Raw genomic sequence first — 142,932 nt, forward strand, 5'->3', positions numbered from 1 at the left:
AGATCCATCCTATTTACAGTCTTGTCATATAAGTGAGAATAATACAATTCTTCAACCCGAAATCACAGTTTTACATTTTCATAAAGCAAGCATTATGCACTTAGGTGGACGAAATGCACGTTTTGTCTCCTCGCCTAATGAGCCTAAGAAGACATCTCAGAAAGCAAGACAAACTTTAAAGTGATAAACTACATTTTCTTTCCACTTCTTTTGTCTCTCTCGTATGGCGCATGCACACCCAAAACAGTCAAAACATGCCTAGCTTTGTCTGCACCCAGATAGCAAAATATAACTGGAGTTGACATGGGCCAGATGTACTGCAAATTTCAGCCCAACTTCGTAAAACGGATCCGCCCCAGTGTCTTTTTGAACAATGCCCAAACTCAGTAAGGAGTCACTTGCCGGATCAGCACCAGTTTTTGGCCAGAACTGGTCCGAAGTAGCAGACACGACATTAATGTATCGCCCGGGTGTGGCATACATGTTACCCAATCTGGGCCAGATTTGTATCAAAACAGTATTCAGTATTAAATTTGGGGTCCATTTTGTTCAGTGTATCATACTGTAATGTGTTTATATTGCAAATTAAATTTGTCTATTAAAAGCAAAAATTGAGCTCAGTATCAGGTTTACAAGATTCTTTCTAGGTTGAAAGTAACATACCTGTAGGCAGTGTTGTTAGTATATAACAGCGTCACTAACGGCGTTATTTTTTTCAGTAGTGAGTAATCTAATTAATTACTTCTCTCATCTTGGCAACACCGTTACCGTTACTGAGGGGGGAAAGGCGTGCATTACTATGTGTTGCGATATTGGTTGACTGACACGAGAAAAGTCTGAAAAAGACGGACTCACAGAGACGAGAGAGCAGAGTAGGAGTGGGGAGGAGGCAAGGGAGTGTGACGCCGTTGCAAACGCGATGCTACTATGCTAGGTGGCTCCAATAATACCTGACTGTAGCCGATAGCCTACAAACTACGCCCACATGATGCTTTGGTAGATATCACATATATACGACGCAATCCGTACCATTACCCAGGACAGAACTCGAACTCACTCGCACGACGCGTCCAGCACGGTAGGCGGATGCTCTGACCACCAAGCCAGAAGCCCGGGCTACCCCTTTTGCCTGCCAGCGCACCAACATGAGGAAAGGGAGGTTTCAACACAATGGACTTGCGTGAACCCGTTACACGTAATCAGAGAGAACAGTAAGCATGTTTCGTGTAACATGAAAAAGGTTACTGATTATGCAAGTGCAATTTGGACATTGATGTAGCGACAGGATGGTGGGGATTTTCATTGTTCTATGATTTTTTTTTTTTTTTTCCACAGAGAGAAAGACCTCTTTGTTGTTGGCTTCATCCCAGTATCAACTACTGTACCCTTCTTTCAACTCACTTAAACTTTTCACTCTCCAAACCACCTCCGAATTATCCGCACTCTCACCTGATCACAACTCTCCTGCTAACACCCACATTTTGAATGCAGCCAGAGGTGTTGATAGACAGAAGTGAGCTGTCAAACCGCTCAGCAAATCTAAAGCACTCCATGAAGCGATCACGTGGTACAGCGAGGCTTCGGATGTCATCATTTTCAAAACCTCCCCTAAATGAAGCAAGCCTCAGAACGCGCGTCACAGAAAAGTCCCTTCATTACTCGACACACGCTTCGAAGACTCGGCGCACCTCGTGACATCACTACTATCTAGTTATCGCAATATCCGCAATACCCCTGTGTCTAGTTAAGTTTAGGGTAAAGAATTGGGCTAGGGCCAATTGTCCCAAAACCCTTTAAACTTCACATTTTGTGACCTGTTTTTTATTGGAGAAAAAAAAAACATGAAAATTATCACCAGTTACTTTGCCAATTAACTAATTACTCTTACATTCAGGTAACTGAGTTACTAACGCAATTACTTTTTGGGAGAAGTAATTTGTAACTAATGAATTACTTTTTTAAAGTAAGATTAACAACACTGCCTGTAGGTGAATTGCTGATCTGGTGACGATGCAAGGCCAAGGACTGGTTTAAGTAAGCTGCTGACGATGATCAGCGGCACCTGGTCCGAGGCTCACCCATCTGTGCAATCAAGGCGACAATTAAGGCAAAGTGTCACAAATACACAAACACAAGGAGAAGGGGCTCTGTTTGAATAATAGTATTCAAACATTGAAACATTTACAGCAACACATAGTAAATGCTTTCTCCCTCCATATGTTGTTATGCAACAATTTTTGAATTACTTAACTTGCAGACATGGCAGATCACTTAAATTCACCGGCCATTTTATTAACGCTGGATTGAATAACTTGTTTAGCAGTAAAGCAGCGACTTCAAAACACAATGATGACTTTGAATAAAGCACTTACCATACAAATTTGCTGTCCGCTGACGTGTCGTGACTTACCCATGCTTGCTCTTCTGTTTAGTTGCCTTTCAGGTGCGCGCTGACAGTGACATCACTTGTCAACTGTTAAATTTCAGAGTTTGAATGCGTTTGGTCTGCACAGTCTGCCCCGGAACAGTGCGTAACCTATCATTTGGACTGTCATAGTGCTGATCCGGGCCGCATCTGGCGCACTGACGTTAAACGGGTGTGATTGCTATGCGGATCTGCCGAGCTGAGGCCAGATCCGGCATGCAAAGGCAAAGCTCTTGATTTACCAGTTGATCTACGTTCCTACCCTCACCTATGGCCACGAGCTGTGGGTCGTGACCGAAAGTGTCACATTCTGTTGCTGGTTAGATTTTGTTTTCCATTACAGAGCCGGCGGTGTGGGCGTTCCCATCATCGCACCTGCGGCTAATTCCAGCAACTCAACAGTTGTATATAACGCCGGCGACCCAAGCCAACGTTGCCGAGATATTTGCTTGCTGTTTGCCATTCTATACCAGTACTTTCGAGGCTCATTGGATTTGCTAGTTTATGCGTCAGCTGTTTTTTCGTTTGGTGATTCCTCTACCTTGTGCAGGTATTGAGTGTGATTACTTTTGTTATCTTGTTGGCTCGCTGCCCACCGCTTAGTTTAGTGTTATTTGATCCCCGTCGACCTCTTGTCACGGACTCCTTTTGTTATTCTCCCTTTTTCCGCGATCGCGTGTTTTTTAGTTGTATTAAAAACCCCTTTTACTATTCCCTCTGTCTCTTGTCTGCTCTTTGGTCCAATCTTGTTTTCCGCGTTCGCGGATCGTAACAGAAAGAACAAGATCCTGGATACAAGCGGCCGAAATGAGTTTCCTCCGCATGTTTTCCGGGCACTCCGTTAGAGATAGGGTGAGGAGTTTGGTCATCCGGGAGGGACTTGGCGTCGAGCCGCTACTCCTCCGCGTTGAGAGGAGCCAGCTGAGGTGGCTCGGGCATCTGGTTCAGATGCCTCCTGGACGCCTCCCCGGAAAGGTGTTCCTGACACTGGCAGGAGGCCCCAGGGACGACCCAGGACAAGCTGGAGATACTATGTCTCTCGACTGGCCTGGGAACACCTTGGGATCCTGCCGGAGGAGCTGGTTGAAGTGGCTGGGGAGAGGGAAGTCTGAGCTTCCCTGTTAAAGCTGCTGCTCCCGCGACCAGACCCCGGAGCAAGCGGAAGATGATGGATGGATAGATGGATGTAAATAAATGCAAAATTAGATCAAATTAACAACATTTCAATAAAGAATGAAAAATAGAAACAAAAACACTATGGTTTTGGCCCTCACTAACACTTAAAAATTGATTCATTTCCTGCCATTGGCAACGACAAATGCCAAATTTATTCAAACTGGGAGGACTGCCTGTGACTGCTCATCCTTCAGTGCTACTTATGACGCAAGCAGTCCAATCCACTTTCACTGGGAGAGATGGCTACGATCTTTGGCGGCCAGGATCTCCCAGTCAAAATGGATTGGACGTCTAGGGCCTTCAGTGGAAGCCAATGAGTTAAATGGGTGCCCTGTAAAGGGTTAAAGCCAATTCCTCCCTAGGACACAGAACCTCATTCTGTTAACAGGAGAATTTAACATCGTCAGGCATCTGAAAATTGCACCCAATAATGAAACAGGGTACAGATCTAACAATCTTTTTTATAGACTAAGTAATTTAGTAAACAAATATAATGTTTGTATCCCTAATTGACCTTAAACAACGTTGGGTCTGTCTGAGGGAAAAAAAGGGGGATGCGCCTTTTTATATCCTGTATGTAACTGGGATTCAACTTTATTAGAAGATTCAATAGCAAACTAAAGTCAATTTTAGTAGCTCATATGAGTTGTCTTTACTACAAACGTATCTTTTACTCATTTGGTGCCAATGACATGCTTTTATTGTTTTCACTGGGAGGGATACAGGAGGTTTAAGCCTGCTCTACTGTGAATTTTATAGAATTACAAATAACTCTTTGACTGCCATCGATGGCAATAGATGTCCAATCCATTTGAGCAGGGAAGGTTGGCAGTAATTGATCACAGTCAATTGATTGAGTTGAAAGTCCTTTTAAAGCAAAAACTAATTTATTTGAAATGAATTTGGTGCAGTGTTGTTAACAACCCTGCCAAATTAAAAACCAAGACCTATTTGTTAAATGTCATTCAAACATCACAACTCTAGACAGCAATGCATCCTATATGTGCATAATAAAAATGAGTTGAGCCTGAGCTTTGCTGGCTGCCTCTTATCATCTGGCTGGCTAGTGTACTGTAAGAGTAGATGCAAGTTGAACGTCACCGCTGATTGCGTACGTAACAGAGGGCAGGATCTTATGCACTGCAGTCGGCTGCTTGTTTCAAAATGCAGAAGCAGAGCCAAGAATGTAGAAAAATACATTACCCTCTGTATGTGAATGTTATATAAACAAATCAGCAAATATACTTTAAATTGTTGGGTCGCAATGGGGCAAAAGTCATCATTCAACCGATTTTCTCATTTGCTGCATGGGGGCATGAAAAGGGTTTTGTTTACTTGTGATGCAATTGGTAATTGCTTAAGCTTCTGCCACCTGGAATTACGTATGGTCAAAACCTCTCAGTGTAGATTTAGGAAAAACAAACAAACAAAAACTAGATGGTTGTTTCATTTTATTCTTCATTGGTGAGCAGGCAATACAGAGATTTTTAAAAGTCATGTTTTTCACAAAGGTAACATTGTTTCAGCACATCCCAAACCGGCGTTGTTCCCTGTCAAAGCTAATGTCTTTTTGATCCAGTGCTGCCATATACTCGAGCCTAAGAAAAATAAGAAGAGGATGCGACATTTAAAATCTTTTGTGTTACTGCGCTTATCTACCTATAAAATTGCAGCAAATCAGCTATTTAAACATATCGCTGTCGTCGTAATCATTTTAAGTACTGTATTGGCCCGAATATATGACGGTGTTTTTTGCATTGAAATAAGACTGAAAAAGTGGGGGTTGTATCATGTTCACGGTCTAGACGATATACTTATTCACGACGCTAGATGGCGCCAGATATCATCGAAGCGATGTTCTGTAGATAGATCTCAGCTAATCAGTTAATCTTGTCACCTGAGCAGCTGTGTCACTTATGATGCCACTGATGTAAAGCCAAGATGCTTTCCAGACACACCCACAGCATATGGGGTTGACTTCCTGGAAGCTCTCAACATTCTTGTAAAATGCGACAAGGGAGATCCCACAGCTGATTGCAAGTCTATAAACTGGCACAAACCTTTTTTTTTTTTTTTTTTTTTTTTTTTTGCTTTCAGAGTCCCAAGTAAACCTGACTAGTTATTCGTCAAGTTTATTCTGTCTCATTATGTCGTAAAATTTAGATTTTCTGTCCATCGATATAAAAATATGCATTATAATGTAGGTATATATTTTTTATGTTCAAACAAAATGAAAAATTCTACTTCATCTTTTTTCTCTTTTGAACGGATATGCCAGCTGTTTGTTTTCACACCTAAAACTCATGGTTCCCTTCTTTGTAACTGAAAACATTTTACTGTAATTGTACTGTATAGACTCATCACATTGCATAACATTCTCTGCACTCTATTGTGCAACTGTATGCTGTCAGTTAATGCGTTAATAACACCATTAACACAACCCACCTTCTACGCCATCGATTTTTTAAAATGCCCGATTAATTATGGCCCTGCCCACCCTACGTAGTTTGAACTTCAAGACAAAGGCCGTGGCTGTCGAGTTGGGCCCGAGAGCCACAGTAAAATACTGGTTTTCAGACTAAACTTAATTTTGGATTTTAATGGCCAAAAATGGATACATTGAGGTGGTGTGGAGAGCCTGAACCCGCCTGAAAAACTTAAGCTGCTCCAATTGGCACTATCCATTATGGTCGTTTTTGAGCATGTTTGGTTAAAATACAGCGATGAACTTCCTGGCGGCATCACAGCTCTCGGGCCCACTGAGGCCCTCATGCGTACGGAGGATCGAGGTGAAATCTTCGTGTAGGACTTTGGGTTTTTAGCCCAAAATGATCACTCTGAGGCGAATTATGGCATTTGATGTCATATATGGTGCTGCAATGCGCAGGTAAACTGAATGAAAGTGTGGAATGTAAGAATGTGACCGTTTTGAAGCACCACAAGAAGCTCCAGCATGAAGGCTCAAGGGCAATCGTGCTCCGCTCGCGGCCACCCAAAGCTCAACATTTGTGGACACAAGGACACGGAGGATCAATTTGAAATGCGTGTTCTCAGACAAAAAGGAACTTCGGCTTTTTTTCCCTCCAAAATTTGGCACTCTGAGGTGGATTAACTTAACTGGCACAAACCCCGCTAAAATGCACAGATGAAGTACCAGTATGTAGGTAAATGCTTTGAAAGACAAGCGTTTTGGTGATTTTAATCATTTTATCTAGAGTTGTCCAATACTATACGGTAGCCAATAATATTGGCCAATAAAACAATTTTAAAACAATATTGGATAATATTGACATCGGTTTTTCATTCTTGGTTTTGGCCCAGTATGCATATGGCAGTGCTGTTATGTCCACTTATTGCCTGCCTGTGTTTCTGATATTTTCTCGTCCCCTGCTGGCGCTTAGGTGTAATTAGTTTTGATAAGTTCTGGCACTTTTTTGCTGACGCAATCATATGTCAACGTGAGCTCATTCCAAATAGAGAGAGCTAAATGGACGAACTAACGTCTGCAGCCAATGTACCATAGCAGTTCTTGCCATCTCACTACATTGTTTGTGCCTTGTACAAGCCTTGCTTGTAAGTTATATTCTTACTTTGTTTTACTGTTTGTTCATGAGTGTTGTGGAGTATATTGGAGATGAGTATATATCCTTTTTTTTTTTTTTTTTTGCATTTGTGTTAAAATGCGGTTGTATTATTTCATTGCTTGCCAGCTGTAACCAGTTGCTATTTGTATGCTACTTTATTTTATGACTGTATTTCATATTATTGACGCAACGTTTTGTTGTTTTCAGTTTCACAAAAAAGAATTAGTGCTCTTGTCAAGAGAAAGATGACCACAGTAACGCCAATTCAACTTTACTCCAGGGTCTGACTTCTCTTTAGAGCCTGATTTGTTTGCTCTCTTTCGATTTGTGTACCCACAAAATCATTGAGGACAGAAAAAGTGCGTTATCGGCACTTTGCAGTTGCACTTCATCCAAAAAACTGATGTTTGCAGTAGTTTGATTTTAACAATAAATATAGTTGTGTAATACAGGCACGTTGTTCTCGTATTTTTCAAAAAATGCTTATTTGGAAAACCTTATAGTTGTTATATTTGTCATTATTAAACAATCAAGTGGGAAATCCCAATACAATTAGCCATAGTGTGTTAAGTCCACGACTGCATACAACATATTGGTATTGATTTGATATCGGTATCAGATTTTTGGGGTTTGGAGTTATTGGTTAAAAAGTAATTATCGGACAACTCAAATTTTATCTGATTTTTCCACATTTTTTAAATTGTACTTTATAAATAATAATAAACCAATGACAACAAATGATACTGTATATTTAATTAAAAGTTAACATATAGGCTAAATAGACATGTAAACTACTCGTATATAAAGTAAGGATATACCACTCTTCCTCCGGGCCGCCCTTTTATTTTAGGTTATTTGGGGAAAATGGATGTGTAAATCACCTTTACAAGTGTAACCTTGCCCAACTCTTGTTTCTAATGAGGCTTAAATTTGGACACTGCTCTATTAGGTGTAGATAAAATATTTCATCATTGTCATATTTTTTTAAAAAAAATTAAAATGTGATTAATCATTAGTTAACTATGGCCTGCATCGGTCTGTCTGTCTGTCTGTCTGTCTGTCTGTCTGTCTAGCTATCAACTATATCTATCTGTTACAGCTTTTCATATCCAGTATGATCTGCATTAATAGGAAACATTTGTGCCACTTTAATTGGACTCACAATAGTGGTAAAGGAGCATGCAGGTTTACACAATAAAAAGTTTTTTGTTTGTTTTCTTGTATTGAGACATCGACCATCCAGTCATCATTAGTGCAGGAGGAACACAGCTGCAACGCTGTAACAAAAAAAAAAAAAAAAAAAACACCATTCGGAATTGACCCGAAGTTTGCCGTGTTGGTGAGAGCCAGTGGTTTCTTCTATTTTCTTTCTTTTCTTTTTTTTTAACTGTAATTTGCAAACAGCGCCCCAAATGACCAGCTTGTGCCACGAGGCCCCCTTTGGCTTGGCCTCATTAGCAACCCATGAGAAATGGAACACAATACTGTTTCAGAGTCAATGTACAGGTGGAATGCAAGCAAAAATGCTGAAATAAATTAATAAAAATGAAGAGGGAAAAAAATCAGCCATTTTCATGAGCTCTTGTTTGGAGCTTTTAAAAAAAATGTAACTAATTCTCAAACCTTATGGATTACCTCCAGAACCTGTAGGATTCTGTTGATAAATCCTATTACAACAATAATCCCGGCAACATAAATATAAGGTATTCAGGCCATACAAATAATAGCTCAAAAGACATAATTACAACATGTCAATTTTGAGTAGGAAGAGGAAATTTTACGAGGACAGTAATTTGACTGTTTTGGAAGTTCTACTTGTAATTTAGTACAGTACATTTCATAAACAATGAAGTGCTTTTGGAACATGAACCCAATCTTCACAGCTCTTTTTCTTAGGCCATTAGCTGAGTCATTTTATTTGGCAAACCTGAAGCAGCCCTGTACATTCTTTCATTGTCTCTTAAGCAAGGGGACTTTGTGAACACAGCTTGATTTCAGCCCATTACGCTGCAGTGGTACCAAATGTTTTCATGGTTACCAAGGTCCCAATTGCCTTTAAATCAATGACAAGTTCCTGCTATCTACTTTGAGGCTACTCTCTTACATTTGCTGCATTTCCCATTCCCTGTCCACAAGGTAAGATGTTGCGGGGACCTCCAGACAACAGGCAATTGATGGCCATTTTATGTGTCTCCTTCACTTTTGAAGAAGGGGCCAATAGTTGCCTCTTTCACACCAAGCCATTTACTGATGGTTTTGTTCGCCATTTCTGCTGTCTACAGGTCTACAATCTTGTCCGATATGATTTGGCAGCTCTTTTTCTTGTTGATAGTGAGATTGGAAGGTAAATTGATTCGTAGGACAGGTTTTCTTGCGTAACATATTTCGGTTTTCAGTCCAAAATGCTTTTTTTTTCAACCGGAATTTACCTTGGCGGAAACAAAAAGTTATGTAGCATATGCATCTACACTATGAACAAGAATTATAGGTCATCATCGATTAATGTTACCACCTGTACCGCGTGGTAGGTAGGATGCATGCATAAAAGTAACAAAAAGGGGACAAGCTGCCACTTATGCACATTTATTAACAGAAATAAATAAATCTTTGACCACTCGTCACTCGAAAGCTCAGAGGTTCGCACACACGCGTTCCTAGATGAACTGCAACATATAAGTAAAGTAACAATAGAAGAAGTAACAATTCAATGTAAATGAAGCGATGCCACCACGTGGTGGATGTCGGGAGGAACACCATTTATGGAGGTGACTGTTACATACCATTCCACAAAACAAACAGACGCAGACCTGCAGCGTTGGATAAAACAAATGCTGGATCTGGTAGCATAAAATCCTCAAAAATTACCACAAAAGTGTGACGATTTAGACCGCACAAAGGGACCGTGTGATGACGTGTCACACATGTTGCAGTGTGTATCCGTGTGACATCAAAGATGCTACGAGTCACGTGTTTGTGCAATATGAAGAGCTACTTAAAATAAACAGAAAAATCCTTTTTATTTTTGTATATATGTAATATAATATAATACTATTATAACATATATACATATATTTTTTAATATAAATATGGCAGAAAACACAGACAAGGCTGAAAAATCATTTTCTCCTCTTGCACCCGTTTTTAAATAAACTGCTGTATTTTAAGCCAAAAGAACTGTTGTGTTTGATAGAACAGTATGTCTATATGCTGCCATAGCAGATTCGTGTCACAATAAGCCCCTGAACTACTTTTAATTAGTCCGTTTTACCCTGGAGACCCCTGTTTACAGACACAGCGTAACCGCTTTCAACCCAGCCATAAAAAGAAGGTAAGCAATTATGTTTAGAATTCGAAATGTCTATAATTTTTAGCTTACAATAATCAATTGAAAAAAAAAAAACTTTAAAATTATTCACTCGCATATTTTAAACAAATTACATCACAATGAAAAAAATAGTGTCTGTAAATACTGTAGGTCACTGGTATCCACCTCATAACTATTGCTTAATTGTATTTTTATTGTTGATGTCTGCGATTTCTACATTGCGACCCATGTTATATTACCGTGTGTCACCCATAAAATCCCCAAAAAGTCCGAGTGTGGCCATTCAAAGCTGTGCCTTGACCCTCGGTGAGACATGCTACACAGAGTTTTTGAATCGAAACAAGGTAAGTACACGATAATATCTCGGTAAAATCATGGTGTCTTTAATTATGCTCTCTCATGCTCTCACCTCGAGTTAGGGTTATTTTTATTTATTTATTTATTTTTTAAATAAATGCCCTCCTGTTCAGAATTTTTCTTCCCCCAGAGAACTGAGATTTTAAGCTTTCCAATGATGTATCACACATGCATATAGGACAATTTTGAAATTTGGCCAAATTGGGGGTCTCAGAGCTGAACTTCAAGTCACCTGAGTGTTTACCGCTATATACAGTATACATTTCATATTAAACAAACAAAACATATTTAGAGAATTTCAATTGGTTTATGTTTTTGTTTCATGTTCGTTTTTCGGTTTCAGCCAAGATTTTCATTTCGGTGCATCCACAATGTATATGTTTATTTAAAATTTTAAGTGTTTTTCCCTTTTGTCTTTTCGTCGGCTGTCAAAACAACTAAATCAGAAAACCAAGAGTTCCCATGTGGCAGACTGGACACATCAGACAGGAAATAGCACCCCGCCTTCCTGTTTTAACCAACGAAAGTTTCACTTCCATCACTTCCCATTTCAGATAAGTCTCCTACATAGCTATCATGTTCATCGATGCCATTTACATGACCTTTACATAGAGCGGCGGGATTGTGGTGTTGCTTTCACGGTCGGGCGACACTCCCTGCTTAGGTTGCGACAGTTGAGACAATCTGTTTTTTCATTGGGCTGAATTGCTTTTAGTTTCTTTATAGCACAAGTACTGACTTGCCTTTGCTTGTCCTTTGCCCAGTTTCATTTTATGGGTGAACAACTAGCCCAAAAAACTGTTCGTGAAACAGTTACAGAATTAAATGTGTAAATGGGAATATTATTTCAGAATGATAAAATAGAGCGTCCCTAATCTTTTGCACCCAGCTGGTGGGAGCACCTTCGGGGCAGTGCTCTGCGTATTGATTTTGTTGCTTCTCTCATCTGGTATGTTGACAGCAGGCAAATACATACAGCTAAACTAAATGACTGCTATTCAATTTGGTTTTAGTGATTCAGCTGTCCATTGTTTACCTGAAGGGAAAGGATACCGCAGTTTCACTTTATTGGATCATTGGGCTGGAGCTGCATACATTTGCGGCACATCGTGTGTCTCTTGTAATCAATGTGTTGTTTTTAATGTGACTTTGAGAGAGATTTTGATAGGGCCTGAAGTTACACAGGTGTCTGACTTTCACTTTGCTGCGTCTGTACAAATGTTTGTGCTCCAGGGCTTTATATTCCGACCATTTCTCTGGAGAACGCTCCGTGATAAATGGAAATTTGCTGGGCTCTACTCTGCAATTTTAGTGAATTTGCAATCAATCTATTTTCAAGCCGACATTCACACCTCATTTCCCGCTCCAGGTGTGTGGAGATAAAAAGATGGAACGCTTATATCAAGAGTGTTTTCCCTAAAAAAAAAAAAAAAGAATGATAACTTTTGAGTCGTTTGTCATAAAATAAAACCCAGCATTCCTTAACACAAATTGGACAAATATAACAAATTGTCAGCATTAATTGACACCTTCAGAGTAATATGTATTTATGTTTGCGGTTGTGTACAACAAAATGACTTCATAACCTGTTGGTTGCTTATCTCACTCCCTGAATGCTGCAAAAAATTATAGAATAGATTATACTCTTACTATCTCTGCAGCAAGGTCCAATTTTGGTTGTCCGAGTAAAGTTGTAGTTTCCTGTCATTTCATTTTTTAAGCAAAGTGTGGAAATATAAGACAACACTTTACAGGGATAAATGCCTTTTTAAAAAATTGCAGTTGCATAGAAACTGTTGACAGGATGTTGAACACAACGGGGGGTTTCTCTGTGATGATAAGAGCCGTCAACAGTGAGGTTTGAAAACATTACAGGAAGTCTCACAAAAGAGATGGGAAATGAAATGCAAACGTGGTTTACAGAACGACGATGACGGCTTCAACGTTTTTCACTGAGCTATTTGTGGCTTGCTCCTTAACACGCAAAATGCAGACAGAACAGCATGGAAACGTTTGTTTTCTTGTTTCCTCAATTTAACTTCATGGCCCAAAAGGAGGAAGCGTATTTCAAAAGTCACGGTCCACGAGACAAGCAAGAACCAACAATGAAGGCTGATAAAAGCAGGTCGGTTGACTCTTAAAGATTTTTTTTTTTTTTTTTTTTAATGTTGGAATTGAATTCCTACTGCTGCTGCTGTTCTCAGATATCTTGAGTGCAACCTTCATGGTTCAGCAATTTTCTGTTTTCACGGAAATACTGAATTTTGTGCGTATTATAATAATGACCAACCTATTCAGGAGCTTAAGTGTGATTGAAAGTTTTGACATCCGTCAAATCCTCGGTCACAGGTGCAGCAAAGTCTCATATACTCATAAAGCCCATTTTGCAAGTTCATAGCACATGCAACTAGTTTGAGTAATGTTTACTGCCCTATAGAGAAATGACATTTATTGTGCAGTCACCTAAAACAAGTAGAAACGTGACCGAGAGGAGTCTTTCAGATATGGTCATAGAGGACAAGACCACACGTTTATAGACCTTAATGGCTTCTCTTTTGTATGCAGACAGCAAGAAAAGGAGAGGAAGAGCCGTGCTAGTTTCACCAGGTCTGGCTCTCATGAAAATGTCAGTCAACAGAAGAAGACCCAACCCAGCAAGTGAGGCAAATTTCATTGATTTCTCATGGATGTGCAAATTTGACCCACAAAACACTTCAACTCTGCTGCAGAGTCACTAAACCAGAGTTTCCTCATCTTTTCTCAGCATTTCAGCAGAAACGGCTCTGCAATGGAGCAACTCATTTGAAGAACTGATGAAGAACGCAGGTCAGATTTACAATACGGACAAAAAAAAAAAAACAAAGTCATAATTATTAATATATATGTACTCTTTAAGAGAGCATGATTAGCTGTGATGCATATTTTAATTAGGGCTGTCAAACGATTAAAATTTCTAAACAAGTTAATCACAGTTTAAAAATTAATTAATCGTAATTAATCGCAATTCAAACCATCTATAAAATATGCCATATTTTTCTGTAAATTATTGTTGGAATGGAAAGATAAGACACAAGATGGATATATACATTCAACATACTGTACATAAGTACTGTATTTGTTTATTATAACAATAAATCAACAAGATGGCATTAACATTGTTAACATTCTGTTAAAGCGATTCATGGATAGACTTGTAGTTCTTAAATGTTAGATAAATGTTAGTACGAGTTATAGAATTTTTAAATTAAAACCCCTCTTAATGTTTTCGTTTTAATAAAGTTTGTAAAATTTTCAGTCAAAAAATAAACTATTGTTGCTTTTGTTGATGTCAATAATAATTACGGTGCTGAAACCCATAAAATCAGTCACACCCAAGCGCCAGCAGAGGGCGGCAAAACACCAAAAAACACAGGTAACAAGTGGAAATGACACTTTGCTGTCATTTTAATCTGTTTGAGCGGGGCATGTGCGTGAAATGCGTCAAATATTTTAACGTGATTCATTTTTAAAAATTAATTAACGCCCGTTAACGCGATAATTTTGACAGGCCTAATTTTAATGTTTCCAACATTCTCCTACAAAATTGCCCTTTTGCTCCACATTAAGCCATAAAACAACTGCTTGTACTAATGAGGGTGTAGTTACACTACTGAGTCTGAAACAATGAAAATAGCAACTGTAAATGTGTCAGATTCTGTTGGCTAATTTTGTTGTTTGTGTACACATATTACTGGCCTTTAAATAAGTTATGGAAAGTTTACTGCCTATTTGCAAATTTCTCTCCTCAATTACCCACCCCATTTTTGTTTCTTTTATAAACAGATCTGTTTTTTATTTGTTTTGTTTTTTTCATTTTTACAATTTCTCTATTAACTCTCTGTGCGTCTTTGTTTGTTTCTCTACATCAGACGGGGTGGAAACTTTCTCTCAATTCCTTCGCTCTGAGTTCAGTGAGGAAAACTTAGAGTTCTGGCTGGCGTGTGAAGAATTCAAGACCTCTGAGTCTGAGAAGAAGCTGCTGTCTAAAGCCAAAAATATTTATACTGTTTTTATTGAGTCGGATGCGCCTAAAGAGGTATTGCATGTTAATTTGCAGATAGAAATGAGAATGTTTTTCTGTGGCCTGTCGCTGTGTGTTTGGAGGTTTAGAATATTCATGACATGGCGATAAGGACCATGGTGGATGAATTCTCAATCATTACTGGGTCAGGAATCCAGTCGACCTTTATGAACGCTCGGCAGGGCGCGGCAGTAGTGCAGTTTGGTCAGGCATCTCAACAAAATACAGCAAAGCACCCGGTGAGAGATAGCTGCGGTTTATAAGATTTTCCTTTGCAGTGTGCATGATGATTTGACCGCATCTGACCGTTAAGAGCTGGTGTCCTCTTTGTGGCGGTGACTCTTTGCAGAAGTGCAGAGTGCAGCGCCCACACAAATATAGTGTTTAAGTAAAATGATTGTCAGCCTAAATATGTGCATTTGTTGCCTTTGCGTGTACTTTACATATGGTTTCTGCATATGGTTTGTAGCAACAGGAATGCACCAGCTCTACTTGCAACAGCAGATGTCGGGTTTCACCTCACATATTAACGAAACAGTTTATCACAATACTAGTAATAACGGGATTTTTTTATTTGAATTACCATGATTTTGTAAGCCGCTACTTTTTTCCCTCATTTTGAATCCTGCAGCTTATAGTCCAGAGCGGCTTATTTTATATTTATTTGGGTTAATAGGTAACACTTTATTTGACAGTGGTTTCAAAGAAATGCTAGAAGACAGTCAAAATTATGACATGGTTATGACACTATCATGGGCAATAATGAATGCTTATGACAGATGTCATTAAGTATCATCTGGCAAATTATGTCACCAACACTGCATTTATGTCCAGATCGGATCTTTTACATCAGTTTAAAAATGAGATAATTTCCGGATGATATAAAATGACATCTGTCATAAGCATTCAGTAATGCTCATAGCAGTGTCATGTCATAATTATGATGGTCTTATGACAGTTTTATAGCGACACTGTCAAATAAAGTGTTACCAAATACCAGAGCTAGCAATTAATGAAACAACTAGAAGAGAAACGGAAGAAATAATTAGCACAGAACATGAATTGTGATTGTTATTTATATTTGTAGCGCCGCAATGCATGCTAGGAGGCCCGTTGGATGACAACAGTGTTGACAGCAGGTGGCAGCAGAGGTTGACTGTCTACCTCAAGGGAGCAGTGATGGCCAAATGAAGCTTCTTGAAGCATTGCAGCCATTTGGTTCAAAGCTTTACGGTGGTTCGTTTGGTCTTATGACAATCATATGATGCCACTGTCAAATAAAGTGTAACCGGTTAATACCTTTTGGTGTAAATATCCCATAATACAGTGAGGACAGCTGCGGCTTGCAGTCCAGTGCTGCTTATCTACGAACGAATGCTGTTTTCATGTCAAATTTGGTAGGTGGCGTCGTATAGTCAGATGCACCTTATAGTCCAGAAATTACGGTATTTTTTTTTCCCCCCAAAAAAACTACAATCCAGAAAATTAACAATCCTTACCACTAAACAGGGGTCTCCAGGGTAAAACGGACTAATTAAAAGTAGTTTGGGGGCTTATTGCGCCGTAAATCTGCTATGGCAGCATACAGACATATTGTTCTATCAAACGCAACAGTTCTTTTGGCTTAAAATTCAGCAGTTTATTTTAAAGAGCGGTGAAAGAGCAGAAATTGCTTTTTTTAGCCTTTTCTGTGTTTTCCGCACAGAAGATATACACATATACAGTATATACGTTTACACATTGTATATATATATATATATATATATATATATATATATATATATATATATATATATATATATATATATATATATATATATATATATATATATATATAGATTCCAAGTGAAAAAGTAAGCCCCTTTTCAGGATGACTGTTCTTTCAACATTGTTTAAAGGGGAAAAAATCCCTCAATACTCATTGTGAGCTATACAGAAAATTAATGATTGCGGCAAGCATGTTACGTCACCAGTGGTGTCTTGAGATACAACTTATTTACTGTACGCTTAACTTACGACAAAGCCCTTATGTCTCAAGATACCATTCTACTAATTTTCTAGACATCTGTGATGTCATTGCATTGTATCCTGGGATGGCTTTAATATAGTGTGAGCAAACCAGCATTACACAGTACAATAGTCCTGAATACACTTTTTGGAGTAGTTTCTCTCATGCTGTTTTAAGACTACTTACCTGTTTGAGTCCAAATAACCTAATTTGTGCCCAACAAACAGTTTTGATGGCCTCATTTAAGAGTGTGCAGCAACAGTATTAGTCTTAGAGAGTTCGGTACGTGCGTGAGTTAACTTGCAATAAACCTGTGCCTTAAGTGAAATTGCCGATATTGTCTCTTAAATACAGTTTTCTTTTCGCGGCTCTTGCAGGCGCATCTGCATTGACAATCTTTTTCACAAAAACGCACCCCCGCCCCCTTTTATTTGATTTGATTTTTGAAAATAATTTTGCAACAATATTACAGAAAAATATAGTGTATTCCGTACAGGCTAAAGGTTTGGGCATAGCTCAATCAATGAAACACAAATGAAGGTCCCAACCCCATTGATAGAGCAATAAATTCCACTAATTAACCCTAAATAGGCATACCTGTGAAGTCAAAACAGTTTTAAGTGACTTAGAGAATGGCAAGAGTTGATGTTTTCGACATCTGACATAAAATTTGACTGGCCATTTGTTTCTACATCTGACGACATGCTTGAAATTTGACGATTTATGACAGAGCTGCAGTTTCTTTGTTTTCCCAAAAGATGGACGCACGGCGGATTTTCTTGTGAGAGAAATCAACATGATTTCCAAGAATGTTAGTGCAGGAAAGATGTTAGTGAAAAAAGGAAATAGGTGATTCATACCTTTGAAATGAAGATGGAAATGATAGAAAAATATAAGCATGGTGTGCGCATCCGTGACCTGGCAGGACAATACAGCCGTAGAATGTCTACTCTCAACGGTCCTCCTCCGACCACCGTTCGCCAGTTTTTATAAGTTAAGGTGACGATTATTATTGTGGTAACATTGCCATAGAAGTCTTTATCAGGTTTCTAATCATTTATTCGATAACTTGTGAAACACAATATGCCTATTGTCCGCCGCAGCTGAACAAAGTAAACAAAGTGAAAGTAAAAAGTCCTATTTCACTCTGTCAAGTCAGCCACACAAACACATTCGCCACATTAGAACCCGATTCGTTACATAATTACAGGTATTATTAATATTACTATTATTATATTATTATTCCTATTTTCATTCATAATTTATTTGTTTTGCTCTGTTTAATTGCTATTTGCAATAGTACCAGCAGTATTTATTAAGGATTTAGTGTGGGTTTTCGGGCTGTGGAACGAATTAATGGAATTATAAAGTATTCTTACGGGAAAATCCTGCTCGACATACGACAATTTCGACTTACAAACAAGGTCCTGAAACGAATTAACTTCGTATGTGTAGGTACCACTGTACTAGAATATTATACTTTTTATGTTCTTGCACCTTTTTTGCAAAGAGCATAATTCCACACGTGTTCATTCATAGTTTTATTACCTTCACTGAGAATTTACAATGTAAATAGTCATGAAAATAAAGAAAACGCACGAATAAGAAAGTGTGTCCAAACTTTTGGTCTGACCTGTATATTTATTAATTTATAGATCAGTTTTCAGCAACTTGGTAAAAATGACTATTTGTCCCAACCTTGTTACAAGGAACTCTTATTGAACATTCCAAGTGTTGTATTTTTGTGGAATTTACACATATTACATTACACGTATTTACATTCCATTCTCAGTTACACATTACATTTTTGCTACTCAGGTCAACATTGACTACAGAACCAAGATGGCCATCCAGAAAAACTTAGCACAGCCCACAAGCAGCTGTTTCGAAGAGGCTCAGATGAAAGTCTACAGCCTGATGAAAAAAGACTCCTATCCCAGATTCCTGCACTCGGACCTTTATTTACGCCTCACAAGCAAAAGAGGACCGGGAATCCCGATGTTTCGCAGAAGGTCACGCTCCTGTGTGTTCAACGACCGAGGCGGTGACGGCGCTGAGCCTTCACCGTGGTAGCAATAACATTTCAGACATAGCCGCTCACTCGTAAAAACGATTATTACATTGGTGATAATCAGTGGTGAGCTGTAGAATTTTAATTGCATGATTTGTATATGAGATGGTAATCATCCAACGTGTCTGCGAAATGAATAATTTTCTTTTACAATCATGCTGGATTATTCAACCAATGTTGGAGCCTGGCGACAAGCCATTGATCCACACAAATAGGGGATATTTGGAGAAATGTGTAATTGGGTACTACAACTACATACAGTGTGTATGTAAAAATGCAGCTCCAGATCTCATCTGTTTAGCAGATAACTCGTGCTCGTAATCTTCACAAAACTGTCACTTGAAGTAATTTCGCCTCATAAATGGAAGTCTGATCATGTGTTAATTTCTGGAAGCCGACTGATGTGTAGAATTTAACCGTGAAGCAAACCTTTCTTGGAGTGATACCATCGTGCCTTCCACTATTTTTAATATCAAGGATATGTATTGTATGCCCACCAGACACCCAATCCAGTTAAAATGTATGACAGAAAAAAAATAAGAATGAAAAAATTCTGCTCATAGAAAAGCAATAACTACATTACACACAGGAAAGCGGTGACCTCAAACAAGGCCAAACATTCACAAAAAAGTCATGTACAAGGCCTTACGGTACTATTCCTTGTCCTCATTTTATTTGTCAGTTCGTTTTGTAGAATCATTTGGTAAATTATTTCTGTTAAACCCTCCCAGTTCAAATAAATGGGACATCTATGGCAGTCAAAGTATTAAATCAGGTATTTAACAAGAATGTCGTTATAGGAATCTAAAGTGTGGATTCTGGTTGATAAGGTTTCTCTTAATTATTACTGAAAGAGCTAATGAAAAGCTGTTTGGCAGTTTTTGTGTAATCTTGTTCCCAAAAAACATGCAAAACTCTCAAAATTGCACTTTCTTGTAGCAAACAAAATTACTTTTTCATAGATTTGTATAGCAGACAGTGTTGATTATATTCTGCTGGGGAAAACATTTCTGAAATTGTTTAAAAATAATAACAATAATAACAATTCACTTTTCTCACCCAGCTGTTTAGAAACAGTTGTTTGAGTCTTCTCAAACAACTGCATTGTACATTTCAAAGTTGTCTTAAAATTGAAAGACACACTTAAAAGTTAAGTATCGTATTTTTCGGACTATAAATCGCAGTTTTTTTCATAGTTTGGCAGAGGGTGCGTCTTACACTCTGGAGCGATTTATGTGTCCGGGTCGGGCGGACTTCTCTCTCGCTAACTTTTTTTAAATAAATATATATTTATATAATTATACTAAAACGATCTATGGATGTTAAATAAAATAAATAATTTTCCCCCCCTGGCACCCTCCGCGAGCATCCTGGTATTTCCTTTTCGATATAGAGCAGCTAGGAGTGAAAAAGTAACTGAAGACGGGAATTGAAAAGCAAACAACTGCGAAAGGGATGGGGTATGGAAAGGACTCAAATTGATTGTTGAAGCTACTATACAGAAACCTGAGTCGGCTTCGCTGAATGTAAACAAAGGTGCCGCTTTGGTCTCATACGAGAAAAATATTTAACACCTGATAGCAGACCGACGTTGAAAAGATGTTGGATCAACATTCCACTGTCGATCTTATATTGTTGAATCAACGTCACTTTTGCACCTTCTTTTAATGTTGCTTCACTGTTGAATTCCTTACAAAACCTAAAATTCATTTCGATAATTAATACAATGGAACAACGCTGAATCAATGTTATGTTTTCGACCAAAACGCCCACTCATCCATAATTCAATGACTTTTCAAACATATTTCCCGGTCAATCATAAATCAACATTAGTTCATCAACTATAAAACAATGTTAACCCAACCATCGCCTGACATATAGTAAAACAAAATTGTTTCAACGTCACTTGATGTTGAAAATTTTGATGTCAACCAGACTGATTATTTTGATGGAAAATTAATGTTTATTCAATGTCGGTCTGCTATCTGGGAAACTTTTCCAGCATTATTTCGTTGTGTAAATGCTAATGGTGTAACGGTACACGTAATAGTATTGAATCGTTTCGGTACGTGGTGCTCGGTTCAGAACGGACGAATACCGAATGAGTTTCTGACGTAATTTAACCCTTACTTTTCGAGGTTGTGAGCCGATCGCGTTACAGTTTCTTTGTGTAGATTAGATTTACTCCGTCTTCTCTACTATAATGAGGACTAACACGGTAGGACACTATAACCCAGAAACGTCAACGGCGCGACAACGTGGCCGCCGCGAGAACGCAGTGAAACGCGGGTGTTAGAGTCAATCAGCCAATGCACACCAGTCGCAGTGCGGCCGACTGTTAGATGCGTCCCAGAAGGGGCTCAACGCAACGCACGCGAAAAGAACGGCAGAGTTTATTATTTGACGCGAGACGCGGCCCTCCTGCGTCAATACTACTACCGGTAGCTAGGATCGGGCCGGAAGTCACTCGTGTAAAAATACGGTGGACCCGGTCGATTTTTAAACTAATATGCAATCGTAACCTACTTTTTGAGTCCATCAGATCGCTTGAGTGGTAGATCGGGGCACAGTTGACTTATCTTTGTTGATTTACTGCTTTCTTCTCTGCTATAATAATAACCAACACGGCCCCGTGTCCAATACAAAACCCTCCTACCACAACAAAACAAGTAGGAACTAATATTCACATAGGAACTGAAGTTATACAACATAAAATGTACAATATAAATGAATACTACATCACATTTGTAAAATATAAACACATTATAAAATAAATAATAGCCCATTTAAATAAAATAAATTGAAATGAGCTAAAACACCTGTAATTAAATCATAAGAATAATACACACATCCTGCATACACAATTAAATTTATTCATTTCTGTGTGGCGCTTTAACTTGAGAAAATCTGCCAATAAAGCTTTTGAAAACCGTTCATAAGAAAAAAAAAATGTTTCATTGAGGCATTTCATTTGTAAAATACATGTAAAAATCTTTGTCATTGGGATTGCTTTTCTCTTTAGCAGAGGACTTTTTTCTTCTTTCAGAAAGAAATAAAGCTAACCAATACGCGGGGTCTGGAAGGCAAATTGTTGTTGGATTATCTTTAAATACCCACTACTTTTTGAGCAGGATTCTAGCATATAGGCTAATGTTCCTGTTGTTGAAAGCACAAAAGTGTGTAATAAACAACTAGCACATTTATATTTTTCATTTTATTTTCTTACTGTACCGAAAATGAACCGAACCGTGACCTCAAAACCGAGTTACGTACCGAACCGCGATTTTTGTGTACCGTTACACCCCTAGTAAATGCATTTATGATGATCATAAAAATATGTAGACTACTTAAACAAGGGGAGAAAACTTGCGTTTTTTTTCTGCCAACTCGAGGAAATAGAAATAAATGTCAAATCCACTATTCTATTAAGATATAAATGTTTATTTAATATCCATCTTACAGTCTTGTTTAACTGGGAGAATTTGTTACCAAAGACAGGCTTTAATTTGTTATCATTTTGCATGTATGCACTGGCATTGTGACAAAACATGATCACACAAAACGCAACCACGCATCACATCCCTGCATTTCCTCCTTCTCAGTCCTCACAAATAAAACATAAAATTTCGTGGTTTTTTTCGGGCTCCTGTCTACAAATAAAACATAAAATTTCGTGCAAGCAAATTAAGTAAATTGACCGGGCTCAGGCTGGGTAGGGCTTTAATACCCGCGGGCCGGTCGGGTGAGGCTGGATATTTTAGGCCCAATCTACCTTCAAGCGTCATGTAATGTTAGCATACCGTACACCTATTCAGCCTGTTGTTCTCTATTGTATTTTAAATTGCCTTTCAAGATGTTCTGTTCATGGTGCTGGATTCTATCAAATAAATTTCCCCCCAAAAATGCGACTTATACTCCGGTGCGACTTATGTATGTTTTTTTTCCTTTTCATTGCACATTTTTTGGCTGGTGCGACGTATACTCAGGTACGACGTATAGTCCAAAAAATACGGTAGTTATTTAGAATACCATACCTGCCTTTTCTCCCAAGTTGCGTGCATGTTTATTTTTTTTTATTATTATCATTGTAAATGTTAAGTTCATCGAGCACCTATTGTGGAAGGCTGCTTCACAAGTCAGTTTGTTTCTTGATTTTTTTTTTTAAATCAGATAATAGCATGGATGGAATTCTACCAGCCTGCTGTATAGCCTTCTGTTCTCCATCTATTCCACTGAATCAGACATGCTACATTGCCAGTGATTTGTCTTCCGCTGGCAATATAGCACCTCATGCAACTTTAATGTGTTTGATATGAGTTACAAGTTCATTTGACCATATCTTAACAAAAATGATTCATTATTTTATCCCTCCCGGTGTCCCACCATCTCCAAACTGTCTTGAAGAGAAAAAGTGTGCATGTATGGTAATAGGAAGGCAATCAAACTTTCTAATGAGGGGCTTAGAAATGCACATTGAGCTATAGTTTTCTTGAATTTACATATAGTATTTCCTATTGTTTGTCACAAATTTGCTATTTAATACTGATTAGTTTTTGGAGTCATGAGATTCAGTTTGTATTATGTTTGGGAATCATCCCACACATTAACTCATTCACTGCCATAGACGTCAATCGAGATAATTGCACTGTTGTAAAATATAAGACACTCTCAATTAAAATATCGTTTAAATGAGGCATGTCTGTGATCTTAATTGTTTGAGTGACCAAATTTAAATGAGATTAAATGTCATGTATACATCACAGCTGGCAAACTTGTGAGCTCCCTTTTTCACATCGCTGAAAAATTAATAGACCTTATCAACACGCACCACGAGCACAGAATTATTTATGTCAGTGTATATGCATGCACGAGCGATGCTTTTTCCTGAGACAAATGTGTATTAATTCCAAACCGCCAGTGAACCTCTGGGATTCTATATGCATCCAGGGAGAATATAGTGTATATACAACATGTCCATATTCAGAACATATGTGCGCATGCTGCAGCTCATTAACTGGAGAAGCTGAGCTTTCAAGGATCCTACAGGGCCCATCTCAACTTAAGTTACAGTACAAGATAGCTAACAATTCCTATTCATTTTGCATCAATTGAGCAGGCGCAGGCATACCTATATTGCAGCTCTTATGTTGTTATTTCGTCTGTGAAAGTCAAAGAACAAGAGGGGAAATAATAAATGATACAGTAACAAAGGTAGGGGCTCTGCCGGTGTGCCAAATTCATCACCACTGAAGATTAGTTACCTGCTGAGACTTTCCAAGCAGTTTTTTCTTTTCTTCTGCTCATTTTTTTTAAATGGGTGACTCATTCTGCGGCGCAACCTGAGGATATCACCCTCAAAATGTACAAAATCTGAGGGAAAACAAAGCATTGTCTATGAAAATGTGATTAATTGTGAATAAAGAGCGAGTACATGTGAAGGTAAGATACATGCATCCACTCATCAAGCCACTACCTAAATAAATAAATAAATACATCCCTGACACTTTTAATCCTACTTTTCAAATACTTTACAGCTTGTTGAAAAAATGGAATGATGTCGAAATACAGGTAACAAGAAGACATTCAAAGTTTGGAAAATGAGACCAGGTGCGCTGGGAGTCACTCACAGCAGGGGGTGCTGAGGATCTTATTTTGTTTTTCCCATTCAAAAACAGCCATTTCAGTCCAAATTTTTCATGCTCGCGCTTTTTCTCCACACAAGGTGCACAATGGCTGTACACATGCATGCTCGATAGTTTACGCACTACTGCTAGGCTACTGCAAAGACAGCATTCCATTTCACCTACAGTGTGTGTTTGTGTTTTTGTATTAGGAATTAAAGCGTGTGTGTATTGTAATGCAAATCGCCAGAGCTAGACTGCGTAATGACATTCAAACACATTTGAAAACTAAAAGGTCCAATAAGCCTCGGTTTAACACCAACTTTTCACAACTCAAATTGCACACGATTATCCAAAAGCGCTTTGTATGGTGGCAGCTCAACAGCAACAACAAACAAAAATATGGCTACAATGCAAGCTATTATAAGTTCTCCAGTCTAAATCTGCAGCTAACTTTTCCTCGCTGGGCACTATTATAAACTATCAGTGTTGCTAATAACGGGGTTAGAGTATAACGGCGTTACTAACGGCGTTATTTTTTTCAGTAGTGAGTAATCTAATTCAGTGTTTTTCAACCTTTTCTGAGTCACGGCATGTTTTTACATAGGAAAAAATGTCGCGGCACACCACAAAAAAAAAAAATGTTCCAATATTACTTCCTGTACAGTATATTTGATTGTCCAATAATTTCTCCATATTTATTCCAACTCAGTGTGACTTGAGCCTGTTTAGATGAACACAAAGCCGATATCCTGGCTGGAATTGAAGAAAGACGCACACAAAGCTCTTCTTCAACAGCTCTTCCATCGTCCATCGACTTGTTTTGAAGCGACGGGTGTTTCGTTTGGAGATTACGTTCAAGCTTGTTTGGCACCATGGCGCTGTTGGATAGCTGCTTGTGTCGCATTGAAGAACTGCTCTGATTTCTAGCCATCGGCCACCTTGCTGTCCTCGACAATGTGTTGGAATAAAACACAGGGGGAGAATTGACGGTCGTCACATATGGATAAACTAGAAAGAACACTGTCGTTTATATCGACATTTGACGAGTATAATCCAATGACGTACAGTAGACGTGCTGGGGTCCACATTTTCGCGGACAGCAAGGTGGCTAGAAATCCGAGCAGTTCTTGAACGCAACACGAGAAATCCCTCATTTGCACACAACCGAAACCTTCTACCTAGTCCTTCCTTTCTTCTGAAAAAAACAAAAAAACAAAAGTGCGATATTGGATCATTTCTCGCGGCGCACCTGACAATCTCTCACGGCACAGTAGTGTGCTACGGCACACCGGTTGAAAAACACTGATCTAATTAATTACTATTCTCATCTTTGCAACGCTGTTACCATTACTGAGGATGTAAAGGCCTACGTTACTATACGCTACTACTTTTGAATGACGTGAGAAATGTCTGAAAGACAAGGAGAAAGCAGGGCGGGCGTGGGGAGGAGGAAAGGGAGTTGTGACGTCGTTGCAAATGCAATGCTAGGTGGCACCAATAATACCTGACTGCAGCCAACACTGACAGCCTACAAACTACGCCCACACGATGCTACGGTAAATATCACATGTATCTAGAACTAGATGGTAAACGGTGTTATACTTGTATAGCGCTTTTCCACCTTTCAAGGCCCTCAAAGTGCTTTACACTATGTGAAATGACTGACTCGGCGGCGTTAGTAAACAGCCGCCATCTTAAAGTAGTAGACTTCTCAGGAAGGCTCTGTTGTAGCAAACCTTCCTAGCGAACATAAGTACAGTGGTACCTATACATAAGAAGTTAATTCGTTCCAAGACCTTGTTTGGAAGTCGAAATGGTCATATGTCGAGCAGGATTTCCCCATAAGAATACATTATGATAATTCCATTAATTCGTTCCACAGCCCGAAAACCTACTCTAAATCTGTTAAAAATTCCAGATTGTTTGTTACATGTTACATGTTTTAGTTCCCCCTGGTGGCGAGTTGCAATTTATTGTTTTTCTGATCAGGCATATTTTGGCTACCTAAAGAAAGCTAAGACCAACGTTCTCATAGAAAGAAAATAAAAAGGCAATGCATTGATGAAGAGAAAGTTTTGGTCTGATTAATTCGGGACGGGCATCATTATTGTTCTACCCGGACTATCTGCAAAGGTATCTGTTCTTCCTATCACACCAGCCCAGCGCGATTTTAAGAAATCCTTAATAAATACTGCTGTTACTATGTCAAAATGCAAATTACAAAGAGCAAAACAAATACATTATAAATAAAAATCGGAATAAAAATATAATAATGCGTGATAATAATAATTTATGTCAGTCTTGCGGGAAAACAATGAAATTGCGACGCTGTCATGAATCGTCGTATTTCGAGCATTTCGTCGGATGTAGAAACAAATGGCGTATCAAATTTTACGTCGAATGTCGAAAAGATCTTGTGTCGAAGCGATCGTATGTCGAGGTACCACTGTAACTTTTTATGTAAAATACTCCTAATTCGGCAGATCTTGACTTGAATCTATCTTTAAATGATGCAACAGTTTTAAAACTTTCATATGTCGAAAGTAGACAGAAGGGACCTAATGCAATAACGGGAGCAATTTTAACAACTTTAACGGTTGATTCACAACATAAAATGACTTCCAAACATTGCAAAGGTTACAATCTAGCAATATCCGTAATACCTGTTTCTAGTTAAGTTTAGGGTAAAGAATTGGTCTAGGGCCTACTCTACCAAAAACCCTTTGAACTTTACACAGTGTGACCTATGGGTTTTGTTTTTGGGAATGAAAAAAAAAACAGTTAAATGTATATAAACATATTTTATGTGAAGACGTTATAGAATGGATCATATATTAACATGTAAAACATGAAAAGAAAAACCAGTTACTTTGCCAAGTAACATACTGTAATTTCTCTTACATTCAGGTAACTGAGTTACTCAATTATTCTTTGGAAGATGTAATTTGTAACTGTAATTAATTACTTTTATAAATGAAGATTAACAACTTTGTAAACCATCATAATTATCTTCATTTTCGACCTCGAATTAAGTATTTTAAGTTTAGCTGTTTTTGTAAAGAAAAAAAACATCGCTAATTCGTTTTTGCGCGATGTAAACACCTCATCTATCATCAGTTAACTTTTCCGTTCCAATAGCGCCTTATAATAATATATATATATAATGCCTTATCATAGCGCCTGGTAGCAGGCAAGGTGCCATGGGGTGACCATGTTATCAACAACAACAAAAAACTTTTCAACATATACAGTGGGGCAAATAATTATTTAGTCAACCACTAATTGTGCAAGTTCTCCCACTTCAAAACATTAGCGAGGCCTGCAATTGTCAACATGGGTAAACCTCAACCATGAGAGACAGAATGTGGGGAAAAAAAACAGAAAATCACATTGTTTGATTTTCAAAAAATGTATTTGCAAATCATGGTGGAAAATAAGTATTTGGTCAATACCAAAAGTTCATCTCAATACATTTTTATGTACCCTTTGTTGGCAATAACGGAGGCCAAACGTTTTCTGTAACTCTTCACAAGCTTTTCACACACTGCTGCTGGTATTTTGGCCCATTCCTCCATGCAGATCTCCTCTAGAGCAGTGACGTTTTGGGGCCTGTCGTTGGGCAACACGAACTTTCAACTCCCTCCACAGATTTTCTATGGGGTTGAGATCTGGAGACTGGCTAGGCCACTCCAGGACCTTGAAATGCTTCATACGAAGCCACTCCTGTGTTGCCCTGGCTGTGTGTTTGGGATCATTGCCATGCTGAAAGACCCAGCCACGTCTAGTCTTCAATGCCCTTGCTGATGGAAGGAGATTTTCACTCAAAATCTCTCGATACATGGCCCCATTCATTCTTTCCTTTACACAGATCAGTTGACCTGGTCCCTTTGCAGAAAAACAGCCCCAAAGCATGATGTTTCCACCCCCATGCTTCACAGTGGGTATTGTGTTCTTCGGATGCAATTCAGTATACTTTCTGCTCCAAACACGTGAACCTGTGTTTCTACCAAAAGGTTCTATTTTGGTTTCATCTGACTATAACATATTCTCCCAATCGTCTTCTGGATCATCCAAATGCTCTCTAGCGAACCGCAGACGGGCCTGGACGTGTACTTTCTTCAGCAGGGGGACACGTCTGGCAGTGCAGGATTTGAGTCCCTGGTGGCGCATTGTGTTACCGATAGTAGCCTTTGTTACTGTGGTCCCAGCTCTCTGTAGGTCATTCACTAGGTCACCCCGTGTGGTTGTGGGATTTTTGCTCACCGTTCTTGTTATCATTTTGACGCCTCGGGGTGAGATCTTGCATGGAGCCCCATATCGAGGGAGATTATCAGTGGTCTTGTATGTCTTCCATTTTCTAATAATTGCTCCCACAGTTGATTTCTTTACACCAAGCGTTTTACCTATTGCAGATTCAGTCTTCCCAGCCTGGTGCAGGTTTGTAATTTTGTCTCTGGTGTCCTTCGACAGCTCTTTGGTCTTGGCCATAGTGGAGTTTGGAGTGTGACTGACTGAGTTGTGGACAGGTGTCTTTTATACCGATAATGAGTTAAAACAGGTGCCATTAACACAGGTAACGAGTGGAACCTCGTTAGACCTCGTTAGAAGAAGTTAAACCTTTTAGACAGCCAGAAATATTGCTTGTTTGTAGGTGACCAAACAGTTATTTTCCACTCTAATTTGGAAATAAATTCTTTAAAAATCAAACAATGTGATTTTCTGTTTTTTTTCCCCATATTCTGTCTCTCATGGTTGAGGTTTACCCATGTTGACAATTACAGGCCTCTCTAATCTTTTCAAGTAGGAGAACTTGCACAATCGGTGTTTGACTAAATACTTATTTGCCCCACTGTATATCTCCAACACCAAGGCGTGCTGCAGCACCCTCAGCACCCCACTTCCCACACCACTGCATAAGGCTAACAGGGTGCTGAAGTGAAGTTAAATTTTTTTGAGCGTGAAGTTTATTTTTCTCCATCTGATTGGTGCTATAAAGGATGCATCGGACAACATTTGCACAAACACATTACATCTTTACAGCTTGCCATTGTTGTTCATGGTGCTGCTCAATCTTAGATGAAATATCAGTTCAATTTAGTTGACTCGGTTTAGAATACCAGCCCTTGAAGCAATTCACATTTTAGGAACCAATTGTTCACCATCTCTAAGCTGTCAGCTGCTACGTGATCCAATTTTTGGGGAGGTTTTGCTGACTCACTGCTTGGGACATAGAAGTGTGCAACCAAACCCATACAAATACCAGTGAATTCGTAATATATAGTTCTGGATCAACCTATGTGCCAAGATGACATGGTTACCATTAAGTCTTTAAATTTAACCATGCTTCACAGACAAGTTCATGTCAATGAATATATCTGATACACTGTAGTTCCAAAGCGAAACACTGCTTCAATTTCTACTGCTGTAAATGTCCTTGAGTGGAGCTCATTTGAGTGTGTGGCAAGGTTCATTTGTTTTTGGAGCCACTCAACAGCTTTTCAAGGCCTTTGTATGTTTCCGAAGCAAAATAAGTAAGTTAGGATTCACTGTTTATTCTTCACAACTTCTCCTTCCTCTAAGCAGAAGAAGTCATTAGATGCATGCCAAATTAAATCGCTGGCACGGGGTTCAAAATCCCGTTTGTCAACTTTGACCCCTAATTGAGTTTTAACGCAAATTGGCCAAACTGTGGGAAGAAACACACTTGACACACAATAGTAGAGGAGTAAGAGAGGGAGGATGCTAATACTGGAGAGAACTAGGCTGCCCTCTTGTGTATTTTTTGAGAACTGCATATTGAAATACAGACTGATAATGCAATGCTGATCCTGTGCAAAATAGTTTTGTTTTATCAAACATTTAATTAATAGTTGTGTTGCCATTCTTTGTCAAAGTTATGATCAGTTTTACACAATACTAATAACTCTGGCCATCATGTTTGCAGACTGCCTTTTTTGAAAATCAAATCAACTTGGTGATTGTACACCCATGCAAATAAGGGCAGTCATGGTATTTTCCATCACCTGTTGAGATTTACATTCTTGGTTAATGGTCAGGAAGGTGAGCATGGTGGGGAAAAAATGTGTTTTTTGTGATATACTGTGATGCGAGGAGGATGACAGTGATAAACATCATTATGATGTCAATAGAATTAAGTCATTCATAATTGCCGTGAAGAGATACATCAGATTCAAAGCTTTTTCTTTGTTTTGATCTAGTCTGAATCAAAGAATGTCATAAAATGACAAACGTATGTATCAAAAAATAAATTCTCATGATTTTTTTTACGAGTAATTTCCATTGTAACGGTGATTTAGATGTCAATTATGTTACTATCACCAGTTTTGAGCCCATCAACCCAAAGCACACATGGGTCAAGAGGTGAGGTGATGCTAAATCACTTTCGAAGCTTTCTTGTCTCTTAGGTGTGGCAGACAATGAAGGCTACCCCCCTCACACACACAACAGCACTTTGCATACAGATTTTCATACCTTCCATTCTTGTTGGGAAGGCGAATTTGGATTTGCGAAGTCACCTCATCTCCCTCATTTCCAAGCAATCATAATCACATCACTGTTCTGACGGGCTGCAGTCTACCTTACTTTGTCTTACTTTATTTCTAAAGAGATGGCCATAAAGTGATTTTTTTGTACATTTACTTATCAGGCATTTACCATTCACAGCCATTTCCTGCAGCCATGTGGAAAACGACAAGAAGGATTTCACTGTCTGTAAGTGTTGTTTTGCAAGGCATATTCATTTTCAAAGAAGGGTAAAATGGAGTGTTTGTGGGTTCATTCACGTAATAGCCAATAATAACTACAATTATCAGATGAGTGGGCAAGTAATTGATCGCCATGCTCTTTTCAAGGGTAGATTATGTTGCTGTCTTAAGGACCCATTGGAGAATGTTGACACTTGGAGCGAATCGGTTGACAATGTCCTCACTTGTAAAAGTGAGTACCTTACTTGAGTCTCGTCAAGTCACACATGTTGTTGTGGATACACTTACTCTGTGTTCCATATTGCCTTTGCTCTCCAGCTGGTCAGTCAGCTTTTCGAGAATTCTTGCAGTCAGAGCACAGTGAGGAGAACATCCTCTTTTGGCTTGCATGTGAGGAGTACAAACAAATTAAGAATGTACCAGAAATGATCTCTTCTGCCAACAGAATATACAGCGAGTTTGTCCAAACAGAAGCACCCAAACAGGTACAGGCGGACATTTACAAGAATGATGTATTGAGAATTGGGAGGGAAAAAAATACTGCTTTGAAATGCTTCGCCCCCATGGTTTCATTTCAGATCAACATTGATTGTGGTACCAGGGAAAATATAACAAAGAACATCTCCCAGCCCACGTTGACTTCGTTCGACTCCGCACAGAAACTCATCTACTCTCTGATGGCAAGAGATTGCTACCCACGATTCCTCAAGTCTGACGTCTATCAAGCACTCCTGAGGAAAACGGACTGTAGGTGACTCTACAATGCCAGCAGACTCCCCAAAATTCAAAATCTACTCTAGCAGGCTAGTAGCACTAAAGTGTGATTTCACTGTGGATATCTGGATTCTACCCAGCAATGCAGTTCAACAAATGTTGATGTTCTCTACCTGTTTGATTCAATAGACACATCTTGAGTAAGGTTTCAGCTTTTGCTTTTATTTATGAATGTAAGAAAAGTATTTGAAGAAACTTTGAGCTTTCTGCTACACAATCAAAAGAACTGTATAATGTTTCCTATTAGGGGAGACCGGGGCAAGTTGTCACACGGGTAAGTTGTTGCAAAGCAATTACAGTATCTTCTCTTCAAGAGGCCCGACTAAAGAGTGGAATATATAGTTTTCTTTGCATAGTCAGGTCTCAATGAAACGTGTAAGAAGAAAATAATGCACTGTAGATTGAAATTACCACAATTAACCTTTTCAAAGTTCCAAGGTAAACCATATTAACTCCACTTTTTTTTTTAATATGGTTTGATCAGATGAAAATCTTAGCAGTTATACATGTGGAATTGTGAGAGCAGATTTTAATGCATCCAGTCATACCTACAGTGGGGCAAATAAGTATTTAGTCAACCACTAATTGTGCGAGTTCTCCCACTTGAAAATATTGGAGAGGCCTTTAATTGTCAACATGGGTAAACCTCAACCATGAGAGACAGAATGTGGAAAAAAAAAAGAAAATCACATTGTTTGATTTTTAAAGAATTTATTTGCAAATCATGGTAGAAAAAAAAGTATTTGGTCAATAACAAAAGTTCATCTCAATACTTTGTTATGTACCCTTTGTTGGCAAGAACGGAGGCCAAACATTTTCTGTAACTCTTCAGAAGCTTTTCACACACTGTTTCTGGTATTTTGGCCCATTCCTCCACACAGATCTCCTCTAGAGCAGTGATGTTTAGGGGCTGTCGTTGGGCAACCCGGACTTTCAACTCCCTCCACAGATTTTCTATGGGGTTGAGATCTGGAGACTGGCTAGGCCACTCCAGGACCTTGAAAACCTTCTTACGAAGCCACTCCTTTGTTGCCCTGGCTGTGTGTTTGGGATCACTGTCATGCTGAAAGACCCAGCCAAGTCTCATCTTCAATGCCCTTGCTGATGGAAGGAGATTTTCACTCAAAATCTCTTGATACATGGCCCCATTCATTCTTTCCTTTACACAGATCAGTCGTCCTGGTCCCTTTGCAGAAAAACAACCCCGAAGCATGATGTTTCCACCCCCATGCTTCACAGTGGGTATGGTGTTCTTCGGATGCAATTCAGTATTCTTTCTCCTCCAAACACGAGAACCTGTGTTTCTACCAAAAAGTTCTATTTTGGTTTCATCTGACCATAACATTCTGTCAGTCCTCGTCTGGATCATCCAAATGCTCTCTGGCGAACTGCAGACGGGCCTGGACATGTACTGGCTTCAGCAGGGGGACACGTCTGGCAGAGCAGGATTTGAGTCCCTTTCGGCGCATTGTGTTACTGGTAGTAGCCTTCGTTACTGTGGTCCCAGCTCTCTGTAGGTCATTCACTAGGTCCCCCCACGTGGTTCTGGGATTTTTGCTCACCGTTCTTGTTATCATTTTGACGCCACGGGGTGAGATCTTGCAAGGAGGCCCAGATCGAGGGAGATTATCAGTGGTCTTGTATGTTTTCCATTTTCTAATAATTGCTCCCACAGTTGATTTCTTTAATTAGTCTTTAGATTTTCTTTAGTTAGACCTCTTTGACAGCAAGAAATCTTGCTTGTTTGTAGGTGACCAAACACTTATTTTCCACTCTAATTTGAAAATAAATTCTTTAATTGTCTCTCATGGTTGAGGTTTACCCATGTTGACAATTACACGCCTCTCTAATCTTTTCAAGTAGGAAAACTTGTACAATTGGTGGTTGACTAAATACTTATTTGCCCTGCTGTAACTCACTTCAGATTTACCCTATTTTTCGGACTATAAATCGCACCTGAGTATAAGTCGCACCACCCATAAAATGCCCAATGAAGAGGAAAAAAACATATATAAGTCGCACCGGAGTATAAATTGCTTTGGGGGGAAATTTACTTGATAAAATCCAACAAATAGAGCAGATATGTCATCTTGAAAGGCAATTTAAAATAAAATACAATAGAGAACAACATGCTGAATAAGTGTACAGTATGATAATGTTACATGATGCATGAACAAAGAAATGTGAACGTGGCCGGTATATTAACGTAACATAGCTATTAACAGTTATTCAGATAACTATAGCATAAAGAACATGCTAACAAGTTTACCAAACCATCAGTGTCACTCCAAAACACCAAAATAACATGTGAAATGATATAATAATGTGTTAATAATTTCACACATAAGTCGCGCCAGAGTATAAGTCGCATCTCCAGCCAAACTATGAAAAAAAACTGCGACTTATGGGCCAAAAAATACGGTAAGCGCAAGACAAGATGTAGCCAATATTTCTTTAAAAGATGTTGATTTATTCACTACATCATTTTATTTAAAAATATTTTAGTTGCAGCCTATAAAGACATTTTTTCAGATAATCATATACATTAATCATAATTGTTGTCTTTTTTGTTTGTTTGTTTAGTTGTGCTTGTGGACAAAATCAGTATGTTTTAGCTGAAGGAAGGCTGCGTTTTTATTTGTTTTTTATAGCCCAAGAAGTTTTTCAGTTATATTTATTTATTTCGACAAATGTTGAGTGGTCTTAAGACAAATGCTTATTTTTGCATTCCTGAATAGTTAAGAGATTATAAACAAGTTTGTATTTATTGTGTGTGTTAATATCATTTAAATGATGCTCGAATATTGCAATTTAAATTTGATAATAAAATCCAGATATTTTTTCTGGAAGTTTTGAAAAATGTTTCTTTAGTAGGTTTTGAAAACAAAGGTTTGAATCGAACAATGTATCACCTGAACCAACATACATGAAAGTTGATATAATTTAATACTGATTTATTTTGCATTGATCATTTATTCTATCAACTAATTAGGTTCATATTCGTGAGAAATCTATCCCTGACCCCCGTCCACCCAATCTGTTTGATCTTATTAATGTCCGTCCCCAGTAGAAAGTGTACACGCAGGTTATGCTGTTATATCGTCCCTACCAATGTTGAGACCAAACCTACGCCATTGGTTTAGTTGCTGTACGCTTTTGGTATGACTGGCGTCACATTTGTCACAAAATGGCTGCGCTCACAATCCTTGTCATTTTCTGTGTAAATATTTTACAGTGTTTACCAATCAATTGTCTTTGGTTCACTTTAAAGTAAAAAACAAAAAGAGCTACACTATAATAATTTTGTCCTTGTTTTTTTATTTGCAAAAACTAATTTAACATCTAATCCTGCATAGTGTGACAATTTACCCATTGGTTGGGCAACTTGCCACGTGGTGACAATCTCTACAACAAGGGTGTCCTAACCGCTCTTCAAGGGCTACTGTGGGTCCTGGTTTTTGTTCCTACCGATTGAGCACAGATAGTTTAACCATACGTGGGATTTAAGGGGCGCCAGACCCCCCGGTGTCATTGCATGTAATTGACTTTTCTATATATGATTTTAAAATTAATAGTTTTCCAGTGAAATATTGAATAAATAAAAATTGTAAAGCAATAAAACAAACAACAAAAATGAATGAAATGAACAAAAAAGATATTTTTATAATGAGTCAAAGTTATTTTTCGAACAGATAATGTGACTAGACACCTTAGGCTAATTGTACAACAGAGCCACCACTAGTGTCTTGCCACTGTAGTTACCCCCGTCAAAAATGGTATCCCCTGGCCACGGGAGCGCACACACACACAAATTAGTTTTGAGTTATATCGACATAAACAATTAATTGAAGCTAGAAAATAACCACAGTTATAGAATTACAGTAATAACAGTTATAGGTCATCCTACGAGTAAAACAGTAAGACATTGCCTTTTTTTACGTTCAGTACACTATTTTTTTATGGATAGGCCATGTTTTAAACCCTCGTAGATAACTAAATCACCAAAACATCGTAGATAACTAAATCACCAAAACATGGAAATCAAGCAAATCAGTGCAGGGCAGTGGCTCCGCCCAGGGGATACAATTTTTGACGGGGGCAACTACATTGGCAAGACACCGGCAGGCGTACCATATTCAATGGGTGACGATCTTGGCGAAAAGTATCGCTGTCCTAAGCAGCCTGCCACAAAAGTCAACAGCCCGATGTGGAATAGTTTGGGGACCCCTGTTCTACAAGCTTTAAAAATGACATGAATACAAGATATATAGACATATATTTATATATACAGTTCTTGTAATTTTGGTTTTTCATCTTATATATATTTTTTAAATGACCTGTAGTTTTCAAGGAATTTTATGGGAAATGCAACACCAATGACTAACCCTTATGTGAAAGACAATTACTAGAAGTACTTAAGTACGCAAATGGAGAATTTTGTAGACCTATAATAATAATGGGAGAAAATAATGACTTTTTAAAAAAAAAATTTTAACAGCGCTTACCAGCAGTTTTGTGATGTCAGTATAAACAGAATAAGGCACAGGTCCATGTGAAAATGGGTATTAATAACATGGAAGGGTGGGCAAACTGGAATACTTACATGTGATTTGCTAAAATATTACTGTCATTGATAGAAGTTCTGCCTGCACTAATTATGCTTTTCTCTACTATTACACATCAGAAATTGAATGTTTTTTTTTTCAATTTATTAAACAATATTTTTCTGTTGGGATGCATATAATAAAGATGCTGTTTTCCCTTTTAAAATAGTGCAAAACTTGTGACAATATGACCCGGTCTTCCTTACTGCAGTGGAATAAGGCCACCAAAATAATGTTTTAGGAATTTTTGCAATGTACGTACTTTGACACCACCACAAACTGCAACTACAACACTAAAAGATTAAATCAAGGCTTATCAGTTAAATTGAAAGCTGAATATTAATGATGTATAGCTACAATCTTCAGATCTGGTGCATTACATACGGTACCTAAGATCGGGGTATGGCCCTTTCTAAATATATTAAATATCAAAAATGTCTTCTGTCGTTGCTGCAGACAACAGAGTTCTCTAAACAAACAAGTAGTAATAGGTTGCATAACAAGGAAGCATTTTACTTCCAGTTCTATATTGTAATTAAATTCAAACATAGGAAAGAGAGCTGTTTTTAATGGCCGTTCAGTTCACTTGCTTGTTCTTGATGATTCTTATGACAAAATGATGGACACATTTGCTGTGCTGGCACTGTTTTTATTTCATAGTCTTCGACATGGTACTTTAATGGAACCATTCTGTACGGCTCAGATGCTTAGGAAGAACAAGTTTGACAATCTTTTAGTGAGCAAAAGCAGTCAAGTTATATTCTTTTATCAGTATTTGTGTGTAGGATGTCACCATGTTCTTTCTCTACAGGATTGCTACACATTTCTCACGCTATTATCTCGCAATTATCCAGGATTCACTCACAGCGTGCGGACTTTTAGTGGATGAACTTGTCACTGCCTCCTCTGATAATGAATTCTCTGCAACAATTAATCTGTTTGGGGGAAAAAGCACATCTTGGAAGAGCACCTCTCGGAGCAATAATCACAATGATGAAAACAGAACATGGTCAGGCAGGGTAAAACTGAAACTTACTGATGAGCAGCAAAACAAAATTTTAGATTGCCGAGTAACAGCCACAATTAATGGAGGAAGAGGAATAAATACTCTTACATAAGAGGTTTTTATCACAGCAACTTCACGTGTGCATTCCACCCCTTACTGACGTCTATCGTTTGTTAACAATCTAACATACACTGACCACAGTGCAAAACATTGAAATAGATGACGTATATAATTGAAAAAAAAAAAAAAAAAGAAAAAAAATCTATTAGCTAAACTAGATTAAGTCCTTACAATCAGTACAATCATTCTTGAGGATTAATATCACACTAGTAAATCATCTCAACACTCTTACTGTGCATTGGATCCATGTATACTTTTAGTTTAGAGTCGGCCAATTTATTGAGGTGCTGATTCGTACAAATTTTTGGAGGGGATACACCGTATTCTCCAGACTATAGATCACTCTGGAGTATAAATCAAAGTAGTCGAAAAATGTGTCAGATAAATAAAAAAACATAGAGAAGTCACTCAAACTACAGGCTTGCCCCAAAATAACTTGTCCCAAATTGGGATAGGTGTACAGTGCCTTGCAAAAGTATTCGGCCCCCTTGAATCTTGCAACCTTTCGCCACATTTCAGGCTTCAAACATAAAGATATGAAATTTAATTTTTTTGTCAAGAATCAACAACAAGTGGGACACAATTGTGAAGTGGAACAACATTTATTGGATAATTTAAACTTTTTTAACAAATAAAAAACTGAAAAGTGGGGCGCGCAATATTATTCGGCCCCTTTACTTTCAGTGCAGCAAACTCACTCCAGAAGTTCAGTGAGGATCTCTGAATGATCCAATGTTGTCCTAAATGACCGATGATGATAAATAGAATCCACCTGTGTGTAATCAAGTCTCCGTATAAATGCACCTGCTCTGTGATAGTCTCAGGGTTCTGTTTAAAGTGCAGAGAGCATTATGAAAACCAAGGAACACACCAGGTAGGTCCGAGATACTGTTGTGGAGAAGTTTGAAGCCGGATTTGGATACAAAAAGATTTCCCAAGCTTTAAACATCTCAAGGAACACTGTGCAAGCCATCATATTGAAATGGAAGGAGCATCAGACCACTGCAAATCTACCAAGACCCGGCCGTCCTTCCAAACTTTCTTTTCAAACAAGGAGAAAACTGATCAGAGATGCAGCCAAGAGGCCCATGATCACTCTGGATGAACTGCAGAGATCTACAGCTGAGGTGGGAGAGTCTGTCCATAGGACAACAATCAGTCGTACACTGCACAAATCTGGCCTTTATGGAAGAGTGGCAAGAAGAAAGCCATTCCTCAAAGATATCCATAAAAAGTCTCGTTTAAAGTTTGCCACAAGCCACCTGGGAGACACACCAAACATGTGGAAGAAGGTGCTCTGGTCAGATGAAACCAAAATTGAACTTTTTGGCCACAATGCAAAACGATATGTTTGGCGTAAAAGCAACACAGCTCATCACCCTGAACACACCATCCCCACTGTCAAACATGGTGGTGGAAGCATCATGGTTTGGGTCTGCTTTTCTTCAGCAGGGACAGGGAAGATGGTTAAAATTGACGGGAAGATGGATGCAGCCAAATACAGGAACATTCTGGAAGAAAACCTGTTGGTATCTGCACATGACCTGATTGGGACGGAGATTTATCTTCCAACAGGACAATGATCCAAAACATAAAGCCAAATCTACAATGGAATGGTTAAAAAATAAATGTATCCAGGTGTTAGAATGGCCAAGTCAAAGTCCAGACCTAAATCCAATCGAGAATCTGTGGAAAGAGCTGAAGACTGCTGTTCACAAACACTCTCCATCCAACCTCACTGAGCTCGAGCTGTTTTGCAAGGAAGAATGGGCAAGAATGTCAGTCTCTCGATGTGCAAAACTGATAGAAACGTTGCATGGTGAGGTAAATATTGAGATTACTGCTCTGATTGATTCAGGGGCGGACGATTGTTTTGTAGACCGGAGTGTTGTTGAAGCACTTAAATGTCCATTAATAAGGCTCGCTAGGCCCAAAAGGGTTTTAGATCTCGATGGGCGACCCCTGGCGGACGTGACGTTTATTACGCCACCACTCAAAACTAAGCTGTCAGGGAATCATTTTGAGGTCCGTAGTTTTCTGGTTATGCCATGTAAATCGGACCCAGTTGTGCTGGGGCTCTCCTGGTTAAAGGTGCATAACCCTAATATTGACTGGACCAAAACACAAATCGTAACATGGAGTACATTTTGTTATGCGCACTGCTTGCGTTCTGCATGTTTACTCCACAACTCAAGCGCAGACGGCCACCGAGCCGGTTAATTTGGTGAACGTTCCTGTCGAATATCATGACCTCCAACAAGTTTTTAGCGAAGAGCGTGCCAAGACGCTACCACCACACTGTCCTTACGACTGTGCAATTGAATTGTTGCCTAACGCTCCGCTGCCTAGCTCTAGATTGTACCAAGTCTCTAAACCAGAGCAGGAGGCAATGAGGGAATACATCTCCTCTTCCTTGGCTGCTGGCCTCATTCGTCCTTCGTCTTCCCCTTTGGGGGCGGGGTTTTTCTTCGTCGGCAAAAAAGATGGGGGTCTTAGGCCGTGCATCGACTACCGGGGTCTCAACGAGATTACTATTAAAAACAAATACCCGCTGCCGTTGCTAGATTCTGCTTTCACCCCATGAAAAGCAGCCACCATATTCACAAAATTAGATTTGCGCAGTGCTTACCACTTGGTCAGGATTCGTGAGGGTGATGAGTGGAAAACCGCTTTTAAAACCCAGCTCGGGCATTTTGAGTACCTTGTCATGCCTTTCGGTCTCACAAACGTAGCTGCCGTATTCCAGTCTCTCGTAAATGATGTATTGCGTGACATGTTAAACGTTTTTTGTTTTGTATATTTGGATGACATTTTAATTTTCACAAGAAACGAGCAGGAACATCGCCAACATGTCTGCATGGTTCTACAAAGACAGATTATTTGTCAAAGCCGAGAAGTGCGAGTTTCACCGTGGGTCGATACAGTTTCTGGGTTTTATTGTGGAAAAAGGAAAGCTCAGGCCTGATCCTGCTAAGATCCAGGCAGTGGCAGAGTGGCCGACTCCCACGTCACGTAAGCATTTACAAAGGTTTCTCGGGCTCGCAAACTTTTACAGACGTTTTATTCGCAATTACAGTATGAGGGCCGAGCCACTCACTAGACTGACTTCTAACAAACGGCCGTTTGCATGGTCTTCTGCGGCAGAGGCTGCATTTGTAGGCTTAAAACGGGAATTTACAAGTTCGCCTGTCCTAGTCCACGCTGATTCTGCTCTTCCTTTTGTGGTCGAGGTTGACGCATCGAGTTCCGGAGTGGGGGCCATCCTTTCCCAGAGGTCTACGGTCGACCAGAGACTGCACCCCTGTGCATACTACTCCCGCCGCCTCAGCCCGGCGGAGGCGAATTATGATGTCGGCAACCGGGAGCTGCTTGCTATCGTGCAGGCATTGCAAGAATGGAGGCACTGGTTGGAGGGGACTGAAGAGCCGTTCCAGATACTCACGGACCACAAAAAATTATACCTTCGAGCTGCCAGGCGCCTCAACTCCCGCCAGGCCCGTTGGGCGTTGTTCCTGACCCGCTTTAACTTTGTGATCACTTACCGTCCAGGGTCGAAGAACGGGAAGCCCGACGCCCTGTCGAGGCTCTATGAACCATTGGAGGAGGGGCCTTCGGAGGAGCCGGTGGTGCCAGAGAACTTGATTGTTGGTGCACTGCGGTGGGAGATCGAGCGTCTTGTGGAGGAGGCCTTGCAGGGTGTAAGGGTGCCTGGAGGCTGCCCCGCTGGCAAGTTGTTTGTCCCAGATGCACTGCGTGCAGGAGTGCTAAAGTTGGGCCACGCTTCAAAGTTTGCCTGCCATCCGGGCGTGTCCCGCACGTTCTTTCTAGTTTCACAGAGGTTTTGGTGGCCAGGCATGCGCAAGGACATCACGGACTATGTCTCTGCTTGTACTATCTGCGCTCGAGGCAAGGCAGTTCATCGTCCACCTGCGGGATTGCTGCATCCACTGCCTGTTCCATCTCGCCCCTGGTCCCATGTTGCGTTGGACTTCATCACTGGTCTCCCCCGATCCAGCGGCCATTCTGTCATCTTGACCGTGGTAGACCGGTTCTCCAAGATGGCGCACTTTGTCGCGCTCCCCAAATTGCCCTCAGCTCTAGAGACTGCTGACCTGTTAGTGACTCATGTATTTCGGACTCACGGCATTCCGAGGGACCTTGTGTCAGATAGAGGGCCACAATTCATCTCACGGGTTTGGGGGGCATTCTGCAAGGCCTTGGAAGCCACATCCAGCCGGTCTTCTGGTTACCACCCGCAGTCGAATGGGCAGACGGAACGCGTCAATCAGGAACTGGAGGCTGCCCTTCGCTGTGTTTGCCAACTGCATCCGGCCACCTGGTCATCACACCTCACTTGGGTGGAGTTTGCCCACAACACCCTCGTTTGCTCGGCAACTGGGAGGTCACCATTCATGACCGCGTACGGGTTCCAGCCTCCGTTGTTCCCGTCACAGGAAGCCGAGGTGGTTGTGCCATCTGTCCAGGTCCACTTGCAGAGGGCCCATAAAGTCTGGAGGAACGCTAGGGCTGCACTGGTCTGCACAGCAGCCCGCAACCGTCAGATTGCTGACTGCCACAGAAGGCCTGCTCCGGTCTATCATCCGGGCCAGATGGTCTGGCTGTCAGCGCGGGATTTACACCTTGCCGGAACTTCTAGGAAGCTGAGCCCTAGATACGTCGGTCTGTTCGCTGTGGACGCTGTGGTGAATCTGGTCTCTGTCAGACTGAAACTTCCAAGCTCCATGAAGATCCACCCTGTTTTCCATGTCTCCCAGCTGAAACCGGTCTCCACCTGTCCCTTGAACCCTCCACCAGTGCCTCCTCCTGCTCCTCGTGTGGTCGACGGTGGGCCGGTGTATACGGTGCGTACGATTCTTGATTCTAGGAGGCGGGGTAGAGGGGTGCAGTACCTGGTCGATTGGGAAGGTTATGGCCCAGAGGAATGCCAATGGGTCCCCCGCTCCTGGATCCTCGATCCGTCGCTGCTGCGGGATTTCCACTCCCTTCACCCCACGAAACCAGGTGGTCCACCAGGGGGCGTCCGTTGAGGAGGGGGTTCTGTCATGATTGTTTGTGTTCTCAGTTCATTTTCCTGTATTCAGCACCTGATTGAGCCAGATGGGCGTGGTAACGTGAAACACCTGTGCTGCATTAGGAAGGCTCAATATTAAAGGAAACCTATCACCATCTGCAAGTGTCGGACTATTACATGCCAACCTGCTTGCTTACTGCTGTGTGCATCATCTCGAGTTCTACTTACCATTTACGGTTGTATTCTTTGTTATCACGTTGTTGTGCTAGTATTTTTGTTGGACTTTGCTATCATTTATTTTAGCCTTTTTCCGGCCCTTGTGCCTTCTCCTTAGTTTACTCGCCGACTAGGTTCGTGCCATTTTTGTTTTGTATTTTGTCTCGCGTGTTCTGGCGTGCTCCCTTAGTTCTTGTTTTGTAATAAATACAACATACTTCCACCTCTGTGTTTGGATCCATGCTTAACGGCTTGCCGTATCATAACAGAATAAAAACAGACTGCAGCTATAACTACTGTATTTTTTTTTCCAGAACACCAGGCATCATATTAAAAATAACTAGTTTCAGATGTAGTCTCTTTATTCTAAAAAATTAAATTGATCACCCCTGTCCAAATGTGTGGCTTTTTTGTCGGGGGAGGGTCACCCTGTATGAGACTATGAGTCAAATCTTTGAAGGAAAATGTACCATATGTTGTCCATCATCTGTCGCCATGTAGCTGAAATGCAGTAGTTGCCAAGATCACACCCCACACAACTAAAAGTCACAAATAACAGCACTTCAGCTAGTGCTAACAGAAGCATCCTTTAGCTTAGTGAGCTACTTCAGCTTTCTTCAACTTTGGTAGCATGCACAAAGCCTTTTTACTCAGTTTTGGTTAATAGCCTTGGACGCTTGCCCCGTACACATTGGTTAAAGGCTAGTTGGCTCACCGACAGTACCAGTTAGCTGAGCTTTGCTGAACCAGCTTCCCATTCTCTGCCTTAGCTGCTGACTTCTGTTCAATGACCAAGTTGTTGTCCAGCTAGCCTTCAGAACTTTCCATGTATCTACCCTTCCCTGCTCAGGCCACACATCTTCCTTCATGAGGCTCCAGAGAAAATTTAAGGCTGTCCAGATTTATGTTGCGGCTTTGCATAGCTTAAAGTCCCTCTGAACGCTTTTCAAAAATAGTCAGGACGACTAAAACTGCATGCTTATATTTCAGTTCAAAATTAACCAACATTCACAGAATTGTTTGCAGCAGCTATAGTTAGAAATTAATGTAAATTCTGGATGTCCCGATCTCATATTTCAGCACCCGAGTCCGAGTCACCTGATTTTGAGAATCTGTCAAAACCGAATCCCGATCTGATACCGAGAAAAAAGTGTTGCTCAAAAAAAGAAAAGTTTTAAACATGTTACTGTCCCACATGCTGCCTTCATAATGTGAATTATCTTTAAACAATAATAATGTAGAAGAATGCTTGTCTTTACTAAATACTTCATTGAGTGAGTCCACTCAAATCCACTCACGTTTTGACGCTCACTCTTCTGAGAACAGCCTCTCACTTAAACAATGAGTTGCCACATCAAACTCCCGCTCACTTACACAATGAGTTGCCACAGCACACTCCCGCTAGTATGTAAAAAGCTAAACGATGATTGACACATCTGCGCATCGGATGGTAGAGCTGGCGACTACCAAGCTAACCTGACAAGATCAAAGCTACACCTCTGTCAATCATCGTTAACTTTAAATAGCTAACTCCAGGGCACTGCTAACCAAGGCAGCAGGAGGGAGAGCGAGAGGCTGTACGAGAATGAAGCAGAAAAACGAGTATATAATTTTTAAATTAAAAACCTGATCCTTTTCACCAGATTCCGATCCTCTCAAAAATGGCGCGATCGGCCAGATTTCTGATCACGTGATCGGATCGGGACATCCCTAGGAGGAATGCATGAGAAAAACACTGTGGTAAAGAAAGTACAATACAGTAGGAAGCACTGTTAGTGTCAAGCGGTTTTGAGACATGCAAAATCAAAGAAATAACATGAAAACGTACAAAGAACTTCATTAGTTATATCAAACCACTCCAAATGGATAATTGTTTGTAATTATTATTATACTGGTTTGGTTAAATATAGTTGTAAATATAGTCAATACTGTCTTACTTCATGGTCGACCAGTTATACATTTCAGAAGAAATCAAATTCTATATTTTAACATTTTATAAGTCACACCTGTGTATAAGTCACAAGCTCAAAAAAAAAAATAGCGCAACTTATAGTCCGGAAAATACGGTGTGTGCGTACAGTGCTGGCCAAAGGTATTGGCACCCATGCAATTCTGTCAGATAATGCTCATTTTCTCCCAGTAAATGATTGCAATTACAAATGCTTGGGTAGTAATATCTTCATTTATTTTGCTTGCAATGAAAAAACACAAAAGAGAATTGAAAAAAATTAATCATTATCATTTTACACAAAACTCCAGAAATGGACAGGACAAAAGTATTTGCACCCTATGAAAAATCATGTGATGCTTCTATAATTTGTGTAATTAACAGCACCTGTTACTGACCTGTGGCACATAACAGGTGGTGGCAATAACAAAATCACACTTGCAGCCAGTTAAAATGGATTAAAGTTGACTCAACCTCTGTCCTGTGTCCTTGTGTGTACCACATTGAGCAAGGAGAAAAGAAAGAAGACCAAAGAACTGTCTGAGGACTCGAGAAGCAAAATTGTGAGGAAGCACAGGCTATCTCAAGGCTATATAATCCATCTCCAAAGACCTGAATGTTCCTGAGTCTATGTAACATACTGAGGAGGAAGTGGCAGGACAAGCCCGTCTGAACTTTTCCCCCCAGGTGCTCCCAATCGGCTTGATTAACACCTGGTTAGGTGGATTGGTGGACCGGAACACTTGGCAGCTATAAATGCGGCATTGGGAGAGGATATGGAGGTTCTGCTCTGCGGACGGACTCCGCACCGAGGGAGGACTGAAGGACGGAGAAAAAGAAGGAGGGGTGGACAAATTTTTATTGTTTTTATCCATTTTTATGACTGTTCTTAATTTTTTGAGAGCTACTTTGAGGGGTGGCCCAGCAGGGACTTGAAAGGCTCAACCCCCCGTGAAGGGACCGATGCAACCCTCTTTTAACCTGTTTTGAGCCTGTCTTATTGTTTTTTTAATAAATCAGTGGTGCAAACTGAAAAGCCTCGTCAAGCCTCCTCCTTGCTGCTGTCTCAGGGGTAAACGAACTTCCGGGTTCGTTACATCTACTGTGCGCAGTGTCATCCATAAGTGTACAGTCCATTGCACTGTGGCGAACCTCCCTAGATGTGGACGGAAAAGAAAAATTAACGAGAGATTTCAACGCAAGATTGTGCGGATGGTGGATAAAGAACCTTGGCTAACATCCAAACAAGTTCAACCTGTCCTGCATTCCGACGGTACAACAGTGTCAACCCGTACTATCCGTCTGAATGAAAAGGGACTCTATGGTAGGATACCCAGGAAGATGCTGCTTCTGATCCAGAGACATAAAAAAGCCAGGCTGGAGTTGTCCAAAAGTTACCTGAGAGAGCCAAAAACGTATTGGAAGAATGTTTTCTGGTCAAATGAGACAAAAGTAGAGTTTTTTGGGAAAAGGCATCAACATAGAGTTTACAGGGAAAAAAAACGAGGCCTTCAATGAAAAGAACACAGTCCCCATAGTCAAACATGGCGGAGGTTCCCTGATGTTTCGGGGTTGCTTTGCTACCACTGGCACTGGACTGCTTGACAGTGTGCATGGCATAATGAAGTCTGAAGACTACCAACAAATTTTGCAGCATAATGTAGGGCCCAGTGTGAGAAAGCTAGGTCTCCCTCAGAGAAAACACACTTGAAAAGGCATTAGAGAATGGTTTGAGAGAAAGCACTGGAGGCTTCTAAAGTGGCCAGCAATGAGTCCAGACCTGAATCCCATAGAACACCTGTGGAGAGATCCGAAAATGACAGTTTGGAGAAGGCACCCTTCAAATCTCAGCGACCTGGAGCAGTTGGCCAAAGAAGAATATTCTAAAATTCCAGCAATACATTCTAAGAATCTCACTGATGGATACCGGAACCGGTTGTTCGCAGTCATTTTGTCTAAAGGTTGTGCTCCCAAGTATTAGGCTGAGTGTGCCAATCCTTTTGTCTGGCCCATTTTTGGAGTTTTGGGTAAAATGATGATTAAAAAAAAAAAAAAAAAATCATTCTCTTTTGTGTTTTTTCATTGCAAGCAAAATAAATGAAGATCCATCCATCCATCCATCCATCCATCCATCCATCCATCCATCCATCCATCCATCCATCCATCCATCCATCCATCCATCCATCCATCCATCCATCCATCCATCCATCCATCCATCCATCCATCCATCCATCCATCATCTTCCGCTTGTTCCGGGGTCGGGTCAAGGGGGCAGCAGCTTTAACAGGGAAGCCCAGACATCCCTCTCCCCAGCCACTTCAACCAGCTCCTCCGGTGGGATCCCAAGGCGTTCCCAGGCCAGCCAAGAGACATAGTCTCTCCAGCGTGTCCTGGCGGGGCCTCCCGCGGTGGGACATGCCCGGAACACTTCTCCGTGGAGGCGTCCGGGAGGCATCCGAACCAGTTGCCCGAGCCACCTCAGCTGGCTCCTCTCTACGCGGAGGACTAGCGGCTCGACGCAGAGTCCCTCCCGGATGACCAAGTTTCTCACCCTATCTCTAAGGGAGAGCCCGGACACCCTGCGGAGGAAACTCATTTCGGACGCTTGTATCCGGGATCTTGTTCTTTCGGTCACGACCCACAGCTAAACATAACTATTCAAGAACTGAGTTACTTTTGACTCTTTGTTTAAATCAGCATGAATGTCAAATGGGAAATAGGTTTTGAGTTCTTACAGTTGTTTCTCTCAGAAGACAGTTGATTAGTTTTACCTCGATTTTACATTTAACAATAACACTTCATTTTCCGACCAGAAAAATGTGTTCTTTGTTTTTGCAAAAGTGTGGCACACATTTGCCTATCATCTTTCCATTGCCGTATTTGCATCCCTAGACATAACACCAAGCTCTAAACTCTGTTAGCAGGTTTCAGTACGTACACTGATAGCTGCGTTTGCGTAATTCTCAACTTCCTCTTTTTCCTGCGGTTAGTTCAGAACCGCGCCGTGACGCTCATATCTCACTTCTGCTGCTGATATAAAAGTCAGTGTTTTAGATTGATGAAACAATGTGAGGCTGACATTTGCGTTTATAATTTGGAGTGGCTGGACACTCGCTCCTACTTGCGTGTGTGAAAAAAGATCGTCAACTCAACCATGCCAAATGTCAAATCCTGTCAATTCACCAGCAAGAAAGAGACTCCAGAGAATGGACAGTGAGAAAAAAATCCAGTTGGCCGGCAGGTGAGTCATGATAACAGTGTGTTATTAATATGTAATAGAATGCAGAATGTACTTGAATAAAATAAATAGCTGATCTTTTGTTGCACAGGGAAAGCAGCCTAAAGTCCCAGCTGCAGTGCAAATCATTGCGAAGCACGAGAGGGTAAGTTAAGTCCACAAATTGTGAAGAAAAAATAGCCATTGAATTACAGTAACACGTTGCTACCTCTTGGCATTTTCAAGGCTTTGTTTCGAAGAATTGTCCCAGTGGTCGCTTTCGCTCGAAAAACTTATAGCATCAAAATGTAAGTTAATCCTTCAGTTCCACTGTGTCTCGAGACTCTTGCTTGTCACTCTTTCTGTTCCATCCCCTAACCTCTGACATTTCTCTTCGATTAGATGGAACAAAAGTATTCGAGGCCTTCCTGAAGTCAGAGTTCAGCGATGAAAACATAGAGTTTTGGATGGTATGCGAGGAATACAAGAAGACCAGGTCCTCATTTAGGAAGACATACAAGGCCCAAAAAATCTTCAAACATTATATACAAGCCGGGGCCCCGAGAGAGGTGTGTGCACCTTTGCTGCTCACGCCAAGTTATAGTTAACGTGGCAGATGCAGAACCTGCTGTAACACATTGTTGTCCATCCTCTAGATTAACATTGATCACAAAACCAGAGACCTGATCAGGCGAAACGTGAAGACAGGCGGTGCAGGCTGTTTTGATGAGGCCCAGAGGATCGTCTACGGGCTGATGGAGAGGGATTCTTACCCCCGCTTCCTCAGGTCGGATATCTATCAGGGTTTTCTGGACTCTGTCTGAAACAGGGATGATAAATACAGCTATCACAAAATATGTTGGGGGATTATGTCATACTGTAAAGTTAAAGCTTTGACTCTGGCAATTAAATTTATAGCTTTAACTTTGACAACATCGATGCATTAGTGTATATATAGCTGTCAAATATATGTATTTGCCTGATCCTTGTGCGAAATGGCTCACTGTGTGGATGGACTGAACATAGTCACCAAGGGAGCGCTAGACAGTGATTGCTTTGACACCCGAAGCAATGTGATGCTAGTCGAATGAAGTTCTGATTTTGCAGTGATGTACATATTAAATAATATTTTTTTTATAACATGCTGGTTTCATATAAAGACATTCAGCAGTTGTCAAAACGGTTAAAGATGACACTATAGTGGGAACTGCATGAAAGCATTGATATAGAGATAAACATTGTTAAACCACACGTCCAACCACCACATACAGGGTGACCCAAAAAAAAGTTTACACTCAGTTGACTGCTTGTTTAAAAGCCATTGAAACATATCTAAATAGGTTGTCATGCTTAAGTGATTCATTAAGGTCACTCAATGCAGCTGGTAATCTCTCGTCTCTACAATTCCTGTGCTTCTGCTGAAAATGAAGAAAACTTTAGCTGTACCTGAATTGCTGCATGCCGGTCTGACACCTACTGAGATTGCAGCAAATCTGAGAATATCCAGATGTGCAGTCTACAAAGTTAAAAAGAAGCTGAAAGATACTGGAACAGCCTCACGAAAACCTGGGTCTGGAAAACCCGATCTGTGCGGACCAAAAGGTTGATTGACAAGGTGATATGTGGCCACCCCAGAGTCCAGATCTCAATCCCCTGGAGTTTAGCATATGGGCAACTGTGGAGGACAGTGCCTGTAAGAAGCCACAAACTTCTGTGGCAGCCTTGGAGAGGTCCATTGTTAGATCTTGGGAAAAGATAACAGCATCCTAGAAGAACCAACCATCCAAGAAGACCTGTCAAGCGTTCCGCAGGCGCCTGAAGGCTGTTGTGACACTTAAGGGAGGACACATTGAAAAATAGAGTGTACTGTACATGTTCTTTACAATAATGTATAATTTGTGATTAAATTCTAATTCTAAGCTGAATAAACATGGCATTTAAGTTGTATTATGGCGGTGTAAACTTTTTTTTGGGTCACCCTGTATTAAACTTACTCGCCACCACTGACAGCTATAGATGTCCCATTTTCTTGAACTGGCCAATTCAAATAAATTGGACATCTATCGCTATCAATGGAATTGAATGAGCTAAGATGTATCAGAAATGTTGCCCTTGCAATAATAACAATTCTCATATTCTAAATATACAGTACTGTGCAAAAGTCTTAAAGGCCACCACACCAAATTATGTTGTGGACTTTTTCACAGTATTACAGTGAATTTAATTTGCAGTGCTTTACCAAAGAACTGTACGGCATTATGTTGAAAGTTGTTCAAAATATTATGGATAACTTCTGGTATGCATGATTGCCTTATTTGTCAGTTTCCAACATAGCTTTTTTACCCTCGCATTGTATCTTATTGTGAAGGTTTGACTCATTAAATGACAGGCAAGTTTTTAAAAATGCCTTTTAAAGGTTTACCTTTGCTTTGTGTGATATTTTTCAATAAATTAAATATGGAAAGTGAGAGATTTCCCCCTTGTACACAACCTCAAAAGCCCAAATGAGGACAATGAGGTCTTGTTTGAATCCATAAAAAAAACTTGAGCCTATAAACAGACAACTCATGAACAATTGTTTATTGTATGCATGGAATTTAGGGAATATGCACAACTTATTGAGCATTTTTCACCATGTCATTGACTTTCACGGTATTATAAGTTTCACAAGCTTCCATCAAGCTGTCGGGCTCTTCATCTAAATTCAGTCCTACTCTACAGGCCTAATCTGTCATGGTTACTATTAACTGATGTTCTGTTGTTGTTATGACAGAAAAGGAACAACATGCTTTTGTAGCATTAAAAGTGTAAAAACAAAAGCTTCTCCTCTGACAGATATGAAGAGGAACTGTTAAGGCCCACATCCGCATTTCATATCATTTGCCATCCTTGTGACTGCACGGTCTTGTGCGGGCAGAGTGATGAGTAAGTTACACGGCTAAAACTGGGTCACCATTCTGAAATGAAAACTGACAAATATCCTTTAAGGGTGTAAATCTAAAAAAAATACCTACTTAACTCATTCAGTGCTAATGATTGTGATAGCTTTCTAATCCAGTGACCTCTCGGCTGTCGCAGTTCAAACGTTTTGAACGTCTATCACCGTCAATTGACGAGAATGAATTAACATGTGTGTTTACAAACTTGGAATTCACAGTTGGGCACACTTATGCCCCTTTCCCACTGAAACTAGTGGGTCAACGCGTGTTTTTTCCAAGCCGATGCAACCCACTAGCAATTGGCATTTGGCACCTTTCTCATTGACAGAAAAAAAAAAGCCGTGTCTTTTTTTTTTTCACCCGTCTAACCCCCCACCCCTCCTCAGCCGTGCGTAAGGTTACGTGACGTCACCACGCTAAGATGCGCGTCGACAACTGCGACCGAATTCATTCAGTTCAAGGAAGTAAACAATGCAGAGCAACATGGAAGCCTCCTTTCCGTTTGTATTCTCTGTTTTCATGTTTTCTCCTGCCCTCAAAATGGTCGAAATGCAGCAAAGGATCAACACTCTGCTTGTGCTGAGGCAACGTAGGCGACGTGAATTCTTCATCTTCTACTAGCTTTGTTGTGAGGCTCGACGTAACTACGGTTGTGGAGCGTGTTAAATGGGAGGCGACTGGCACGTTGTTATGACGCATCACGTAAGAGCCTACGTCACCACGTAGATTAGGGTGTTGACTGTTGACCCACGGTTTTGCTTTCACACTGCATGACGATCAGAGCCGAGGTGATTTTAACGCGGGTCGCTTGGCGGGTTGATTGACACGGGTCGAGGCGGGTCGCTGCACCTTTCCCACTGCCACCAAAAGCCGATTGTTAGTGGGTTGACATGGGTTTTTTGGCCAGTGGGAAAGGGGTATTAGACATTCCAATATCCTTCCCTGTGAAAAAGAAAATACGTACAATATTCAGCCCCAATTCAGTTAATTAATGTGAATGCCATATTTCCTGATGCCTATTTTCGTCGTTTCATGAGACATACAGTGGTATGAAAAGTATCTGAACCTTTTGGAATTTCTCACATTTCTGCATAAAATCACCATCAAATGTGATCTGATCTTTGTCAAAATCACACTGATGTAAAAACAGTGTCAGCTTTAACAAAACCACACAAACATTTATAGGTTTCATATTTTAATGAGGATAACATGCAAACAATTGCCACGTTTACATGGAGCCAAATATTCCAATTACAATCGGAATATTTGTTCAAAACGAATAAATGTGTTCCATATAAACACCTCATTCGGAATGAACAGGCCCAAACCGAATGGAATTTCATTCCGATTCACAGGGGTGGAATATTCCTTTTCTCAAACCGATTAGAAGTAAAATTATATCATGTAAACAGGGAAGCGGAATGGTGTCTGGTTGCGTTCTTTCTGCGCATGCTCCGTACTGACGTGGTGACGTCACTTTGTGACGTAAGTAACGTCACTTGCAACATGGCTTCCAAGCACAGCGCACCTAATTGGAGTCCGGCGGAAAGATTGTATTTAATTCAAACTTTAAAAGAATTGAATATAACTGCTCGCTTAGACGGGCGTAAAACGAGGAACAGTGAACTATTTAAAAAAGTTCATGAGAGGTTACACGAAGCCGGAATAGACCGGAGCGTTGACCAGATTAGAAACCGGTGGAAAACCGGCTACTACAAGGCAAAAGAGCAAAACAGCAAAAGCGGATACGACCCCACCAACCACAACAAGTGGGTTAAAGTTAAAACAGCAGCACTCCGACGATCGATCTCCATGTTTTGCAACGTGACGCTTTGTTTTGATTAATCTGCGCATGTCAGACGGCAGTTGTCAAACGTCCTTTCGGAATAAAGGCAGTCACATGTAAACGCTGGATCGGAATAGATGAAGTGACATGTAAACAGCTGATCTGAAATTTCCATTCGGAATGATTTGAATCGGTATGAATAAAAGTCAGCATGTAAACGTGGCTAGTGACGGGGAAAAATAAGTAAGTGATTCCTCTGTCTAAGGAGACTTAAAGAGCAGTGGAACCAATTTTTACCGAACAATTTAAGTCAGGTGTGTGCCCAATAACTGATGCGTGGTTTAAAACTGTCCTGCTCACTATAAAACACACACCTGGTAAGAATTGTCTTGATGAGCATAGTCCGTTGTGCATCGTGGCTCGGTCAAAAGAGCTGTCTGAAGACCTGCAATCAAGGATTGTTGATTTTTATAAAGCTGGGAAAGGACACAAAATCATCTCTAAAAGTCTGGTTCATCAATCGACAGTCAGAGAAGTTTTCTACAAATCGAGAGTGTTTGGCACAGTTGCTTCTCTCCCAAGGAGTGGCCATCCACCAAAGATGACACCAAAAGTTTAGCGCGAGGTAAAGAAGAACCCTATAGTGTCTCCTAAAGACTTATAGAAATCACTGGCACAGTTCAATATCTCTGTGCACACATCAACTATGTGTAAAACTATGGCCAAGAATGGTGTTCATGGGAAGACTCCACAGAGGAAGCCACTGCTGTCTAAAAAAAAACATTGCTCATTTAATGTTCGCAAAAAGGCACTTGGACACTCCACAGAAGTTGTGGCAAAATATTTTGTGGACTGATAAATAGGGATGGGAATTGATAAGATTTTTACGATTCCGCTTCCGTTATCAATATTGCTTAACGATTCGATTCTTTATCGATTCTCTTATCGATTCTAATTTGGGCAAAAAGAAGAACAAACATTTCTATTGGCATCTGGTTTGTTTAATCAGAAGTCACAACATTACAAACTCACAACAAGGTCAAAAGAGGCCCAAAGCCTCGATGTTAACTGTGGCAAATAGACAAGAATGTGTAACATTTTTACTAAAACATTTTTCTAATGGAAATTTAAAAAATCCTTTTTAAAAGGTGATATGAGTTGATAGCACTCAATAATTATAATTAAAAAAATAATTACTGTCAAATACAACAGAACAGTGTATAGTACAAAAGAGCAAAACTAACAATTCTTTTGCAGAAAAATAAGCATGTCTGCTTTTTCAGGTAGGATATGTGATCTTTCTGGACTTATGGTGTCTCTAGCAGTGGAGAACACCCTCTCAGATGGGGTGGAGAAAGCCTGCACACACAGAAAGTGTTCAGCTAGTCAAGACAGCAGGGGCAGAGTATCTCTTTTGTTGTCCAAATATTAACAAGTTTATAATAAGGTTGGTGTAATTACATAAGGACCGTTGGATTTCATACAATATCAGAGGAATTTTAGCACAATCCTCCGTTAACTTGGATTTGTTAACTTCCTAGACATAGTTGGGGTACTCTATGGAAAGGCCTTTTAATACTGAGTAGAATAAAAGTGGTTCGGGACCAGTGGGACCATCCTATTTCGAATTACGGGCGAAAATACGCTGATTGGCCTTAGGTGCAATTTACATGGCGACTCTGCAACACAAAGACGCAATGACTGTGTTGCGGAGTGGCCTCACGTTCATATGGTGTCGGCGAAGACGGAAAGCAAAGACGCAAACCTTGGAATGCTGCCTCCAAGATGGAAGAATTCGTTTGCGGGGGCTTGAGGGGAGCTTGCTCCGCATGCATATCAAAAGCTCCTGCGGCACGGGACCGCGCTGGTAACGTCAGACTCATACACGTCACAATGGGCGTGCGCAGCGGTGATACTAAACATTAAAAACAGCATATATGGTGGAACATCAGCTTTAATTTACTGTTTTTATAATATTTTTAATTTAAATATGTTGAATGTTTCCATTTTTGTACATTTTTTAACAAAAGAAAATGAGTGGGCCGGCATGTTGTCTTCCGGGCTAAGGAGGTCAAAGTGCATCATTCGTTGTCGCCTTGTAAATCTGCACTGCCCCCGAGGGCCTGGCATGAATACTACATCGTTTTCATGCAGAATTGCGACACTGTTCGAATGGAGACGGAGCCATATAAATGCAAACTAGAAATTTTTCGTCTTCATGGAGAGTCACCATGTAAACGGCCCCTTAGTCATCAGTTGCATTATGGGAAGTGATTTGTAACATCCACTTCCGTTAGTCGTAGCAACACAAAAATACTACCATCGGATGCAGAGGTATATACTTTTGTGTGAAATCAGTAGTCAGATTATAGTAGTAGTCAAATTATTACGAAAAAAATCACTGATTAGTGGACTACAGACCGAAATGAGTATTAAAATTGCTAATAAAATAGTTTAGGATTATTTTAGATGCATATATATATGTTATATTTTTGTTATAAAGAATTTGATGAGGAATACGATAAACCCATTAATAGACTTTTTGGAAAAAAAATCACCATTTCTTTAAGTAGTCTCATGAATAATGACTTGGCCTCTGAAAATCAATGCAAAATCTCTCGGCGACACCTTTCCGGATTATACTAATTGGTGAGTGGTCCCTCTTTGAATAATCACGTAGTCTTGCTTACTGTGTCAAGCGTGCGTAAAATGAGTAACTTACATGATGTAATTCGTGCTGGTTGGAATCTATAAGAGAATCGTTAAATAAACTGCCAAACGATTCCATTGAATTAAAACGCACAGGACCGATTTTCTATAGGAACCGGTTCTCGATTCCCATCCCTACTGATAAAACCGAAGTTGAATTGTTTGGGAGTAACACAACGTCATGCGTGGAGAAAAAATGGAACAGCTCACCAATATCCACTCCTCATTCCCACCGTGAAGTATGGTGAAGGGAGCATCACGATTTGGGGCTGTTTTGCTCCCTTGAGGCCTAGACAACTTGCAATCATTAATGGAAGAATGAATTAAAAAGTTTATCAGGGTGTTTTTCAGGAATACCTGAGGCCATCTGCCAGACATTTGAAGCTAAAAACAGGATGGATGCTGCAGCAAGACGATGATCCAAAACACAAAAGAAAATCAACTTCAGAATGGGTTCAGAAGAACAAAATACACATTTTGGAGTGGTCAACTCAAAGTCCAGACTTGAACACCATTGAGATTAGGGATGGGAATCGAAATCCGATTCCAATTCCGAACCGGTTCCTTGTGTTTCGAGGCCTCGACATCACAATGAAAAAGCCTGAACGATCCCTTTAACGATTCCTAAAGACTCATATTGCGTCGTGACTGTCTTGTTGTCCAGACGCATCAAACTAGCATGGCGCCAAGAACCACCCGCTCCAAAGTTTGGCTACACTTCACCAGGAAAGAGGGTGAAAATGAAAGGTTACGATGGTTTAGCACGAGCATTGCAGCTGTAAACATAACAATGACAGTACGTAGGTTCAAACGCTCGAAAGTGTGTCTTCACTTCACGAGGAAAAATTACAACAAAACGACTTGCAGTCTTGCAAGGTGGAGATAACTGCATCGGGAGGGGACACGAATGCACTGTCCTCACCGAGACGACAGCAAGCTAAACTCCCAAATGAGGATACAGAAGACGTTGGTATAATTTGCTGACTTTATTCAACCATCACTTGAAGAGTGAAACTAAAAATAGAAATGAAACAAATCAATTTCGTCCCCAATAACAAACAGGTTTGCATCAACGTAAACCAGCAATGATTAGCTGCTGATAACAAAACGGTTAGCATGCGTTCGCTAGCATTAGCACATCGTTCAAACCACTACACAACTGGATTTAAGTGTCCGATCGCGAGTGGAAGCACACAACAACAACACATAAGATGATACATACAGGCGTTGCCTCTGTAGATATTTTACAAGCATTAAAAAAGAACGTAGGCTCTTAGCAGTGTTTCCCCTCTGTCACTAACTCGCGCACTCGCTTGGATGCTGCATTTCTTCTTCGTGTGTAAGCGCACTCTTCTTCACGTGAGTGCGTTCTTCTTCGCGTGAGGAAGCGCAAGGGTGCCCTTACTTGAGCGTGAAAGCGCCATAAAAACAAAAAGGCATGCATTTCAATATACTGGTAAATAATACGCTTTAACAGGGGCCCCCAAACTACTGCCCGCTCCCACATTTGATCCGGCCCCTGAACAATACCAAAGAGCATTTTGATTTTTTTTTCTCAATAGTGTTATTTATTTTCTGGCCTTTTTCTGTGAAGAACTCAGAGGGTTATTTGGTTATTATCTATTTGATTAATAGTGTTATTATTTATTATCATTATATTATTATATTATTTTCATTTTATTTACTTTTGTTCCGTGAAGAATCCAGAAAGGGTTATTTGATTGCGGCGTTCTGAAAAATGTTATTTTTTACATTTCGGCACTCCTGCAATCGTCACACTTTTTCTGTGTTCTCTTCATCAGCCCCTCATCAGTTAAAGGTTATGTGGCCCTCACAGGAAAAAGTTTGGGGACCCCTGCTTTAACACATATTGCCAACGGCAGAACAACGACCTATATGCCAATATATACCAATATTTTTTATTTCTATTAGAAAAATGTTTCAGTAAAATGTTACACATTCTTGTGCATTTGCCACTTATTGGCAGAGTTAATATTGAGGCTTTGGGCCTCTTTTGACCTCGTTGTGAGTTTGTAAGGTTGTGACTTCTGATCAAACAAACTCAATGCCAATCAAAACATTTGTTCTTCTTTTTCCCCAAATTAGAATCAATAAGAGAATCGATAAAGAATCAAATCATTAGGCAATATCGATAATGGAATCGGAATCGTAAAAATCCTATCAATTCCCATCCCTAATTGAAATGATGTGGCATGACCTAAAGACAGCGATTCATGCCAGACATCCCAGGAATCTGACTGAACTACAGCAGTTTTGTAGAGAAGAATAGGCCAAGATTAGTCCTGATCGATGCGCCAGACTCATCTGCAGCTACAGGAAGCATCTCGATGAAGTTATTGCTGTCAAAGGGGGGCGGGGGGCATTTTTCCCCCTTCTGTCATTGTGATATGAATGTCATATGAAAACCTATACATGTTTTGGTGTTTTTAGTTAAAGCAGACACTGTTTTTCCATTTGTGTGATTTTGACAAAGATCAGATCACATTTGATGGGGATTCTATGCAGAAATGTGAGACATTCCAAAAGGTTCACTGTACCTGTCACGCAGTAAACTTTAGGGGAGTACTGCTTCTTGCCTAAAGACAGCTGGGGTAGGCCTTAGTTAACCTACAACTCTAAAGAGGAAAAATAGCAGAGGAAATGGATTAATCAAAACATAATCTGAAAAAGTAAAATGTTTTGACCAAACGTGTTTCTTTTAAATAACCTAGAATACTTCAAAGACAAATTACACATGTGAATCAAGAATAGACTTAGTTTCTAGATTTGCGCTAAAACCATTTTATACACATGAAATTCACTGAGAGCAGTGGAATGTGTAAATAAACTGCTGCAATTCCAAACTTACCTACATACGGCGTCTCCGGTTATTTTAAATCAGTGTATAGGCTTAATTCATGCTTTCTTCTTTTAAATGCAAGCAAACAAATTCTGAAAATAGAGGCTTAAAATTCCCCTGCTGATAATAAATGGTAGAAAGAAAAAAACTCACTGAATTGGCAACAAATGATTAATTTCTCAAAACCCATGACAACTTGACTGATTACCAAGAATAGTGTTTTGATGGTGAGCTAAATGACGTAGAAGCATTTGAATGCATTAAGTGTGAACAATGCGATGGCAAGGGATGATAACATTCCTACAGTTAATCATTTAAGAAGCATGACTTCTTTTGGTTGCACTTGTGAACTTGTAGGCATATAAACGGAGATAAAAATAGCAAATGGCACGCAATGGGAAAGGGCCTGAAGTGTGTTTTGACATCACAGTTATATTCAACTCTGACACTGCTTTCTTTCAGTTCACGGACGAACTGAAGTGATGAAGCTGTGGGGATATGAACTAGAAAAATTAAAACCTTTATAAATTTGTTACCATTATGCAAAACGCTACATCCTGCAAATCAGAATAAAGAAGAAAAGTGGATTTGATATTTGACAATGAATAAGCTTTGTAAAACATCTGTGAATATTCAGGCCACAAGGAGAATGTAAGTACTGCATGATTTCCTTGCGATACACAAAGAGGTGTCATGGTTTAGTTCCATATTTATTTCCTGTAGACACAATGCATGGAAAACCAAAATAGATATTTTCACTCAGAATGCTTCACAATTGGCTAAAATCAATAGGTACCTACTGTATCTTATATTTTACTTTTATTCAAAATAATACACAATGCAAAAAGGCAAGCTAATATTTTGGCTTTCTTTTGTAGTCCAACTTTAAGAAAAACAAGATCAGTGGAAGAGTCTCTTGAGGTGCTTCTTTGTCAAAAAGGTACTTCGATGCAATTAATTACTCATTTGATGCCATTGATGCCGATAGATGCTGATTTTTATCTTGACAAAACCTTTATGCGCTTCTGTTTTGTCAAAAAAGTTGGACAAACAGCCTTTCGGGCCTTTTTAAAGTCCGAATTCTCTGAGGAAAACTTGGACTTTTGGATCGCCTGTCAAGAGTTCAAAAGCTTGGACAGACTGGATGAGCGTAAACAGAGAGCATCACACATTTATGAAGAGTTCATTAGCACGGAATCTCCCTCACAGGTAAATTCTACAAAAGACATTTATTCATTCATCTTCTGTGCTGCTTATCCACACGAGGGTGCTGGAGCCTATCCCAGCTAACTCTGGGCAGTGGGCGGGGTACACACTGAATTGGTTGCCAGTCAATCGCAGGACACAAGGAGTCAAACAATTATGCAAACAGACACACCTAATGTAGGTTCAGTTTGTAATTTCATTCAGCATAGCACGCATGTTTTTGGGATAAAACCAGATTACCTGTAGAAAACCCACACAGGCAGTGGTAGGACATGCAAATTCCACATGGCAAAACCAGAGCCCGGGATTGAATCCTTGATCTCAGAACTGTGAGGCAGACATGCTTAACACTCAGGCATCATGCCTCCTACAAAAGACATGTAGTAGAATTTCATAGACTGATAAGTAACATGCTGCTGAGGGAAAACTGAATGTTTTCACGTGTAATTCACATAATGTTTATAATGTATCTCACATAATTTTTTACAATGTCTCAACAGGTCAACTTAGATTTTTACACAAAAGAGGTCATCAAACAAAATCTTCAACAGCCGGCTCCATCCTGTTTTGTTGCAGCACAAAAGAAAATCTACAATCTGATGGAGAATGGATCCTTTCCTCGATTCATTCAGTCGGAACACTGCAAAGATCTGTTTAAATGCACTTCTAAGCAACGAAACACTCGAAGACTGTGATGATGAAGAGTACTTGAAACATCAAGGATGAATCTGCGCTACTCATTCATTCATTTTCTGAACCGGTCCTACATAATACACAGCCTCATCAGACTTAAAGGACTGCCACTTGGTGTGTTTATATCTAATGTGACTGAGAAGAGCCCTTTGCAACAGACATACCATATTTCTGATGTAAAGTGATAATATAAGGAACATCGCATGCCATCCATTATTTTTCTATCTCTCACCTTTACTAGTTGAATGTGTAATCTGTTGCACACCAACAAAAGAATAAAGATAGAATAGACTATTTGCCATTGTACCAAATACAACTGCACACTATGTTGGATTATATTGTGTGAACTGAAGAACTCAATTCAGATCAGAATTGTCTTTAACATGCAAACTTTATACAGAAACCGTGATTAAAAATATAGAACTGTTTTGTATTGTTTGACTTTGGTAAAATGTTTTCATTTAAGAATAGTATTGTATTTATTCAATATGCATCTTAACTTACCTAAGAAAAATGTTGCTTAACTAGAGCCCAAATGTGCAAAAGATTAGTTTTGAATGACATGACGAATTTTTAATTGACCACAACAGCAGTTTGGTGGTCTCTCATTGGATGCTGGAAATTATAATATTTGGGGAAAAATAAAAAAGTAAAAAATAAATAGTGTGCAAAGTTGCATATCCGATTAATATTTAAACCTTCCTGAAATACGAAGCATAGAGTGAATACATGAGGATGTAGTGGTCATTCAGCTACTGAGACGGTTGACGTAAGCATAAAAATCAGGGACGGCTGTTTATCACTTTGTGTCAATGCCGTTGCATTTGATAAACATTACGTTATAGTCAGTGGAGAGTGTACTTTGAAATCGTCATAAATTGATCAATTTTCAAATGATTATCAAATGGCTTGGTTTTTCACAAATGTCAGAGATGCAGGAAATTGACTGCATACTTATAACAATAACCGTATACATGTTTTAAACATTCTGCTGAATAATAGCCACGTTAATACGGTTTGTTATACGTACACCTAACTTTTTGAGAAGCCGTCAAGTTTTCCCCAAGTTAAGTGTATTTTATTTTTAGGGAAAAAATCGTTCACCTTATGTTTGCCGCAAAAGAACCCGTCAGAGAAGTCGACTGCATAATAGCAAATGCTATTTTTAGATCGTGACGTTGCCATCGTAACCCAGAAGTGGGTCAACATAGACACGCCCTCGCATACAAGTCATGTTATTACTGCTTGTTTTCTACCAGTAATCTTTCAAAAAAGAACATGCTGAATTAACACTGCTGCTGTGGAACTTCTAGAAAAAAACCTGAGACATTTCGACATATGAAGGATGTTTTTTTTCATATGTTTCCCGAAGCCAAAAAAGAGGAAAAAATGTGAACAATGGATCAACTTGTGCGGACATCCAAAAGACCTGTGTAACACCAGCAAGGTCAAGCCATTCACCTTCATATGCAGTAAACATTTTGTTAGGGGCCATGGTCCTACAGAGGACAAAGAGGTAAGTCATTTTGATATTTTTACCTTTTTTTTAGCGTGGCGTTTTGCCGTGCTGCTTCTGTCTGACAGTGAATAACCTGAAAAAATAACAGTTGGATCTGACTGCCACTGTTGTTACCTTTCCCGTTGTAAAAAAACAACTTTAGTAAGGGGGAAGTGTAAATAAATTATAGAATTAAGATTTGTTATTGATGAAAAAAATTAAAAGTGTTCATTGGCTGTCACCGAGTAGCATTTGCGATCGCTACACAAAAATAGCAATGTAAATTACCCCAATGAACAGTCAGAGACGTAAGACAACCAGAGGATATAATATATAAGAAAGACAGGGAATATGGTGGTAAAGGATAGATTGTTGAAACAGGAGAAAAAGCACACAAGGAATAGGTGTCGATAAAAAAGCTACCTCTAGATCATGTCGGCTCTTTTTCCCGTCTTTTTCAGCCCTCCACACTCAAGCCATCTCTTTAACTGAACATTTGTATGTTCTTCCGCATCTTTACCAGTGAATTTGGCATTAGGGACATCATTTTTGGACAGAATTGGTAGGTTTAGCTCAGAAAACATCTCGTTCGTACACTATTTCCATGAATTTAGCATTAGGGACAAACGCCAGCTTGACCCGCCTAGCAAAAACTGCTAACGTCATGAATATTAATAAGCAAAAGTGACGTGTTACGTGAGATACACCATTACGCCTCCGCCGGTGTTATGCTGCATTCGAAAAAGATGGGAAATCGGACTAATCGCACTTAGATGGTCCCAGTTGCGACCTCTAAGCGTTCCAAGCGAATGTAAATAACAAAGATGGCTGATTGCGACTATAGTTGATTTTTATTTATGCCATTAAAAGACATTTTGACCTCTAGCAAACCAACCTGCCTTCTAGTAAGCGATCAAAAAGTGGAGGAAAAATGACAGTTGAGATAAATTGCACACACTGTAACTGCCTTCTTTAGGTACAGCCTTAGTTAAAGTCAATATAAAAATATCTACGAAATCATTAAGCTAATTAACTATGTGAGAAAAAATGCACTGTGTTTCAAAGAAACTTAATTTAACTTCATTTTTGTGTTATCTGTCACTATTTTGTCGAGATGACGTCAGCTTGAAGAAACGTGAAGTCGAGGAACATTTTTTTTCCGACTTCGAGATCAGGTTTGAGTGACGTTCCAATGATATTTTTCCTGGCCGGTTGTTGGAGAAGTTGGACTTCCCACCTTTGTCGAATGCAGCATTACTACGCCGCGACTCATACGTCATTTCTCATTGCTGTCTCCCAAAGATGACGTGCTTGAGGTGTGATTATTATGATTTTTCCAAGATCTCACCCTCTTACGGCCTGACCCTTCTGTCAGTAGTCGCTTTTCATCGACGGCATATTTTCTGAAAGGATAGAAATAGATAGAAATGTGATGGCCCGTATTTTTTCTGAACTCACTTTCCCAGAGTTCATTGCAGCACAGCCAGTTGTCTCTCTGAGATAGAGGGAGGCCTTTCGATAGTCACCGAAGTTCATCCCAGCGTCCAAATATAGCGGTAAGTTTGATACATGTCTAGTTATTTAGGAGTACGATGTTTTCACGAGCGTCTCCGTTGACTGGTTGTTTTGTATCAAATTCAACAAATTTTAGACGAGCTCTCAGCTAAGACGCCAGTTTCCAATCCTAGACAAGCCCTAACCATCTTCCAGTCAAGGAAAGTTCTGAGCTGGAAAGGTTTTTCGTATCTTCATCTGATTATTGTCATCAACTGACTCTTGCTCTCATTACCGACCTAGGGTGGTCGTTGTTGGATATGATTCTCTGTTAGCTAAGCTAATTTAGTTCAAATGATATCAAACCGTTGTTATCCTAACATGGTTAGCGAGAATTGACTCTCGGGAGTATTTATATATATGTAGGCTATATAGTATTATAGAACAAATAGCTATTCTAGTGGTTAAATTCTCTGTCAATTGTTCACTGGGGCTGCGTCTGTCTGTGTATCATGTGTGTTAATCGGCTTTAATCTATTTTTGGCAATCCACGGAGACCAACTGTTGATGTTGACGTTAAAAAGTCTCCACTGGCCAGCTGAGTTTTGAAACACTCCGGTGATCTCTTTTTTTGAGATTCACAATTTCATGTAATGAACATTATATGTAAAATGTATGACGTACTGTAGGTCAATTTTCAAGCATTTGTCCTGTTTAGGGTGTATAGTCTTTCACACTCGCATCTATCTAAAGTTTGTACATTGATTTACCTCATTTATCTCATTCACCTAATCAAGGTTCTCCCCGGTGTGATGATGGAACCATCAGGATGCCCTCCACCTTTTCCCAGAAACCATACTTTGAATGCAGCCGGTGACAGTTGTCACTGGGAGGTCAGCGACAAAGTGAGGCTGCGTCGCTTTCTGTGCTACGGCTCGGAGGCAGACATATACACTGCCACAGAGGAGGCTCATCTCGTCGTGGCACATGCAGGAGCCCTACTGTCCATGCTTCAGGATGGCCAAGGTATTGAAGCGGTCAACGAAATCAAAGGGTTTGCTCAAGATGGGCGAGCTGTTGGATTGGAACCCTGCATTTTTGCCTTGGCGCTGTGCTCACAACATTCGGAAGTGACGACCAAACGTGCAGCCTTTAAAGCTGTGAGGGAGATTTGTCAGGATCCCGCCCATCTATTTTCCTTTATTCAATATAAGAAAGAATTGAAGGAGGACATGAAGTGTGGAATTTGGGGACGGGCCTTGAGGAAAGTTGTGTCTGATTGGTACAACAGCCAGGATGCCCTCAGTCTTGCAGCAGTTGTGACCAGATGTAAACAGAGAGGTGGCTGGTCACACCGGGATATACTCAGGCTTTCTCACACCAAACCAGTTGATGAAGGTGAAGTCACACAAATGTAAAATACATTGCATACAGTGCCTTTTTAATTTTTTTTTCATCGTTATTTTTCTTATTTTGTCAGAGAGCTATAACAGTAAGTAATATATACAGTGAGGAGCAGAAGTATTTGCATCCATTGTGATTTTGCAAGTTCACCCACTTAGAAAATAGAGGTCTGAAATTTAAATCATAGATGCAGTTCCACTCACAGAGACATAATGTAAAAAAAAAATCTAGAACTCACATTGTATGATTTTTCAATAATTTAATCGAAATTTACTGGGGTTCATAAGTATTTGTACCCCTGAGAAAATCAGTGCTAACATTTAGTGCAGACGCCTTTGTTTGCAATTACAGAGGTCAGACGCTTTCTGTAATTTTCACCAGTTTTTCACATATGGAAACAGATTTTGGCCCAATCCTCCACACAAAATCTAGATATGTCAGGTTTTGGGGCTGTCGTTGAGAAACACGATGTTTCAGCTCCATCCAAAGATTTTCTATTGGATTGAGGTCTGGAGAGTAGCTTGGCCACTCCAGAACCTTGATGTGCTTTTTCCGCAGCCACTTCTTGGTCAGCTTTGCTGTGTGCTTCGGATCATTGTCATGTTGGAAGATCCAGCCACCACTCATCTTCAAGTCGCTGACTGAGGAAAGGAGGTTGTGGCGCAAAATCAGACGACACATTTCACCATTCATCCTCTGCGTTATACAGTACAGTCGTTCTGTCCCCTTTGCCGAGAAGCAAAAACAGGTTACGGTACTCATGGGGTAAAGGTGTACTTTTTTTAAGGTAGACTGACAACTCTTTGAGTGTCAGGATTATTGCTGATTCTCATGGGGCACAAATGCTTATGAACCCCAATAAAATACAAATAAAATATATTTTTTTAAATCATACAATGTGATTTCTGAATTTTTTTCAGATTATGTCTATGAGTAGAAATGCATCTATGATTGAAATTTCATGCCTCCACCTATTTTCTGAGTGGGTGAACTTGCAAAAACACAAGGGGTGCAAATACCTCTGCTCCTCACTGTATACAGTATAAGTAAACAAAAAAAGCTGTTTATAAATGGTGATATTATTTATCAAGGGAAACAAAATCATCAATATTCATACCAGTACAAATGATTCAGGAACTTTGGGGGTTTGTTTGGACAAGAGTGGCTGTAGGGCCTTTTTTTTTTTTTTTTGTGGATGTTTTTAGTACAACTGGATGCTTGTCTTTGTTTCCTTCAGCTATCGCCTTGATCAGCAAATATGTAACAAAAGGATGGAAAGAGGTCCAAGTTGCCTATGCTAATAAAGAAAACACAGTGGATGTTGTCAAAGTGCTTTCATATCTAGAAATAGTGGAGAAGGTCAAGCACAGTTGTGATGAAACAGCGGTGATCAATTTGATTGAGGAGCACAAACTGGAAAAGGAGCAGCTTCTCACGGATCACCTCAAGTCCAAACTAGTGAGTCAAGTTGCATTATTTCACTGAGTTGCATTTTTATTATTATTATTTATTTTTATTAAAAATGGTTTTTAGTGCTGCTTGTGTTCAGAGTCAATTTTGTCTATGGCCACTATTTTTTATAGGTTTGGAGGGCTCTGTTGAAGGAAATGCCGCTTCACTCAGTTCTACGAATTATTGGAAAGATGACAGCCAAAAAGGTGCTTCAGCCTGGGGGGTCGGAAACCCAAGCGCTGTGTGAAAGAATCCAGGCGGAGGCAGTACTAAAAAAAGTATAAACAACTGACCTCCTCATACAATTGAATGTTTCATGTATATACAACTTTAAACAAAAGCAAATTGCATTTTTTCCATCAGGCAAAAATTCACCCTTTCAGCGTACTCTTGGCTTCTGAACATTACAAAAGAGGTCAAGGCTACCAGGGTAAAACAAAATGGGTGGCTGATGGCAGCATCCTCAAAGCCTTGGACATTGCCTTTTATAAGAGTTTCTTGGTAGGTCAAACGTGTAGTCAATAACATCCTGCAGAATTGGATGACAAAACTAATGTCGTTTTCCAGAATGTGGAGCCGGTTGGAAAAAGCTTTGTTGTGGCTGTGGATGTGAGTACATCGCTGAGCAGTGTTGTCCCAGGAACTTCAGTCAGCACAGCAGTTGCTGCTGCAGTTGTTACTATGGTAAGACAGTGGTAACTCCAGTGTGCGCACAAGTGAAACATCTGAGTTTGAGATGCACTCACTTAGGCGGGGTCATTGTATTAGCAGGTTCTCGGATTGAAACATTTAACATTTAAATTTTAATGGTAGACCTATTATCTAAAAAATATTCAGGGTTTTTAACAGGTTGAATCTTCTATTAAGTTCTGTAATTTCAAAACTTCACCCACGCCGCTACTCAAATAAGTGAATTACTGGGCCATTAGTGACCTCACCTTAAGCTCCCATTTACTATATTTTCTATGGCACGTTATCCTACAAAATAATCATACTAATAGAGTTGACTCACTGCTGAGTAATCGTTCAAAATTTTAGGAATGCATTAAAAGACAGCATTTCAAAGGTTTTAGTTATGTTGAGAACTATATGTGCTGTTTTTTCAATTAATGAACACATGTAAAATGAAAATAAAATAAAATGTTGCCCATTTTAACTTGTTTTTCAACCACAGGTATTTGCGAGAACCGAGGCAGAAACTCATGTACTGGCCTATTCTGAAGGAGCTTTGGAACAATGTTCTGTGTCTGCTGACATGACACTTGCGCAAACAACTGATGAACTAATAAAGGTAATGGCCCTGAAAAGACAACACTTACTGTTATAGTAACAACATATCAGCCACAAAATCAGCAGTTTTACAGCACGTCAGCTACTCTCACAGATGAATCCAGTTTACATACACTGTAAAACAACATGTGACTGTCTTGACATGAAATCATGCCTTTTTATATTTTTTACGTAAACCTCTGATATTAAGTGTGTGTTCACTGTTGTTCCACATATCATACTTTTTGAGTTGTGATTTTCGCACTTAACTGCATGTTTTAGATCCCTGGAGGAAGCACAGATTGCACTCTACCCATCACATGGGCCACAGAGAATGGGAAAGCTGTCGATGTGTTCATCATTCTCACCAACAACCCATTGTGGGCTGCTTCTGCTAGCTCGGTGGAAACGCTGAAGAAACACAGACAAGTACCTTTTTTTTCCCCAATATCGATTAGTTTCCAAAATTATTATGACTAGTACTTTTATGTATTATGTTTTGTCAATAGATTAGAGCTTTATTTGACTTTTTGTCATAATTAATTCATATGTGAATTGCCTGTACAGATGTTAGGATGCAGTTCCAAGTTGGTGATGTGTGGGCTGACATCCATGGGACACACAATTGCTGACACCGAGGACAGAGGTCTACTGAGCATCTGCGGTTTTGATCTCGGAGCCTTTAGTGTCATTCGTAACTTTGCATTGGATCTAATATGAGTGTTTATTCAGTCTTTGAAGGCATAATTTGACTGCAACATGAAGGAACACAGTCGACAAAACTTTCTCTAATGTACAGTACATTACGTAAAACCTATAGAGTTCTCCTTAGAAAGCAGTAAAGTAAATCCCTGCATATTCACAGTTCAGGATACCCCAGATTTCACCTACTTTTGGATTTTTATTTTTTTGTCTTTTTTTAATCTAAAACACTGATAGGCCTTTTTTCCACCGATGCAATAGAATGGCTGTCAATTATTTACAGGTTTTTGCTGTTCACTATACTGGCAAATACTGTAGTATTACTAGTAAACTAAATTCCTCCTCTTTTATATTTTGTTACTGACAGTGTCCAGCAGGCTGGACAGTACTCTGGAATTCTAATGTGGCTGTATTTTGCTCACATGCGAAGGCAATTATGACATGATTGCATCTTGTGCTGCTAAAATTTGAATCTCCATCACTAGTCCCTTTATTTGCTGCTTAAATATAATTCTCAAGGACTTTCCACATCAAGACAAACGACATTGTCAGCGTGTGTTGCTGCCGAACACAGCTTGATGCATTTCAGTGGTGTTGATTGGATTCTAGCATCTTTTTCTACTGAATGCACAGTGTTTGCATGAGCGCTATTATGTCTTCACTTTTTGGATGATTTCCAACAGCTACATTTCTTTTATTTAATTTTGCATGGCAAATTTGAGTTTTTCCATTTGCACATTTGTTAATATTCACTTGATTACTACCTATTCTTCTGCCTGCTCATGATTTTGTCCAATGTATATTTTCGATTGTACACTGGCTATAGATCCAATACAATAATTACACTGGTTTACAAGCAAAATGCTTCCTGGATAAAAGTAGTGCGACTCCTAAATTTTGTTTGCTCAAAAAGAAAATAATAGGTCAAAAGTGTCAGTTGGCTATAGTTTTTAAGGTAGTGTCTGGCTGAAATGTTAAAATGCTAACAACTTAGGTGAAAATGGGTATTATTGAAATGAAAATAATTATTTCTGGGTAAACGTCTAACTAAAATGGTTGTCTACCGTTTCGCAATATAATCGTATAGGCAAGACCTTTGACATAATATGTCGTTTTCAATATACTAGTACTGTATTGCATAACTCCTGGTGTTTTGGAAGTGGACACTTCATAAGCGATGGCACACACTGATATATCCATCTCATGTCAAATGTAACGACTTGTAAAAGTGATATAATTTGACCAATGTATCTTTGTAATCAAACTTTTACCATTTAAATATTTTGAATACTCTAGCCAACCAGCATTACTATCTTTTATTTTCCAATCAGTTATCACAGCAAGTAGGATTTAGTCATTTTTATCTCGAAAGCAGATATTTCCCAAAATTTTATAGAACAATGTTATTGGTTTAAAACGAAATTAAGGGACCATTACACACTGGCCATGGATCCAATACAGTATTGGTCTTTAGAAGGGCCTGCTATCACAATGGCAAATTCATTGTCATATTCACACAAAAAATGGCCTGTGTCAAATATTTGCCGTTGATTAATTGATGCTCGTAATGCGATAATGCATATGGAGAGCGTTTTCATTTGTTATGGCTGTGTGCGAACCTGTTTACTGCTCGTCGGAGCTATTTTGACTTGTACTGTATGCATAACAGTTGTGGGCTGTAATACCCAGGAAAAGTAAATGGTAGATATTTAAATGTGTATCTGCTGAACCTGTTGATTAGTGTTTGTAAGAGGTAAAATTTAACATTCATTACCCTTATCGAATGAAAAACAACAAAAGTTGTTTAATAAACAGTTTAACTGTAAACAAATATCAATGTGTGTAATTGTGTTATTTTGGTTGAGTGAATGCCTTTGACTTTAGTACAACATGACAAAAGTCACTCATGTTTACAATGTTTTTGTGATCTCACACAACTGGGCAGATTGCTGTATAAGTTTTCATTCAGAACTCAGTATTGATTTGGTTTAATACTTGATTGATAGTGTACGTACTATCATGAGAAGACAGTTGTAGTTTCTGTTCATATTCCAGGATTTATTGTTGGATTAATCAAAAATATGTATTCATTCTGTTTATGTACTAATATATTGTTAGTCTATGACAAGACTGTAAAAGGGTTTGTGAAATCTACTGGTCAGTTTAAGGTTTGCTTTAATTTATGACTAAAATACAGTGATTCTTATGCAGTGAGTCACCCTCAATATTCTCTTATTTTCTGTTTATTTGGACCATGTCCTTTCATCTCTAATGGTTAAAATGTTTGAATACTACTAATGTTTATAATTATAGTAATAAATACTTTTATTTGCTGTTTTTGCCCATTATTTTCATTATGTGTTTGCATGTACTAATTTATTACTCAATAGCAGCGGGCAGGTATAAATAGGTAAATTCCGGTCAAAAGTCAAATAGGCTAAGAAACCCCGCTGTGACACATGTATAAATTGACAGAGTTAACCTATACCTGTATTGTGTTGTTTCGTCCAAAATCGACTGGGATAGGCATGAGTGACCCTTGCAAAGGTAGTACCACGGTTTTTTTTGTTTTTTTTTTGTTTTGTTTTTTTCTCCTGGTTTTTTTTTTTCTGTTTTGTTTTTTTCGTTTAGTTTTATTTCGTTCAGGCATCCGACGAGGACACCTCGTGTTGATAACTAGGGGCCTTTCAAACACACTTCTGCATCAGGCAAGTGAAGATGGCGGATGTGTTGAGTGTTCTTCGTCAATACAATATCCAAAAAAAGGAAATTGTCGCAAAGGGAGATGAAGTTATATTTGGAGAGTTCTCCTGGCCGAAAAATGTCAAGACCAACTACATTATCTGGGGGTATGTCAGCTTTAAATTGTATTTTTGAATGCATTCTTTGCAGGCCTGCAGCTTATCGCTTGTGCTCTTGAGTATGCGATTTCGGCTTGGTAGCTACTGCATGCTAACCTACTATTCAACTCCTGTATTTCATACAGTTGTGATGATTGTCATGTTGGTTCGAACGCGATCCCAAGACCACATTTAGTGGCCATTTCGCGTAATTGTTAAAATGCATTGTTGTTATGGAGTCAATGAAAGAAACACAAAACTTGGTACGACGACGTGTTATCAAGTACAGTATTGGCAGGTTTACTTTTTTTTTTGTAGATTTGTTTTCTAACTGTGGCAGTGGATACTTTATTCGAACTATGAAAAAGCAACTGCAAACTGTTTACGTATGGACGCTAAACTATCCAATAATGAGTTGATAATGCAACCCTTGTTTGTATGTGCAATGTAAAAGTGTAAAGCTTTTTTACGTAAATACTTGCTTAAAGTTGCCTGTTTTTCATCCCCCCCCCCCCCCAGAACTGGGAAAGAGGGTCAGCCTAAAGAATACTATACTTTGGACTCTATTTTGTTTTTGCTCAACAATGTACATCTACCACATCCGTCCTACGTGCGAAGGGCTGCGGTAAGTATTGGAGAACACTTAACATTTAGGATTTTATCAATAATAATTGTATGTTTCCCCCCTATTATACGGAAATATGATTGTAAAGTTTGTTTTTTTTCTCTTTGGTTTGATAGACAGAGAACATCCCTGTTGTTCGAAGGCCTGATAGAAAGGGCTTGCTTTCTTACCTTAATGGCGAAAGCTGTAAGTAGCAACAGAGAAATGACATATTGAGTTGGTTTCCCCTCAAGCCACTCACATTGTTCATTTGTTATTTGTAAAATAAATCCTTAGTCATTTGTTTTTCTGTTCACAGCAACATCAACTAGTATTGACAGAAGTGCACCCATAGAAATTGGCCTGCAAAGACCAACTCAAGGTATTTATTTACAAAAACAATCTAATTATTTAGAGGCTTTGTAATTCATCCGGCATGATCACATTATAATCACATAGCAATATTTGTCACAAAAAAGCAACAACAACAACAAAAATTAAATGGTTTTAGTGGATGAATGAATCAAATACAGTGGTACCTTGACATAAGATAGATTCGTCACACGATCTTTTCGACATCCGACGTAAAATTTGACTCGCCATTTGTTTCTACATCCGACGACATGCTCAAAATACGACGATGTAGGACAGCGTCGCAGTTTTCTTGTTTTCCGCAAGACTGACGCACGGCAGATTTTCTTGTGAGAGAAATCAACATGGATTCCAAGAATGTTGGTGCAGGTGGTGAAAAAAAGGTGAGGCTTGCCATTGAAATGAAGATGTGCGTGGGCTGGCTCGACAATACGGCTGTAGAATGTCTACGACTTGACAGTCCTCTTCCGACCTCCGTTTGCCAGTCTTTATAAGTTAAGGTGACAATTATTGTGGTAACATCCCCAAAAATCGCCAACTTCGTCAGGTTTTTAATAATTTATTTCAGAACTTGTGCAACATGCCCACTGTCCACCGCAGCTGAACGTGAAACGTGAAAGTAAAAAGTTCTCTCTCTCTCTTTCTCTCTGTTTGTCAGTACGTCAGCCACAATTATGTTCAGGTACTCCATGCAAAACACATTTGCCACATTAGAACCCAATTGGTTACATTATTACTATTATTATATTTTTATTCATAATTTTAATGTATTTGTTTTTCTCTGTGTAATTGTGATCTGCACTAGTACCAGCAGTATTTATTAAGGATTTTGTGTAGGTTTTTGGGCTGTGGAACAAATTAATGGAATTATAATGTATTCTTATGGGAAAATCCTGCTCGATATACGACCATTTCGACTTACAAACAAGGTCCTGGAACAGATTAACTTCATATGTAAGGGTACCACTGTAGTGTACTTTGGAAAAATGCAGTTAATTGCATTTCAGTCCGAAACTGGGGGGCAAAAATGTGCACAATTAATAATAATTATCCGAAGTTAAAGTGCAGTTTTAAGACGTCCCCAACTTTCAGAACAGTCCAAGATTTAAATGGTCAAAAGAAGACAAAAAAATGGCGTGCAAATCATTCTTTTTCTGGTAGAAGACCAGAAAAATGTTATTTGAGAGGGCAGCAACACCAAGTAACATTATTTTTTAAATTTATGTCATTCTGTATTTATTTATTTTGTTGAAATATTAGTTAATCACATTTCTCTATTTTGGTAGCTATTAGCTCAGCAAATGTGCTCCCAGTGTACCATAAAATAGTGCACTGACAAAGGTTCTGTGTTTGTAACTTAAAGTGCGATTAAAATGCATTTTAATTTTCATTTATTTATTTATTTGTTGTAATTAGTTGTACTTAATCAGTTAAAGTCCTACCACAAATTTTGTTGGTAAGCTTTGGGTTTTTCAAAGCAATAACCTGACATGTTGTTCACATGTGTTTTCATGCCAGAATTTGCATTTTAAAAAATGCAGAGCCAAATTGATTTTGTTCTGCATTTTCCTAGTCAAAAGAGCTGCTGATGAGGTTTCTACAGAAGCCAAAAAACCCAGGATTGAGGTGCGTGTTTTTAAATCATCTAAAACCCCTTTCAGACAGACTGGCACATAAGACACCTAGCAGTTGAGTCAAAGATTATTCCAGAAATTTGGACAAAAAAGCCCCTCCAAAGCTGAGCATTGCAGTGTTTGGGTGCTTTCAAACCTCATCAAATTTTGAATTTATGACAACATTCGTGGTGTAGCATATACAATCTGGGAGTGTAAATTTCTTAATGCTTTTACTAAAGCTGCACTTAATCACTTTTCAACCTTCATTGTACATATTCTTAACCTTTGTGATTAAACATCGACTTGCAAGTTTTTGAATGCACCTTTATCATGACCCAGGGAGTCTGTTTCACTTTTACTGGTACTAAACAACTTCAAGTAGAATGGTGGAAACACAGCCACACTAAAAACTTGCTTGTACAAATGTGCTGCCGACTTTACGACATACCCATTTCCCAATTAATTACATTGTCATATGATATTGTTTAGCAACAATTAGATTCATTAAATTATCGCTACTTATCTTACGCACAGTCACTGAAAACACAAATGTAGTTCATTCCGACTGCAGGCGACCGGTAGACCGGGTCTTCATGGGGAATGTGCTCTGCTGTTAGGCAAAACACTACCGCTTTTGTCCACGGGGGTGACTAAAATAACTGAAAACTGAAAGTTACTAAGGCTACAGTCATACTACAGGTCTTAATCCACAAATCCGATTTTTTGTCATATCTGTTTTTTTTGGCGTGCCCGTTCATACTGCCTATGTCCATTGAGGCCGTTCAAGTCTTACGCATGCGCACTAATTCGCAGTCCGACACGAGCTGGGCAAGACAACCCGCATGCGCAGAAGCATCAAAACAAATGACAACACATGCTGGCTGACATCCGTCATTAAAAGGAAATCATATTTTGCTTTTTAAAAAGAGGACACAAATAACAGACATAAATAATCCCAGTTTAGGCTTATATTCAAAGTATATGGATCGATAGCATGCAAGCACTGTCCGTGCATGTCACACGCACATAGGGGCAGTTTGCCCCGACTCTCGGCCGTGTAAACAATGTTGAAATATTGCTTATATGGAGCAGACAGAAAACCGATCATTCTCAGGCTTATCCTCAACCCATTTTTATATATTTTTTTTTTTATGACCGTTGTCAAGTCCGACCCTTCCTAAAAAGCAGTGTTCAAGGCAAGCTAGGCGCTAATGACGCACAGCTGCACCGCTACTGTAGAGTCTCTCTTGCTTGTTGGTGATGTAATGGCGTACCGCAAGCAACACGTCACTTCCGCTCATTAATATTCATGACATTAGCTACTGTTTCTAAGTAAGGACAAGCCACCGTTTGTCCCTAATAGGAAATGAATGGAAATCGTGTACGAAGGAGATGTTTACAGAGTTAAACCTACCAATTCTCTCCGAAAATGATGTGTCTGGTGCCAAATTCACTGGCAAAGATGTGGAAGAACATAAAAATGTTCAGTTAAAGAGATGGCTTTAGTGTCGAAGGCTGAAAAAGACGAAAAAAATGAGCCAACCTAAGCATAGCTTTAGCTTTTTTATCGACGTGACTGACAATGACATTCTCCTGTTTCAACAAGCTAGCCTTTACCATCAGCCCTGTCTTTCTTATACATCCTCTGGTTGTCCTACGTCTCTTACCGTTCTTGGGGGTAATTTAGTTAGCTTTGTGTAGCTATCGCAAATGCTACTCAGTGACAGCCAACGAACACTTTTAATTTTTTCATTGATAACACATCTTAATCCTATAATTTATTTACCCTTCCCCCTTACTAGTTGTTTTTTTATATATATATAATACAGAAACGGTAACAGTGGCAGTCAGATACCAATGTAATTCTTTTCAGGTCATTCATTGTCAGACAGAAGCAGTACGGCACAACGTTACGCTAAAAAAATAAGTTAAAAATATAAAAATGGCTTACCTCTTTGTCCTCTGAAAGACCATGCCAACCCAACATAATGTTTACTGCATATGAAACGTGAATGGATTCGCCGAGCTGGTGTTAAAGTCCGCGCAAGTTTATTCGGTCTTCATTTTTTCCTCTCGAGTTTTTGGTTTCCGGAAACGTATGAAGAAAACATCCTTCATGTGTCGTAGTGTCTAGAGTCGTTTCTACAAGTTCCAAAAAAGCAATGCGTGATCGGCATGTTCGTTTTTGAAAGATAACCGGAGAAAAGTAGCACTTTTTACGTTGGGTCTATGCGAGGGCGGGTCTATAATGTCCCACTTCGGCTTTACTTCTGCTTTACGATGCGACGTCACGGTCTAAAAATAGCCTGCGTGCGGTACGCCATTGCTGCATGAATTCCGATTTGAGAGATTGGACAGTACAGACCGCTGCGACAGTCTGGAAAAATGTGGCCCAGATCGGATTTGAACCACATACGAAAGTGACCCAGATCGGATTTGAAATGGTCCAGTTCCATGCGACTTGTCACGTTCAGGCCGTCAAGTTAATGCCTCACTCGAGTCAGAAAAAGACTAAAAAATCGGATTCGTGCATTAAGACCTGTAGTATGAACGTAGCCTAAGTGTTGCTTTACATTGCAAGACAACACTTAGAATTAATGACGTTCATATGAAGGACAGTTGCTTCATTTATTTGAGTATACAAATTGCCAATTCGTTTGACTTCTGATAAGACAAAATATTTTTTAAACCGAATATGAAGCATCATATGGGGGCAGCCATTTGGTAATGTCACTCATACCCACGGCGCATACACACTAATAAACTTGAGCGCAGGTGCACGTGATAAGGGGCATTAATGCATTAACAAGGGTGAGTAATTTGGGAAACTGATTTGGTTGCCTAAAATATTAACGGCATTAATTATGTCTGCCCCTCGTTAGGTGTACACCTTTAGCATTGTTTTGTTTTTGTCCACTAATACACTTCTAAAAAGTGAAATTATGTGGGTCCACCCACCCCCTCAAATTTATTAAATAAGGGGCGGTTTACATGGTGACACCAAAACACAATGACTGTGTTGCGGAATGGCCTCGCCTTAACATGGTGTCGGTGAAAACTGAAGGTGAAGACGCAAACCATTGAATCCGGGCTCCAAAGTGGAAGGATTCGATTGAGGGGGCTTGCTCCACATTTATATCAATGGAAAGCTCCCATGCCGATAATGTCAGCACTTGCAAAGCGATGCTGTCGGTAGTGAGGGGGGCGCATGTGACCTCGGAGAACATACTTTTTTGCCGTAGTAGAATTAAGTGTAATTGCACATCCACTCAGTAGATGGCGGTGGCGCTCTCATTTTCAGAGTGTGTACAATAGTTTTGAACCATGCAAGAGCACACAGGAAAGAGTGTTGCCAACTTGGCGACATTTTGTAAAAAGTGACTAGCGACTTTTTCTATGTTACTCCTCTCTCCTACAGCATCCATTTAAGGGCCGTTTATATGGTGACTCTCCGAGAATACGAAAAATTTCAAATTTGCATTTGCGTCTCCATTCGAACAATGTCGCAATTCCGCATGAAAAACGATGTAATATTCATGCCAGGCCCTAGGGGGCAGTACAGATTTACAGGGCGACAAAGAATGATGCACTTTGACCCCACCAAGCTCCCTCAGCCCAGAAAAACTATGCCCGCCCACTCGAAGCAATGGCATTTTTCTTTTGTTCAAAAAGGCACAAAAATGGAAACATTCAACATATTTAATTCAAAAATATTATTAAAACAGTAAATTAAAGCTGACATTCCGCTATATTTGCTGTTTTTAATGTTTAGTAGCACCGCTGCGCACGCCCAATGTGACATGTACGAGTGCTGACGTTATCGTCGCGGTCTGGCGCCGTGGGAGCCTTTGATTTGCATGCCGAGGAAGCCCCCCTCAATCCCCCGCAGACGGATTCCTCCACTTTGGAGGCAGGATTCAGAATTTTTCGTCTTCGCCTTGCGTCTTCGCCGACACCATATGCATGCGAGGCCACTCCGCAACCCAGTCATTGCGTCTTCGTGTCGCAGAGTCGCCATGTAAACTCCCCCACAGTTGTATGCAAATGAACAATTATGCAAATTAGGATATGATGTCATCTAGTGACTTCTAGCGACTTTTAGGACAGCCAATAGCTATTTCTCTTACTAGGGAATTCGCAACTCTGGAAATATGACGAAACATATGTAGCGTTTGGCTTCACTTTTACTAAAGTGGCAAACGAAAGACCAGTATGTTTAAGCAAACCATAGGAGACGGACGAGAGAAGAATGACTTCTTTGGAAACAACGCAATTGAACAACAAGTTCTATAACATGCAACAATAATCATAATAATATGAGACAATAGTAATGAATATTGTCGTACATTGTTTCCAAAGAAGTCACCCTTGGACGCGAGAAGGATGACTTCTTTGGAGAACAACAAGTTCTATAACATGAGACATCCTTCTCCCGTCCATGTCTGTCTCCTTTGCTTTTTTTCTGGGCTAATGTAACAAGTGATCTAATTGGAGGGCAAACAGCCAATCAGTGTACTTCCGCCAGCTTTCTGATTAGTTGGTTTCGTGGCACATTTGTAACTTGTGCCAAATGGCGTACCGCAAGCAACATGTCACTTCCGTTCATTAATATTCATGACGTTAGCTACTGTTGCTAAGGGGGGACATGCTACCATTTGTCCCCAACAGGAAATTAATGGAAATCGTGTACAAGCAAGATTTTTACTGAGCTAAACCTACCAATTCTGTCTGAAAATGATGTCTCTGATGCCAAATTCACTGGTAAAGATGTGGAAGAACATACAAATGGTCAGCTAAAGGGATGGCTTGAGTGTCGAGGGCTGAAAAAGACGGGAAAAAGAACCGACCTTATCCAGAGGTAGCTTTTTTATCGACACCTTTTTCTTGTGTGCTTTTTCTCCTGTTTCAACATTCTATCCTTTACCACCATATACCCTGTCTTTGTTATATATTATATCCTCTGGTTGTCTTACGACTCTGACCGTTCTTGGGGGTAATTTACATTGCTGTTTTTGTGTAGCGATTGCAAACGGTGACAGCCAATGAGCACTTTTATTTTTTTCATTAATAACAAATCTTAATTCCATAATTTATTTACACTTCCCCTTTACTAAAGTTGTTTTTTTAATAACAGAAAAGGTAGCAGTGGTAGTCAGATACCATTTTAATTCTTTTCAGGTCATTCATTGTCAGACAGAATTTAGCACGGCACAACGTCACGCTAAAAAAATAAGTTAAAAATATCAAAATGGCTTACCTTTTTGTCCTCTGAAAGACCATGCCAACCCAGCAAAATGTTTACTGCATGTGAAATGTGAATGGATTCACCGAGCTGGCGTTAAAAGTCCGCGCATGTTGAGTCATTCTTCATTTTTTCCCTTCGAGTTTTTGGTTTCGGGAAACGTATGAAGAAAACATCCTTCATTTGTCGGAATGTCTGGAATCGTTTCTACAAGTTCCAAAAAAGCAATGTGTGATCGGCATGTTTGTTTTTGAAAGACTACCGGAGAAAAGTAGCAGAATTAACATTGTTTCGATGCGAGGGCGCGTCTATAATGTGCCACTTCCACTTTATGATGCAACGTCACGGTCTAAAAATGGCATTCGTGTGGTATGCTATTGACCGTGCAGAGCGGACAAATCGGCGCGCACAGGGGTCGAGAGAATAAGCGAGCGCGGGATGGGGGAAGTGAGCGGGTAGAAATAACATACAAACGGTTATAGACCACAGAGTAGATTTTTTTTTTTCTGTGCTCAAAATCTATCATTGCTTGCTCAAAATTTTTAATTGCTCGCTCGGTATAATTTTCTGTGGTCAAAATCTACCATTGCTCCCTCAGAATTGTGGCACAAACCTAACTGCATATGTTAGCATCGTATAAGGTGGCATACCAAGTTGCCCAGTGCAAAAATACAACACACAATAGCAAAGGAGATAATACTTCCTGCAGCAAAAATAAAATCTGTCCGTGTCCAATGCCACTGTCGTTTTTGTTCTATTAATTTGTTTCTTCGGTCAAATTGTTCAGTATATTGTACTGTGATTAAATGATGCTAATCAATTAGAATTTATTTGTTGATTTTATTAAAATTTATTTTTCAGTATCAAATGGAACTGAAAAATGTACCTTGAGTGTATGTTTGCAGTTCAGATGTGGCTTTTTTTGTTTTGTTTTGTATTCTGCCAAATTCAAGTGGTCTTTTCTATTACAAACACAACAATGTTAAAAAAAGTTTATAATTTATTGTAAGTGGATCTATATATTTTTTATGTTAACAAGGACACATTGTTATGCAGAGGTGTACTCTTCATAATTTTATAGACAAATGATACTATTTACAGTGCCGGCAGAGAGTTTGGGGGGGGTGCTCGAAAAATGTATATATGGGGGGGTGTAACAGAAAATAATCAAGAAGCGCTCTATAGACCCCACTCACCAACGTCACACAGTAACGTGTCGCTGTATCCGGCCACCATATTGTCCGTCATTGTTTATCCGTATTCTCAATGGTTTCAATTTGTCGTGCAATTTATAGTGCAACTCATGGAATCCCCGGTGCTTTCAGACAGTGTAAACTCATTGGATGCGTTGCATAAAAGGCGTTATGTGAAAAAGCTTCAGTCTATCCATTCGCCATATCCATATTTGATGCCTAAATCGATATTTTTCGACCCGCTGTCTTCGCCGTCTCTGCCTGACATCTGCTACCCTGATATTTCCAACTATCTTGTCCACACAAAATCAGCCTATTCTCACGAAAGTTTGAAAAACTTTAAGAGCAGCACTCTAAGCAACATTACCCCGTGTGACCCTTTACTTTCAATTTTCTAAAATGGCGACAATCAATTAAAAAAAAGTTGACTCCGATGGCCGCCGCTTCAAGGATAGGTGGGTATTGGACTACTTCTTCAAAACAATACGCAACAACTGTGTCTGCCTCATTTGCAAAGAGACAGTCGCTTTTTTCAAAGAGTTCGATGTCACCCGATATTACCAAACAAGACACGCTGACATGTACGACAACATTACAAGGAAGATACCCAGCGAGAAATTATAGCAACTTGAAGCTAGTTTAATTTCACAGCAGCAGTATTTCGCAAGAGCCCGAGTGTCGAAAGGGAACGCCACAAAGGCGAGATTGTTGGAATGAATAAAAAATAATAATAATAATAAAGCAAATGTGACACACAGAAGGGCTTGCTAAAAATTGTTGAAATATATTGTTCAACGTAAATCAGCCAAGGTAGCCCCCCACATTTTTACCACACCAAATCTGGCCCCTTTTGCAAAAACTTTGGACACCCCTGTTTAACTGATGATCCGTAGACGAGGCCAGCTTCTTTCACTTGGTACCAGCTAAATATTATTCAAAAAATAACGATGGCGGAAGAAATAAACATCTTGAATTTGAAACTGTATGTTGTCGGCGATTAGCCTCGCAATGATCTTAATTGTGGTTGTCAGCCCAAAACCCTCTAAATATATATTAAATGCATCTTACCAGGTATAAAATGACTACTACATAGTCTGTGGTGATCGTTTGGTGCCCAGTTTTCTCGTGGAATTGCAGCAGTCGATCTCGCGCTCCTCTCCGGGTCTCTCGGAATACAGTAGAACTTCAAGTCTCTCCGTCTATCTTCTCTGTTACTGCAACCAACCGCCACACACGCTTTCACCATTTTGATTATTGTTAACGAGCAGAAAAACACGCCATAATAGGAGGAATTTACGTAGCGGTAATGCGTAAACACGACGAGCTGACGGACAATATGGCGCGGAGGCGTGGTTGTGACGTCATGTGAATGGGGTCTCTAAGGGAGAAGTGAGCATGAACAAATTTATGGTCATATAGCAGTGTCCTGACCTCAATTTGGTTTTTTTGCAGTAATTGTCACTTATCATTTGTTCAAAAATGTTATATGTAACAAAGGTCATAATGATCATTTTTGGTGGTGTAATCATACCCGTATCACAGAACATTTTTAAAAATTATTTTTTGTTACCTTGCATTCACCTGTAGGATGAGGAACGAGTGCGTTTGGACAAGGAGCGTTTGGCTGCTCGTTTGGAGGGCCACAAAGAGGGTATCGTACAGACTGACCAGATCAGGTACTGTGTACAAAATGTACTCGTTGTTTTTTTGGGGGGCTAAACAATTACAGGCTCCCCCAACCTTTGTTTCCCGTTTCGCAGATCGCTGTCTGAGGCCATGTCAGTGGAGAAGATTGCAGCCATTAAAGCCAAGATTATGGCCAAGAAGCGGTCCACCATCAAAACTGATTTGGACGATGACATAACTGTGAAACAGAGAAGCTTTGTGGACGCTGAAGTAGATGTCACTCGAGACATTGTCAGCAGAGAACGGGTCTGGAGGACAAGGACAACCATTCTTCAGAGCACAGGAAAGGTCCAAGTCAATCCTAAACTAATTGTATCAAATCCATTTCATCTTATTTTTCAAGCATTCTTACTCTGTCGTCCAAATAATGTTCTGTGTGGCCTTTAACAAGAAAAAAAATAATAAATTCATAAATTTGTAGAGGGAAACAAATTACTGTACATAATTTGATTACTGGTGTTAAAGGTTTCTTGAAGATCACTGGACCTATTGCATGTCATTGTTGGAAGCCGCTTCATTATTATTTGGATTATTAAAAATGTTTAATTGTCTGTAAATGCCACAAGATAACCACAAAGCACCACTAAAAAGTGGCTACCTAAATGCAACTGCTTCACTCACTTTGGTATAGTTGGACAAGATGGCATGAAAGCTTTACTTTGAAATTAGACATGGGTTTGGCCTGAGTGCAAAACGCAGTGAATACATGAGTTTTTCAGCTAATTAAGAATGGTTTACCACAAAAAATCTACAAATATGTAAATTTATAAAATGGAAATATGTGAAAATTTCCTGTGACCAAATAATAAGTTTGTTCCTCTTGTAGAACTTCTCCAAGAACATCTTTGCCATCCTTCAGTCGGTGAAAGCCAGAGAAGAAGGGCGAGCCCCTGAGCAAAGACCAGCACAGAACACAACTCAAGTGGTAAGAATTTTTTTTTTTATATATACATATCATCCTGATAATAGTTTTGACTTTTGGGCCAAAATCTTTAAGGTTTGCATGCAACCACATTTTTAGAATGAGGCAGCTAAAATCCAATGATAGGTTCCCTTTGATATTATCGTATAAAACTAACAGTCTCTGATATTTATTTACCAGGACCCTTCGCTAAGGAACAAGCAGCCAGTGCCTGCGGCCTATAACAGATACGATCAGGAGAGATTCAAAGGAAAAGAGGGTGAGTGTGGACTTGTGCTCATTGTACTGATTGGAATTGTGAACTTGTTTCAATTGAATGTGTGCGTGCGCACGAACTAGTCATATCGTGATTGCAGACTTGTCCGAAAATTGGAAAGAATTAAGGAAACAATTTTTTTGTTGTTGTTGTTGTTGTTGTAGAAACGGAAGGTTTCAAGATCGATACCATGGGTACCTACCATGGAATGACGCTTAAGTCAGTAACGGTAAGAACAAAGATCTTCCAATCTAACTAACGGAACAGTCTAAAAAAAAAAAAAAAAAATCCAAAATACTGACACAAGTAATGTGCTATTTCAATGGCAATTGAATTCTTGGCATGCAACTCATTTTTTATTAGCCCATTGGTATCTAAGTAAAAGGAGATATGACCGATTTTTTTCTTTTATTAATTGATAAGATTTTAAGGATTTCCCTAACGCATATTTTTCACCCGAGTCTGAGTCACCTGATTTTGAGAATCTACCGATCCGATACCGAGAAAAAAAGGTCTCTTTGTTCGGGGGGAGAAAAAAAATTCCAAACATGTTTCAGTACTGTACTGTTTACAGTACGGTAATTCCTATTCCGCTTTTTCTGGGAGTGTTGCGGAATATGAAACGTATACCGTAATTTCCGGACTACAAGCAGCTACTTTTTCCCCTCATTTTTAATCCTGCAGTGTGTGCAATGATGCGGCCGATTTTTCTAAGCACCGCCAGGGGCGCTCAAGCATAAAATGTAAGAGTTAGACACGTGGAATATATGTGTCGAGGAAGAGGCTAGTTTGCACTATTACCGGAAATTAAATTTGTGCTTTGTGCATGAATAAAAGTAGCAGACCCTCATCTTTGTGCATGAGTAAAATTAGTAGACCCGCATTATGGAAAATGCCAGATGAAATGCACTTGCAACTTGACATAAGTGTGAATCGTGCAATTAAAGAGACACTCAGAGTTGAATGGAAGGCTTGGATGATCAGCGGCGAGAGATGTTTGCCAAAACTAGCCGTATGAGAAGAGCAAGTTTTGCACATGTCTGCCAGTGCATCCTGGAGCAGTGTGAAAAAAATCCACCATCACGAACAGGTTTCAAAAAGCCAGTCTGGTGCGTGACGAAGAGGACGGCACAAGCTCAGGAGTGAATTATCCTCATTATGAAAGACATTGAAAGCGACAACAAAAGAGAGAAAGTGCGTGGCGAAGTGTATCTCAGCCTATTCATATGCGACACTAAGGGGGAAGACTTCCATGGTTTCAGTGCACAGGATGAAGATTGCTAACAAACACTTTAGTAATCTAATAAGCAGCCCTCTTAGTTAGGGGTGTGCCATCTTAGACACCCCATGATTCGATTCGATTATGATTCAGGGTGCTACAATTTGATTATTGAACGATGATCACGGTATTGACGATGATCACAGTTATCACAATTATCAATGCATCGTACATTGCTAATTAATAAAGTAGGCAAACAAAATTATGTCCATTATTTAATTAAAATATCTTAATGATTCAACAGGAACGATGGAAACATGCCCATACAACAAAAAGCTGCCCTTAAGCTGCTTTTTTTATTTGTTTACTTTTACAAGAAAGTGCAAAAACATTAACCATTTTAAAGAGCGTACTTATTTCTCTCAACAATACAATAACATTTACACAGGTGGAATGAATTCCACATTTTCTGGAAACAAAGTGTCTTTAGAAATAAGACTTTTTTTTTTCTAATATACTTTGTTTTCACAGATTTCTGTACTATTTCGCATGTTTATAGTGTTACTGCTGTACTTAATCATTGTTTTACGTGTTCAGCATATAGAATGCACGTTAGCGAATTGGCTAATTAGCTTAGCGCTAACTATTAACATCTCAAAAACAACAACACAACAATAAAGGCTTAACAGTACAAGAGGGCTTGTGTACTCACCACTCATAGACACACACGGGTCTTGGCAACACACTCAGGACATTTTTCAATTGACATGACTTGAAACTACTGCTGTGCAACTGAAAAACAAGGAGCAATGAGCTCTCTCTCTTCCCCTCTCGCTCTAAAAAATAACTCGCGCACAGAAGCGCGACCGCCTGTCTCATACCTGCCTGTCTCATACACAAATTTATTTTCCAGTCTTTTGAAAAGGAGTAAATCTCTCGCTCAGTAACCGGCAGCATCCATCACAACGTCGGGCATGCATCCGTTATAGGTGTCCGGGCGGCAAATGTGTCTTGAATTTCGTTCCGCTACGAGCGGCTGTCATAAAGTTATGAGGGAAAATCATCGTTTTTGAACCTTTATGAATCGTAATCAAATCGTCACATTAAATGAATCGCGATTCATGTAATAATCGATTTTTTGGGAACTTCCTTACTGTTAGTGCTGTACTCCGTGTTGCTGCTTTGTAAGTGCCGTGTTGCTGGCGCTGTTTGGGAAGAAAAGTTAAGGTATGTTTTTAAAATTCAGAGAAAACTGTATTCCTTTGTAAATATCTCATGGTACTATGTGGGCACACGCGGCTCATAGACATGAGAGGCTTATGTATGTACAAAATGGTTTTTCCTTTCAAAATGTACTGGGTGAGGCTTGTAATCAAGGGTTCCCAATAGTCCAGAAATTACCTTTGTTGTTTTTTTTTTCCTTTTGGCAGCCATTGTATTTCAGAATTTTTTTTTTTACTTTTTAGTCCTTATAAAAATATATATATTTAAAAAAAACAAAACTTAATTACCCTAACCTTTTTAACCGATTCCAATCCGCTGAAAAATGGCGTGTTAGGACCGATTTCCGATCACATCCTAATAAGATTACTGGACTGTCTCAGAAAATTAGAATACACAATATTCTAATTTTCTGAGACAGTCCTGTATATTGTTCTATGTAAAGGACGTCAGCCAAGGTCGGCCCCCCACATTTTTACCACGCCAAATCTGGTCCCCTTTGCAAAAAGTTTGGACACCCCTGCTTTAAATGGTGGATTAATGTACAGGACTGTCTCAGAAAATTAGAATATTGTGTATTCTAATTTTCTGAGACAGTCCAGTATATTTTATTAACATTTTGTAGTGTCGTTTTGCTGGAGCCTCCAGTATTTGATTATTTCTTCAGGTTTAAAGCCATGGGATGTAATCAGGTGTTTATACTTGCATACTGCATAGTCTATCCGCCAGTGGTAAAACACCAAGTCATGTGGTGGGTCGATGGGCTTCAACCCAAGTTTGGCCAGGCTTAGTCCCACGTTCACGTCCTCCAGGTGCACTCGGCGCATAGTCAGAGATACTGTGTAAATTTTGAGGGCCAAATCTCCGGAGAGCACGTAACCAGTACCTGAGCAGAAGGCGGGAAACGTCGCTTTTGAGTACTCTTCTTTGGGAATATACGCCTTGTTATTTTTGTCTTGAATGGGTGTCTCATTTCTTATGATACGTCCCGTGAAGTAGTTCTTCCTGGGCTTTAGCTCTGGTTTGAGCAGCTTGCGAATGAGCGTGTTTGTGCTGACATACATGTCACTGTCTGTCTTCATGACGTAGCTGGCCTTCGAGCAGTAGCGTGCCACCCAGTGTAGTCCCATCATGGTCTTCAGGGTCAGGTTGTAGTAGGAATCCAGGAAGTCCTGCTGGATGATATCGTGATGTCTTTGACTCTCTTCCAAGAGGATCATTTGCTTTTTACTTCCCAGCTTATCCTTGGATTTTCCAAGCAGGAACAGCCGAACAACTGCCACCGCTGGTACCACATTCTCATTTGCCCAGGTCTGTCGTATTGCTTCCCTTGCTTTCACCTGCAAAGCCTCTGTGGTAATTAGAAACACCAGAAATGGTGCTGCCTGATTCTTTTGGCATTTGTCTGGTTCGTTGATGAGGTAGGGGAAAAGGCCGTCACTGTTAAAGTCTTCCAAATTTATTAGGTTGGTGTTAGTTGGTTTTAAGTTCTCTAAAGTTGAGATATTTTGCTGTCCATTGGAACTCTTATTTTCTTTGCCACGGAAAACCTCCCAGATGAAAATGCTTGTGTTTGCCATTGATTTGTCTCGAAGTCTTTTCTCTACCGCCCCTCCATTATCTGGCGATATGTGGTCAATCAGAAAGATCAGGAGAGCCACCAGTGAGAGCAAAAAGATGAGTTTGGTTATCTGTGTAAGGCAGTTACGTCTTTTCAGCCGCATTGTTCTGGCGTAGTCACCCTTGAAAGTCATCCAGCTGGTACTGGAATAGTCAGTAGTAACCTAGGCGAAAAGGAGATATATTGAAACACACCGTATTCCGTCTCATTGATACCGACACAAGGTCCGGGACCCAATTGCAAACACACTAACCCTACGCACTGTAATTTTCGGATTATAAGACTCTACTTTTTTCCCTCATTTTGAATCCTGTGGCTTATTTGTTAATTTATTTGGGTTAAGGTAACTTTATTTGACAGCGGCGTCATAAGATTGTCACAACACTGTCATAATTGTGACACTGTCATGTCCGTTAATGAATGCTTATGACAGATGTCGTTATGTGTCATTTGGCAAAATTTCGTCACAAACTCCATTTATGTCCTTCTTTGATCTTTTATATCCATTAAAATATGAGATAATTTGCCTGAGGACACTAAATGAGAAGTGTCATAAGCAGTCATTAATGCTCATTACGGTCTTGTGACAGTCTTATGACGCCACTGTCAAATAAAGTGTTACCGGTTAATATCTTTTTGTGTATATATTCCATAACAGAGTGAAGACAGTTGCGGTTTATAGTCCGAAAATTACGGTGATTACGTGAAAACATATAAAAACTTTAATGATTCTGGTATCTACAGTAGCATTTCAATTCAAGGCACAAGAAAGTCGTTATAAGGTCAATGTTCCACAGGTAAGTCACAACTTGGCAAAACCCGTTACTTCAGTCTACAATTTATGGTGGAAAGGACGGAGAATTATGTTGTCTTGACATTGCATCAAAAGCTAAGCCTTATACGTTATTGTTGTGTAGTGGCAGAATGTGATTGGCAAACAGCATAGCATGCGGTGATTGGCAAATCTCTTCAAGTTAAAGGAGTATAACGCCAAATGAAGTCACAAGCCCAATATTAAAGTCTAAATCGAAGTGCCAGTCGTAACATTTTGAGTCTAAAGTCATTAAATTTCACAACTCGAGTCTGCCTTAAGCCCAAGTCGTGTGGCGCGAATTATAGTGTTGGTAATTTTAACCCCATGAAATAGAAATGGTTGGAGTAGTTCAGTCTTATTCTTTTCACAAAATACCTTATACATTTGAGTTTTTAAAATTCTTTATCTGCAAATTCTTTATCTGTATGAAGTGCAAGATAAGGTGGCATACACCAAATTTTATTTAACTCAAGAAACTACAAATGACTTTTTGAACGTGGTTGTCTTTCAGGAAGGTGCATCTGCTCGGAAGGCTCAGACTCCTGCACTACAACCTGTACCTCGCCCAGGTGAGTTCTGCAATGCAAAGCAACAGCTTCCTGCTCATGAAGTTGTTTGTTTGTTATTCAGCGTTCCATTGTCTTACATTTCACATTTCAGCCTGATTACATTGAAAACAGGTTTGGAATAATCGATGCTTTAACATGAGAATTTGAATAGAGTCAAATTGAATCTGCCACAGTAAACAGAGAGTGCATGCAAACTAATTTTTTTACGAGCGAAGGCAGGACAAATACAGAAGAGAAGGTATCAAGCAATTGGGATCCAGCACTTGAACTTGGAAAAAGTACTGGAAAAGAAGGATAAAAACAATTACATTTGCAGTTGCGATCAACTCGTCCACTTCCATTGACTGCCATGGATTGGATTTCTGTCTTCATCAATGGGCAGTAAATTTTGAAATGTATTTTTGTCTCTTCTAGTTTCACAAGCCAGACCTCCACCAAATCAGAAAAAAGGTAAAAAAAAAAATCTTCACGAGGTTTATAAATTTTTTTTCCACACATGTAAAATGACATTACACCAACAAAAATTGGATGTTTGCTTCTCATGTGGGGAGCGAACGTTGAAACCTGTGTGTGATATTTGTTCTCTTAATACGTCATGATAAGCTTCTTTTACTTGCAGGGTCCCGCACTCCCATCATCATCATCCCGGCCGCCACCACCTCACTCATCACAATGCTGAACGCCAAAGATCTGTTGCAAGATCTCAAGTATGTTTCACAGTCAAATTAGAGACTTTCAGTAAGCTACTGGCTCTCATCTGAGGTAATCCACCTCCCGCCAGATTCATCACATCAGACGAGAAAAAGAAGCAAGGCATCCAGCGCGATAATGAGGTTCTTCTTCAGAGGCGCAAAGACCAGATCCAACCTGCCGGCAACACGCTCTCTGTCACCGTCCCCTACAGAGTCATCGACCAGCCTCTCAAACTCGCACCGCAGGACTGGTAAGATTATGTTCACTGGTACTTCAGTTCGTGTTATGGATACGGATATATTTCTAAAGGATTTTGTGTTTTCTTCCAAAGGGGATTCAAAAAAAAATGTTGGGACATGATACAAATTGTGACTAAAAATCGAATGCAGTGATGTGGAAGTGCCAAATTTCAATATTTTATTCAAAATCAAACATGCAGTAGAGGACAATTCAAAAATTTAAAATATGAATATTTATATTTCTAAGGGGAAAATGTGGTGATTTCAAATTGTACGACGTCACCAAATCTACGAAATGTTTGGTCGAGTTCATTTGCACCACAGTGAGGTATCCTTTATTTTTACAATAGTCTGCAAACCTTTGAGGACCGAAGAGACACATTTTTGAAGTTAAGAAATATTATTACATTATTATTATTATTATTTTATTGTGACTCAACTTTTTGGGGATCCGGTTTCCACGTTTGCCCTCATTTTCAATGATATTTAAAGTGTGTACAACAGGAGAAAAAAAAGGCTTAAATAGCATTATTATCTGAATTTGAATCATATTTTGAGACGATTCAACTATCTACAACAATTTGGCTAAGCGCAGATGACGAGAAATTAGTCTTTTAATCTGCTGGTTAGCCACGCCTACCGTTATAGGGCTCTAGTGTCCCCAACAGGTGGATGACGTCGGCAGGAGAATGGTCTCATCTGTTTTACTATTCGGCCCATTGAAGGGCAATTATTCAGAACAAGGAAAATGCAACGAAGAGAGCGCAAAATGTCATTGTTTCGGTCTCTCTACTCCAATATTTTTACAGGATATTATTTTTATCCAAGTATTTTTCCCCAGTTGCTAAGTAAATGGTATGGTCATGACAAATAAGTCTTGTGCTAAATGGAATATGAAATTATAAAAATGCATTTATTCAGTACGACATGGCAAATTACTCCATAATGGTCAAAACTGTTGACTTCACCTTTACTGTCTTACCTCCTGACGATATTTTATGCCAATGCAGTTAGTCAGGCGTTTGTCATTTCCCTGCCCCCCGGCTTTGGAGAATGTAAACAAACCAAGAGGCGTGACAGCTAGCCGACATGCTAACCCGTACTGAGTGATATTTCAAAGTCTTCAAAGCGGAAAATCAGGCATTACTATCATAACGATCATTTGACACGACGGAGGGTTGTCGATTGTCTTCGCCGATCGTCAACCCGCCCGGCGTTCCCCTGCTGAGGGCAGAGGGCTCGTTTGCGGGGAAGCAGCTGGGCAATGACCGCCAGACAAACCGGCCGACGTCGGAGGAGCGTGTAGCTGCCAAATGGTCAACACAAATATGGCAAAAGAATGCTTTGCTACACGGTGAAGACATAAACAGCGAGAGAGTCATAGCAGAACAGCTGCAGTTGTTGTGCAGCTAACATGACAGAATGTGTGTAAGGAGAGCTTTTTACATGCCCATCCATGAGCAAACGTAAGTAGTCCTTTAAAGAAAGTATACAGAGTTTACTTTGTAATCGCTGTATTCGCGGCTATTTTTAACACAAAGTTGCAATTTCTGATTGGGTGGAAAATTTGACAGAACACCGGGCACATGAAGAGGGCAACAAACCAAGTATAGTGCTCTCCCAGAGAGGGGATGTGCGACAAGCCGCCGGTCGACGGCCGATTGGACAAGGAGCATGTCAGCCACAAAATGCAAGCCACCTACATATTAAAATGATCCCAGTATTTGACATAATTTACTCCCTTCCTCGTAAGTCCAATGGTCCCACAGTAGTAGGGTTTGTTTTGGCCAATATCCACCGGTGAATGGGAACCTTTTGAAACCCCAAAAAGGCTCACTCGCCTCTCCCTGCTGCAGCAACATTTTTCTGCAGACATTAGGCTGGCATGATGCGAAAAATAAACAAATTAATCCGCAAAATCATCTGACTCCTTAGTCCTTCTCGTACAACAGTACGGCTGGATGGTGAAGAGGACTCCTTCTACCGTACACGTCACAGTGGCCTCTTTCTCAACTCGAGACTGGAGCCGGATGTCACTCATTTTCATGGTGCGGGATTCAAAACTTGAATACATAAAACGATCGCTTCCACACACATCCAAGCGGTCCATTTCATTCAGGAGCATAAAACCCCACGTGAAATATGAAATAAACATAGTTTTTGGTGTCATACGCACTTTAAATGGGATAGTACAGCAACAAACTTTAAGTGTTATAATAAAATTGGCAATAATCATCGTCTGCTAGCCCTCACAGTTCCAATGAATTGGATGTTATTTGCCATCAAAGTCAATCAATTAAATGGGAACTTCAAAACCATCAGGTCTGACTTTGCTTTTAATAGCTGGTATTTTTTCCCCCTTGACCTACTACAGGGACCGAGTGGTAGCTGTGTTTGTACAGGGTCCTGCCTGGCAATTTAAGGGCTGGCCCTGGCTGCTGCCTGATGGTTCTCCAGTCGACATTTTCGCCAAGAGTAAGTCATTAGGTTTTCAATAGCTGTGAGTGGATGCAGAAAACTCTCAAAATCTACTTGATTGCCTCACTTTCAGTTCGAGCTTTTCACCTGAAGTATGACGAGGCCAAGACGGACCCCAACGTACAGAAATGGGATGTAACAGTCCTGGAGCTCAGTCGCCACCGGCGCCATTTGGACCGACCCATCTTTCTACGTTTTTGGGAAACGCTGGACAGGTGAAAGAAATGATGACTTCTGAGACTTTTCTTCCTCACAACTTTAAATTTCTCTAGCATGTATGGGTAGACATAGTAGTTTTGAGTGTGCGTCAGCAGTAACTTGAAATGTCTCTTTGTCCTCCAGATACTTGGTGAAACACAAATCTCACCTCAGGTTTTAAACGTCCAAAACCCGAAAATCCCAATCAACTCTCTGGCCCTGTTACTCTGCTCAGCCCGGTTCTACCTGCGATGAGCCGCCGTGCCATATTTCAACGCAATGCTCTAAGGAGAGGCATAATGGAGGACCCAATGGATTCCCTGAGCACTTAAAATGCAAACGTTGCTCTTTACAAAGAGAGGATTTAATTTTCTTTTTTTATGGGATTTTCTTTATGTTCTGATATCGGCAAACGTGCCCATAATCCATATTTCTTTTCGATATTACAGATATCATACTATTGTTCACTGCAGTTGATGGGGATAGAGTCCATCACCATCAATGGTAGCAAATTGCTCAAAAGAATAAGACATTTAAGCTTCAGGCTTCATGTTTGCGCTCAGTGAAAGGGAATTTTGTAACTTGTCCGCTCGGTTAAGTCACATTTGCCACTGCGTTGGAGAGTTTATGTTGCGGTATGATGTATATACTCAAGCTGAAAGCCTATGAGGTGAAGAAACACTTTTAATACTTTAGGTAATTTCCTTTCAGCTCTGTTTTTTTGACGCATTCTTTTTGAGATACTCGGCCAGACGATGACCCGGTTCCAAGCTTCAGTTTGCTTTGTTGATGTCATCATAGAGGAGCGGGATTTATTAAATCAAGAGTTAAATAGAAAAATAAACACCTTTAAGAACCTTAACTGTGTGTTGCTGTTTATCGAGTGTAAAGTTTTCTGTTTTACATTAACATCAAATTGTTCGTTTTGTGTCTGAAAACAAGTCTATAAAGGCAAGGCAAATGTATTTATATAGCACAATTCAACACAAGGCCATTCAAAGTGCTTTACATCACATGAAGGTCATAAAAATCACATTAAAATCAATAGAACGTAAAAAGAGAATCGAAATAGGAAATAAAATTATACATAAACCGCATTTAATCACGAACAGAATAAAAAAGACAAATACTACTACTGCTAATAATTGAAATCCGCAATGGAGATTAAAATAGAAAGCAAATAGATTGAAATATATAGACAGTTATAGATAAGCAGTGCTGAACAAAAGCGTTTTTAGCCTTGATTTAAAGAAGCTAACAGTTTGAGCATACTTCAGACCTTCAGATAACTTGTTCCAGAGGTGAGGAGCATAATAACTAAATGCTTCCTCACCCTGCTTGGTTCTTGTTTTTGGAACATACAGGAGACCTGTTCCAGACGACCGCAGGGGTCTAGATGTTTCATAGGAATCTAACAAATCAAGCATGTAATTTGGTCCAAGGCCATTAAGTGTTTTGTAGATGAGCAGTAGTATTTTACAGTCTATCCTTTGACTCTCTGGAAGCCAGTGTAACGATTTTAAAACCGGTGTAATGTGGTCCAGTTTGCTTGTATTTGTCAGGACTCTGGCTGCAGCATTCTGCAAAGTCGAATTCAAACGAGACTTTATAAGAACAGTGCAACAAGTGTTTTTGCCTGTGGTTTTATTCTTTTTTTTCCCCCTAACAAAGTGGGCAGTCATTGAAACATTTTGAGATTTCCCAATCAAACTAGTTTGTGGAATTTCCCAATCAAACTTGTCAACATCATTTTTACTTGCGAGGTCAAGGTTTCAAAAGTACCAGTCATGAATGGCACCAAATAAATAAAGTCCACCGGGAAAGCACTGACTACAATTGACATATCACAAATGAATGAATATGATATTAAATAACCGTAGTAAATATCGTTTTCATTTTGATCGGCTCTACTCTACATACAGATGTGTACGAATCATTATAGAAATATTACCGGCGGTAGTGAACTTTGTGTGGTATTTTATTAACGGTTCTTTTTTTCACCACTAGGTGACGGTATTTCACTGCAGTCTTAATGTTCACTCTGCATGTTGATTAAGTGGCATTACAGTAAACCTGTAATTTCGGATGGAGTTTAGCTTTGTGTTGAAATTCATTTTTGAGTTGTGGCGTAGTATTATTATCTTTCCCACTTTTTCTTTCGCTTAACTGCTCAACCAAATCAAACTATCCCAAAACGTCATGCCCTCAAATGTATTGCTATGTCATTGTGTTCTCAGAATTACACATTTTCCGCTATCCACCTCTCCCAATTCAAACGGACGTCTGTTGCCATCAATGGCAGAGAACAAGTTCCCCACATTAGGACATTCTGTATTGTAAACACACAAGTGGATAGAAATGCGTTACATGTACTCAGTTACATATATTTGAGTTAACTTTTTGAGAAAAATGTACTTCTAAGTAGTTTTACTAACCCATACTTTTTACTTTTACTTGAGTAGATTTGTGAAGAAAAACCACAACTCTTACTCCTCTACTTTGGGCTCCACAAGAGTCGTTACATTTTCCTGTATATTATACATATCAGATTTTTTTTTTTTTTTTTTTTTTTGCCAGCGATGCCAAGAGTAGCTCTACTAATTTCACCAATGAGATGTCCCAATAATAATCACATGACTCCATTACACCAAGCAGACACAAGCTTGCCATTCGATGACCACGCCAGCCTGTTCAAACACCTGGCGTCTTTATAGCGCCGTAAAAAATAACATATTTGACGTAGAGCGCTGCCCCTAATATGAATGGAAAGCGCGGGTTTAAACCTCTCCAAGTTTTTATTTGGCACCGATTGACCACGGAAAACCGGAGATATGTTCCTTTTAATTTCATAATAGTAACTAGAAGGAACTACTGTATTCACTCTTCAAACTAGGAACTATTTTCTCCACAAGAGGGCACCAATGCTCTTTAGACAAATTTTGCTTCATTACTGTCTTTTTTTTTTTTTTTTTTTTCTCGCAGGAATTCAATGATTTTGTTTTATTTTTTTTGTAATTTCTTTGGCTTAATTTGGTTATGTAATGGGTTATTTACTGTATCATTATGTCAAGAGTTCATATAGCAAAGTTTGTGCTGAGGGAAAAAAAATATCATTGCTAAAAAAAAACAACTACTCACAATGTTACTCATTACCTGAGTATTCTTTTCAATACATACTTTTTTACTTGTACTTGAGTACATTTTTTGGACGACTTCTTTTACTTTAGTAATATTTACTTGACTCTTGGTAATATTTACTCAAGTAAAATGTTCGGCTACTCTACCCACCTCTGTGTATACATTGGCTCATCATATGTTGGGAAAGACATTCGTCGCTAAAAAAATTTGAACTATAGCATTAGTTTGAGTTTTGAAACAGAAATTTGGGATTGAACTTCAAATTGTACCATGTCTGTAGTCATTAGGAATAAAAGTGTCCTTTTTTCATTTTCCCAAACTTAGGTTTTCAGCCTTGCTCTTCAAAGCAAACATCCAATGTTGTGGAGGTCTGTATTTGCTTTTTGACTAAGAGATGGGGTCAACTGAACAATTATTAACCGGTCCTGATCTGATTGAGAACATGCTCAATTTTGCCAGAGAATACTGCAAAATGTTTTGCAGGTGTCTTGGATTTGTCCTTCTCTTGTCTTTTCCTGGACTACTACATGGTATGTTAAGTTTATACTGATGCTGTTTTGCTGAACAATAGAAATGACAGCTCCCTTATACCTTTTTAATTTTTTAGGCCAAACCCGAGCAGAGTCGTGTGCTGCTCCCCAGCTGGATGGAGGTTTTTTAGTGCCTGAACAAGACAGCTATTTGCATGAAAGCAGCCTTGCATACGCTTGCAACGCTGGACAGAAACCAGCAGTGGAGGGTTGGTGGGCCACCAGTGTATGCCTGAATGGGTTATGGTCTCATACACCGCAATGTATTGGTGAGTATAATGTATACGTGGATTTAGGAGCGACAGTGGATATTTTACCACAAAAAGAAAGCAGTCTATTGAAACTGATTTTTTTAAAGTCAGTGCCTTACCAGTATTCAGTTGGTGGGGCTTCTCTTCTTCACGAATTGGACTGCTTCATCAAACGATCCAATTTCACTCACTGATACTAAAGTGTTTCCACTGTATGTTTAGTGCAAAACCTGGGTCACCTCAACTTATATCAGCAGAATCATCACCCCATAGGACAGTGCAGTTATGACGTCTGCATTGTTTATGGTCGAACCAGTTGCACTGTTTAATAAACATTTTTTTTTTTTTTTTTTTAAGTGTCTTCGTTAACCCGCTGACTGCCCGACCTCACAAGCAATGGAGAGACAATTCTGATTTCTTTTTAGATTTGAAAGCTTCATGTGCTCCTTAAACTTAATTGGGAAAAAAAATATGCCCAAAAAATAATTTGCATAAATGTTTTCTCATCTGTATTACAAATGATAGATTCGGTATTACATGCAGTTTTAGTGGCAAAACAAAAATATCACAGTATTTAGTTTTTTTTTTTTTAATGTTATCTTCTACAGGTATAGGCACTTTTTTGAACAATGCAAAATGGTAAACATAAAAAACTGAAGTTCTGTCTTTGAACAATAGACTTTTTTGGGGGGTGGGGGGTTGTTTTTCCCCAAAATTACTTGTATTCTAATAATGCAGACAACATATCCATCAGATCCACACCACCCATGAATTTGTTGTGGGTTTCCACGATGGATGGTCTGGGAACAACGAAATGTGTCTCGGTCTTCCGATCCCAGCTTCTCACGTGGTCTTGGGGAATGACGCCAACGAAAGAGGATACCAGGTTGATGGGATTGTTGTCATACAATCGTACAACAATCACATTGTCTTGATTGACCTTGTGATCCATGATCCATCTTTCCTGCTTCCTGCCATTTTCATCTTTCATGCTGCAGTCAGGTGCAATTTTGCTCATGGTGGTACCAATGAATTATATCCCTCTCTGTCACAGATGTTCTGTCAGTAGAGGTAGACTTTCAGATGAGATCATCCTTTGAATGGAACCAAGCAATTTTTTAAGCAATGGATTGGCCTCAGTTTCTACAAATGTACCCTTCTTGGCATCTTCAGGCCATTCAATTTCTTAACATTTGTGTTGAGTGTTCTTCCTCCTTTTTGTGCACAGATCAGATTTGTTAGATTTGCGACCAGTAACAAATTGTTTGAAATGCACGTAAATTCAGACCTTTTTTTAGTGCCATTATCAACACTTCCCAAAAAAATGGAGCATATGGAGGATCGAATTCTGGCCTTTTCACTTTTTTGTTGCGGATTTCTTTCTTCTTTTGGCCTCTATTACGGGTGGACCCCCTTCCGCACTTAGCTTTTCTTCACTTTTATTAAACTCAGCTGCTCTGCGTCTTTCCCTTCTTTTTTTTTTGTTTTCACTTTGCATCTTCTATTTTGCTTTGCTACTTGTGATTTTTGGACCCCATTTTTCCTCTTCAAGACTCTGGTCAGGTGTTTTGTCCTCTTCATTGCTACTATCAGAACTATCCATATCATTGGGGAGCCAACCATTATCTAACACGTCGTCATCTGCAGACATTAACTCCTCTACGTCAACCTATTGCCATCAAGGAGGAAGTGAAGAACATCTAGCGCTGACTGGCCATCTAAAGAGCAGCAGAATATTTTTGTTGATGCAAATGTGTTCTAAAGATCTCAGTTCAGTGAGTTTTGGTCCATTGCATGATGACATCATCAATCGTGCCGTTTGTGTCCAATTACCGTGCAATTTTGGATCCATGCACTACAACATAGTACGCTACAACATAGTATGCACGCAGCTCATGTCGAAACTCGTAAAGCCTTCTACACGGCTACGAAAATCTCCCCTTCCTCCTTAAAATGACAAAAGCCGTAGCTTTCTTTTTTTGCGATGAAAAATCAATGCATTGTTGAGTGGGACAAGAGCCATCGAATTGAGTGTAGCTCATCCACAATGTGTTGCCACTACCCGCTAGTTTGAAAAAGCCGGCACTATGTGTTTGCGTGCATGCGACAATCAAGTATTGCCTGACCTTCCTCATAACGTTATTAAAGTATTATTAATTGTCATATTCACCTGTACTCTAGTCTATCAGTACATTTGTTTGTGGGTATAACTGACGTCACGAAATGGCTGCACTGATAAGCTTGCCATTTTTGTTTAAACATTATTTTCTCCATTATCCGAGGTTTAAGAACTGCGTTGCGACTTGCATACTTAGACACTTGGAGAAACCATCTTTCACATTAAGATCATTTATACTAACTGCTGTCAGTGCTTTTAGCATTGCTTCTTTGAACACACTTTTTTATTTAAAAAGCAGACAAATGATTTTTAAATCTTTCCTCAGATGAAAACGCCTGCTTTACACCAGATGTTCCTCATGGCAAATATGGTGAAAGTCCTGAAGGCTTGTGGTACAAGGAAGGATCAGTCATTCGAATCAAGTGTGATGAAGGATACAAACATAAAACCTGGGGAGCAACAGCTACATGTAGAAAGGGAGCATGGTCTTCTTTGCCAGTTTGTGAGCGTAAGTCCACCACATTCACCAACCAAGTAAATCCCACAGTCATTCATTTTTAAATCACAAGTAAGTCTCAAATCTTCGTCCTCGATTCTTGACTCAATTCCTAAGTAAATACTGACAAGTCTCTAGTCAATTCGCAAGTCCTTCACTTTTGAGACCTTTCAAGTCTATTTAAAAATAAAAATACATTTACACAGACCACGTGTGCTTTTAATATGTATATTTATTAGGGCTGTCAAAATTATTGCGTTAACGAGCGGTAATTAATTTTTTTAATCCCGTTAAAATATTTGATGCAATTAACGCACAAATGCCCCGCTCAAACATATTAAAAGGACAGCAAAGTGAATGGTGTAGTTGTTGTGTTTTTCAGAGTTTTGCCGCCCTCTGCTGGCGCTTGGGTGCGACTGATTTTATAGGCTTCAGCTCGCATGAGCATTGTGTAATAGGGGTGTGACAAAATATCGAAATGGTGATATATCGTGATACTTGTATCCCAAAAGATTATTGATATCTTCCTGCAAGAATCGAGATATCATTTTAAAAGGGTGTCCCAAAAAAAATAAATAAATAAAAAATAAAAAAAACAACAATTTACTACCAAAATCTTCCACCATAATAGTTTCTCAGTTAACTCTAAAGCTGCCTTGACGGTACTCGACACCCAATCCATTTAGACTGGGAATGTTCGTTCATTCGAAACCAGAGCATTCACAGTCATTCTGTCAGATTTTCAGGGCATTTATAGGTCACTTGCTGTTCATTTTAGGGCATTTCCAGGTAATTTCCTGTTGAGTTTGAGTCACTGCCAATTCATTTGGGTGATTCCCAGGTCTGTAACACAAAATGAACAGGAAGTGACCCATAAAATACCCCAAAATCAACAGGAAGTAACTGAAAATCAACAGGTAAATGACCTTAAATGGCCCAAAATTACCTCATTGCCTGGCATTGGCTGCTACTGACGGCCATAGACGTTCAATATGTTTGATGTGGGAGGGATGGCAGCGAATGTCGCTGCCATCCTACCATTTCAAATGGATTGGACGTCTACTAGTGATGAACTCATTCCAATTCACGCACAGTAGAAGCTTGTTTTTCTGTTTATTAGTTGTTTTTAGAATATCCTAGAATGATTTCCTGACCAATGTATCGATAATCGTTGTATCGCCATATCGTCAGATCATCGTTATCGTGAGCTTTGTATCGCAAACCGTATCGTATTGTGAGGTACCAAAAGGTTCCCACTCTTATTGTGTAAGTAATTATTGACATCAACAATAGCGGGCTACTAGTTTATTTTTTGATTGAAAATTTTACAAATTTTATTAAAACGAAAACATGAAGAGGGGTTTTAATATAAAATTTCTATAACTTGTACTAGTTATTATCTTTTATTTACTTTCTATACATTTTTATAAATATTTATGTATTTTATTTATTTATATATTTATATATTTTATTCATTATTTTTATTTATCTTTTAAGAACTACAAGTCTTACTATCCATGGATCGCTTTAACAGAATGTTAATAATGGTAATACCATCTTGTTGATTTATTGTTATGATAAACAAATACAGTACTTATGTACCGTATGTTGAATGTATATATCCATCTCGGTCTTATCTTTCCATCCCAACAATAATTTACAGAAAAATATGGCATATTTTATAGATGGTTGGAATTGCGATTAATTACGATTAATTTTTGAGCTGTAATTAACTCGATTAAAAATTTTAATCGTTTGACACCCCTAATATTTATTTATCTAGTCAATTTATAATAACAGGCACCATTGAACTTTACAAGAAAACTACTACCGACATTGCACGTACACTGCTGGCCAAAAGTAATGGCACCCCTGCAATTCTGTCAGATAATACTCAATTTCTCCCAGAAAATGTTTGCAATTACAAATGCTTAGGGAGTAATATCTTTATTTATTTTGCTTGGAATTAAAATACACAAAAGAGAATGAAAAAAAACTATCAAATCACTGTCATTTTACACAAAACTCAAAAAAGTGGCCGTACAAAAGTATTGGCACCCTTTAAAAAATCATGTGATGCTTTTCTAATTTGTGTAATTAACAGCACCTGTTACTTACCTGTGGTGAGACGGGCACGAGGGACAGAAAGATGGAGGCAAGAAGAGGAACGAAGTGACCGGGGGGTGTTTATACAGAGGAGGTTGAATATATAGGATGGGGCAATGCCGTGAAATGCTTTGAAGGTGATGAGGAGAATCTTGTACATAATTCTTTATTTAATTGGGAGCCAGTGGAGTTGACAGAGGATGGGGGTGATGTGGTGTGTGGAGAGGGTTTTAGAGATGAGGCGTGCTGCTGAGTTTTGGAGGAGCTGCAGTTTCTGGATGGATTTATTTGGGAGACCATTGAGGAGTGAGTTACTATAGTCAATCCGGGAGGTGACTAGACTGCAGACGAGAGTGGCGGGAGATGAGTGAAGGAAGGAGACGAGAGATGTTTCTGAGGTGGAAGTAGGCTGACCTGGTAATGTTGTCAATATGGGAGCGGAAGGAAAGCGTGTTGTCGAGGATGACACCCAGACTCTTAACCTGAAAGCCAAATTAGTATTTGGTGTGACCACCATTTGCCTCATGCAGTACAACACATCACCTTCTCATAGAGTTGATGAGGTTGTCGATGTTTTTTGTGGAATGTTGCTCTCCATCTTTTTAAGGGCTGTGCAAAGTTGCTGAATATTGGTAGGAAGTGGTACAAACTGTTGTATACGCCGATTCCGAGCATCTCAGTGGGTGACAGCTTCCTCGAGTCTGAGCCAAAATGTATAAATAATAAAAATATATGTACTATATATATTATATACAGAATACAGAATATACCATTTTTGTTGAAGTTTAATTTCCTCTTTTTTTTTAATACAGGAAGTGAAACGTCTTGTAATGAGCCACCTAACATCCCACATGGTGTGGTCCTTCACAAATATCAACACATATTTGAAGCAGACTCTGAGATCCACTATGGATGTGAGGACGGATACAGTGTCGAGGGAACAAATGCCAGAAAGTCAATTTCATGTGTCGCTGGAATGTGGACAGAAGTGCCAAGCTGCAGTAAGTAGCGAAATGGTTCAAACATAGACCCATAATGCGTTAATAGAACATTGTCCTTCCATTAGACACTGCTAGTACACATTGTTTTGTGATATTTACACCAAGACATGCAGCTTATTAGCCTGAAAGAATTCATTAATGAACTGCACAGGACTACACAACCTATAGTTTAGCCATCAATAGTAGCTTATAAGTTTCAAGGCACAAATTGACAAGAATAATAAAATGTGTGGCTCACTCTTCACTTAAATTCTTTATTTGATGACAATTTGTTAAAATTATTGTGCATATAAATGTTTTTTTAAAATGTTTTATTATTATTTAAACCTTTTTTTATTTACAGTACTGTGCTGTTTTTCTTCATCAAAAACCTGACAAAACTTCTTGGGTATTTTGGGGGTGATTGCAGCAGGTTTATAGCAGTTAAATTCAATTCAGCACAGAAAATGTATGTTAAAAAAAAGCAAATTAATGGTGGATGTCAAAGTATACAGTGGTATATAAAAGTATCTGACTTTTTGGAATTTCTCATATTTCTGCATAAAATCACCATCAAATGTGATCCGATCTTTGTTAAAATCACACAGATGAAAAAGCAGTGTCTGCTTTCACTAAAATCACCCAATCATTTATAGGTTTTCATATTTTAATGAGGATAGTATGCAAACAATGCCAGAGGGGGGGAAATAAGTAAGTGAACCATCTCATTTTAATATTTTGTGCCCCCCCACCTGGTAGCAATAACGTCAACCAGACACTTCCTGTAGCTGCCGATCAGTCTGGCACATTGATCAGAAATTATCTTGGCCCATTCTTCTCTCCAAAATTGCTGTAGTTCAGTCAGATTCCTGGGATGTATGGTATGAATAGCTGTCTTTAGGTAATGCCACAGCATTTCAATGGGGTTCAAGTCAGAATTTTGACTTGGCCACTCCAGAACGCGTATTATGTTTTCTGAAACCATTCTGGAGTTGTTACTTCTGTGTTTTGAGCATTGTCTCGTAGCAGCATCCATCCTCTTTTTAGCTTCAACTGTCTGACAGGCAACCTTAGGTTTTCCTGCAAAACATCCTGATAAACCTTTGAAATCATTTTTCCATTAATGATTGCAAGTTGTCCAGGCCCTTAGGCAGCAAACCAGCCCCAAATCATGATGCTCCCTCCACCATGCTTCATGGTGGAGATGAGGTGTGGATGTTGGCGAACGCTTCCATTTTTCCTCCACACATGACATTGTGTGTTACTCCCAAACAATTCAAATTAGGTTTTTTCAGTCCACAAAATATTTTGCCAAAACTTGGAGTGTCCAAGTACCTTTTTGCCAACATTAAATGAGCAACAATGTTTTTTCAGACAGCAGTGACCTCCTCCTTGGAGGCCTACCATGAACATCATTCTTGGCCATGGTATTACATATAGTTGATGTGTGCACAGGGATATTGGACTGTGCCAGTGATTTCTGTGTCTTTAGCAGAAACTCTAGGGTTCTTTTTTTCCCCTCTTTTAGTATTCTGCGCTGAAGCAACAGTGCCAAACTTTCTCCATTTGTAGACTTCTCTGACTGTCGATTGATGAGCATCCAGACTTTTAGAGATGGTTTTGTATCCTTTCCCGGCTTTATACAAATCAACAATCCATGATTGCAGGTCTTCAGACAGCTGTTTTGACCGAGCCATGATGCACATTAGACAATGCTTCTTATCAAGATAATTCTTACCAGGTGTGTGTTTTATAGTGGGCAGGGCAGCGTTTAACCACTCACCAGTGATTGGGCACACACCTGAATTAAATTGTTCGGTAAAAGATGGTTTCAATTGCTCTTAAGTCTCCATAGGCAGAGGGTTCACTCACCTATTTTTCCCCTTCTGTCATTGTTTGCACGCAATCCTCATTGAAATATGAAGACCTATAAATATTTGGGTGGTTTTAGTTAAAGCAGACACTGTTTTTACATCTGTGGGACTTTGACAAACATCAGATCACATTTGATTGTGATTTTAGCCTGAAATGTGAGAAATTCCAAAAGGTTCAGATACTTTTTAATACCACTGTAACTGGGTGTATTTAGATAGATTAAGTATGAATAACAATAACAATGACACTATTTGTGTGGAAATTTCTTGCGTTAAACACATTGTTATAATTAACAAAATCATTTGTAAATTGTCTGGAGTTTTAATAGTTTTTACTCTCTAATGTACAAACATTAACTACTTATCCAGCCATTAAAATCATTCACTAACCTGTACTTACAACTTTTATTGATTTTTCATTTTGCGTGGTTATTATTATCATTTTAAGCAATATCCAGACCTGGTCCCGGAGATGGAGACACAACGGGGGGCATTGCAAAGCCTGTCGATTCTGGTGGGTGATTAACTCATTGGCGTTGCCGTCAATGGCAGCAAATGAAGTAACACATTGTAGTTGTTGATTAAATTGATGATTGATGTGAATGTGCTCACTTTGCTGTCAGGAAGAGGTCGGGGTGGTGCCACTGCTAGTTCTAACCCTGGGTATTCTAGCAGTGCAGCTGCTGGTACCAATACTGGAAGACCAATTGAAACAGGTTGGGTGACGGAAATAATTCATTTACCTGAAATTATTCTGTGGGAGGATACAGTTTTAGAAAGTACTGTATTTCATTTTATCTATCCTTAGTCACATTGTACATTTGGTTGAAAAAAAAAAAAAAAAAAAAAAATAACAATATATCAAACTTTTACTTACCACTAATTTTGGACCAAGTGAGTAAAATGATGATGATTTTCCACACTGAATAATCTCATATTCGCATATTCATGTACCATATCACAGTGATTGAAAATACTAAAACTGTTAAATTTTATCTACAGTGATTTGTGTTGTTATGTAATCCTCTTGTGAAGACTCTTTACAGTCCGTTGCTTCTCTGATTTTGTGCAACATACTTTACATAAGATGTCCAAGTAGCCGTAGTAAAATGCCAGGCCTAGTGTTAATTGATCAACTGTTATTGTTTAATCACTGCAAAGTAACGAAACCCATCAGTCCATACGGCATCATTGTAGTAAGTTATCCAAAGCACCAAAATATTCTTTACTTGGTCAAAAGTATACCATATCGCAATCAATGTAATAAATTATTCTCGATTGTGATATTAACCACAACATATTTTTCCTCCTGTCAAGGATCTGGAAGCACTTCTGACAAGACAGACAGCACCAGCGCACCCTTGGTCACAGATGGTAAATCATTTTATTTATTTATTCATTCATTCATTCATTCATTTGATCAAATATTATTCTGTGGACAATGCAACAAACATTACCATAAATATGCCAAATATAAGCTCAGGGCTTCTTTTCATCTGCAGTCCTTGGACAGATGCTATGTGTCTTCTTAAAAAAAAAAAAAAAAAAAAAAAGAGTAAAATTCTAATTGCATATCTAAAAAATATATCTAGCGGAAAACACTCAGGTGACTTGAAATTCCGCTCTGAGACACCCAATTTGGCCAACTTTCAAAATTGTCCAATATGCATGTGTGATACATCATTGTAAAGCTTAAAATCTCAATTTTCTGGGGGAAGAAAAATTTTGAACAGGAGGGCATTTCTAAAAAAAAAAAAAAAAAAAAAAAGTGTTTTATAAACAGCAAAACCCTATCTGGAGGTAAGAGGACGCGAGAGCAGAATTACAGACGCCATGACTTTAAAGAGATATTATCGCGTACTTACCTTGTTTCGATCCAAATACTCCAGGTAGCATGTATCACTGAGTGTCAAGACACAGCTGTGAATGGCCACAGCCAGATTTTTGGGGGATTTTATGGGTGAAACATGGTAATATATCAAGGGGCACGATGCAGAAATCGCAGACATCAAGGAGTGGTCGAGGTTTTCTTTTTCATATTTAAAAGTTTTTTTCCATTTTTCTTTGTTTGGATCAATTATTTATCATCTAACATCGAAGAAAATGCGACAGTAACAGAAAAATACAATTAAGCAATAGTGATGAGGTATATATGCGTGACTTTTTTTTACAGATACCAATTTTTTTCATTGTGACGTAATTTGTTTAAAAGTCGTTTTTTTTTTTTTTTTTTTTTTTTTGTTAAACGAAATATTAGACATTGATTAATGATTCTAAGCTAAAAATGACAGACATTTTGAAAAATAAGTATTATTACCTTGTTTTTATTGCTGGGATAAACAAAGGCGGTTGCGCGATGTCTGTAAACGGGGGTTTCCAGGGTAAAACGGACAAATTAAAAATAGTTTCGGGGCTTAATGCGCCATGAATCTGCTATGGCAGCATATAGACATATTGTTCTATCAAACACAACAGTTCTTTTGGCTTAAAATACAGCAGTTTCTTTTAAAGAGGAGTGCAAGAGCAGAAACTGTTTCTTCAGTCTTGTCTGTGTTTTCTGCCATATATAAATGTTCACCGTTGCACAGCAGATAAACGTCAACAAACATAACGCAAAAGGCTGGCAGGGGGCAGTGAGAGGTGTCAAGTCAATACTGAAAACACAGATTTTCCAAGAGCAGTCTTTTTATATGTATATACTACTATATTAGTGTAAAAGAATGTATTTTTTGTTGCAATCGCCTGGTGAAGATTACAAGTGCACTTGCTGAACGTGAGCAGGAGTTTCCAGCTCATCTGTCACCCTGATGAAGATAGACACAAAAAAAGCATTTGGATCGATATCATTTTGGCTAAAGAACTTCTGCTTACTAGTGTGTGTTAAAAAGAAAAATTAAATGTTTTTCTTGATTCCAGTTGACAACTGCGGACCGTACCCAAAAGTTTCAAACGGTGATGTTGTGCGAAAAAAAACAATGTCTTTGAGATATGCGTGCAATGGTTTTTATAAAAGGGTCGGTCCAGAGACAGTGGTTTGCTACAATAATGGCACTTGGTCCACCCTACCTACATGCAAAGGTAAGTCAACTGACTTCTGCTTTGTCAAAATTATCCCTGTATTTGAAATGACTCAAATTTCACCTTCCTCATTTTGTGCAGAAGCGTATTGTCAAATTGACCTTGATGAGTATAGCAACTACAATTTCCAAGAATCTGGAACAATAATTCTGAAAGACCGAGAGACTAAAAGCATTCAGTGTGTCTGGGCGTACTACACCAGCCAAATTACATGCATCAATGGAAAAGTTAGAGTTACCCAATGTAAGTACACACATCAGTCATTAACTGCCATTGACAGCAATAGGCATCTAATTAGTTTGCACTGGGTGGGGTGGCAGTGAATCATTACTGTCAGGCCCCCCGGTTTAAAGTGCCTGTGACACAAAAAGCATGTTTATTTCATATTACACGTGATATTTTATGCTCCTGAATGAAATGGACAACTTGGATGTGTGTAGAAGCGATTAATATATTTATTAAATTTTTTTAATCCCTCGCTACGAAAATGAGAGATTTCCAGCCACGGTCTCGGATTGCGGAAGAAGGCGAATGTGACGTTAACGGCAGACATGATGTTCATGATACAGTTACAGACGTTGCGGAGCTGCCGGATATTTGAGACTTTGTGCACCTCCAACTTCCGCTTGAGGATCCCCCCCCAAAGATGTTCTATTGGGTTCAAGTCTGGAGAAATGCTTGGCCAGTCCATCACCTTTACCGTCAGCCTCTTCATGTCAGGAATGAGCGAGCAGGCAGGTTGTATGGACCCAAATGCAGGGAAACAAAAAATGCAGCGAGGCAGGTGGCAGTGAACTCAAGAAAAACCTTTTAATGATAACTAACAAAATCACAAAGTACAAACAAAAGGGCTAGGGCTCAAAAGGCAATGTTCAAACAAAACTTACTTAAGTGAAGGGACGGGTACACGAGGACTTGGACGGGGCTTGACTTGACGTTGATGTAGACACGGACATTGACATAGACAATGACGCAACAAGGAGTGACAAGAAACTGGGTCATTATATACGCAGACAAGGGGTAACGAGACGAGGAACAGCTGGGTAACACAGGTGGATGCAGATTGCAGGATACACTGGGAAAACACACACAGGTGAGAGCAATGGGTAATCACAGGGACAAGTCACACAAGGAGAAACCAAACACAAAACCTAACACTTCAGTAAAGCAGTGGTCATCTTGGAGGTGTGTTTGGGGTCATTGTCATGCTGGAACACTGCCCTGCCACCCAGTTTCTGGAGGGAGGGGATAATGTTCTACTGCAGTATTTCACAGTACATGTTGGAGTTCATGTTTCCCTCAATGGAATATAACTCTCCAACACCTGGAGCACTCATGCAGCCCCAGACCATGACATTCCCACCACCATGCTTGACTGTAAGCATGACACACTTATCTTTGTACTCCTCACCTGGTCGCTGCCACACATGCTTGAGACCACTTGAACCAAACAAATTAATATTTGTCTTATCAGACCATAGGACATGGTTCCAGTAATCCATGTGCTTTGTTGACATGTCTTCAGCAAACTGTTTGTGGGCTTTCTTGTGTACCGTCTTCAGAAGAGGCTTCCTCCTGGGGTGACAGCCATGCACACCATTTTGATGTAGAGTGCAGCGTATGGTTTGAGCAGTAACAGGCTGACCCCCCACCTCTTCAATATCTGCAGCAATGCTGACAGCACTCCTGCGACGATCTTTCAAAGAAAGCATTTAGATGTGACGCTCAGCACGTGCGCTCAGCTTCTTTGGATGACCAACCCAAGGCCTGTTCTGAGTGGACCCTGCTCTTTTAAAACACTAAAACATCGTCATGGAGAAATGGAAGAGCATTCCAGTGGCAACCTGTGAAGCTCTGGTCAACTCCATGCCCAGGAGAGTAAACGCAGTTCTGGATAATAGTGGTGGCCACACAAAATATTGACAGTTTACATGTTGTATGTTAATATTGACAGCTTTAACTAAGGGGTGTACTCACTTTTCTCGCCAGAGGTTTATATATTAATGGCTATATTTTGAGTTATTTTGGGGGGAAAATAAATTAACTCTATTCTCTAAGCTGCACACAGACTACTTTTCATTGTGTCAAAGTGTCATTTTGTCAGTGTTGTCCCATGAAAAGATATACTTAAATATCTGCAGAAATGCGAGGAGTGTACTCACTTTTGTGATACTTTAACTTTTGAAGACACAAGGACTGCGGATCCAGTTGATTTTGCGGATTAATTCATTTATTTTTCGCGTCACGCCAGCCCTATGTGCTGCAGGCTTTCGTTGCTATACCAGGGAGAGTGGTGTCAGCCTTTCTAGGTTTCAAAAAGATCATGTTTACCGCGAAATATGGACAAAACAAGTATGACAATGGAGCGACTATTGGACGGACGAGGAAGTGAGTAAGCTACGTGTTTTATATGATGTCAAATACTGGGATCATAGCACACATTTTAATAAGGAGGTGGCTTACATTTTGTGGGTGACAATGCTCCCTGTCCACCAAGAATGCCTCCCTTGCCCGACACCATGGTTGCCGGCCGTTGAGGGCCCGTGCTCGGGCAGCCACGCGCTCTCGTCTGCGTTTCTCGATTGTGTAGAGACTTCCACCCCTCTCGGCCCTCTTCGTGTGCCCCGCCGAGAGAGCGTTATCCTCGGCTTGGGCTTGGGCAGCCACGTGCGCTGACGTTGGCCGGTTTGTCCACCGAGAATGTGCCATTTTTGACGTTCATTCCCCTACTGCGTCCCTAGCGACAAACACTGCCTGCTTGCCAGGGCAGCAGCAGGAGAACGACGAGCCGAAACTTGCTCGCCGCCGGGGGCTGGCCAATCGGTGAAGACAATCACCCCCGCTGCCGTGTAACATAAGTCGGGGTAGTTTTGTGTGATTTTTCGTGTTCGAAATACGAGGAAAAGACTTGGAAGACACGCTCGGTTCAGGTTAGCATGTAGCTTAGCTACCACACTCCTTTTTTGTTTATTCTTTCTTCCGTCTCCGAGTCACCGTCTCGAGTCCCCACTGGGAAATGACAAGAGACAACGACTAACTCGGGAGGTTCGGAATTGGGCAGTTTTGACCGTTATGGAATAATTTAGCCCCATAGTACTGAATAAATGCATTTTAAAATTTCATATTTCATTTAGTAAAAGACTGTCATTTTTCATGTCTGTACAATTTATTTAGCAAGTGTTTAAAATACATAGATACAAAGAAAATCCTGTAAAAATATTGGAGTAGAGAGAAAAAGCAATTATGACATTTTACAGTATTATCTAGTCATCAGCCTCGTGTATGTTGTCATTCTGAGTCTTCCTCCTCCTCCAAATACGACTCAAACATATATTGCTGTATGCCACAGGCTTCCTCTGGATCGACAATATCACTTGAAAGATCCACACTTGAACCAGAATCGCTGAAAAACGCTTCGTCCTCCATTGGGCTGAATTATAAATCAGCTGAAATCACTACTCCGCCAAAGTCATCATCAAGATAAAGGTGCCAGAGCGATATAATGACAGGAGGAGCTAAACATCAGATGAAAAGACTCATTTCTCATCATCTGCGCGTTGCCAAATTGATGTATACAGTCAAATCGTCTCAAAATATGATTTTAATTCCAATAATAATGCTACTTTAATATTTTTTTAACGTGTCACAGCCACTTTAAATGGATTGGATGTCTATCGCAGTGAATTAGTTACTAATTACCCATCAAAATAGAAATCCCTTTTGTCAGCACAGCTAATATTGTAATTTTATTATTGGCTAGGTTGTCATTACCTGGATCACTATTGGGTAAGTGTTATTTTCAGACCTTTTTCATGTTATATACATGATATTATTACTCATTAGTTACATACATCCAATGTTAACTTATTTCCTGTTTTACCATGTTTAAAATAGCAAAGGTGCAACTAACTGATGGTCGTCCATCGGAAACCTGCCTCCACATGAAGACAGCAGTCCAGGGACAAACACTTTCTCGCTAGGCCCCCCCACCCCTCCCCCCAATAAAAAAAATGGAGCAAATTTTCTTGTGAATGAGTTCCTACAGATTATCTGCAACATATTCAAAGCAAATTTAGGGTGGGGGGGGGGGGGGGTCAGTGACGTATTGGTTAGCGCATTGCCTCAAAGTTCAGAAGTTGATGGTTTGAATCTTAGCTAGGGTCTACATGTGCAAAGTTTGCGTGGTTTGCCTGTGCTTTAGTTGGCACTTGAATGGCAGCATACTTCCATATTTCAAAAACATAAGCCTCTAATAATTATGTAATTTAAATTGTCCATACTTCACCTATGACTACAGTATTTAGGTAGCTTAGAAAGTAGTTAAGTACATTTAAGGAATATTTAGATGACTTCAAGTTAATGTTTTCATAACTTCAGATTTGCAGTATGTAAATTTAAGAGTATTGGTGTAACATTTAAGAATGATATGAGTACGTCTAGTATTTAGATTTTTTTCAGGGTTTTTTCTTTTTTTTAATAAATTTAAAACTATTGTGTATTTGTCGTGTTAGGAGCATTTGGATAACTTCCAGGCAGTATTTTATTAGATTTGGGAGTATTTGTGTAATGTCTAAGAGTAGTTGAGTAGATTTACAGGGTTTCATGGAGAATATTTCAACCTCCTAAAACCACCAAAATGCTAAGAAAACAGCTATACCTATAACACACAATAAAGCACTGACTGGTTAAATACACTGACTGTAACAAGGCATACATGAGAAACAGATTTTCATTCAAAATTGTATCTTTTCAATGATATGCAAAATAACAGTTATCAAAAACACCACTAACACCAACCTCCATCGGCTAATTTTTATTTTCCCTCATTTCCTCGCATCTACATGCAAAACATCAATTTTAACTACCTAAGAACATAGAATGTACATTGGTGCCTCTACATACAAATTTAATCTGTTCCAGGGCCTGGTTTGTAAGTCGAAATGGTCCTATGTCGAGCGGGATTTTCCCATAAGAACACATTTTAATTTGATTCATTCATTCTACAGCCCAAAAAAAATGATAAAGATAGATATAAGTAAGTTAACACACATCAACCAAAATAGGTACAAATGACTTTCATTATGCACAGTGAAATCTAATATATTTTGAATATAAAGATAACTGTGACTTTTTTAAATTATTAAAAGAAAAATAAGTAGTCTAAAATAAAGAAAAAATAGAATAAATAATAAGTCCAAAGCAAGGGCGTAGGTTTGTTCTCAACATTGGTAGGGACGATATAACAGCATAACCTGCATGTACATTTTTTTGCTGGGGACGGGAAATTATTAAGACCAAACAGATTATTGAACGGGGGTCAGAGTCACATTTCTCACAAACATAAACCTAATTAATTGAAAGGTGAAATGATCAAAGCAAAAGGAATCTGTATTGACTGACACTAACGTTTATGTAAATTTGGTTCACGTGATACATCGTTCGATTCAAACCTTTGTTTTCAAAAAGTACTAAAGAAACATTTTGAACGAAAGTCAAAAAAAAAAAAAAAAAAAGGAAAGCCATCAAAGAATGAGTTCGCTTTTGGGGGACCTAGACTTAGAGGCGTCGTGTCCCATTAGGCAAACCAGGCAATTGCCTAGGGCCCCCAGCCAGCAGGGGCCCCCAGAGGGCCAACAGATTTAGCACACGCAGCTTTACTGCACTGTCACAGTGACAAGTACGACAGTGCCACTGCGACAGTGCCAGTGAAAGCCTTGGCTGCGTTCCAATCACGGTTTGAGCCCTCACTCATTTGCCCTAAGCACTTGCTATGACGTCACACAGAGGCCACTTGGAGGGCGGAGGAGGAGCGAAAGACGTAAATGGAACACACCTGCCCTCGTTCGCTCACAGGCAAGAAAATCATGGAACAACCACAAGGTTTTGGAGTAGCGCTATTGCCTGGCACGGCCAGACTGTTCTCCCTGTGTTTTTCCAAACACTGCGAGTATAGTCTGGGACCCATCCCATTAACGGCCTCTCGAGCAAATACAAAATCAATCGACAAATCAGATTCGTTTATTTGCGTGACGTGTTCTTAACAAGCAATGTCACTTTTCCGCGTCGGAAGTCGTCTCCACAACAACACAGATGGTGAACAGGAGAGCTGAGAATATGTTCCAATCCACGGTAAAATCAGTTTTAAATTACCAAAAAAACATCGACACAAGTCATTGACAACAGTCTGTTTCGCGCTAGCCATGTTGAATAAACTCTGCTCTCCTCGTATGTTTACTTCCGCGCGCAAGTCCCTTGTCCCGCCCGTTGCTGATTGGTCCACTCCGCTGTCTGTTTACTGTGGCTTGCTCCGCCCTGGAAATTTTATCCGCTTAATGGTGGCCAGACTCAATAGCTGGAACAGCGGTGAGTCTGGAGTACCAGGCTAGTCGCGCTATACTGCCAATTCCAAATCAGTGGCGCCTCCAGAAATTCTTCATAGGGGTGGCCAAATGGGGCCACTTAAGACCTTGAGGTGGCACACCAAAAAATATAAGCCATAATTTCAGGTTTTTACTATGTTGTAGTAATAAACAGGCCAGTAGAAAACTGTCAGATTGACTTAAGGACACACCTACTGATATACTTTTGTTGATTGTTATATTGTATTTTGTACACTATTATATTGTGTTAATGTACTGTACACAGTCCATAATAGTCTAGTCAACATTTTGAGTTCCGCAGCTACTACAATCTAACATTATACTGGCGCGTGGGGTGGCCAACAAATTCATTGGGGGGAGCCGTGACCAGGCCTGGTACATATTTTTATGATCATTATAAATGTATTTACACAACGAAATAACGCTGGAAAAGTTTGTTAAATATAAATGTGATGTCCTTTCTTGTGAATTCTGTGAACCACTGTGGGGGCGAATTCAGGGCTACACCCTCACCATACTACATAAATAAACAGATGCGGTTTTGCGGACTCGCAGAGAGGAAGATTAAAAAGGGCGTATGGCACGCTCTGGCTCTGCAATGACCATACAGCACCTTTTTTTTTAATCCAAATTATTTTATAACAAGTATCCCTTAGTTTAACATCCATACATTGTTTTAGTATACATATATAAATATATATTCATTTTAAAAAGTTAGCAAGAGAGAACCCTGGCCCGGCCCGACCCGGAGGTAATATTTGACATTTTCCTTTCATCATATTTTCAGTTTAATTTAGCTGTTTCCAGCTTGCTATGTCTATAACCGCAATCTTTGTTTACCGCTTTTCGGCTTACTGCGAAGAGGGCGGAAGTGACATCGGCCCGCGATATTAAAGTCATCAGCCATCTGCTGTGTCCCGGGAATTTAACACCTGCTTTCACGCACACCGCTTCCGGGGAAAGTACCGGACATGATACTAGGACGCGACCCGTGAAATGTCCGCGTAAACGCCGTGTCGCTCGACACGGGAAATTGTTTTCACACACAACTGCTGCACGGTTAAGTCCTGCGATATTCCCGGTGTTTTGGAGTATGTGAAAGGGGTAGAGTGAGAGTAAGCGGCGATTTGGCTTTTTTTAATTGGCGTATATCTAAAATGAAGAGAAGTTATCCTTCTGGAAATGACAAAAGAAAGAAAAAAAAAGCAGAGGAGGAGAAAAGGAAGCAAGACAGCGGTGAGTGTACTACGTTACTGTAGTTTTCTGTCCTAATGTAGTAGAAGCCGGGCACTTTGAGTGTCCTAAAAAGCGCTCTATGAGACCAAGGTCTTATTATACTTGTTGAGTAAGAATATATGACTGTTTGAAACTGTACCGCATTGTTTCGACACAGGGTGTGCTGTCATAGATTTTTCATGTCCTATGTGAAGAAGACAGTTAAGAGAGGCAATAGCCTGTACTCTTTCTTTTTGCACTTTGGCTCTCATGGAGAGCACGTTCCCCATTGTATTCAAATAAACAACGCCGGTCTTGGCTAAAAGGAGAAAAGTTGTCTATTATGTTAGATCAACCTACTGCTGCAACTAGACAAAAGGAAAAACGTGGGAAAGCTAAACGGAGCTAACCAATGCTAAACGGAGGTAACCAATGTTAAGCGGTGCTAAAGCCTGTGTTAAGGCTGAATTAAGCTTCCGCGTCAGACCTGCGCTGTCAACGAAGACCCGATTTACGACCCTGCGCCAGAGCCTCTCTGGGTCCTTCTTTTTTTCTGACTTCGCGTCGCGTCAACGCGTGTGACGTGGTGGAAATGGACTATGATTGGTCCCCTCAGATTGTTGTTTCTGACTCAGCGCGAAATCACCGCCATTCTCAAAAATTATTTTTCTACACGCAAAAAATGGACCAAGCCGACGAGAGTATCAACGAAGAGCAAGTACGACAACTTCTACAATGTCTCGTCAAGACATTATGAAGATTGCCAAATGGCAAGCAATTCGTGGGAGGAGATTGCTGAAAATACAGGGCTGGAGGTCAGCCAGCGATTGAATAAAAAAAAAAAAAAAAGGAAGAACCACCAAGACAAGTGCAATATGTGTGTTCGGAATTGAATGGCCACTCGAAGCGGCGACCCAGTCGGCCAAAAACTGCCAGCTTTTTATCAGTTTGGTCGGTGCACTTCATCATTTATTGTGTAGCCTACATACAGTGCCTTGCAAAAGTATTCGGCCCCCTTGAATCTTGCAACCTTTCGCCACATATCAGGCTTCAAACATAAAGATATGAATTTTTTTTTTTTTCGTCAAGAATCAACAACAAGTGGGACACAATCGTGAAGTGGAACAACATTTATTGGATAATTTAAACTTTTTTAACAAATAAAAAACTGAAAAGTGGGGCGTGCAATATTATTCGGCCCCTTTACTTTCAGTGCAGCAAACTCACTCCAGAAGTTCAGTGAGGATCTCTGAATGATCCAATGTTGTCCTAAATGACCGATGATGATAAATAGAATCCACTTGTGTGTAATCAAGTCTCCGTATAAATGCACCTGCTCTGTGATAGTCTCAGGGTTCTGTTTAAAGTGCAGAGAGCATTATGAAAACCAAGGAACACACCAGGCAGGTCCAAGATACTGTTGTGGAGAAGTTTAAAGCCGGATTTGGATACAAAAAGATTTCCCAAGCTTTAAACATCTCAAGGAGCACTGTGCAAGCCAACATATTGAAATGGAAGGAGCATCAGACCACTGCAAATCTACCAAGACCCGGCCGTCCTTCCAAACTTTCCTCTCAAACAAGGAGAAAACTGATCAGAGATGCAGCCAAGAGGCCCATGATCACTCTGGATGAACTGCAGAGATCTACAGCTGAGGTGGGAGAGTCTGTCCATAGGACAACAATCAGTCGTACACTGCACAAATCTGGCCTTTATGGAAGAGTGGCAAGAAGAAAGCCATTTCTCAAAGATATCCATAAAAAGTCTCATTTAAAGTTTGCCACAAGCCACCTGGGAGACACACCAAACATGTGGAAGAAGGTGCTCTGGTCAGATGAAACCAAAATTGAACTTTTTGGCCACAATGCAAAACGATATGTTTGGCGTAAAAGCAACACAGCTCATCACCCTGAACACACCATCCCCACTGTCAAACATGGTGGTGGCAGCATCATGGTTTGGGCCTGCTTTTCTTCAGCAGGGACAGGGAAGATGGTTAAAATTGACGGGAAGATGGATGCAGCCAAATACAGGAACATTCTGGAAGAAAACCTGTTGGTATCTGCACAAGACCTGAGACTGGGACGGAGATTTATCTTCCGACAGGACAATGATCCAAAACATAAAGCCAAATCTACAATGGAATGGTTAAAAAATAAACGTATCCAGGTGTTAGAATGGCCAAGTCAAAGTCCAGACCTGAATCCAATCGAGAATCGGTGGAAAGAGCTGAAGACTGCTGTTCACAAACACTCTCCATCCAACCTCACTGAGCTCAAGCTGTTTTGCAAGGAAGAATGGGCAAGAATGTCAGTCTCTCGATGTGCAAAACTGATAGAAACATACCCCAAGCGACTTGCAGCTGTAATTGGAGCAAAAGGTGGCGCTACAAAGTATTAACGCAAGGGGGCCGAATAATATTGCACGCCCCACTTTTCAGTTTTTTATTTGTTAAAAAAGTTTAAATTATCCAATAAATGTTGTTCCACTTCACGATTGTGTCCCACTTGTTGTTGATTCTTGACAAAAAATTAAAATGTTATATCTTTATGTTTGAAGCCTGAAATGTGGCGAAAGGTTGCAAGGTTCAAGGGGGCCGAATACTTTTGCAAGGCACTGTATGTTTGCTGTGAGTCTGTGACTTATTTATGTGTCACACTTCAATTATATGAAGAATAAAGCACAGGTTTGGTGTCAAAAGAGTTGTTTTGATGTTTAATTTTCAACAACAGACAGTTCACACACGATCATCACTGATTGAGAGTGCCTCGGTGCTTTTATGATAACGTTAACATCAAGGCTTCCAACGCAGTTTGAGAAATCCCATAGACGCCAGAAATCTGCTATGGCTTCCCACTGGCTGTTTATATGACACGGCAAACAAATTGGGCTGGAGGGCTTTGCAGACTTCGGACAAAACGCTGGACGCAGTGCTCAACACCAGTTTGAAGCTAGCCGCTACGGCTAACTGATTTCCACCCGAGGCTAGAACTGTATGCGGCATCAAAAGTTGGACATACCGCCTCAAAACCGTCTTCTGCGTCGTCTAGGCCTCAACATTTGTATGAGCAACATTTATTCAAAGTTGATGAGCTGAAGATCCACATTCAAACGTTCCATCTTGCATTGTTTATTTTTTCTCCGCTAAACTAGACAAGAGGAAGTCAACAAGCATGCCCCAAAATCGTACAAACATAACACCACACCTCTCTAGTGGCTTGGCGGTGAATTACAGAGCAACGCGTCACCTGGACGGAGAATCATCGAATGTCAAATGACGGCGTAGTTGCTGCGCCGTCACCGCAACGCGCGCTGCCATCACCGCCAAGCCACTAGAGGGGTGTGGCGTTGTTTGTATGGTACTTGTCTCGGTGGTTCTTCCAATTTTTTTTAAATTCAATCGCTGCCTGACCTCCAGCGCCGTATTTTCAGCAAACTCCTCCCACAGAATGCTTGCCATTTGGCAATCTTCATAATGTCTTGACGAGACATTGTAGAAGTTGTCGTACTTGCGCTTCATTGATACTCTCATCAGCTTGGTCCATTCGTGCGTGTAGAAAAATAATTTTTGAGAATGGCGGTGATTTCGCTCTGAACCGGAAACAACAGTCTGAGCGGACCAATCATAGTCCATTTCCACCACGTCACACGCGTTGACGCGACGTGAAGTCACAAAAAAAAGAAGGACCCATAGAGGCTACGGCGGAGGGTCGTAAATCGGGTCTTCATTGACGGCACAGGTCTGACGCGGAAGCCTAACTCAGCCTTAAACAGAGCTAAGCGGAGCTAAGCGGAGCTACAGATACGCGAGCAATGGCGAACAGAAGCAGGAGCAAGTGGCCCACGTTCGACGGGAGAGCAGAAGAATATGAGCTCTGGGAAGAACGGATGCTATGCTGTATCCACGGAGTGGGCCTAAAAGACACTATTTTAAGGGAGCCAATGGGACCTTTGACGAAAGAAGCTCGGGCCTTGGACGAGAGGCTAAACTCTGATGCATATTGTGTGTTAGCCCCACTCCTGGATAACACGAGTCTCGGACTGATATTCAGGGAGACAAAGGCAGAGAAAGCCTCAAAGTGTTCAGAGAACACTACACTGGAAAAGGTAGGCCCCGTAGATTCCTTTTACATTACAATGACATCATTGAAGAAAGCGGAAACTGAGACAGTAACTGAATATACGAGGGGCATTCAAAAAGTAATGCACACAAGTGCATTGCTCGAACAGGATTTTACCAATATTGTTTATATTTGGAACAAACATGATAGGACACACCTTTTTGTGATTGTTATATGTGTTTTTCTTATTTTCAAATTTTTAAAGCTTAAACTAGCTTCCAAAATGGCTGCCCCTCTTGAAGGTAGTCAGAAACAAAGAACTGTAATCGAATTCCTTGTTGCAGACGGAGAAACCTCTCTGAGGATTCACAACCGGCTGAAAAATGTCTACAAGGATGATACCATAGAATGTAGTACTGTAAAAAGATGGGTGCAGCGATTTAAAAACAGTACTGAAGACCACGAAGAGGTGGGTAAAGCCAGGATAGCCGATAAGCCCCAAAAATTCAAGGCCCAAAAATCAGCGGGCAAAATTATGGCCACCGTTTTTTGGGATTCTCAAGGTGTAATCATTGTGGATTTTTTGCCGAAGGAGGAAACCATTAACTCTGAGGTATACATTGAGACCCTTAGGAAGCTCAAAGCAAGAATTCGATTTGTTTGGCCCAACTTGAACATGGGAAATGTGCTCGTCCAGCAATGACAATGCACGTCCTCACACAAGCATCAGGACCACGGAGGTCATCACTTCATTTGGATGGACTGTAATACCACATCCGCCATATTCTCCTGATTTGGCACCGTCAGACCACCACCTCTTTGGTCCAATGAAAGAAGGACTCCGGGGCAACCGATTTGGCAATGACGATGAAGTGAAAACTGCTGTCAAGAATTGGCTTAGAGATCAACCGGCTGAGTTCTTAAACACTGGTATACATGCCCTCGTTCATAGGTGGACTGTAGCTCTTGAGAGAGGTGGAGACTCTGTGGAGACGTAAAACTGTAATCCTCACACTTGTACCTTTCTTTTGATGTATAATACATGTTGCTATTATAATTTGTCTGTACATAATAAAGTTGGGTGCGTTACTTTTTGAATACCCCTCGTATCATCAGAGCTGAAAAGATTATAACAGCACTGAGGAGCGCAGGTGAAGCACCAAGTGAAGGATTGATGATGTCAATGATTATGAGGGGGTTGCCAGAGAAGTACAAACCCTTCACGCTGATGGTGACGCACAGCTCAGCGGACATGTCACTGGGGGAATTTAAAGCCAAGCTGCGCAACTTCGAGGCCGCAGAGGACTCAGATGCAGTTGCTGTGGAGGCAGAGGAGAGGGTGCTGAAGGCCAGAGCAGCGCAAAAGAAGAAAACCGGAACGTTGACAGATCTGACGTGTTGGCGGTGCGGGGAAAAAAGTTACCGAAAAGATGACTGCACAAAGTCAGTTTAGTGCAGTTTCTGCAAACACACAAGGCACGCTGAAAAAGCATGCCGGAAGAAGGAATGGACAGAGTGCACGGTATGCCCACATCCAAGATGGCGACAACGTCGTTGGCGGCGGAAGCGGACAGCAGACGCAACAGGATGACGTTCTGAAGGCAACGGGAGGAGATTTCTCCTTCAGAGCATTGCCGGAGGATGCCAGCCAGTCAGCACAAGAATTCCAGAGGACAGGACTGGTTGTGGACACAGGTGTGTTGTCACACATTATGAACAACAGGAATCAATTCAAGAACTTTAACAGCAACTTCAAGCCGGAGAGACACAGCATAGAGCTAGCGGATGGGAAGCGTACTTTCGGGCTGGCTCAAGGAAGAGGAGATACTCAGGTATGTGTAAATGACCGCAGAGGGCACAGATGTACAGTGACACTGAAAAACGCCCTCTACATTCCCTTCTTTCCACAAGAACTGTTCTCGGTAAAGTCAGCTACCACAAATGGAGCTATGGTATTTTTCGAGGAAGGCAAAGATGTGCTTGTAACACCTGATGGTACAAAGTTTAACATTCACGTGAATGACAGAATGTATTACTTGCAAAATGAATTTGATGAAGATGACATATGCAATGTGCGCCATGGCATTCAAACATGGCATGAGATAATGGATCATTGCAATTATGAGGATTTACTAAAATTGCAGGCTGTAACTGTTGACATGCATATGAAAGGGGCAAAACGTAGACCCGTAGAGATTGCGATGTATGCATTCAGGGGACGTTCACTCAGATGAGGAACCGAAATCCAACCGAAAAAGTAGATACACCACTCGAGCTTGTTTACACCGATTTGGCTGGTCCAGTAAGTAACAAATCCATAGATGACGTTAAGTATATGCAATCTTTTACAGATGAGTATACAGGAGCGGTATTTGTTTACTTTCTCAAGGCAAAAAGTGATGCACTTCAGCCTACGGAGAAGTTCCTAGCTGATGTAGTGCCTTATGGCACAGTAAAGTGCACAAGGTCTGACAACGGAACTGAATTCACTAACAAAGAATTCAAAGCACTACTATGGACAAACAGAATCAAACACGAGACGTCCTGCCCTTACTCTCCTCATCAAAATGGAGTTGCGGAGAGGGAATGGCCGACTCTTTTTAAGATGGCCAGGTGTAAACTGATCGGCAGTAATATGCCTAAGAGCCTGTGGAACTATGCTGTTCAAGAGGCAGCATACACAAGAAATCGATGTTTCAATAAACACATTGGTACGACACCATTCACAGCACTGACAGGGAAAAAGTGTAGCTTAGCCAAAATGCACAGATTTGGGTCAGAATGCTATGCTTATCAACAAGACAGTGGTAAACTAGATTTGAGGTGCGAAAATGGTCACTTTGTCGGGTACGACAAAGGTAGTCCAGCTTTTCTTGTCTATTATCCCAGTAAAAAAAAAGAGATGAAACACAGGTTGATTAAGTTTGTCAATAAGACAACATGTGAAAATGAGACACAAACTCAAGAGCCGAGACTGAGCCCAAAACAGATTTTGATAAGAGTGACATTCCACACCCTAGTGTAAACAGGGATATACGGAATGATGGTCCACTGCCTGCAGATGATAGCGAGAAGCACTCCACAGTGACACCAAGTTACCCAAGCAGTGGGAGATATCCAACCGGGAGCGCAAACCGCCGGGGTATCTGCAGGATAATGTTCAGGATGACAGTGGGGAAGATGACAGTACACTTGCGACTATAGACTATTGCTATCGGGCAGTGTGCGGTATACCCCAGAACTTCACAGAAGCTATGGCTTCTGCAGAATCAGAAAAGTGGAAAAGAGCAATGGATGAAGAAGTTAAATCTTTAGAGGAAAACCAAACTTTTACTTTAACAAAATTGCCAAAGGGTAGAAAAGCAGTCGGAGGAAAGTGGCTATATTCCATTGAAGAGGGTAGTGATGGACACTATACAAAGTGAGATTTGTAGCAAAAGGGTACAATCAGAAAGCAGGAACAGATTATGGTGAAACATTCTCCCCCACTGCTAATCTGACCAGTATACGGGTGATAATGCAAAAGGCAGCCCAAGATGACTTGGTCCTACACCAAATGGACGTGAAAACAGCTTACCTACACACGCCGATTGATAGGGAAAGCTACATTGATCAACCTGAGGGCTATGAAAAAGAGAGAGGAAAAATGGTATGTAAACTGGAGAGTCTATTTACGGCCTGAAACAATCAGGGTGCAACTGGTACGAAATGCTTCACACATGCCTAGTGGAAAGCGAATTTAAGCAAAACCCCGCAGACCACTGTGTCTACACCAGGGGTCGCGTTAACCGAATATTTTCCGTCGTTGACCGATTTTTTAAAACGGTGACGGAAAAAACTGAAGTCCATCCGTCATTTTGACCGGTTGCAATTCACACCCCAGTCCACAGGGTGGCGAGTGAGCATATTAATTAGCTATTGTCTCTCTTGATGCATGACGTCGTTGGCCTTACTCTGAAAAATGTCAAGGCAACTGAGTGTCCGAAGTTTCTTCAAAAAGCCCCAAAACAACGATGGTGTTGATAAAAGAGGTGAAAAAACAGGGACTGCACAAGCGGGTACGCAATTCAAGTCCATGCGCACCAGAAGGAAAGTGTGAGACTACGTTCAGGCCACAGCAGGTGAACTGTTAATTTCATTGTTCCATATGCTACATATGGTAGGCTACCTACCTACTGGGGCCACAGTCAGCTGTTTTTGTCACTGCGGAGAAAAAGTTACATACTGTATGTGTGTCTTGTGCTCATCTTTCCCTTTAACTTTGTTTCAGGCAGGATATTCTGAAAAGAAGATTGAAGCGTGATGGCTTGCACAGTGCTCCTTGAGATGTTTAAAGCTTGGGAAATCTTTTTGTATCCAAATCCGGCTTTAAACTTCTCCACAACAGTATCTCGGACCTGCCTGGTGTGTTCCTTGGTTTTCATAATGCTCTCTGCACTTTAAACAGAACCCTGAGACTATCACAGAGCAGGTGCATTTATACGGAGACTTGATTACACACAGGTGGATTCTATTTATCATCATCGGTCATTTAGGACAACATCGGATCATTCAGAGATCCTCACTGAACTTCTGGAGTGAGTTTGCTGCACTGAAAGTAAAGGGGCCGAATAATATTGCACGCCCCACTTTTCAGTTTTTTATTTGTTAAAAAAGTTTAAATTATCCAATAAATGTTGTTCCACTTCACGATTGTGTCCCACTTGTTGTTGATTCTTGACAAAAAAATTTAATTTCATATCTTTATGTTTGAAGCCTGAAATGTGGCGAAAGGTTGCAAGATTCAAGGGGGCCGAATACTTTTGCAAGGCACTGTATTCACATCACACACACCCACATCCACTCTTGCACTTATATTTCTCATTCACACAAATACACCAAAGAGAACAAAATCAAACATTCTCTCAAAGCCTTTTTAGAGACTAAATATAAAAAAAAACATTTAGTATGAAGATTTATAAATTACCTGTAGTCTGAAGGATCAAGATCCTCAAGGTTTTTCACGGTGTTCACAAACAACCTTCCTAGCTTGTCCATTCTGAGCACTTCTTTGTCAACGATAGTCCTTTGACGGATCAGTTGTTCACAAAAGAGTTTGTAGCTCTCACCATAGGGTTGTCTGAAACACACACAAACACTTAGGATGTGCAAAGAGTAACGCTTTCAATGCTTTGGCTAAAGGCAAGCAGAATACAAGTGACATGTTGTTGACCAATGCTTTACCTTTGAAATGTGTCATTTTAGTAAAATGTCAATGGAATAGTACAATGTAATAACTCACATTTCTTCTTCCCTCGTTGCAGTTTCTGTTGCTGTTGACTTGGTTAGGAACCTGGTGTAATTTCGGTAACAGTATTTTTGGTATCGCACCTCCATTGCAACAGTCTTTGTCTTTGATATGTAGAAGGATTGAAGAGTTTTCTTCATCTCTGCTGCCTGCAGCAACCGGCCTTTACACAAAAAAAGAATTATAAGTATTATTGTCACATCACCACTTTTCACAGTATATGCACATCACAGATTTAAAAGTAAAGGGTTTGTTGAGGTTGGATGGGGGGGGGGGGGGGGGGGGGTGATCTATGACTATGAGGAGCACAGCTAACCCGAGTTTGGTAACCACTGCTGCATTCACTCCATAAATCATTCAGCAGCTCGCGTTTTTACTAAACTATAGCCTTAAAAATTAACAACTTATTTTCAGTCCATTAATAAATATCGGTCATATTGCTAATAAAAATGGGCTTGTGTGTGTGAGGCACATACCTGCCGACAATGTCTCTGCTTTGGCAAGATGATCCCTCTGCCGTTTGCCTTCCGATCCCAAACGAGCATACTTTGAAACTTTTTTTTTTTTTTTTTTAACAAATGATGCAGATGGCTGGAAGGACAGGGCCAGCAGAAGCAATGGGCAAACCTGAACGGGAACAACGTTTTTTTTTTCTGGGAGTTTCAGACGCTTCTGCAACTTCGCTAGTACTCGCAGGGGGGTCAGAATGGCTCGCGGCTGCAGATGGCTCTCCCCCAGCCCGTGCGGATTCATTCTCAGCCTTCGACAATTCCTGTTTATCAGTAAAACGCCGGTAGCATGTAGTGTGGAATCCAGCGTCGCCAGGAATATTTTCAAAATCCATATCCACGCAATGTTTGTATATTTCTGCAAGATCTTTGTTAGCGCCGTGAAGACAAAAGCCACTTTTTTAAGCAGGTTCTGTACATGTTCCACCGTTGATAAGTGAAGTCCAAGACGTCCTCATTCTTCACGGAAAAAACATGCATATAGCATCGTTTATTTCCCACTTTCTGCACTCTCTTTTTAACTTTTTTTCTCCATTTGTTCTGTCAAAATGTGCTCCCTTATAAAATTTTGCTCCCAAAGCTTTTGTGGAGCTGAAAAAGCCCTCTTTAACATTCAATTGGATGCCAATGTTATCCAAAGGTGCTAACTAAACTAGATACATCATAAACATACATGTGCAACACGAAAATGGCGTAAATTAATACTTAACGACACGGCGAAGTCGTTAACAGTGAGAGCACGGGGTGCAGTTGCTGTGTGCAGCTAACATGGTAGGATGTGTTAGAGAACTTTTGTACATGTCTTTAAATGATCAAATTTAAGTAAATATTCCTTTCTTTAAAGAAAGTTTGTAGTGTTTACTTTGGAATCGCTGCATTCGCGCGGCCATTTGTAACGTTACGCGCATGCGCAAAACCGCAAGGTAGCAATTTTTGATGGGTTGCAAAATTTGTCAGAACACCGGCGCTAGCTATTTTGGTGCCCTAGGCATAAATGCTTTGTGTGGTGCCCATCCACCAATACAAGATAAAACATTCAGGGATTATGCGGTGAAATATTGTTTTGAACCATGGTACAAACATTTTCTAAATTAATTATAGTATTATGCAGGCCCATATTTAAAACACAGATACATGAAAACTTTAATATTATACCTTTTATAGACATGGACTGATAGGGCACTATATAAACATTCTGGACGTAATGTGGAAACAATGAATATGAAAGGGGATATCTACATAACTTTAAGATTGTTTTTTTTTTTTTTCTAATTAGTTTCACCAGTAGATGTCGCTCTTGGCCTCTGAACCTCTTGAAAATGACTACGGCTTCTTACTGATGGAAAAATTTCGGTATCAACATAGTCATTGCATAAAACCACTACCGGTATGTCTCGTAACATTCCATTTAATTTTCATAGTGCAATGAATTTGCAAGTCACATCATTTCCACCACAGTGTTTTGGAGTGTTTTTTTTTTTTTGGTTGTGCACACTAATAAACCGATCATAACCCGATTTCTCGAGTTACCAGATTATTCAAGTGGTCATGTAAAGAGCGTGATCCGCTATCCTTTACCTGATAAACACCGCTATTTTACATCTCTGAGCATGTGTACAAATGGAAAAACGGATGTCGCTAGAGAGGCCTTAGGGACGCCAAACTGATTCGCTTTCAGCCTATGGGCCTACTCTGCAGTTAGCGAGCTTGTGTAACGCAATCGCCACACTCGCATTTCAAGAGGTTCAGTGGGACAACTTCAAGCAAGCATGGGTTTTTGGTAGACATGGAGGAAGGCCTATGCTGAGACCAAGAGTTTTACATCATGTACTTGGAAAGAAATCGAACTATTGACTTAACATGTAAACCAGGTTTTTCCTGATTATCACATCACTGAAGTGCACGTAAATGCGTCAAATCTCATTATTGTCATTACCTGGTTATTCCCAGTTATCAGATTATTGTAGTCATGTAAACGTAGCTGATAATAAATACACAATTGTTTAAAAAAACAACAACAACAACAACGACATTCTTACTTGCAAGTGATGCGCGGGCATCATCTCGCTCCTTTTTCCTCTTCCTTTTTTCCGCTCCCGACTCTTGTTGTCTTTTCGATGACATTTCCTTTCAAGAATAAACTTCTGCCAAATTTGCGACTGAAGCATAATGGAGCAAACCACTAGGGAATTGGGGGGGGGGGGGGGGGGGGGCACCAAAGATAGACTGACGAGAGGGCCGTTGCCTGGCACGGCCAGACTGTTCTCCCTGTATTTTTCAAACACTGAGACACGAGTCATTGACAACAGTCTGTCTCGCGCTAGCCATGTTGAATAAACTCCGCTCTCCTCGTATGTTTCCTTTCGCACGCAAGTCCCTCGTCCTGCCCTCGTCGTTTTACTAACGTCACGTCTGCCCGTCGCTGATTGGTCCACTCCGCTGTCTGTTTGCTGTGGTTTGCTCCGCCCTGGAAATTGTATCCGCTGAATGGTGGCCAGACTCAATCGCTGGAACAGCGGTGAGTCTGGTGTACCAGGCAAAGAGGGCCGCACAGGAGATTATTTTTGTGTGTAAATAATGAGCCTATGTTACTTATATTTGTATTACTTGCATTTATCAGTTATACGTTTTATTTTAAATACTATATATTGTTATTTTTACAATTACTATTTTTTAGGATTTTTTACAAACTTGATTTTTTTTTGTGTGCCCCTTCAGGCAGAGTTGGTGCCCTACGTGCAGTGCGTGTTATGCATATGCGGAGCGCCGTGTCTGTCCGAGAACAAAAAATGGACACGTTTTCAGAGGGTGAACTCCACGGATTCTTACTTAGAACTAATAAATCTATTTTATGAAGAAAAAATGATTTAGTGCCCCTGGTAGTGGAGCGAAACTGAACGAAAGGGTAGGTGACCTGACGCCCTAATATAAAAAAATGTATATGAATGTTCATCATTGCGCAGCAGATAAACGTCAGGCATGTTCACTAACTATTAGAATACATTGCCTTATTACCTCCTTGAAGAATTGAGGACACAGACTTTGCCGATGAGGCCAAACAGGTGCCTGGATGCTAAAATGGAATGCCCAGATTAAGTTAATAATAACTGACAACAATTTCAAATAAAAGGAATCATTACCTTCTGCTATGTCTATAGACCCCACTCACCAACATCACACAATGACGTGTCGCTCTATCCGGCCACCATATCGTCCGTCATTGTTTATCCGTATTCTCAATGGTTTCAATTTGTCGTGCAATTTATAGTGCAATTCATGGAAGCCCCGGTGCTTTCAGACGCTGTAAACTCATTGGATGCGTTGCATAAAAGGCGTTATGTGGGAAAGCTTCGGTCTATCCATTTGCCAGATGCGATATTACCAAACAAGACACGCTGACATGTACAACAACATTACAAGGAAGATACGCAGCGAGAAATTTTAGCAACTTGAAGCTAGTTTAATTTCACAGCAGCAGTATTTCGCAAGAGCCCGAGTGTCGAAAGAGAACGCCACAAAGGCGAGATTGTTGAAATGAATTAAAAATAATAATAATAAAGCAAATGTGACACACAGAAGGGCTTGCTAAAAATTGTTTAAATATATAGTTCTATGTAAATCAGCCAAGGTAGCCCCCACATTTTTACCACAACAAATCTGGCCCCCTTTGCAAAAAGTTTGGACACCCCTGTTTAACTGATGATCTGTAGACGAGGCCAGCTTCTTTCACTAGGTACCAGCTAAATATTATTCAAAAAGTAATGCTGGCGGAAGAAATAAACATCTTGAATTTGAAACTGTATGTTGTCGGCGATTAGCCTTGCAATGATCTTAATTGTGGTTGTCAGCCCAAAACCCTCTAAATATATATTAAATGCATCTTACCAGGTATAAAATGACTACTACATAGTCGGCTGTCACTGAGTAGCATTTGCGATCGCTACACAAAGCTAACTAAATTACCCCCAAGAACGGTAAGAGACGTAGGACAACCAGAGGATATATAAGAAAGACAGGGCTGATGGTAAAGGATAGCTTGTTGAAACAGGAGAATGTCATTGTCAGTCACGTCGATAAAAAAGCTAAAGCTATGCTTAGGTTGACTCGTTTTTTTTCGTCTTTTTCAGCCTTCGACACTCAAGCCATCTCTTTAACTGAACATTTTTATGTTCTTCCACATCTTTGCCAGTGAGTTTGGCACATGGCACATCATTTTCGGCGAGAATTGGTAGGTTTAGCTCTGTAAACATCTCCTTCGTACACGATTTCCATTCATTTCCTATTAGGGACAAACGGTGGCTTGTCCCTACTTACCAACAGTAGCTAATGTCATGAATATTAGTGAACGGAAGTGACGAGTTGCTTGCGGTACGCCATTGCAGCAGTCCATCTCGCTCTCCTCTCCGGGTCTCTCGGAATACGGTAGAACTCTCCGTCTCTCCGTCTATCTTCTGTTACTGCAACCAGCCGCCACACACGCCTTCACCATTTTGATAATTAATGTTAACGAGCAGAAAAACACTCCTTAATAGGAGGAATTTACGTAGCGGTTATGCGTAAACACGACGAGCTGACGGACAATATGGTGCGGAGGCGTGGTTGTGATGTCATGTGAGTGGGGTCTATAGTGAGTATAGATCCACCGAACGCCACACGCAGCAGTCTTTGGCATCCTCGCTAGCGCACCTGTTGTGAATTGCTCTCTTGATCGTGGGCTTGCCTCAAGAAAAGTGAGTCAGCGCCCCTTGCTGGTAGCTCTCTTTTTAAGGGTTCCCCTAGGGCGCTTACGGCCACAAGGTTTCCCCCAAGGTCCTAGTGCCCTTCCTGTTACACAAACATAATGCAAAAGGCCAGCAGGGGCCAGTGAGAGATGTCAAGTCAATGCTGAAAACTCAGATTTTCCAAGGGCCGTCGTTTTTATATACTGTATATCCCTAGTTTGAATTGATTGCTGTATATGTATTGCTTTTTCTAATGGCTATGGGTGTAAGATTCCACTCATGAGTGGCTCGATGGTTTGACCAAACAAAGTTTTTCCTCAAAGGGATAACGCAGTCAACTCTCACTACTCTATATTTATATTAAACTCAAAGATAATAATAATAAAGTCATTTGATTTTAGCGTTGCAAATGTATATATATTTTTTTGCAATCGCCTGGTGAAGAGTACAAGTGCACATGCGGAACGTGAGCAGGAGAGTCTCCAGCTCATCAGTCACCCTGATGAAGATAGACAAAAAATAAATAAATAAAAAACAAAAAAGCATTTGGATCGATATCATCTTGGCTAAAGAACTTCTGCTAACTAATGTGTGTTAAATAAAAATTAACTGTTTTTATTGATTCCAGTTGACAACTGCGGACTATACCCAAAAGTTTCAAACGGGGATGTTGTGCGAAAAAAAACCAATACCTTTAAAATATGCGTGCAATGGTTTTTACAAAAGGGTCAGTCCAGAGACAGTGATTTGCTACAGTAATGGCACTTGGTCAAAAATACCTACATGCAAAGGTAAGTCAACTGACTTCTGCTTTGTCAAAATCATCCCTGTGTTTTAAATGACTCCAATTTCTCCTTCTTGACTGACTTGTCAAATTGACCTTGATGAGTATACCAACTACAATTTCCAAGAATCTGGAACAATAATTCTTAAAGAGCGAGAGACTAAAAGCATTCAGAGTATCTGGAGGTACTACACCAGTCAAATTACATGCATCAATGGAAAAGTTAGAGTTACCCAATGTAAGTGGACACGTCAGTCATTAACTGCCATTGACGGCAATAGGCGTCTAATTAGTTTGAACTGGGTGGGGTGGCAGGGAATCATGACTGTCAGGCCCCCCGGTTTAAAGTGCCTGTGACACACAATAAAGCATGTTTAGTTCATATTACACGTGGTATTTTATGCTCCTGAATGAAATGGACCACTTGGATGTGTGCAGAAGCGATCGATTGTCAGGCTGTGGTGACGAGACAGACTCAGATGCGGAGTACAGGCAATAAAATTTATTAATGAAAACTAAGGTTCTTCCGCTGACATGCGGGGATAAGAAAAAGTACACACAAAAAGCGCTCCAACGGAGGAATGAGTCAGGATGACTAGGATCAAAATGTTCAAACACAAAGCACTCCAAAAGGGAGGAAAGTAGAGATGGGACGCTCGAGCCATCCTGCTCGAATCCGATTCGAGCAAATGAAGTAGAGGTGTGTCAAAGCAGTGTGCCGGAAACGGCGTCGAGCAAGCCAAACATCAGGTGACCACTGCTGATGAGGCCCCGAACGTCACAGTTGTATCAGCGAGTCACACCGTTTCCACAGGAAAATGAAAACTCGATGGGAGCCCGCCCACTCAATCTGAAGGAACGCAATATAACATGACAGAATAACGCAATTATTTACGTTTTTTTGAGAGGAGGAATTTTCGCGAGTGCTACAAACATTTGCTCATTTTCAAGTGAGGAGTGAGAATATCATTCTCACTTTATTTTAATTAAATTCATTCACATGCTTATACACTAGTAGCATACGTTTAGATATTTAGAATATATACAAATACGACCCCCCCCACCCCCCCCAGAAATTATACTTAATTACAAAATAAAATATTTCACAAACGTTTCCTTTTTATTCAGCTCAATTATTTCCATCTTATGATTTTTGGAATCCTTATAGTAAGCAATAAATAATATACCTGTTCCCAAGCACTGTGCTTACCGTACTGTAATTTTTACAAAAACTAACAATACAGAGTTACTCCCCGACATCTAGGACGAGCCACTTACAAGACTAGCACTGTCGTGTATTACAAATACCGCTATGAACACATCTTCACGGACAAAGCAATGACACAGGCAAAGACAACAAAGCAAAGACAAAGGTCAACTTTAATTGTGTAAATCACACTTAATGACGACACGATCCCATGGTTGAAATAGACGACATCCGCTTAATTCTATTGTGACAAGAGGAAGGGCAAGTATGCGACTATGAAGAGGGCGAAGCCTTCAAAATAAAACAGGAAGCGACGTGGCATGACATCGATATATTTATTCAATTTTGAGGAAGAAAGCGAATGTGACGTTAACGGGATACATCATCTTCACTATACAGTTAACATATTGTATGCAAAAGGACTGAGGATCCAGCTGATTTTGCAGGTTAATTTGTTCATTTTTTGCGTCACGCCAGCCCAATGTGCTGCAGGGTTTTGTTGCTACACCAGGAAGAGTGCTGTGAGCCTTTCTGGGTTTAAAAAAAATTCTGTTCACTGCGAAGAATGGGTAAAACAAGTATGACAATGGAGCGACCATTGGATGGACAAGGAAGTGAGTAAGCTACGTTTTTTATTTTATGTCAAATACTTGGATCATGGCACATGTTTTAATAAGAAGGTGGCTTACATTTTGCGGGTGACAATGCTCCCTGTCCACCGAGAAGGCGGGAGTGGCCGCCTCCCTCGCCCGACACCGTGGTTGCCGACCGTTGAGGGCCCGTGATCGGGCAGCCATGCGCTCTCGTCTGCGTTTCGTGATTGTGTAGTGACTTCCACCCCCCCCTCTCGGGCATTTTCGTGTGCCCCGCCGAGAGAGCGCTATCCTCCATAAAAATAATTTGATGGGGCAGTAACATGTTTAAAACTTATCATAATTCTTACATTTTGAAGTGCTTAAAAACCATTTATAAATGATACTTTGGGGGGGGGGGAGTGAAAAAAAAACATGTCTTATATATATATATATATATATATATATACAGTATATATATATATATATATATAATATAAATATATATATATATATATATATATATATATATTATGGCTGTCAAACGATTAAAATTTTTAATCAAGTTAATTACAGCTTAAAAATTAATTAATCGTAATTAATCGCAATTAATCGCAATTCAAACCGTCTATAAAATATGCCATATTTTTCTGTAAATTATATATATGTTCTGTTAAATAAATTGTTGGAATGGAAAGATAAGACACAAGATGGATATATACATTCAACATACGGTACATAAGGACTGTAGTGGGCATTTCACTCTACTGTCATTTAAATCTGTCTATGCTGTCCTCACTCCGAAGCGTCTACTTTTTCCAAAGCTAGACAGCTAGTGAACGACGCCTTAATAATTCTTCTTCCTTTTTCATCTGATTTATTAATAAAATGGCCTCAAACCATTGTCCTCTTTAGACCGTCGTAAAACTACAAAATAAAAGTACACAAGCATTGCATTAGCAACAACGTTAGCTTAGCACGCTAAACAGGTTCACTAAACATAAACAAAAAGCGTCTCATACAAAAAATATAACATTTCGCTTACTAACATAATATGTACATTCTTTACAACAACCATACTTACGGACAAATCTTGTCCAAGGATCATATAAGCACAACATTATCAGCCCGAGACGTCGTGCAGCCATAATGAACTGGTAAGAAAACAATAAACCATGTCGCAAAGCTACCACAAGAGTTCGCTGTTGGACAGCATAAAAAGCCTTGCTGTAAAACTTACCATAAGGCAGAATACTTTCTGAGCGGGACATGTGCGTTAATTGCGTCAAATATTTTAACGTGATTAATTTAAAAAATTAATTACCGTGCGTTAACGCGTTAATTTTGACAGCCCTAATACATATACATATATATATATATATATATATATCTTTTTCCAATGAAAAATCTGAATAAATACATTGAACACGCACAAAAAAATTGGGGGCGCTACTTCGCGGTTTTCACTTATTGCGCGGGTTCTGGTCCCCATTAACCGCGAAAAACGAGGGATCACTGTATTTCTGAAAAGCTTTAAGAAGCAAGAATCATTTCCACCACTCGTCGGGCCGGAGTTGTGCCGACACCGGCCGTCAGCTCAAATCCAAGCCGAAAATAACGTGTCTCAGGCGGACGACGGGAGCGATGCGAGGCGCCCCCCTCCATCCGAGAGCATGACACTTAATTTGACTCAACAGTGCGTTTCTTCGTTTATATTACCGGTAAATACACAAGCTTGACGCCAATTTAATGGGAGACGGGCGGTAATTAATTTTTTTTAATTAATCACGTTAAAATATTTATTTATATATTATATATAAATAATATTACAGTGGTACCTCTACATACGATCGCTTCGACACACGAACTTTTCGACATCCGACGTAAAATTTGACTCGCCATTTGTTTCTACATCCGACGACATGCTCGAAATACGACGACAATGGCAGCACCGCAGACGAATGCACGGCGGATTTTCTTGTGTGACAAATCAACACAGGTTTCAGAAAAGGTTGGTACAGGTGGTGAAACAAGGAAAAAGTTGATGCTTACCTTCGAAATGAAGATGCAAATGACAGAAAAATATGAGCATGGGGTGGGCATCCGTGAAATGGCTCAACAATACATCTCCACGGTCCTCCTCCGACCATCGTTCGCCAGTCTTTATAAATTAAGCTGACAATTCTTATTGTCTCCAAAGAAATCGCCAGCTTCGCCACGTTTTCATCATTTCTTTTACAACTTATTCAACACAAAACGCCTGCTGTCTGCCGCAATTGATGGTGTTCTCAAGAGAACATTCATTCATTCATTCATTCATCTTCCATGCCGCTTCTTCCTCACATTCAAAGTGAAAGTGAAACTCAAGCTCACCGGTCTGTCTCTGGCACGTGAGCCCCGCGGTGCGTTCAGGTACACAAAAAAACGTCCGCCTTATTAGTACCCGATTCGTTACACTATTACAGGAATTATTATTATTCTTTTTATTACATTATTCCAATTTTGATTTATAATTTATTTGTTTTGCTACGTGTAATTGCCATTTGTAATAGCACCAGCAGTATTTTTTTAAGGATTTAGTGCAGGTTTTTGGGCTGTGGAACGAATTAATGGAATTATAATGTATTCCTATGGGAAAATCCTGCTCGACATACGACCATTTCGACTTACAAACAAGGTCCTGGAACGGATTAACTTCGTATGTAGAGGTACCACTGTATATATATTTATATATATTTTCGCGGGAGATTTGGCTAGCTCTGGCAGTGTTCAACGCAAGCTGCAAAGAATGGCAGTAACTTTATTATATCGCAAAATATGAACACGATTGAAACCATTACTCAACAAATTCAATCTGCTGGCAAATACAGGCAAGTGTGTATGCTGCGCTCTGGTCTGCCCTGGTGTGGATAAGGCCTGCTTTTTGTTTTCGCAGCTTTGCAATGCATCCTAATAAGGCTCTCCAAGCACTCCATGTACACGTAAGGAGTGCGCGCAATTGCAATAATAGAACGCAGTTTGGGCCGATGATTGGTTCTCGTCAGCGAAGCATCTCGAAGGATTTGCTGACTGTCCAAGTCTAACTTTTTTAAAGGACCGATTTCTGAAGTGCTCAGTTTACGTACTAAGTTAATCACAAGGTGGTAATAATAATAAATAAAATCGAGAATCGAAAAAAAAAGTCTCGGCCCAAAATCAGATTGTTGTTTTTTTTTCTTTTTTTTTTGCGTGAGAAATAGGGAATGGGACGTACTACGTCATTATTTGGATACGTGACCATGGTGGTAATATCCTTTACTTCCGGTCCAGCAGACTCAATGGGGATTGTCACGTGTGGTAGTGCTAAAATAATTCTTTCGGTGTATTAGAAAGAAATTATGGGTGTGTATTGTTGTGTTACCGGGTGCAACAGCATCTCCCACCCACGACAAAAAAGGGCAAGGAAAACTGGACTCACTTTTCACCGTTTTCCTGCATGGAGGACCAAATATCAGCTCACGAAGGCACGACGGATGGCTTGGGTCGCAGCTGTTCGAAGGAAGGAAGGAATTCGTTTAGCACTACCACACGTTAGAATCCCCGTTGAGTCTGCCGGACCGGAAGTAAAGGATATTACCAGCATGGTCAGTGACGTGCGGTCAGGGGAGGCAGGTGAGGCAGAGCCTCACCTGTCATCATGACAAAAAAATAATTATAGCATCAAATTTATATTAATATTTGTCCATTGCTCTTAATGTATGACTCATTTCAAACATTTTTTTATAGTCAAAATCGCTGAATTTGCCCATTTCCTGTTCAAATAACGAAATGAAACGAGAGGTGCGGCAGCAACTAGTAAAGCCTCACCTCTGATTGCGCAATCCATAACAAACTGGGTTGATACATGGAATTGGAGCATGCTGGTTGCCGTACATCTGCATGTCGCCATTATAATGTTTCCAGATACGTTTATTTGACCTGATTTTCCACAGTCTGGCTAATGTCTTTAACCCTTAAAGTTTAATGTTTGTTAGCGACGTATTTAGTTTTGCTGATGGGAAATAAAACCGCAGTGAAAAGGCACAGGTTGCGGCAGATAGTACGCTGCCGCACAGAAAGGGGGCGAACGTGAGCCAACAGGTAATGGCGCCAGGCGAATCAAGTGCACTGCGGCGAGCCGTTTTGTATTGTTTACTACGTCGACATCGGACTCCCAAAATGGAAGAGGATTATATATCCAAACTTTAAAAATTCTCAAAACTGGACTTTCAGTCAAAAGTGGACCTGATTAACAGAGGAAGACCAACGCCGGAGCTAAAAGGTTTGCTTCAAACTACGGGACAGTCTAAGATAACTCGCTCTTTTCAAACGGAGTGGTACACCCGAAAAGACTGGCTGTGTGGCTGTCCTTCGAAAAACTGCCTTTACTGCTTCCCATGCCTTTTGTTCTCAACTTGTGCCAATGTCTGGACTAACACGGGATATTGTGACATGAAAAATTTACCACGAAGTCTCAGCAAACATGAGAGATCGTACACTCACATTCAAAGCCAGACTGCTTTAAAAATTTTTGGAAGCTCAAGGATCGATTTGGCTTTGAACGAACAGCGGCGGCTCAACGTTAGCACCCACAATGCTAGGGTAAAGGAGAACCGCGAGATTTTGAAAGACCTCATTAATGCAACCTGCTTCTTAGCTAAGCAGGAGTTAGCATTTCGAGGTAACGATGAGAGGGCAAGCTCTACTAATCGTGGCAATTATGTCGAACTTTTATACGCTTTTGCTGAGAAAGATGAGAGGTTAGCTAGACATTTGGACACATCCACTGTGTTTTCTGGCTTGTCAAATAGAATACAGAACGATCTAATTGAAGCAATCGGTGATGTGATACAGTCGGAATAGGACCGATTCAGGACAACTTTCCTCCCTGGCGATCATCTCCATTGAGGCGGAGAGACTTTTAAAACTTTTAAAAGGAAAATAAGGAGGACTTTTACAACAAAGTAACTGAGGTTTTTGTGGCGAAGGGCAGGCGCATGGACTTCATCTACAAATAAAGGTAAGACCACAGTTTTCATTTTAATCTTAATATTTTAAAACTAAATTTTGGCCTTAAATAAAATATACTTTTTCTTTTCATGCTTTTTGTTGAGCAATCTGTATTAAATTGATTTAAGTATCAGATTCAAGTTTTAAAAACAACTGAATATTTCACAAAAGGTCAAAATTGAAATCTGTGGTTTTGTACACCACTCTGTACTCATTTATGTTGTATGAACTAAAGACTTGCGATGGAAATTCCAACACATGGAGAGTGTAGCGCAAATGCACGTTATTTTCTACCTTTACGTATCTGTAATATGTACCGTGTGTGTGTGTTTTGTGAAGAATGCTGATGAGATATGAAATAACCAGTAGTTAATTGAATAAGCTATCCTTTTTGGTTATATATTTGTAAATCTGACACTTAAGGAGTCAGTGCCTCACCAACCACGAACCTCACCGCACGTCACTGATGGGGGTGTATCCAAACAATGACGTAGTACGTCCCATTCCCTATTGGATGTGTGGCGTGTGTGCGTGAGAAAACAGCCAATTGCGTGTGTCTCACGCTTAAAGCGTGAGAGTTGGCAGCTTGATGTAGCCTAGCTATCACACTCCTCTTTTTTTAAGCTTTCTTCCGACTCCGAGTCCCCACTGGGAAATGACTAGAGCCGGATTAACTCCGGTGGCATAAAATACGTTTCGGGAGGTTTGGAAGTTGGCATTTTTTGACTATTATACAATAATTTAGCCCTGTTGTACTGAATAAATGCATTTCTAAAATTTCATACCCATTTAGTACAAGACTGTTTTTTGTCATGTCTGTCCAATTTTTTAGCAATTGGGGAAAAATACTTAGATACAAAGAATATCCTGTAAAAATATTGGATTAGATAAAAAAAAAAAAAAAAAAAACAATGATGAAATTTTACAGTATGCCCTAATAATCAGCCTCGTGTATGTGGTCGATCTGAATCTTCCTCCTCCTCCAAATACGACTCAAACATTTATGGCTGGATGCCACAGGCTTCCTCTGGATCAACAATATCACTTGAAAGATCCACACTTGAACCAGAATCTCTGAAAAATGCTTGCTCTTCCATTGGGCTGGACTATAAATGAGTTGAAATCGCTAATCCGCCAACGTTATCACCCAGATGGAGGCGCCAGAGCGCTATATTGACAGGATGAGCTAAACGGCAGATTCAAAGACTCATTTCTCGTCATCTGCGCTTTGCCAAATTGTTGTATATAGTCGAATCGTCTCAAAATATGATATTAATTTCAATAAAAATGCTATTTAAGATTTTTTTTAATCATGTCATAACCACTTTAAGTGGATTGGATGTCTGTCACAGTGAATGAGTTTCTAATTATCCACTAAATAGAAATCCCTTTTTTTTTGTCAGCACAGCTAATATTGTCACTTTATTATTGGCTAGGTTGTCATTACCAGGATCACGATAGGGAAAGTGCTTTTTCAGACCTTTTTCTTTTTATATACCTGTACATGATATTATTACTTATTAGTAACATGCATACATGCATCCGATGTTAACTTATTTCCTGTGTTACCATGTTGGAAATGGCAAAGATGCAACTAACTGATGGTTGTCCATCGGGAACCTGCCTCCACATGAAGACAGCAGTATAGGGACGACCCCCCCCCCCCACCCCCATTAAAAAAAAAATCAAGCAAATTTTCTTGTGAATGAGTTTCTACAGATTATCTGGAACATATTCAAAGCAAATTTAGGGAAGGGCAAATCAGTGACGTATTGGCTAGCGCATTGCCTCACAGTTCAGAAGTTGAGGGTTTGAATCTTAGCTAGGGTCTACTTGTGCAAAGTTTGTGTGTTCTGCCCGTGCTTGAGTTGGCCCTTGAATGGCAGCTTCCTTCCGTATTTCAAAAACATAAGCCTCTAATAATTACGTAGTCTAAATTGGCCATACTTTACCTATGAGTAGAGTATTTAGGTAGCTTAGAAAGTAGTTAAGTACATTTAAGGAATATTTAGATGACTTCAAGTTAGTGTTTTCATCACTTTGAGAGTATTTACAGTATGTAAATTTAAGAGTATTGGTATAACTTTTACGAATGATATGATTACGCCTAGTATTTGGATTTTCTCTGAGTTTATTCATAAATTTAAAAGTATTGTGTATTTATGTCCGGTTAAGAGCATTTAGATTATTTTATTAGTATTAGTATTTTATTAGATTTGGGAGTACAGTGATACCTCAGCTCACGAACGCTTAAGCTCACAAACTTTTCGCCTCAAGAACATTAAATTCGCGAGCATACTGTATAGTCTCTGCTGACGAACTAGTTTTCGGCGGACGAACCAAACCACGCGGTCGAACAGCGCCACGAGAAGCTGACGCATGCTCACGGCGTCCCAGTTCGTCCCCTCCCTTTCGTTGAGTGCGGACGTGGTTTGTGTTTGATAGACATTTTGGACCATATTGAGTGTACTTTTGCTATTATGGGACCGAAAAAGACCCCACCACAGGCTAGTGTTAAGCCTATGAAGACATTAAAGAAAATAAGGTATATTTTTGTGTAGTTTTAAGGCTTATTTAGTAGAAAATTATGTTTTATGGGGACCTGGGAATGGATTATTCTCATTTTAATGGTTTCTTATGGGAAATAAATGTTCGGAAGACGAACTTTTCGCCTTACACACACTTTCTGGGAACCAATTATGTTCGTGAGCTGAGGTATCACTGTATTTGTGTTATGTCTAAGAGTAGTTGAGTAGATTTACGGGGTTTCATGGAAAATATTTCAACCTTCTAAAAGCACTGAAATACAAAGAAAACTGATTTTGGCACAGTTATACCTATAACACACAATAAAACACTTACTGGTTGAATACACTTCCTGTAACAAGCCATACATGAGAAAATTTTAATTCAACATTGTATCTTTTCAATGATTTGCAAAATAACAGTTATCCGAAACACCAAGAAAGCCCGCCCGTCTCATCAGACCATAGGACATGGTTCCAGTAATCCATGTGCTTTGTTGACATGTCTTCAGCAAACTGTTTGCGGGCTTTCTTGTGTACCGTCTTCAGAACACTGGGGTGACACAAATTTGATGTCGAGTGCGGCGTATGGTCCAAGTACGAACAGACTGACCCCCCACCTCTTCAATCTCTGCAACAATGCTGACAGCACTCCTATAATGAGTCACATGACATTTTAGAGGGAGAATGACAAGTAGTACTCAATTTGGACATTTAGGGATGTACGTAGTTTCTAAGGGGTGTACTCACTTTTGTTGCCAAGAGTTTAGATATTAATGGCTATATTTTGAGTTATTTTGAGGGGAAAATAAATGAACTCTATTATACTGTATAAGCTGCACACAGACTACTTTTCATTGTGTCAAAGTGTCATTTTGTCAGTGTTGTCCCATGAAAAGATATACTTAAATATCTGCAGGAATGCGAGGGGTGTACTCACTTTTGTGATACACTGTACATTGGTGCCTCTATATACAAATATAATTCCAGGGCCTGGTTTGTAAATCGAAATGGTCTTATGTCGAGCGGGATTTTCCGATAAGAACACATTATAACTTGATTCATTCGTTCCACAGCTCAAAAATATTTGCTAAATCTTTCATAAATAATAAAGATATAAATAACACACATCAACCAAAATAAGTACAAATGACTTTCATTATGCACAGTGAAATGGAATATATTTTGAGTACACTGTAAAGATAACTGACTTTTTTGAAATATTAAGCGAAAAATAAGTAGCCTAAAATAAAGAAAATAAAAAATAGAATAAATAAAATAATTCCAAAGCAAGGGCGTAGGTTTGGTCTCACCATTGGTTGGCACGATATAACAGCATAACGTGCATGTACATTTTTTGCCGAGGACGGGACATTAATAAGACAAAACAGATTATTGAACGGGGGTCAGAGCCACATTTCTCAAGAATATGAACCTAATTAATTGATAGGCGAAATGATCAAAGCAAAATGAAACTGTATTGACTTATACTAACTTTTTTGTAAATTTGGTTCACGTGATACAATGTTCGATTCAAACTTTTGTTTTAAAAAACTACTAAAGAACATTTTGAAGGAAAGTCCCTTTATCGAAAAAAAAAAAAAAAAAAGGAAAGCCATCTAAGAATGAGTCCACTTTTGTGGGCCCTAGACTGAAACTAAAGTATTGGAATACAAAAGTGATTTTGGAAAAAAAATCTGAGATATCCAAGGACCGATTGACATCTGAGGCATCCAAAGTACTCTCATGAAATTCTGATGTGTGATTTCATTTCACTTTTCTTTCATGTCAGTTCATGTTCATGTCAGTATCCCTTGTTTGTCCACCCATTCTTGTGGCTTGCAGTCTGAAGCCACTGCGTTAAATTACGGTAATTCACATAATGCAAGCAATGCTCCAAATGAGGGTCAGCTAGCTTGCCTTCATTGATCCTTGCGGAGGCTGTCCTGACCGCAGTAGTTTTGCAGGTTATCAAGTTCACACAGATTAATGCTATGCTAACTGTGATGCAGGTCGGACTTAGTAGCAAAATTAGTGGTGTTCCCCCCACCTCCACAACATTGACGTCATTTTACATTTTACAAAAAAAAAAGTCTAATATCCCTCCTCTTTGAAGCGGGTGGAAGAGGCGCCACGTTGTATTTCTGTCGGCCAGGTTGTGTGAGTGTGCGTGTGTCTATGTGTTGGGAGGAGGGGACAGGGTGTCAAGTCACCAGCCAATCAAACATAATCAATCAAACTGAAAAAAAAAAAAAAAAAAAAAATGGACCGGCACATTCAGCATGTGAAAAGGGATAAATTTAAGTCTGTAAATAATGAAAATAATTCACTTAATAATGGTAGGGTCTATTCTATCCTTACAACATATGGGAAGACAATCGAAATTACCCATAAAACTGAACTCATTGTATAATGTAAATTAGGTGGCTTAAAAGTTGGTGGGGTCAATTTGAACATTCTGAAAAGTTGGTAGTGTTATGTCCCTACCATCCCTACGCAAACCTACGCCCTTGGTCCAAAGTGCACATTAACAGGGTTAGGGTTAGAACTCCGTGGAATAAGTAAATAATAAATACCGGTGGAAACGGACTTCGCTACACAAGCACTTTATTAGGCTTGTTGTTAACACTTGCGTATGTAAATCTGACATTAGTAGATTGGTTTGTTCTTGGAGATGCATATGGCAGTTTTTTTTTTGTTTTTTTTAACAAGGGGTTTTATCAATTGCCGTCATATTTTTGGGATCAAAGCACCAATCCGACACCAATCTTTTACCGAAGCGCCATATCGGCCCATCCCGACCTACTCTCGCCACTGGTTATACTTTATGACAACATATGACAGCATCCCTGAGAACAACCAAAATTGTGCTGTGGCACAAAATGAAAGCTTATTTATCAATCAGTTATTGATCAATTTATATGAAAATGTAAGGCATACACTTACAGTTTTACAACTACAATACAGTTTTGCCAAAAAGACATTAAAAAAAAAAAGTCTTCTATGACATCTTTCATGACCCGAAAATAAAAACTCATCATGTGATGGCTCGATAATGGCGTAACAGGAGCCATCTGATGGCACAAATGGGATAAAGACGTCTGTTCACGGCTTGACTTTAGACTTACTGGGGCTTTCCGCCATGAACCCATGCAACAAACAACCTTTGAATGCTTAATTTGGCTTTCTGTCTACATTTCAATGTGGCACATGATGGCTGATTCAAAAGCAGGCAGCAGCTCGACAAGAAGGCGGCGCCTTAAATGTGTTTTTTTGGAGCTTCATGCGGCCTGACGCCGCCCGACACACAAGCTGACTAATGAACATGCACACAGAGTTCTTGGCAGAATCTTTTCACTCCTTCACTAGTTTCATGACATTCTGAGCAGATGCAAGCTTCACAGCCACCCCCAGGACCTGCCAGGGTTTAGTGCCAGCTCGCACCACTCATAAGGAGGAATCAATAAGTGTTAAATTGGAGGGAAGTGCCACTGAGAGGACCAAAAGCCCCGAGGTTCCGCTTTTATCTTCAGCTTCAAGTTGATTGGAAAGAACACAACAGTGTCTGGTGCTCACTTTTAATACCTTTTGAGTATAGCAGACAAGCATCAGTCGCACTCTGAGTGAAGAGAAAAAAGCTGACAAACTCAGAATTGGAATACACCTTAAAAAAGAAAAAATCCTACAATCTGCCATTTGCATTCTGTCTGTAGACTGTCCTTTGCACACAGTACTCATTCGACTTCACAGTCTGTGATACCAATTTAATGGACCTAAGAAATGTCAAAACACTGAAAATGACTGCACAAATTTTACTTGTAGTAAGCCAAACTGGCACTCAAACCTCGCTGTCTTTTACCGTTTTATAGTTATTCACTTCAAAACAATGCATCTAGGAATGCCCACTTTTTTAAGCAATGCTTAGGTTTCTAGTGTTGCACTAATTAGTCCATGTTGACAGAATGACTAAATGGTCACATGGCAACAACAGAATAGAAAGCCTA

At 39.9% G+C, this 142,932-nt stretch overlaps 7 protein-coding genes across 9 annotated transcripts; 6 read left to right on the forward strand and 1 right to left on the reverse strand.

Moving 5' to 3' along the window:
- The first annotated feature begins 12,753 nt into the window (after window positions 1–12,753).
- Window positions 12,754–24,107, forward strand: rgs18 (regulator of G protein signaling 18). Its single transcript, XM_057858387.1, has 5 exons — window positions 12,754–12,992; window positions 13,433–13,525; window positions 13,632–13,693; window positions 14,776–14,942; window positions 18,754–24,107. The coding sequence occupies exons 1-5, from the start codon at window positions 12,871–12,873 to the stop codon at window positions 19,006–19,008; spliced, it is 699 nt and encodes a 232-aa protein (XP_057714370.1). The 5' UTR covers window positions 12,754–12,870; the 3' UTR covers window positions 19,009–24,107.
- Window positions 24,108–26,698: 2,591 nt separating this feature from the next.
- On the forward strand, window positions 26,699–41,125 carry LOC130930088 (regulator of G-protein signaling 21-like). 3 transcript variants are annotated; one of them, XM_057857804.1, is made up of 5 exons: window positions 26,699–26,763; window positions 31,298–31,362; window positions 31,503–31,587; window positions 31,674–31,840; window positions 31,934–32,641. In XM_057857804.1, exons 2-5 carry the CDS (start codon window positions 31,330–31,332, stop codon window positions 32,108–32,110), a joined length of 462 nt encoding a protein of 153 aa, XP_057713787.1. In that variant the 5' UTR covers window positions 26,699–26,763; window positions 31,298–31,329; the 3' UTR covers window positions 32,111–32,641. The 3 variants fall into 3 exon arrangements, with proteins under 3 accessions (XP_057713787.1, XP_057713788.1, XP_057713786.1); XM_057857805.1 differs by lacking the exon at window positions 26,699–26,763 and adding an exon at window positions 41,090–41,125 and having other exon boundaries at window positions 31,228–31,362; window positions 31,934–32,102; XM_057857803.1 differs by lacking the exon at window positions 26,699–26,763 and having other exon boundaries at window positions 31,228–31,362.
- Window positions 41,126–48,096: 6,971 nt separating this feature from the next.
- On the forward strand, window positions 48,097–60,999 carry LOC130930399 (regulator of G-protein signaling 1-like). The gene is made up of 8 exons (XM_057858328.1): window positions 48,097–48,296; window positions 48,385–48,438; window positions 48,519–48,580; window positions 48,675–48,841; window positions 48,929–49,059; window positions 59,445–59,506; window positions 59,609–59,775; window positions 60,273–60,999. Exons 1-8 carry the CDS (start codon window positions 48,217–48,219, stop codon window positions 60,465–60,467), a joined length of 918 nt encoding a protein of 305 aa, XP_057714311.1. The 5' UTR covers window positions 48,097–48,216; the 3' UTR covers window positions 60,468–60,999.
- Window positions 61,000–63,250: 2,251 nt separating this feature from the next.
- On the forward strand, window positions 63,251–70,617 carry ro60 (Ro60, Y RNA binding protein). The gene is made up of 9 exons (XM_057857071.1): window positions 63,251–63,519; window positions 64,255–64,855; window positions 66,099–66,319; window positions 66,445–66,591; window positions 66,677–66,814; window positions 66,881–66,997; window positions 67,488–67,604; window positions 67,865–68,011; window positions 68,150–70,617. The coding sequence occupies exons 2-9, from the start codon at window positions 64,270–64,272 to the stop codon at window positions 68,300–68,302; spliced, it is 1,626 nt and encodes a 541-aa protein (XP_057713054.1). The 5' UTR covers window positions 63,251–63,519; window positions 64,255–64,269; the 3' UTR covers window positions 68,303–70,617.
- A 324-nt stretch (window positions 70,618–70,941) lies between these two features.
- cdc73 (cell division cycle 73, Paf1/RNA polymerase II complex component, homolog (S. cerevisiae)) lies at window positions 70,942–92,929 on the forward strand. The gene is made up of 17 exons (XM_057857072.1): window positions 70,942–71,133; window positions 71,644–71,749; window positions 71,866–71,935; window positions 72,048–72,110; window positions 73,674–73,726; window positions 81,739–81,827; window positions 81,912–82,125; window positions 82,664–82,762; window positions 82,940–83,018; window positions 83,180–83,244; window positions 88,402–88,459; window positions 88,874–88,909; window positions 89,079–89,166; window positions 89,241–89,402; window positions 91,766–91,866; window positions 91,943–92,084; window positions 92,212–92,929. Exons 1-17 carry the CDS (start codon window positions 71,003–71,005, stop codon window positions 92,246–92,248), a joined length of 1,593 nt encoding a protein of 530 aa, XP_057713055.1. The 5' UTR covers window positions 70,942–71,002; the 3' UTR covers window positions 92,249–92,929.
- LOC130929688 (beta-1,3-galactosyltransferase 2) lies at window positions 80,888–96,377 on the reverse strand. The gene is made up of 2 exons (XM_057857074.1): window positions 96,106–96,377; window positions 80,888–87,239 (listed from the first exon to the last, which is right to left on the reverse strand). The coding sequence occupies exon 2, from the start codon at window positions 87,207–87,209 to the stop codon at window positions 86,067–86,069; it is 1,143 nt and encodes a 380-aa protein (XP_057713057.1). The 5' UTR covers window positions 87,210–87,239; window positions 96,106–96,377; the 3' UTR covers window positions 80,888–86,066.
- Window positions 95,453–110,659, forward strand: LOC130929687 (complement factor H-like). The gene is made up of 11 exons (XM_057857073.1): window positions 95,453–95,735; window positions 95,813–96,004; window positions 98,431–98,613; window positions 101,520–101,708; window positions 104,010–104,075; window positions 104,185–104,277; window positions 104,879–104,935; window positions 106,478–106,639; window positions 106,721–106,882; window positions 110,400–110,425; window positions 110,534–110,659. The coding sequence occupies exons 1-11, from the start codon at window positions 95,600–95,602 to the stop codon at window positions 110,546–110,548; spliced, it is 1,281 nt and encodes a 426-aa protein (XP_057713056.1). The 5' UTR covers window positions 95,453–95,599; the 3' UTR covers window positions 110,549–110,659.
- The last annotated feature ends 32,273 nt before the right edge of the window (window positions 110,660–142,932 follow it).

The sequence above is a fragment of the Corythoichthys intestinalis genome, chromosome 14 (assembly GCF_030265065.1).
Source record: "Corythoichthys intestinalis isolate RoL2023-P3 chromosome 14, ASM3026506v1, whole genome shotgun sequence".
Lineage (NCBI taxonomy): Eukaryota > Metazoa > Chordata > Actinopteri > Syngnathiformes > Syngnathidae > Corythoichthys > Corythoichthys intestinalis.

Bases quoted from the DNA above. Each gene is read 5' to 3' on its own strand.
- rgs18 (XM_057858387.1), top strand. From the start codon at position 12,871: ATGGAAACGTTTGTTTTCTTGTTTCCTCAATTTAACTTCATGGCCCAA. The intron at 13,526-13,631 runs GTGAGGCAAATT...ATCTTTTCTCAG, and splicing joins AAGAAGACCCAACCCAGCAA to CATTTCAGCAGAAACGGCTC. The intron at 14,943-18,753 runs GTATTGCATGTT...TTTGCTACTCAG, and splicing joins AGTCGGATGCGCCTAAAGAG to GTCAACATTGACTACAGAAC.
- LOC130930088 (XM_057857804.1), top strand. From the start codon at position 31,330: ATGTGGAAAACGACAAGAAGGATTTCACTGTCT. The intron at 31,363-31,502 runs GTAAGTGTTGTT...GCTCTTTTCAAG, and splicing joins CAAGAAGGATTTCACTGTCT to GGTAGATTATGTTGCTGTCT. The intron at 31,588-31,673 runs GTGAGTACCTTA...TTTGCTCTCCAG, and splicing joins CAATGTCCTCACTTGTAAAA to CTGGTCAGTCAGCTTTTCGA.
- LOC130930399 (XM_057858328.1), top strand. From the start codon at position 48,217: ATGTCAAATCCTGTCAATTCACCAGCAAGAAAGAGACTCCAGAGAATG. The intron at 48,581-48,674 runs GTAAGTTAATCC...CTCTTCGATTAG, and splicing joins AAAACTTATAGCATCAAAAT to ATGGAACAAAAGTATTCGAG. The intron at 48,842-48,928 runs GTGTGTGCACCT...TCCATCCTCTAG, and splicing joins AAGCCGGGGCCCCGAGAGAG to ATTAACATTGATCACAAAAC.
- ro60 (XM_057857071.1), top strand. From the start codon at position 64,270: ATGATGGAACCATCAGGATGCCCTCCACCTTTTCCCAGAAACCATACT. The intron at 66,998-67,487 runs GTAAGACAGTGG...TTTCAACCACAG, and splicing joins CTGCTGCAGTTGTTACTATG to GTATTTGCGAGAACCGAGGC. The intron at 67,605-67,864 runs GTAATGGCCCTG...TGCATGTTTTAG, and splicing joins CAACTGATGAACTAATAAAG to ATCCCTGGAGGAAGCACAGA.
- cdc73 (XM_057857072.1), top strand. From the start codon at position 71,003: ATGGCGGATGTGTTGAGTGTTCTTCGTCAATACAATATCCAAAAAAAG. The intron at 82,126-82,663 runs GTCCAAGTCAAT...TTCCTCTTGTAG, and splicing joins TTCTTCAGAGCACAGGAAAG to AACTTCTCCAAGAACATCTT. The intron at 91,867-91,942 runs GTAAGTCATTAG...CCTCACTTTCAG, and splicing joins AGTCGACATTTTCGCCAAGA to TTCGAGCTTTTCACCTGAAG.
- LOC130929688 (XM_057857074.1), bottom strand. From the start codon at position 87,209: ATGACTTTCAAGGGTGACTACGCCAGAACAATGCGGCTGAAAAGACGT.
- LOC130929687 (XM_057857073.1), top strand. From the start codon at position 95,600: ATGGGGTCAACTGAACAATTATTAACCGGTCCTGATCTGATTGAGAAC. The intron at 96,005-98,430 runs GTGAGTATAATG...ATCTTTCCTCAG, and splicing joins TCATACACCGCAATGTATTG to ATGAAAACGCCTGCTTTACA. The intron at 98,614-101,519 runs GTAAGTCCACCA...TTTTTAATACAG, and splicing joins TTCTTTGCCAGTTTGTGAGC to GAAGTGAAACGTCTTGTAAT.